Raw genomic sequence first — 144,179 nt, 5'->3', positions numbered from 1 at the left:
TCTGCTTTTCATGGTATTTATCAAAGAGGGGCGGTAGGCCTTGCTCGGCACGCTCCGCGTCCTCCTTGTCCCATTTAGGTTCCGCCACTCTGTAACCACCGGGACTGAGTTTGTGGACCCCTAAGTTCAAGTCCCGCATATCTTTCCTCCACTGACTTGATTCCACGGATGCGTTGCTCTTGCACTTGATCTTGAACTCTAGGTAGTCAACTTCGTTGATCGAAGGATTTGTCTCCTTGATCTTCTCATAACTATCACCTCTTAGAATCCTTCTCTTCACCGCGGCTCTCCAAGTAGCCAGGGTCATGCTCATATTCGTGAGGGCGGCACTGTTCACTTTATTCCCTGAGAGGCGTGTGTTTGCGACATTACCGGGGAACTTGTATCGTTCGTGCAGCTTTGTGAAGAGGAGGTTGCGCAAATTCCCTCGGTCATGATGCCTTAGGTTCTCTATGTTGATCGAGATGGTGCTCCGGAGAATGCACCCGAGTTGTCCCGCGTACCCACCGACTAATTCTTTGGGCGCCGTTGGATGCCCACTGGAGGACACTTCAGTAAATTCCTCCTTGATGGTGCCGAGCACGTTCGGGCGCCGGTCCTTCCGTTGCCTCTTCGGTTGGCTGCCATTTGTGCGTTCACTGCCATTATCAGTGGTGGCATCCCCGGAGGCACCATTAGTGGTGTCATCCCCGATGCCACTAGGGGTTGTGTAGTCGGGATCGGTGTCTTCCGTGGCGTCCTCATAGCGGTGAGGTTCTTCCTCCATCTCTTGGGACAGCTTCCGGAATGGCTTGCCCGAACCGTCGGCCTCATCATTGTTGGCCATGTTCGCTCTAAATAGAAAAAAGGCTACTAGAGTTATTGGATGAGATCAGGGTAGTATCTATTCTTCTCAGATTTAGAGGAAAACTGAGAATACAACCATTCCTCTTATTACATTAACAGGAAACCTTGTTTTGCCCAAAAAGTGTCTAGTACAAGCTCAGTTAAATAATTAACTATTACCATAATAAAAGGAAAGCAGTCTAAATAATGTACACTGCAGATCACCTGCTACGACTAATAAGGACTTGCGTGAAATACGATGAAGTTACTAGCACTGGCATCGTTCCCTCTAAAATCTGGTTAGGCCAAATTTAGGTTCCACCAAACCATAACATATTTTTTAGGAAATGCTCTAACTTAGCAAAGCAGAACTCTTCAACATTTTTGGTGCAACAGCACACCGAAATTTTTGTTTCGGTTGAGAATCGGGCACCTTCTTGGTCAAGAAAATTGGGCATGACCTTTGCTAATTTTCTTGACCTAGGAGTGCCCCATTCTCAACCGAAACGGAAATTAATCAACATTTCACGAGAAAGGGGTAACTATTTGTCCCTGCACAAGCATCAGCCCTCGTGATGAAGTTCTTCAAAAGGAATTCTCGGCTAGCTGTACTGATCACCTATGCATGTAACTTGCTAAACCATTGATGGCGTGCATTCCCACGCCCATCCATTTTGTCTAATGTAACAGTAGAATTTCATATAAATATAAAGTGGCATGAGGAAGAAAGGTTACTGAATGGTAATTAGATGACTGAAAGCTATATTCTCATCCCAAACTAATACAGAATATTTAGTAGCATATTTAGGCCTAGAACAAGGTGAGGGCATCAACAATATATCCATAGTGTGCACTCAAACTAAATCGCTATTTACTTTAGACTAGTTTGTCCTCGCGGAGATACTCAAACTGAATCACGATCTAAATGATTATATTTGTGAGTATATTGTCTGCATATGCAACAACTCCTAAATCCATTTCTTAGGGGGGTATATACTCCCTCCGTTGCTATATATAAGCCTTGTTAGAGATTTCACAACGGACTACATACAGAGCAAAATGAGTGGATCTATATATATACTCTAAAGCAACACTATATAAATTCATATCTAGTCTGTAGTGAAATTTCTAGAAAGACTTATATTTAGGAACGTGAGGGAGTAGTAGGCTAGGTGATCAAGTCATCACACTCACATGCCAAGATTTTCAAGAGTAGTTCTCATCTGAAATCTAGGGTTCAGTCTTCTTTTTATCTTGTAGCACATAATTCATACAGTGTTTCAATTCAATCATATTTATTTTAAAAATAAGTAATCTACTATAGAAATTCCAAGGCATCATTTGGCATTTCGCACCAGGGCCTCAAATTCCTGGATACGGCCCTGAAAGTGCACAGATGAAAATGATATCGGAGGAATCGCACACAGTAGAGAGAGCATATATAGCAGCAACATGAGCACGCCGGCGCTCATTCTGCATAATTAAGCTGAATGCTACTCTTATTTATGAGGGTTCTCTCTTGCTCAAAGCCTGTACGAGCATCTACCAAACCATATGATAAATATTTGCTTTGATGCATATATGGTGACCAAACCAAACCAAGCAGGCGCAGATGTTGAGTATTACAAAAGCTAATCAAGCAGCCACATAAATTTAGCATGCAAAGCTTGAGGTGTTGAGCTAGTACAGATTGATGCAATGAGCTCCATCGTGTACCTGTGACCCATATATACCGGTAAATTTTCAGGTACAGTCATATCCTCTCATTTTTATTTTATCTTCTGGAAGGGGATGGATTGATTACCAGAGGATGATGAGGTCGAAGAGGGTGGCCTGTCGATGAGGTCCTCGGCGGAGCGCGCGGGCAGGGGCGGGGGCGTCGGCCTACTTGCCGGCGCCGGCGAAGAAGACAGAGGTGCCACTGGTCGCCGGCCTGCCGCTTGGTCATGGCCTCCTTCGTGCTGCAGGTCAGAGAGGAAAAGCAGATCAGGGAGGAGAGGGGGGAACCAGGGCAGGGAGAGAGGGCGTCCACCGTCGTCGTCGTCAGTCATCCATGGAGACATCCGAGGGAGAGGGGCAGGGGGAGCTCCAGGCGGAAGAGATGGAGAGAGAGATAGAGAGGAGAGGAGCCGCACCTCGACGCGCGCCACCGGACGCCGCCGCTCCTCCTCTGTTGGTGACTCGTGAGAGAGAGAGAGAGGCGCAGGAGAGGGTCCCTCCAACGGTCGCTATAGTGCCCACCTCATCGCCGCGCGCGGTCACCGGCGCTGGGTGGAGGGAGGGGAGATGGGAGGGAGGGAGGGGTGCGCGGTGCGATCGATGCGGTTGTAGTGGAGATGCGGGGGAGAGACGAGTGAGGGGGAGGGAATGAAAGAAGGAGAAGGAGTACTATGGGGGAGGGTTAGCAATGGCGCACCTTTTAGGGGTGCGCCATAAAAATTTGTATATCAATGGCGCACCTTTTAGGGGTGCGCCATAAGCACCGAGATAGCAATGGCACACCTTCTCCTGGTGCGCCATTACTAACTTTTTTTTATTTTTTTGGATTTTTAGTTGCATGTAATAATTTTGGTTATCAGTTTTTTTACTCATAACTTTTTTATAAGCTCCTTTCAACCCTTGGTTACATCCATGCAATAGTAGTTGTCATCACAACTAGTAATCTTGTTTCTCTGTTTTCCCGTGTGCTTGTAATGTGGGGGTTGAGTTGTCATCACAAGTTACTTTTTTATTAATCTCTTCATGCAAAAATACCACCTCGTGCATTATTTTTCCCAGGGAATTAAGTCATGGAAGAAAGTTTTATATTTGTTTTTGCATGAATTTTAGTCTTATACCACTTTTTCAGGGAATTAAGTCATGTAAGAAATGGAATAGCCCAACGGTTTACACCTAACCCATCCATAAAGCTCACGGAGAGAGACACTTACAAAAAATCATGTTATGAGGTGCTATCACATTATGCAAAGATTTAGGATTAGATGACATGGTTGAAATCAAGTGACATGAAATAACAGTCATCAAAGATTGAGCTTGCCACTGACACACACACGCAGCCGACACACGTCGTGATTCCATCTTAGCTATCTTTTCACAATCTTCTTGCCCTTCTTTCTCGCGGTTGAATAATTTAGCCCCGGAACCCCTTGAATTCTTCTCTTGAATGGACGTCCTTTAGGTAGGGTGGTCCTGCTTCTTCTTGTGATGTGTGGTACTTCATCATCATCGTCATCTTCCATCTTCGGATCGCCATACTTGTCGAAGTCTTGCTCATTGGCGACTCCATCCATTTCGGTGATGTTCCTTTTGCCTCTCCTCACGATAACACGACTGGGCTTTGTCGGGTCAGTAATGAAGAAGCATTGGTCCACTTGGCAAGCCAATAACAATGGCTCATTTTTTGCGGTGACGTTTGCACCCGGGGTCTTGGATTTGCCTTCGGGTATAACCATGGTGGTGAAATACCGGTCTTCTTTTATGACGCTCCTGGCCCATCTGACACGGAACGTCAGGACCTTCTCTCCAACATAGCTCAGCTGCCACATCTCCTCTATCCTTCCGTAGTATCTGTCCTTGTCGTTACCGGTGTAGGATTCCATCGTTACCCCAGAGTTCTGATAATCACTCTTCATGTCCTTTTCCTCGGTGTAGAATGTGTAGCCGTTGATATCGTATGCCTCATAGGTCATCAGGTTGTGCTCGGCACCCTGTGACAAGGCGAATATGAGTTTTTCTTCCACGAAAGAATCCTCGTGTAAAGGGTACGACAGAATCTTGTCCTTGAACCAATGCGTGAAACATGAGTTGTGCTCTTTGATTATATCTCCGTCCGTCCTCTGTTGGCCTCGGTCATTGTACGTCTTATCAATAAAGGTTTTGTGCTCTACCACCCAAGGATCGACCACGTCTATGTGTTGTAGGGCGACTAGGTTTGCTCTTTCAAAGTCGGCGAGTTGACCCTTGAAGTCGACATGCATTTCGCGGTGACCCTCGCGGTAACCCCATCCAGCGAGCATGTCAAGGTGCCTGTTGACGGGCAGACCAACGGGGTTCTCTATGCCTAGATAATTCATGCAGAAGGAGATGCACTCTTCGGTCAGAAAGCCCTTGGCTATGCTTCCATCTGGACGTGCCCTGTTGCGAACGTATCCTTTGATGAAACCATTCATCCTTTCGAACAACATCATGTTGTGCAGGAATGTCGGCCCGAGTTGGATGATATCCTCCATGATATGGACTAGCAGATGCACCATAACGTCGAAGAATGCGGGTGGGAAGTACATCTCAAGCTCGCATAGTATCACCACGATCTCTTCCTGTGGCCTTCTGAGTTGCCTCACGCCAACCGACTTCCGAGAGATGACGTCGAAAAAGTTGCATAGGCCAAATAGCGTTTCACGGACGTGCGCGTCCATGATCCCACGGATTGCAACTGGAAGTATCTGCGTCATCAGCACGTGACAGTCGTGAGACTTCATCCCGCTGGACTTCTGCTTCGCTGAGTCTAGGTATCTGCTTATCTTCCCCGTGTAACCGTAAGGAAGTTTTACTCCAACGAGGCAGGTGAAAAACTGCTCGATCTCCTTCGGACTTAGAGTGAAGCATTCGGGAGGGCAGTCATATTCGATCTTCTTGGCCTTTTTGCCTTTGCGATGACTTTCCGTGTCCTTCGCCTCATCATCATCATCATCATTAGGGCATTTTGCGTGAAGCTCCTCCCTGATGCCCATTGATTGCAAGTCTGCCCTTGCTTTCGGCCCATCTTTGGTTCTCTCTCGCATGTTGAGCAGGGTACCAAGCAGACTCTCGCACACGTTCTTCATGATATGCATGACATCAAGGTTGTGAGGAACGCGGAGGATCTTCCAATACGTCAAGTCCCAGAAAACAGACCTCGTTTTCCATACCTTCAGCAGCGCCTCTGGCTCCTTTCGCTTCTTTCCCGGTAGTGGGCACTGATACGTCTCAAAGGTATCTATAATTTTTGATGGTTTCATGATGTTATCTTGTCAACTTTGGATGTTTTATGTACCTTTTATATCTTTTTTGGGACTAACTTATTAATTCGGTGCCAAGTGCCAGTTCCTGTTTTTTCTGTGTTTTTGACTCTTTTCAGATCTGATTTTGGAACGGAGTCCAAATGGAATAAAATCCGTGAAATATTTTTTTCCAGAACAGAAGAAGATTAGGGGACTTGAGGGCCAAGGCAGAAGAACCACAGGGGGCCCACAAGCCCTATAGCCGCCACCAGGGGGCAGCGACTACTAGGCTTGTGGCCTCCCTGGCGCCCCCCTGACCTAGCTCCTTCGCCTATATATTCCCTAAAATCCAGAAAAAAATAAGGGCATCGACGAAAACACTTTTCCGCTGTCGTAAGCTTCCGTTTCCGCGAGATCTCATCTGGAGACCCTTCTCGGTGCCCTGCCGGAGGGGACTTTGGAGTTGGAGGGCTTCTACATCAACATCATCGCCTCTCCAATGACTCGTGAGTAGTTCACTTCAGACCTACAGGTCCGTAGTTAGTAGCTAGATGGCTTCTTCTCTCTCTTGGATCTTCAATACAAAGTTCTCCATGATCTTCATGGATATCTATCCGATGTAATCCTCTTTGGCGGTGTGTTTGTCGACATCCGATGAATTGTGGATTTGTGATCAGATTATCTATGATTTATATTTGAGTCTTTGCTGATTTCTTATATGCAGATTTGATATCCTTGTAAGTCTCTCCGAGTCTTGGGTTTTGTTTGGCCAACTAGATCTATGATTCTTGCAATGGGAGAAGTGCTTGGTTTTGGGTTCATACCGTGTGGTGACCTTTCCCAGTGACAGAAGGGGCAGCAAGGCACACATCGTGTTATTGCCATCAAGGGTAACAAGATGGGCTTTTATCGTAAATATGAGATTGTCCATCTATATCATGTCATCTTGCTTAAGGCGTTACTCTGTTCTCATGAACTTAATAGACTAGATGCATGCTGGATAGCGGTCGACGTGTGGAGTAATAGTAGTAGATGCAGAAAGTATCGGTCTACTTGTTTTGGACGTGATGCCTATAGATATAATCATTGCCTTAGATAACGTCACGACTTTGCGCGGTTCTATGAATTGCTCGACAGTAATTCGTTCACCCACCGTCTACTTGCTTTCATGAGAGAAGCCACTAGTGAACACTACGGCCCCCGGGTCTATTCACAACTATCGTTTCCGCTTTCACTTTTACTTTGCTTTGTTTCTTTTTGCTTTCAGTTCTCACTTTGCAAACAATCTATAAGGGATTGACAACCCCTTCATAGCGTTGGGTGCAAGCTCTTTGTGTTTGTGCACGTACTTGTGACAATCCTTCACTGGATCGATACCTTGGTTCTCAAAACTGAGGGAAATACTTACCGCCGCTGTGCTACATCACCCTTTTCTCTTCGAGGGAACACCAACGCAAGGCTCCAAGGCCACGGGGGAATCCTTTGCATATTTGCCAAGGAAGTCCCTAAAGGCGTAGCCGTAGCAGAAGGATTCCTGGTGTCGTTGCTGAGGAGTATCAAGACAAGAATAGTCTCCCGTCAACACGCTTGTTTCTGGCGCCGTTGGAAGGTCTTTTGTTGCAGTAGCAGAAGTATTTTTGGCGCCGTTGCCGGGGAAGGAGAGATCTATCCAAGTAGGTGTCACGAACTCATCTCTTGCATTTACTTTTTTGCCAGTTGCCTCTCCTTTTCCTCTCCCCACTTCACATTTGCCGTTTTCATTTGCCTTTCTTCTTTGCCTTTTTGTTTTGCCTTTTTGCCTTTCTCCTTTGTCGTTCTTTTACCTTTGCCGGTTTTCTTGCTTGCTTGGGTGCTTGTTGGTTTGTTGAAGTCATCATGGCTGAAAACACCAAACTTTGCGACTTCTCGAGTACCAATAATAATGATTTTATTAGTACTCCGACTCCTCCCGCCACTAGTGCGGAATCGTATGAAATCAATGCATCTTTGCTGAATCTTGTTATGAAAGAGCAATTCTCTGGCCTTCCTAGTGAAGATGCCGCATCCCATCTCAATACTTCATTGAGCTTTGCAATGTGCAAAAGAAAAGAGATGTGGATAATGATGTGATTAAGTTGAAGCTTTTTTCCTTTCTCGTTGTGAGATCGCGCAAAAACTTGGTTTTCTTCTTTGCCTAAAAATAGTATCGATTCTTGAGATAAGTGCAAAGATGCTTACATATCCAAGTATTTTCCGCCGGCTAAGATTATCTCCCTACGTAACGATATCATGAATTTCAAGCAACTTGATCATGAACACATTGCACAATTTTGGGAGAGGATGAAGTTAATGATTAGAAAATGTCCCGCTCATGGCTTGAGTTTGTGGATGATTATACAAATATTTTACGCTGGCTTGAATTTTGCTGCTCACAATATCTTGGACTCCGCCTCAGGTGGAACATTCATGGAAATCACGTTAGGAGACGCTACAAAACTCCTAGACAATATCATGACCAACTACTCTCAGTGGCACACTGAAAGGTCACCTCCTAGCAAAAAGGTACACGCTATAGAAGTGATTAACTCGCTTAGTGCTAAGATGGACGAGTTCATGAATTTGGTTGCTAGTAGAAATGCTCCTTTAGATCCTAATGACATGCCACTATCTTCCTTGATTGAGAGTAGCAACGCTAGTTTGGACGTTAATTTTGTTGGTAGGAACAATTTTGGCAACAACAATGATTTTAGAGGAAACTATGTTCCTAGGCCTTTTCCTAGTAACTCCTCTAACAATTATGGCAATTCCTACAACAACACTTATGCAAATCACAACAAATTACCCTCTAATTTAGAGAGTAATATCAAAGAGTTCATCAACTCTCAAAAGATTTTCAATGCGTCCATAGAGGAAAAACTACTCAAAATAGACGATTTGGCTAAGAGCGTTGATAGGATGTCTTGTGATATCGATGCTTTGAAAGTTAGATGTGCTCCTCCCAAGGTCAACTTGGATGAAACTTTAAAATCTATGTGTGTCTCCATGAATGAGAGCAAAGAAAGAACCGCCCAAATTCGCGCTAGGCATGAATGGTTTAAAAGGGCGCGTTCTAGTGATGTAAATCACGAAGATCTTAAAGTGCTTGGTGTTACTCCTCTTGAATCTTTGTTTTCGCGTGTCAAACCTATTGATGAAGGGGCTGGATATGAATCCACTTTGGTTGAAAAACGCCCCAATGATTCGGAGTCCACCTATCTTGATGATAAAGGTGTGGAGAGTGGAGTAGAGGAAATCAAAATTTTGGGTAGTAATGAAACTCCCACTTTGGATTTCAAGGAATTCAATTACGATAGTTGCTCCTTGTTTGAATGCATTTCTTTGATGCAATCCATTGCAAACTCTCCACATGCTAATGTCCAAAGCAAAGCCTTTACCGCGCATATCGTAGATGCTATGATGAAATCTCTTAAAGAGAAGCTCGAACTAGAAGTTTCTATACCTAGAAAACTTCATGATGAGTGGGAACCTACTATCAAAATCAAGATCAAAAATTATGAATGCAATGCTTTGTGTGATTTGGGTGCTAGTGTTTCCGCGATTCCAAAGTATTTATGTGATATTCTTGGTTTTCATGAGATTGAAGAGTGTTCTCTTAATTTGCATCTTGCGGATTCTACTGTCAAGAAACTCATGGGAAGGATCGATGATGTTCTTATTGTTGCAAATAAGAACTATGTACCCGTGGATTTCATTGTACTTGACATAGATTGCAATCCTTCATGTCCCATCATTCTTGGTAGACCTTTCCTAAGTACTATTGGTGCTATCATCGATATGAAGGAAGGGAATATTAGATTTCAATTTCCTCTAAAGAAGGGCATGGAGCATTTTCCTAGAAAGAAAAAAAGATTGCCTTATGAATCTATGATGAGGGCTACTTATGGTTTGAGCACCAACGATGACTATACGTGATTCCATCACCTTTTGCCTAGCTAAGGGTGTTAAACAATAGCGCTTGTTGGGAGGGAGGCAACCCAACGAATCTATCCTTTTTCTTTCTGTTTTGTGTTTTCCACACTTTCGTAATTCTGTTATGATTGTGTTTTTTGTGTTTCTTTTTGCGTTTGTGCCAAGTAAAACCGTTATGATTAGTCTTGGGGATGATCGTTTGGTCATGCTGGAAAAGACGGAAACTTTCCGCTCACGAAAAGAATTTTCATTTTTTTGGTCTGTAATAGCTTTTGGGTTGATTATTTTTGCTGCTTATTGCTACGCAAATTATTCAGACTGTCGTAATTTTTCAGAATTTTTGAAGTACCAGAAGTATACGAAGTATACAGATTGCTACAGACTGGTCTGCTGTTAACAGATTCTGTTTTTGTTGAGTTGGTTGCTTATTTTGATGAAACTATGGATAGTATCGGGGGGTATTAGCCATGGAAGATTGAAAATACATTAACCCAACATCAACATAAGTAGAATTTAAGTTTGCTACAGTACCTAAGGAAGTGGTGGTTTGCTTTCTTATACTAATGTTATCACGAGTTTCTGTTTAAGTTTCGTGTTGTGAAGTTTTCAAGTCTTGGGTGAAGTTCTTATGGACAAAAAGATAAAGAGTGGCAAGATCTCAAGCTTGGGGATGCCCAAGTCACCCCAAGATGATTCAAGGATGTCGTAAAAGCCTAAGCTTGGGGATGCCCCGAGAAGGCATCCCCTCTTTCGTCTTCAATACATCGGTAACGTTACTTGGGGCTATATTTTTATTCACCACATGCTATGTGTTCTGCTTGGAGCGTCTTGTATTGTAGGAGTCTTTTATTTTTGTTGTGTCACAATCATCCTTGCTGCACACCTAAAGAGAGAGACATGCACTCACTGTGATTTTGTCGAGCTTCACTTATATCCTTTGGTAGACAATTCAGCTCACATGTGCTTCACTTATATCTTTTGAGCTAGTTGATTTTACTCTATGTGCTTCACTTATATCTTTTAGAGCATGAAAGTGTGTGGCTTGGTAGTTGATCTATGCTATGAAAGTAGTCTCAAGAGGGGTAGTTATCCAAAGGGATATAAAACTTCCATCTTCATGTGCATTGAATAGTTAGAGAAGTTTGATTCATCTCAATCAGTTTTGAGTTGTGGTTGTGGTAATATTGAAGTTATGCTAGTAAGGTGTTGTGGATCTAGAAATACTTGGGTTGAAGTTAGTGATTCCCGTAGCATGCACGTATGGTGAACCGCTATGTGATGAAGTCTGAGCATGATTAGTCCATTGATTGTCATCCTTTGTGTGGCGGTCAGGATCGCGCGATGGTTTATATCTACCAACCCTTCCCCTAGGAGTATGTGTTGAATGCTTTGTTTAGATTACTACTAAAACTTTTGCAACAAGTATATGAGTTCTTCATGACTAATGTTGAGTCCATGGTTTAGATGCACTTTCACCTTCCACCATCACTATCTTCTCTAGTGTCGTGCAACTTTCGCCGGTGCACAAAACCCACCATATAGCCTCCTTCAAAACAGCCACCATACCTACCTACTATGGCTTTTTCAAAGCTATTCCGAGATATATTGCCATGCAACTACCACCATGACATGTGCCACCACTTCTACATTGCCATTGCATGATCATAAGATAGCTAGCATGATGTTTCCATTGATGTCTATGCCATGCTAGATCATTGTCATGGTACACTACCGAAGTCATTCCATATAGAGTCATCATTGTTCTAAGTTTTGCGTTGTAAGTGTGATGATCATCATTGATGGAGCATTGTCCCATGTGAGGAAATAAAAGAGGCCATCGAAGCCCGTATACAAAAAGAGGCCAAAGATGCCCACCAAAAAAAAGAGGCCAAAGAGCCCACCAAAAAAATTAGAGAAAAAGAGAGAAGGGACAATGCTACTATCCTTCCACACTTGTGCTTATTAAGCACCATGATCTTCATGATTGAGAGTCTCTCGTTTTGTCACCACCATATAGCTAGTGGGAAATTTTCATTATATAACTTGGCTTGTATATTCCAATGATAGGCTTCCTCAAATTTGCCTTAGGTCTTCGTGAGCAAGCAAGTTGGATGCACACCCACTAGTTTTCTTTAAGAGCTTTCACATACTCTTAGCTCTAGTGCATCATTTGTATGGCAATCCCTACTCATTCACATTGATATCTATTGATGAGCATATTCATAGCTCATTGATATGCCTAGTTAATGTGACCATCTTCTCCTTGTTTGTCTTGCAACCTCCACCACACTCCACACCACTTATAGTGCTAAAACCATGGCTCACGCTCATGTATTGCGTGAGAGTTGAAAAGGTTTGAGAAAGTAAAAGTGTGAAAACAATTACTTGGCCAATACCGGGGTTGTGCATGATTTAAATTCGTTGTGCAAGGATCATAGAGCATAGCCAGACTATATGATTTTGTAGGGATAACTTTCTTTTGGCCTTGTTATTTTGAAAGTTCATGATTACCTTGCTAGTTTGCTTGAAGTATTATTGTCTCCACATCAATAGCAAACTATTGTTTTGAATCTAATAGATCTGAACATTCACGTCACATAAGAGGAGTTACAAAGGACATCTATGCTAGGTAGCATGAAAGCATCAAAAATTCATTCTTTATCACTTCCCTACTTGAGGACGAGCAGGAGTTAAGCTTGGGGATGCTTGATACGTCTCAAACATATCTATAATTTTTGATGGTTCCATGTTGTTATCTTTTCAACTTTGGATGTTTTATGTACCTTTTATATCTTTTTTGGGACTAACTTATTAATTCAGTGCCAAGTGCGAGTTCCTGTTTTTTCTGTGTTTTTGACTCTTTTCAGATCCGATTTTGGAACGGAGTCCAAACGGAATAAAATCCCCGAAATAAATTTTTCCAGAACGGAAGAAGATCATGGGACTTGAGGGCCAAGGCAGGAGAGCCACACGGGGCCCACAAGCCCTGTAGCCGCCACCAGGGGGCGGCGGCTACCAGGCTTGTGGCCTCCCTGGTGCCCCCCTGACCTATCTCCTTCGCCTATATATTCCCTAAAATCCAGAAAAAAATAAGGGCATCCACGAAAACACTTTTCTGCCGCCGTAAGCTTCCGTTTCCGTGAGATCTCATCTGGAGACCCTCCTCGGTGCCCTGCCGGAGGGGACTTTGGAGTTTGAGGGCTTCTACATCAACATCATCGCCTCTCCAATGACTCGTGAGTAGTTCACTTTAGACCTACGGGTCCGTAGTTAGTAGCTAGATGGCTTCTTCTCTCTCTTGGATCTTCAATACAAAGTTCTCCATGATCTTCATGGAGATCTATCCGATGTAATCCTGTTTGGCGGTGTGTTTGTCGAGATCCGATGAATTGTGGATTTGTGATCAGATTATCTATGATTTATATTTGAGTCTTTGCTGATTTCTTATATGCAAGATTTGATATCCTTGTAAGTCTCTACGAGTCTTGGGTTTTGTTTGGCCAACTAGATCTATGATTCTTCCAATGGGAGAAGTGCTTGGTTTTGGGTTCATACCGTGTGGTGACCTTTCCCAGTGATAGAAGGGGCAGCAAGGCACGCATCGTGTTGTTGCCGTCAAGGGTAACAAGATGGGATTTTATCGTAGATATGAGATTGTCCATCTACATCATGTCATCTTGCTTAAGGCATTACTCTATTCTCATGAACTTAATACACTAGATGCATGCTGGATAGCGGTCGACGTGTGGAGTAATAGTAGTAGATGCAGGAAGTATCGGTCCACTTGTTTTGGACGTGATGCCTATAGATATAATCATTGCCTTAGATAATGTCACGACTTTGCGCGGTTCTATGAATTGCTCGACAGTAATTCGTTCACCCACCGTCTACTTGCTTTCATGAGAGAAGCCACTAGTGAACACTACGGCCCCCGGGTCTATTCACAACTATCGTTTCCGCTTTCACTTTTACTTTGCTTTGTTTCTTTTTGCTTTCAGTTCTCACTTTGCAAACAATTTATAAGGGATTGACAACCTCTTCATAGCATTGGGTGCAAGCTCTTTGTGTTTGTGCAGGTACTTGTGACAATCCTTCACTGGATCGATACCTTGGTTCTCAAAACTGAGGGAAATACTTACCGCCGCTGTGCTACATCACCCTTTCCACTTCGAGGGAACACCAACGCAAGGCTCCAACGCCATGGGGGAATCCTTTGCATATTTTCCAAGGAAGTCCCTAAAGGCGTAGCTGTAGCAGAAGGATTCCTGGTGCCGTTGCTGAGAAGTATCAAGAAAAGAATAGTCTCCCGTCAACACGCTTGTTTCTGGCACCGTTGGAAGGTCTTTTGTTGCAGTAGCAGGCACTCTTTCCAATTATTCAACAGCTCGTCTATTTCCTCGCCGCTCCTCGTACGTGGGGGTCTTCGGGGTTCGGTTTCACCATCGAATAGATCCTTGCGTTTTCTCCATGCGTCATCGTCGCGAAGCCACCTTCGATGTCCCATGAACACGGTTTTCGAAGACCCGGGATCTCTATCTAGCTGGCGATACGTTGTGTCATCCATGCACCTCACGCATGCACAAAATACGTGGACCACTTGCCCCGCGACATATCCGTAACCGAGATAGTCGTGCACCGTCGTGAGCAGTGCGGCTCTCATAGGGAAATATTGTTTCGCTGCGGCGTCCCACGTATTGGCTGGCGTTTTCCACAACGTGTCTAGCTCCTCTTTCAGCAGCCCCACATACAGATTGATATCGTTCCCTGGTTGTTTCGGCCCTTCAATTAGCATACTCATGCTTCCTCTTCATGCACATCCACGGGGGAAGGTTGTACATCCACACAAACACAGGCCACGAACTATGTGTGCTTCTTTGGCTGCCAAATAGATTGACTCCATCGGTGCTCACGCCCAGCATGATGTTCCTTGGATCGTCCCCAAATTCTGGGTGTTCGAAGTTCAACGCTTGCCACTAGCTCGCATCCTTAGGGTGACTCAGCATCTTGTCTTTTTTATTTATCTCCGGATCATTTCCGTCATCTTCTCGCTTCTTCTCCTCCCTATCCGCGTGCCAACGTAGGAGCTCTGCTTGCTTAGGGTCCGCGAAATACCTCTGCAGACGAGGAATGATCGGAAAGTACCACACCACTTTTCGAGGAGCTTTCTTCCTCTTCTTGTATCGAGTGACGCCGCACACCGGACATATGGTAGACTCCGCGTGCTCGTCCCCATAAATGATGCAATCGTTCATGCACACATGGTATTTCACGTGCGGTAAATCCAGAGGACACACGATTTTCTTCGCCTCCTCGAAACTGGTCGGGCACTTGTTCCCCTTGGGAAGACGTTCGTGCCAGAATGACATGTTCTCGTCGACGCATGCATCGGTCATTTTGTGTTTTACCTTCATCTCCAGATCCATGAGCGTTAATTTCAAGCAGGTATCCTCGGGCCTGCATCCTTCATACAATGGAGTAACCGCGTCTATCTCCAGTTGATCCAGTGTGGCTTTCTCTCGAGCGACAGCTCTTGCGTTACCCGTCTGCTTGAGAAGCAGCTCTTGAATATGAGGGTCCTGCACCCAGCCCATCGATGGTCCATCGTCGTCTGCTCCGGCATCTTCATCTTCATGATCATGCCCTTCGTCTTGATCTTCCTCATCATTATATCCGGCATCTTCTACATGATGACTGTGTCCTGCATCTACTTCGTGATCATGTCCTGGAGATTCTTCGTCTTCTCGCCCACCCTCGCCGCTATTGTCTTGCTGCCCTTCCTTATTTCTTGCCCGGCCCCCATGGACGACTTCATAATCATCTTCATCACCTTGCCACCGATAGCCATCCATGAAACCACGCATGAGCAGGTGGTCCCGCACCTGTCTGGAATCTGGGTCCATAAGGCTCTTCAGCTTGCATCTTCGACACGGACATCTTATCTCCGTCTCATTCTTTTGAAGCATCTCGGCCTTCGCGGAGCTCAAAAACCTATTCACGATGCCTTCGGTCATCGTGCGGACCATGGTCGCTTGCGGGGTAGAGAAAAACGATATTTTAGAACAAAAAAATTGGCATGACTTTGCCTAAAAATAGGACCAAAAAGAATACATAGTGCCAAATTCTCGCCGAAATGGAAATGAATCAACATTCCGGAAAAATATTGGCAACTATCGCATTTCAAATATCGGTACCTGCTAACGAAAACATATGCAACACCACAAACATACGTAGATCTAGGCCATAAAAAGTGTGTACGTTGGAGGGAGAAAAAAGTAGATCTAGAACATAAAGAAAGCTTTCCCCTTACTTACCTATCAATAAAAGGAAATTTAACCACTTAATTTGGGTGAATATATGGTGCAAATGAGGTGAGGAGGAGGAGGCAGCCGAGACCAACAAGCTTGGTACAGGTGGAGAGAATGAAGTGGGGGGTGAGTGTGGTAAGTGGCTGTCAAAAATATCTAGCTGCTCTCAGGTTACCAATGGTGTACCTCCAAAGAATGCGCCATTAGTAACCAAGGTTACTAATGGCGCACCTGGTAAGAATGCGCCATTACTAGTTTTGAAAAAAAAAACTAAAAACAAATTGTTAGTAGTGGCGCACCGTGGGTGCGGTGCGCCATTACTAGTTAAAACTAGTAATGGCGCACTTTCCCCTGGTACGCCACTGCTAAGTCTCGGAAGGGTGTGGGGCCAGGACAAAACTAGTAATGGCGCATGCTACTTCTCAAACAACAACGCTAGAAATTGACACATTGATGGAGACTGGGCTTGCATTGGTTTTTTCCCTTGAAGAGGAAAGGGTGATGCAACACAGGAGCAGTAAGTATTTCCCTCAGTTTGAGAACCAAGGTATCGATTCAGAAGGAGGGTCTCGTCAAGTCCAGAGTACCTGCGCAAACACAAACAAGCTTGCACCCAACGCTTCAAAGGGGTTGTCAATCCCTTCAAGATTTTTGCAAAGTGAGATCTGAAGGCGGAAAGTGCAACGAAGTAAAAAAGTGTAAGGCTGGAAATATGGTATGGAGTAGACCATGGGGGCCATAGTGTTCACTAGAGGCTTCTCTCAAAATAGCAAGTATTACGGTGGGTGAACAAATTACTATCGAGCAATTGATAGAACCGCGCAAAGTCATGATGATATCTAAGGCAATGATCATACATATAGGCATCACGTTCGAGACAAGTAGACCGATACTTTCTGCATCTACTACTATTACTCCACACATCGACCGCTATCCAGCATGCATCTAGTGTATTGAGTTCATGACGAACGGAGTAACGCCTTAAGGAAGATGACATGATGTAGAGGGATAATCTCAAACCAATGATGAAAACCCCATCTTTTTACCCTTGATGGCAACAACACGATGCGTGCCTCGCTACCCCTTCTGTCACTGGGTGAGGTCACCGCATGGTATGAACCCAAAACCAAGCACTTCTCCCATTGCAAGAATCATAGATCTAGTTGGCCAGACAAAACCCACAACTTGAAGAAAATTACAAGGATACGAAATCATGCATAAGAGAGATCAGAAGAAACTCAAATACGATTCATAGATAATCTGATCATAAATCCACAATTCATCGGATCTAGACAAACACACCGCAAACGAAGATTACATCAGATAGATCTCCATGAAGATCATGGAGAACTTTGTATTGAAGATCCAAGAGAGAGAAGAAGCCATCTAGTTACTAGCTATGGACCCGTAGGTCTATGGTGAACTACTCACACATCATCGGAGAGGTCATGGTGTTTATGAAGAAGCCCTCCGTATCCGAATCCCCCTCCGACAGGGCACCAGAACGTGCCCCAGATGGGATCTTGCGGAGACAGAAGCTTGCGGCGGTGGAAAAGTACTTTCGATGATCTCCTGATTTTTTTGGGATTTTTAGGGAATATATAGGCGCAACCCCTAGGGGAGAGGGCGTCCAGGGGGGCCACAAGCTTGTGGGCCGCGGCCTCCCCCCTGGCCGCGGGGTGAGGGCTTGTGGGGCCCCTAGGGCCCCCTGCCTTGGTTCTCACGTCTCCTGATCTTCTTCCATTACGGAAAAATTCTTTTCGGGGATTTTATTCCGTTTGGACTCTGTTTCAAAATCTCCTCTGAAAGGGGTCAAAAACATGGAAAAACAGGAACTGACACTTGGCACTGAGTTAATAAGTTAGTCCCAAAAATATATAAAAGGCATGCAAAACATCCAAAGTTTGACAATATAATAGCATGAAACCATCAAAAATTATAGATACGTTGGAGACGTATCAAGCATCCCCAAGCTTAACTCCTGCTCGTCCTCGAGTAGGGAAGTGATAAAGAATGAATTTTTGATGTGGAATGCTACCTAGCATAGTTGTCCTTTGCAACTTCTTTCACGTGACATGAATGTTTAGATCCGTAAGATTCAAAACAATAGTTTGCTATTGAAATGAAACAGTAATACTTCAAGCAAACTAGCAAGGTAATCATGAACTTTCAAAATAACAAGGCCAAGGAAAGTTATCCCTACAAAATCATATAGTCTGGCTATGCTCCATCATCCTCACACAACTAAGGTAAATCATGAACAACCCCGGTATTGGCCAAGTAATTGTTTTCGCACTCTTACTTTCTCAAACTTTTTATAACTATCACGCAATACATGAGCGCGAGCCATGGATATAGCACTATAGGTGGTGGAATAGAGTGTGGTGGTGGTTGTGAGACAAAAAGGAGGAGATGGTCACATTGACTCGGCGTATCAATGGGCTATGGAGATGCCCATCAATAGATATCAATGCGAATGAGTAGGGATTGCCATACAAGAGATGCACTAGAGCTATAAGTGTGTGAAGGCTCAAAAGGAGAACTAGTGGGTGTGCATCCAACTTGCTTGCTCACGAAGACCTAGGGCAATTTTGAGGAATCCCATCATTGGAATATACAAGCCAAGTTACATAATGAAGATTCCCACTAGCATATGGTAGTAACAAAGCAAGAAGCTCTCAATCATGAAGAACATCGTGCTATTATGAAGCACAAGTGTGGAAAAAGATAGTAGCATTGTCCCTTCTCTCTTTTTCTCTCTTTTCTTTTTTTTCCTTTGGGCTCTTAGGCCTCTCTTTTTTCTTTTCTTTTCTTTTCTCTTTTTTTTGTTTTTGGGCTCTTTGGCCTCTTTTTTTTCCTCACATGCGACAATGCTCTAATAATGATGATCATCACACTTTTATTTACTCACAGCTCAAAGCTCACAATGATGACTCCATAGGAAATGCCTCCGGCAGTGTACCGGGATGTGCAACGATCTAGCATGGCGTATGACGTTGAAACATCTCGCTAGCTATCTTACGATCATGCAATGGCAATATGAGAGTGACGACACAAGTCATGAGACGGAACGGTGGGAGTTGCATGGCAATATATCTCGGAATGGCTATGAAAATACCATAGTAGGTAGGTATGGTGGCTGTTTTGAGGAAGGAATATGGTGGGTTTGTGCACCGGCGAGAATTGCGCGGCACTAGAGAGGCTAGCAATGGTGGAAGGTGAAAGTGCATCTATACCATGGTCTCACATTAGTCAAGAAGAACTCACATACTTGTTGCGAAAGTTTTTATTAGTAATCAAAACAAAGTGCTAAATGCATACTCCTAGGGGAAGGGTTGGTAGGTGTTAACCATTGCGCGATCCAGACCTCAACACAAAGGATGACAATCAATAGATCAATTATGCTCCGACTTCCTAACATAGCGGTTCACCATACGTGCATGCTACGGGAATCACTAACTTCAACACAAGTATTTCTAGATTCACAACACCCTACTAACATAGCTCTTAATATTACCAAATCCATGTCTCAAAACTATTTGAGAGGAATCAAAACTTCTCTTTCTAATCAATGCACATGAAGATGGAGGTTTTTGCATCATCTTTGGGTACCTATCACATTTGGGACTACTTTCATAGCATAACCCAACTACCAAATCACGCACCGCCGTGCTCTAAAAGATGTAAGTGAAGCACATAGAGCAAAAGTATCTAGCTCAAAAGATATAAGTGAAGCACATAGAGCAAAAGTATCTAGCTCAAAAGATATAAGTGAAGCACTATGAGCATTCTAGCAAAATTACGATGAGTGCATGTCTATCTCTCTCAAAAAGGTATGATGCAAGGATGATTGTGACACAACAAAAAGAAAAGACTCCTAAGATACAAGACGCTCCAAGCAAAACACATATCATGTGGTGAATAAAAATATAGCTCCAAGTAATGTTACCGATGGATTGAAGACGAAAGAGGGGATGCCTTCCTGGGGCATCCCCAAGCTTAGGCTTTTTGGTGTCCTTGAATTTGGCTTGGGATGCCTTGGGCATCCCCAAGCTTGAGCTCTTTCCACTCCTTATCTCATCGTCCATGAGAACATCACCCAAAACTTGAAAACTTCACAATACAAAACTTAAACAGAAACTCGTGATAACATTAGCACAAGAAAACAAACTACCACTTCTTTTGGTACTGCAGCAAACTTGAATTCTATCTATATTGGTGTTGGGCTACTGTATTCTCACTTTTCCATGGCTAGTACCCCCCAATACTAACCATAGTTTCATCAAAACAAGCAACCAACTCAACAAAAACAGGATCTGTCAAAAACAGACCAGTGTGTAGCAATATGTATACTTCGTATACTTCTGGTACCTCAAAAACTCTGAAAAATTACTACTGCATGGGCAAAAGGCATATCAACCAGAATAAAAAAGAATCAACTCAAAATCTCTTTCTGAATAAAAATGAAAAATCATCTCGTGGGCGAAAAGTTTCTGTCTTTTTCCAGCAGGATCAAACAACCATCACCAAGACTAGTCATAAAGGTTTTGCTTGGCTCAAACACAAAAAACACAATCATAACAGAATTATGATGGTGTGGACGCAACAAAACAGAAAGAAAAAGATAAATTTATTGGGTTGCCTCCCAACAAGCGCTATTGTTTAACGCCCTTAGCTAGGTATTGATAATTCAATGATGCTCACACAAAAGACAAGAATTGAAGCACAACGAGAGCATCATAAAGCATGTGTAAATCACGTCTAAGTCTAACATACTTCCTATGCATAGGCATTTTATAGGAAAACAAATTGGCAAGACAACCAATAATTACCAAATGCAAGGAAGAAGAAAGAGACAATATCAATCTCAACAAAACGAGAGGTGATTTGGTAACATGAAAGTTTCTACCACCATATTTTCCTCTCTCATAATAATTACATGTGGGATCATACTCGAATTCAACAATGTAACTATCACATAGGATATTATTTTCGTGATCCACATGCATGCAAAGTTGACGCTCTTCAAAAATAGTGGGATTATCATCAACTAAAGTCATGACTTCTCCAAACACACTTTCAATAATATTGCAAATATCATATTCATCATGAGGCTTAAACAGATTTTCAAGATCATAAGAAAAATCATCGCCCCACTCATGATCATTGCAACAACTAGTGGACATAGCAAAACTAGCATCCCCAAGCTTAGGGTTTTGCATATTCTTAGCATGATTGTCACTAATAGAATTTATAGTGAAACCATTGCAATCATGCTTTTCATCCAAGGAGCCCTCGTGAATCACTTCATAAATTTCTTCATCGCGATTTTCAGATTCACGCATCTCAAGCAAAACTCCATAAAGATAGTCAAGTGCACTCAACTCACTAGAAATTGGATCAACATAATTTGATCTCTTAAAGAGATTAGCAAGTGGATGAGGATCCATATCACTAGATTTTCAGCAAGCGAAGATGCAAGCATATTGAAGGCACATGGCACACAAGCGAACAGAAAGCAAGCGAGAGAAAAGGGCGAACGAAAAAGGCAAACGAAAAAAGGCAAATTGGTGAAGTGGGGGAGAGGAAAACGAGAGGCAACTGGCAAACAAAGTAAATGCAAGAGATGAGTTTGCGACACCTACTTGGATGAGTTCTTGACTTGATCTTCCTCCCCGGCAACGGCGCCAGAAATCCTTCTGCTACTTCTCAAACAACAAAGCCAGAAATTGACACGTTGATGGAGATTGGGCTTGCGTTGGTTTTTTCCCTTGAAGAGGAAAAGATGATGCAGCACAAGAGCAATAAGTATTTCCCTCAGTTTGAGAACCAAGGTATCGATACAGAAGGAGGGTCTCGTCAAGTCCAGAGTACCTGCGCAAACACAAACAAGCTTGCACCCAACACTTCAAAGGGGTTGTCAATCCCTTCAAGATTGTTTGCAAAGTAAGATCTGAAGGCGGAAAGTGCAACGAAGTAAAAAGTGTAAGGCTGAAAATATGGTGTGGAGTAGACCCTGGGGACCATAGTGTTCACTAGAGGCTTCTCTCAAAATAGCAAGTATTACGGTGGGTGAACAAATTATTGTCGAGCAATTGATAGAACCGCGCACAGTCATGACGATATCTAAGGCAATGATCATACATATAGGCATCACGTCCGAGACAAGTATACCGATACTTTCTGCATCTACTACTATTACTCCACACATCGACCGCTATCCAACATGCATCTAGTGTATTGAGTTCATGACGAACAGAGTAACGCCTTAAGCAAGATGACATGATGTAGAGGGATAATCTCAAACCAATGATGAATACCCCATCTTTTTACCCTTGATGGCAACAACACGATGTGTGCCTCGCTACCCCTTCTGTCACTGGGTGAGGTCACCGCATGGTATGAACCCAAAACCAAGCACTTCTCCCATTGCAAGAATCATAGATCTAGTTGTCCAGACAAAACCCACAACTCGAAGAGAATTACAAGGATATGAAATCATGCATAAGAGAGATCAGAAGAAACTCAAATAAGATTCATAGATAATCTAATCATAAATCCACAATTCATTGGATCTCGACAAACACACCGCAAACAAAGATTACATCGGATAGATCTCCATTAATATCATGGAGAACTTTGTATTGAAGATCCAAGAGAGAGAAGAAGCCACCTAGTTACTAGCTATGGACCCGTAGGTCTATGGTGAACTACTCACGCATCATCGGAGAGGTCATGGTGTTGATGAAGAAGCCCTCCATATCCGAATCCCCCCTCCGGCAGGGCACCAGAACGTGCCCCAGAAGGGATCTTGCAGAGACAGAAGCTTGCGGCGGCGGAAAAGTACTTTCGATGATCTCCTGATTTTTTTGGGATTTTTAGGGAATATATAGGCGCAACCCCTAGGGCAGAGGGCGTCGAGGGGACCCACAAGCCTGTGGTCCGCAGCCTCCCCCTGGCCGCGGGGTGAGGGCTTGTGGGGCCCCTGGGGCCCCTCTGCCTTGGTTCTCACGTCTCCTGATCTTCTTCCGTTACGGAAAAATTATTTTTGGGGATTTTATTCCGTTTGGACTCCGTTTCAAAATCTCCTCTTAAAGGGGTCAAAAACATGGTAAAACAGGAACTGGCACTTGGCACTGAGTTAATATGTTAGTCCCAAAAAATATATAAAAGGCATGCAAAACATCCAAAGTTTGACAAGATAATAGCATGAAACCATCAAAAATTATAGATACGTTGGAGACGTATTAGCGCACCACACACCAGGTGCGCATTAGTAATATGGCCATTAATGGCGCACCTATATCTGGTGCGCCACTGCTATATAGCAGTGGCGCACCACATACATGGTGCGCCATTAATGTCCATATTAGCTATAGCCGTTTTTCTAGTAGTGCTTAGTTCAGTTGCCCCGCTTAATTGTTGAATCTCGATCCCTGATCGACGAGCCAGACCCGACACAACACTTACACCCCCCTAGTTGTGCGACGCTACAGAGATACTATCGGGTACCGAGGGTGACACCTCGCAAAGTACTCCTAATGATATCTCTGTAGTACAGCTAGTCGGTTGTGGTTATCGAGGGTGATTCCTCTTTCACCATTCCCGACGATGCCTCTGTCGTGCAACCCCTCAAGTGTGGGACCCTCGAGGGTGATTCCTCTAGGTCCACCTTGATGAATACATCATTCGGAATCCAACGAGGGTGATGCCTCAGATTCCCTCTGATGTTTCTACCACACAGTTACTTGACCATGTTACTGGGATCTTTGATGAATAGATGTTAGGCGGGTGGATTCCCGCGTGTTTGCATCGATGACATATTTAAAATGATAATGGATTTGGGTATTTGATCTGGGTTGGTCGGAGACCTTTTCCCACTAACCGGCTACGCGGGAAGAATTATGGGTACTCGACGTCGCAGTATCAGCCGAAGCTCTTCAGACGTCAGCGATGTCGCGGCGTGCGCCCGAGTGGTCCGGAGATGCATCACTCTTGTATTAAGGGGTGCTAGGACTGACATCGGCCGCCCTCGCATCGTGTAGGAGCGCGAAGGGCAAGTGGGCCCATGAACCCTTTGTGCTTAGGAGTTAGACCGACGGGCTGGCCTCTCTGCTGAGCTTAGGTGGGGCTGCGACGTGTCAATATTCCGAGGTCGGGCATGACCTAGAAAAGTATGTCCGGCCAGAGTGTTATCGAGCGAGACGGGAAACTTGGTGCACCCCTGCAGGGATGAAAATTAACTATTCGGATAGCCGTGTCCACGGTTATAGGACGACTTGGAGTTGTGCCCTGATCTTATACAACTACAATTGTTACTTAACTGGAATTAGTTGCTCCGGGATTGCTTCTTCGCAGGGAGTCGAGGAAGGATCTCTCGGCGTGAACTCATATTAATAATTGCTGCAACAATATGACTATTAATTGTGTTACCTTGCTCTACTCTCGTCTATTGGTGCAAGACCCTGAAGATGCTAGTATTCGATAGGACTAGGCCTTCTCTCTATTCTCGCATTGCTGCAGTCAGTCCACATATAAAACCCCTCCTTTGATACTGATGCATACTTAGCTTAGTTCTGATGTAAGACTTGCGAGTACTTTGGATGAGTACTCACCGTTGCTTTGCTCCCCCTTTTCCCCCTTGATCCGTTGTTGCGACCAAATGATGGAGCCCAGGAGATGGAGTATCCCGCCGACGACGACTGCTACCTCGATAGTGCCTACTACTACGTGGACGCCGGTGAAGACCAGGAGTAGTAAGGAGGTTCCCAGACAGGAGGCATCGCCTCGTTCGATCGTTGTATCTTTTGTGCTAGCCTTCTCTAAGGCACCCCATGTTTATATCTGTACTCAAATATTGTTGCTTCCGCTGACTCATGTGTTTATCGAGCTTCCGTATTCTAGCCCTCGAGGCCCCTGGCTTGTAATATGAAGCTTGTATTGTTTTATTTGTGTCTAGAGTTGTGTTGTGATATCTTTCTGTGAGTCCTTGAGTATGATCGTACGCATTTACGTGTACGATTAGCGTGCGATTGAATCGAGGGTGTCACAATTCCCCCGACTACTTAGATAGTCCAGTTTTTCTTCTTCTTCCAAGTTCATCTCCTCATTCCTCCGACTAACTAGACAGTCTAGTTTTTCTTCTTCTTTCAAGTTCATCTACTTATTCTCCCGACTACATAGGCAGAATAGTTTTTATTCTTCTTCCAAGTTAATCTCCTCATTCCGTGACTACCTAGTCAGTCTACTTTTTCTTATTCTTGCAAGTTCATTTCCTCATTCTCCCAACTATCTAGGCAGTCTAGTTTTTCTTCTTCGTCCAAGTTCATCTCCTCATTCTCCCGACTACCTAGGCAGTGTAGTTTTGTTCTTATTTCAAGTTCATCTCCTCATTCTCCCGACCACCTAGGCAATCTAGTTTTCTTCTTCTTCCAAGTTCATCTCGTCATTCTCCCGACTACCTAGGCAGTCTAGTTTTCTTCTTCTTCCAAGTTGATCTCCTCATTCTCCCGGCTACCTAGGCAATCTAGTTTTCTTCTTCTTCCAAGTTCATCTTCTCATTCTCCCGACTAACTAGGTAGTCTAGTTTTTCTTCTTCTTCCAAGTTCATATACTTATTCTCCCGACTACCTAGGCAGTATATTTTTTATTCTTCTTCCAAGTTCATCTCCCCATTCCCGGACTACCTAGCCAGTCTAGTTTTTCTTCTTCTTGCAAGTTCATCTCCTCATTCTCCCGACTACCTAGGCAGTCTAGTTTTTCTTGTTCTTCCAAGTTCATCTCCTCATTCTCCCGACTACCTAGGGAGTGTAGTTTTGTTCTTATTTCAAGTTCATCTCCTATTCTCCACACCACCTAGGCAATCTAGTTTTCTTCTTCTTCCAAGTTCATCTCGTCATTCTCCCGACTACCTAGGCAGTCTAATTTTCTTCTTTTTCCAAGTTAATCTCCTCATTCTCCCGACTACCTAGGCGGTCTAGTTTTTCTTCTTCTTCTTCCAAGTTCATCTCCTCGTTCTCCCGACCACCTAGGCAGTCTAGTTTTTTTCTTCTTCCAAGTTCATCTCCTCATCCCCCCCCCCCGACTAGCTAGGTAGTGTAGTCTTTCTCCTTCTTCAAAGTCCATCTCCTCATTCTCCAGACTACCTAGGAAGTGTAGTTTTTCTTCTTCTTCCAAGTTCATGTGCTTATTCTCGCGACTACCTAGGCAGTGTAGTTTTTCTTTTTCTTCCAAGTTCATCTCCTCATTCTCCTAACTACCTAGGTCGTCTAGTTTTTTTCTTCTTCTTCTAAGTTCATCTCCTCATTCTCCTGGCTACCTAGGGAGTGTAGTTTTTCTTCTTCCAAGTTAATTTCCTCGTTCTCCCGACTACCTAGGCAGTGTAGTTTTTCTTCTTGTTCCAAGTTCATCTCCTCATTCTCCCGACTACCTAGGCAGTCTAGTTTTTCTTCTTCTTCCAAGTTCATCTCCTCATCCTCCCGACTACCTAGGCAGTGTTGTTTTTCTTCTTCTTCCAAGTTCATCTCCTCATTCTCTCGACTACCTAGGCAGTCTAGTTTTCTTCTTCTTCCAAGTTCATATCCTCATTCTTCTAACTACCTAGGTAGTATCAACGAGACTATCATGATTATTACTTTTAGAATCAATAACCCCTAGTTTCTTAGTTATAGTATAAACTAAAGTGTTTTTTTCCAAAAATTAGAAGCATCATCATTACCTGAAGTGTTATTATTTGCATCAATCCTCTGCTTGGCCAAAGTAGTTCTGCGGTATCTTGCAACCCACAAACCTTAGCCATGGACAGAAAATAACCTGTAATGAAGGAAAAAACTGAAAATAAAAAACAAACATAAAATAGCGAGGAAGAAAGGGAACGAAAAGAAAACAAATACACTAGTAGAGAAAAAACACATGAAAAAGGAACAAGAAAACCGGATGAAACGTCACAAAAGGTTCCCAAAACCGTTAGGGCTCCGACGGACTCCCCCAACGGCTCATTCTCTTTTCAGTGTCGTTTTCTAGTAACTTCCGTATTAGTGGCGTGCGAAGGCCAGCACACATGGCATGGAGGCGCCACACCAGCATTTGATGGAAGCTTCTAAACATCACAGAATGTTCTGAAAACCGATGGACTATCGCACGTCTTTTGCTAATGGGACGCGACCCACTATCAATTGCTAGAGGCGAGTGCTTCTTCGGTCTCACATAAGGCAAGGCATACGATTTTAGGTTACATAACATGTCGATCGGTGCCTTTTTTTTATGGGAATTTCTATGGATGTCTTTTCAAAATATAGTAATTGTGTCAAAGGAGAAAAAAAAGGGAAACCGAAATGTCCACGGAGTGCAATCGAGTTGGGCCGAGACCTACAGAACAATAACTCTCTCCAAGAAAACAAGAACTATCGAGTTGGGCCGGGCCTGCTCGCAAATTATAAGTAGGTGCACCGGACCTTCCCGACATCGCGAGAAACCACAGCCCCACCCACTTTCTTTCCCCTTCTTTCTTCTCGGCGGAGGCGGAGGCGGAGGCGGAGGCGACAGGAAGGCGAAGGAGGAACCCTAGCCGCGCGAGGAACAAGGAACGCCCAGATCCGCAAGGTACGCTCACCAAAACCTACCGAAATCTCCATACAACTGCAATCCGATCGATCTTGTGTGTCTATGTGGGCGCGGGGTGGGGGAGCCGGGGCCGGCCGGCGGTGTCGATTCGTGACGGACTTGTCATCCTAATCCCCAACCGATGTATTGTTGGCAGGCCGGCGACGATGGCGGCGGTTCGATGCGCGGCGAGGAGGCTCGGTGGCGCCCTGCTCCAGCGAACGCAGGCGGAGGAGGGACGCCTGCTCGCGCCAAGCAGGCTCATGCGCTCCCGCCACCTCTCCACCAAGGTCTCCGGCGAGGTAACCTCACAAAAATTGCCATCTTTATTTCTCTTTCTCGTGATTTATGTATCTCACGGCATCAAGAATCCATGTAGCCAGCCATAATCGAATTCTGTGCAACCCAAGCAGCAACATCTAGTAGAAACAATGCAAGATTACCTAACCTGACCATCCTGACATAATGGTGCTTATCATTTATAAGCAACTTATTTTGCTGTGCTGGTTGATCCGAGAATGACTTTTTACTCGTATCCCTGCTGGCCTGCCTCCTCCAGCACACCTCCTCGAGCCAGGCAGCCTCATGCGCTCCCGCCAGCTGATTTAGCTGCCCACATCAAGGATGTAGCCTGCGATAATTGAATTCTGTGCAATCGAAACAGCAACATGCATGCGTCTCTTCTTATATTAAGCTACTAGACTAGACTGGAAACAAGAGCAAAAATTTACTTACTTACCATCGTCATTATGTACTACAACTTGTTTAATCTGACCCGAAGCTGTTGTGCATCCTGACTTACTAGCAACAGGACTGCATGCAAATCATATCTTTAAGCAACCTTATTTTTCCTGCTTGATGCCAGCATGATGACCTTTTGCTCGTCCCTTTAGCAAACACTGTAATCAGTTGCTACACATAAAGATGGATGCTGCTGCGGCTTTGATATCTTCTGCTTGATGCACTCCTTAGCTGGTAATTACCTCCGTCCCAAATTACTTGTCTCTGATTTGTCTATATACGGATGTACCTAACACTAAAACGTGTCTAGATATGTGCCCGTATATAGGCAAATCTAAGACAAATAATTCGGGACGGAGCGAGTATGATTCTGTCGACTTCATTTATCCATATACGGCAAGCATGATTCTGTGGCTAGCTAGTTGATACACATGCACCATGCATTCTGCATATTTCGAACCTCACTTAACTCACCGACAACACATTATCCTTCTTAATTATGCATTTAACAGTCCTGGCCAGCGCTTGCTTAATGATTGATGATGCAAAGTAAGCACACTGATCATCATCCATGTGTATCAATCCAGCAGGCTCGCAACATCCAGAAGAAAGGGGATGACATCTGGGCGGGGTTCAAAGAGACGTTAAAGAGGGTGTCGGAGCGCCCCCCAGAAAAGAAGCCAAATGTCCTTCTGCAGTACGTAGAATATCGGAGGCTCGTTTTCTTCCTTAACTTCTTGTTTGTTTGTTTGATAAATCTCATTTGTCCTACCTCTATCTACCTGCAGGCGCATGATGTTGATCGAACAAGTGACTAAGAGTGTGGTCTATGGAGCTTTCAAGCTGACAGTTGTGTATGCGGCTGCTGCTGCTGCTTTCGGTGGCCGTTGGCTAGAAAACTAGCCTAGGCCGTTACCAAGGAAAACCAGTGAAGACAAGATGAAGAAATGAGAACCAAAGATGGCCCCCAGCTTGTTTTTCTGTTTAATTATGACCCATGTAGTTTGGCCAGCTAGGCACTATGCTATGGTACGCTGTGATATTACATCTCCTATCTACTATTCCAGCAGATTATGCAGGAAACTGTAGCTTGAAGTGAACATACTTGCATAGCTTCTAAGGTCACTGACATGCATTGTTGGGCTTCTGTCTAGTGCTTCTGGATCGAAGTGTTTGCAATCAACTTAGAAGTGTTCGCTCTCTGAAACTAATTGTGTGACGTCTTGTATAGATCCTTTCACTTTAATGACTGCCATGTGTTTTTCCTGTCTCCAAGGGCAGGCTACTCATGTACAGATCATACTTGCATAATAAGATTTGGTCAAAGTCAAGTGATACAAAGTTTGACCAAATATATATCAAAAGATATCGACATCTATAATACTTAACCTATATGCTATGAAAAATAATATTATGGTGCATCTGCTAATATTGATTCAATATTATATACTCTCTCCGTTCTAAAATAACTGTCTCAAGCTTAGTACAAATTTGTACTAGAGCTAGTACAAAGTTGAGACACTTATTTTGGGACGGAGGGAGTATGTTGATATTTTATGCTATAAATTTAGTCAAAGTTTATGAAGTTTGACTTTAATGAAATCTTATATGTGCACTAAAAAGAAACGGGGGGAGTACAGATCCTTTCACTTCATGACTGCCCTGTCTTTTTTTCCGTGGCGTGGATAGAGGAAGGAGAGAGACGAGGGGGAGGCGGCATGACACAGGAGTGAGATGAGGGCTATATTTTTTTAATATTGTTTTGTTTCATTGATTTTGAAAAATATTGAGTTATTTTAAAATATTTTTAAAATATAAGGGCCTCGTTCTGACCGAAGCCGACTAGCTTCAGTCGGCCTTACCATAGCCGAGTAGGCCCTATCGGTCTCTGCGTGGCCGATTAACCAGAAAGTGTTGCACCTTTTTACGACTACCTGTGCAGTCTAGTTTTTCTTCTTCTACCAAGTTCATCTTCTCATTCTCCCGAGCACATTAACAGATATAAAAAATGTTTAAACATTTAATAGCATTCCATAACTTAGAAAATGGTCCTAAATATTTTAAAAATTGTGATTACAAAAATGTTGTGAACTTCAGTAACACTCCAAATGTAAAATAATTCATGAATTTGAAAACAAATATTTACAACTTATAAAACAATTCTTCAAATTTCAGAAAATTCCATGATTTTAAGAAAACAATTAAATCTAAAAAAGGTTCACTTATTTGAAAAACATTTAGGAATTTAAATATATTCATGAATTTAAATTAAAAGAAATGAAAAGGCAAAAAAGGAAAAGAAAAAAGACGCAAAAAACAGATAAAACTAGCAAAGAAAACATGAAAATAATAATAATAACCGATGCAGAAGAAACAAAAGAGAAGAACTGTAGTGGGTCGGGCGCTGGAGGGGTATGCGATTGCTCGGCAAAGAAGAAAGAACCGGGTCCCTTTTTTTAGAAGAAAAATAGCACAAGCGCATAGTTTAGGCCAAAAAAGAGTAAAAAGAAGGAAGAAAAGGGAACCTCGCAAGATTCTGGCAGTTGGTTCAAAACCCGCAAGAACAAGGACACTCGCAAGATTATAAGTTTATAAAATGTTAATTGGTTCAAAACCCGCAAGTTCAAAACCCGCAAGAACAAGGACACTCGCAAGATTATAAGTTTATAAAATGTTAATTGGTTCAAAACCCGCAAGAACAAGGACACTCGCAAGATTATAAGTTTATAAAATGTTAATATTCATGTACCTAAAAAATGTCCACTGTTCCCACTCCTTGTAAGATTATTCATGTAATTAAAGCAATGCCAATATACTTAGTTTATGAACAATGCACTGCATCTTCTAGAACCACAAAGGGTTGCACCTTCTCCCTACTACCTAGGTAGTCTAGTTTTTTCAAGTTCATCTCCTCATTTCCTCCGACAACCTAGGCAGTCTAGTTTTTATTCTTCTTCCAAGTTAATATCCTCATTCGTGTGACATCCTCAGCTTTTGCTACACTGTTGAATGTAATTAAGCTACAGCGATTCCGCGCTAATGATGCCATGTCACCGTGAATTATATCGTAGATTTCGTGTTAGTTGAAACCGAGTCAAAATTCGAAATTTAAAAATAAAGTCGAACGAAAAAAGTTTTCGAATCTTAAAATAAAAATGTCGGAGGAGTTACAATAAATTCCCTAATGAATTATAAAATTGAACTGGGCATTTTTTAAAATTATTTATAATCTCTATATATTTAAAACACAACATATATATATATATATATATATATATATATATATATATATATATATATATATATATATATATATATATATATATATATATATATAAAGTAATTTAAAAAAACCCGAAAGCCCTTGGCCCAACTGGGCCCAGCCAGCCACCCCCATTCGGCCCACCCACCTGGGGGTATAAGACCCCCCAGGGGGAACCCTAGGGCCGAAACCGCCTCGCTCCCACTCCTCCTACCACGCCGCCAGGGACGAGGGAAGTCCCCTCGCTCACCCCACCTACCGCGCGACCCCCCACCTACCACGCGACCCCCACCTACCGCGCGACCCCCCACCTACCGCGCGGCCCCCACCAACCCCCGTCACCGCGCCCGTTTCCCCCCTGATCCCCGTTGCCCAGCGCCTCCCTCCTCTCGCCCCACGCGCCCCCTGGCCACCGCGCCTCCCGCTTGCCTCACACCCACATCGCCCTCGCCTCGCCCCACCGCGCTCTCCATCCCCGTCGCGCTCCTCCAGTACCGCCCCCTGTCGCCCCTGCCTCCCATCCCCTGGACCGAGCCCCCACCTCGATCCAGGCCAGGGGGCCTTCCACCTCACCGGCTCATGGGAGACCAAGCCCTCCTTGCCCGCCGACCCTCTCCTGCCGGAACCGCCACGACGCCGGCGCCCTCAGACGTCCCCACCGGCTTCCTCACCCTTCCGCAACCGGCTTCCCCGAGCCTCGTGTTGACATGCAACTATTCTTGTCTTGATGCCTCCACGACAACGGAGCCAGAAAAGAGCTGCTTCCAGTTGCTCAACAATTAGAAATTGTCTTGCAATAGCCCACCAGCGCGTGGGATCGCGGCAGTTTTCGAGGGTAGAGTATTCAACCCAAATTTGTTGGTTCGCACGACGGAAAGTGAAAGAATATTCTCAAGTATAAGCAGCCGAATGTGTCAGATTCAACCACACCTGAAAGATTAGTTTCTGCAAGCAAAGTATCAGTAGCAAAGTAGTATGATAACAACGGTGCCAGAAACGATCTGTTGACGAGGCAACTATTCCTAACGGTTGTATCAATGGCGCCAGAAGTTGCCCGTGGATGGGAAATATTCTTTCCCGACAACGGTGCCAAAAAAAGTATTGTAGCAGGTAGCAACAGTGTAAGGAGTAACAATAGTGGCAAGGAACAGCAGTAGTGACAACAGTAGCAAGTAGCAGCAGTGGCAACAGTAGTAACAACAGTAGCAGCAGAGCAAGTAACAGTAGCAGCAACAGTAGTAACAACAGCAGAGCAAAGCAAGTAACAACAGCAGAGCAAAGTAAGTAACAGCAGCAGTGGGACAAACTCGTAGGCAATGGATCGGTGATTCGTTGGATGGCATTCATCATGCAACAATTATAACACAGAGAGATATGTGGCTAGCTCCCGTTCGTCAATGTGATGTAAGCATGCATTCCGTGTGTAGTCATACGTGCTTAGGGAAAAGAACTTGCATGACATCTATTGTCCATCCCTCCCGTGGCAGCGGGGTCCAAATGGATACTACGGGATATTAAGGTTCTCCTTTTAATAAAGAACCGGACCAACGCATTAGCACTTGGTGAACACATGAACTCCTCAAACTATGGTCATCACTGGGAGTGGTTCCGGTTATTGTCACTCCGGGGTTGCCGGATCATAACACATAGTAGGTAACTACAACTTGCAAGATCGGATCTAAAACACACATATATTGGTGACGACATAATAATTTTAGATCTGAAATCATGGCACTCGGGCCCTAGTGACAAGCATTAAGCATGGCAAAGTAGTAGCAACATCAATCTCAGAACATAGTGGATACTAGGGATCAATCCCCGTCAAAACTAACTCGATTACATGATAGATCTCATCCTACTCATCACCGCCCAGCGAGCCTACAAATAGATTACTCACGAACGATGAAGAGCTTCATGGAATTGGAGAGGGAAGAAGGTTGATGATGACAATGGCGACGATTTCCCCTCTCCGGAGCCCAAAACGGACTCCAGATCTGCCCTCCAGATGAAGAACAGGATGTGGCGGCGCCTCCGTGTCGCAAACGCGATGAAATCTTCTCTCTTGATTTTTTTCGGGACGAAAAGGAATAAATAGAGCTGAGTTTGGGGGCGACACAACCACGTGGGCCCCACAAGCCCTGACGCCGCGGCCTTAGGGCTTGTGGCCCACTGGCTCACCCCCTCCGGTGGATCTTTGCACAGGTATTTTTCATATTTTCTAGAAATATTCTCCGTAAATTTTTAGGACGTTCCGAGAACTTTCATTTCTGCACAAAAACAACACCATGGCAATTCTGCTGAAAATAGCGTGAGTCCGGGTTAGTTCCATTCAAATCATGCAAATTAGAGTCCAAAACAAGGGCAAAAGAGTTTGGAAAAGTAGATACGATAGAGACGTATCAAACTCCCCCAAGCTTAAAACCTTGCTTGTCCTCAAGCAACTCAGTTGACAAACTGAAAGAGAAATAAAAACTTTGACAAACTCTGTTTGATCTTGTTGTTGCAACTATGTCTAACTCATAACTAGAATTTTAGCAATCACAAGTTAACCACATAAGCAAGTGACACAAAGGTCTCACGGTAAACTAATATCAATGGCATAATCAGCTAGCGAGCAAATAATAATGAGTTTCAGATACCAACAATTCAATCAAAACAAGCATGAAGCAATATGAATAGGTGGTATCTCGCTAGCTCTTTCTGAGACCGCAAAACATAAATGCAGGGCACTTTTCAAAGATCAAGGGCTTACTAAACATTGTAATTCATAGCAACAAAGATCCAGTCATAGTCATACTCAATATCAATCAAAAGCAAAGCATAAAAATGACAGATGTGCTCTCTAATTGGTGCTTATATAAGAAGAGGATGACTCAACAGGAAAATAAATAGACAGACCCTTCGCAGAGGGAAGCATTGATTTGCAGAGGTGACAGAGCTCAAGCTTTAAAAACAGAGATAATAATTTTGGGTGACATGCTTTGATTATCAAGGCAATGACCAAGAGTTCTCAATATCTTCCACGCTACACATGCTATAGGCGGTTCCCAAACAGAAAAGTAAAATTTTGACTCCCCCAACACCAATCAATCACACTCCACGGCTAGCCGAATCCTCGGGTACCGTCCATACCAACATCAATCCTGGGGGAGTTTTGTTTGCAATTATCTTTTCGATTTGAGTATGGAACTGGGAATTCCAATTACCAGCCCCTTTCTCATGAATGATAGTGAATAAACACATATCGAGGATAACACCCCTAGCATGGAAGATACCAATAGCCCCCTGTCACCACATGAGCGGTTCGAGCATGCAAAACAGATTATTTCTTGAAGGTTTAGAGAATGGCACATGCAAATTTACTTGGAACGACAGTTAGATACCGCAAATAGGTAGGTATGGTGGACTCTCATGGAAAAACTTTTGGGTTTATGGAGGTGGATGCACAAGCAGTATTCCCTCTTAGTACAAGTGAAGGCTAGCAAAAGACTGGGAAGCGACCAACTAGAGAGCGACAAGAGTCATCAAAATGCATTGAGATTAACTAGCATTGAGTGCAAGCATGAGTAGGACATAAATCACCATGAACACGAACATCATAGAGGCCATGTTGATTTTTTTAATTAGATGCGTGAACATGCGCCAAGTCAAGCCACTTGAAACATTCAAAGGAGGATACCATCCTATCACACTACATCATAGTCATCTCAACATCTATGTTGGCATTCAAGACAAACCATTATAAGCTCCTAGCTAATTAAGCATGGCATCAGAAACTATGATCTCTAAGTTGTCATTGCAAACATGGTTCCCGCACAACAAAGCTGAATCTGGGATGACAAGCTAGTCATATTGACAAAAACAAAATAGATAGAGTTCATACGAGCTTTTCCAGTCTCAGTCACTTCATCATATATCATCATTATTGCCTTTCACTTGCACTATTGAACGATGTGAACAATAATAAGAGTGCTCGTGCATTGGACTAAGCTGAATCTGCAGGTAAATACAAAGGAGAAGACAAAGTAATATGGCTCTTTGAAAGCTAAACAGGTATGCATGCAAGAGCCACTAAACATTGTAACCAATATCTTCTACCTTGACCCAAAGAAAAAGAAAACTATTTACACGGGAAAGCTCCCAACAAGCAAAAGAAGAAAGGAAAATCTTTTTGGGTTTTCTCAAAAGGACACAAAACAAGAAAACAAGGAAACGAAAATAAACTAGCATGGATAATAAAGTGGCAAAGTGTAAACACCGACTAACAAAGTGAAAGCATAAGCATGAATGTAAAGTTGGTGCAAACACGTACTCCCCCAAGCTTAGGCTTTTGGCCTAGCTTGGTCTACTCCCAAGGATGGTCCTGGCGAAACCCAAAATCATAATCGGGGTTATACGGGAGCGCTGCAGCCACTGCCTGAACAGCTGCCTCACGGAGACGAGCAGCTGTCGCCTTCCTCTCATACTCCTCTGCCTCTCCTCTGGTTATGTAGTATCTCCGTTTTACCTGAAAGTCAAAGAAAGTAGGAGCAGGAAGGGTAATATGGAAAACATGCTGCCGGTTAAATATCAATCGGTATAGGAGGGATTCATCATCCCTCTCAAGGAACTGGTAGCGTGTCATAGCGACGCGGTCAAGGAAAGCTGTATGGAGCGGGGGATCTCGTGAGCGGATGGGTACTCCAAGAAAATTTGCTATGTCAGTAGCATAGATTCCGCCAAAGAAATCCCCATCAATAGCATTCTTATTCAGCCTCCTTGCTATAATAGCTCCCTTGTTGAAGCTTTTGTCACCCGTCACTGCGCTCTTAAGGATACTAAGGTCGGATGCGCATAGGTGACAATGTTCAACCTTGCCGTTAATGCATCTACCTATGAAGAGGGCAAAGTAGTGCAAGGCAGGGAAATGAATGCTTCCTATGGTAGCTTGCATGATGTCTCGAGCTTCTCCAACAGTTATACTAGAGACAAAATCTCTAACCGAAGACTTAGCAGGATCATTAAGACTACCCCCATCGGGTATCTTGCAAATCCTATTGAAATCCTCCAAATCCATGGTGTAGGATTTATCATACAGATCAAACAGTATGGATGAGTCACGGCCAACTGAAAATTTAAATCTACGCACGAAAGAGGCAGTGAGCAAAGCATACTGTTCACATTTATCTGAGAGGTATTCTTCTAACCCGGCATTGCGGACAAGTGTATCAAACTCATCCTTGAAGCCTGCTTCGATCATGAACTCATCGGAAGGCCATTCACATGGTTGTACAGGTGCGTCCCTTAGTTGATAAGGATCGGGCTCTCGAATAGAAAGACGAGGACCCTTCTTACTTGAGGAACCAACATGAAACTTCCTCCTGAACATAATTTCTTTTTTCTGAAATTTTTGAAGTTCAAGAGAAAAGTGAATAAAGACCAACCGCACCTTGTAGAAACTACTCCTACTAGTGCCTAGAGAACGTATAACGCGCTAAAACTACTTGGGACCAGCTAAAATCAACATTTCAAGCTCAAGAACAGGGTCACCAAGGTAGCAAGAATACGCGAAGGATAAAGCACTAGAGTAGAAACTAATTGGACCAATGGAGGAGTCACTTACCAAGGAGTAATTTCCCCAAAACGGTTTGGAGAATGGTGCTTTGAGCAAGGAAATCAAAAATCACAGCCAAATGAGCAAGAACACGGGTTTGAGCTACGAAACGATTTTTTTTGGAGGTAGAAGAAGAGGATGGGAGCTGGAATGAGTGGAGGGGATCCGTGTGGGCCCCACAAGCTTGGTGGCCGTGGCCAGGGGGGAGCCCGCTTTGGCAAGGCTTGTGGCCCACTGGTGTGGCCCCCTGGCCAGCTCTCAGTCCTAGTATTTTTCAAAAAATCCAGAAAAAAATCATATTTTATTTTCAGGACCATCGAAGAACTTTTATTTTCGGGGTACTTTTCTCCGGGATGCTAAAATAGAAAACAGGAAAAACTCAACTAAATCTATCATTTTTCTTCTAAGCAACAGAAAATGAAAGATTAAAACAGAGGTATGTGACTCTTTGATTCATCCATTTCATGGTCATCGAAAGAAAATCCGTCAATGGGGTTGATCAAATCCCCACGACAAAACTTTCTCGAATCGCAAAAGAGAACAGAGAATTTTCGAATAGTCACTAGGTCACCTCAATGGGGATATGAATCTCCCCAACAAGCAGATCATACTTCATCTTGACACGAGGAATAGGGCATTCAAAGCTCCCAATAAGAATCGATGAAGTTTTTTCGATAGCATTGATGCAATGTACTTGATATCGTTTCTTCGGAAAGTGCACTGTATGCTCATTACAGTTGACATGGAAAATGACATTGCCTTTGTTGCAATCTGTAACTGCCCCTGCAGTGTTTAAAAAGGGTCTTCCGAGGATGACAACCATGGCATCGTCCTCGGGAATATCCAAGATAACAAAGTCTGTTAAGATGGTGGTGTTAGCAACCACAACAGGCACATCCTCGCAAATGCCGATAGGGAAAGCAGTTGATTTGTCGGCCATTTGCAGAGAAATTTCAGTGGGTGTCAACTTATCCAGTTCAAGTCTACGATAAAGAGAGAGAGGCATAACACTAACACCGGCTCCAAGGTCACATAAGGCAGTTCTTACGTAGTTTCGTTTAATGGAGCAAGGTATAGTGGGCACTCCGGGATCACCAAGTTTCTTAGGAGTCCCACCTTTGAAAGTGTAACTAGCGAGCACGGTGGAGATCTCAAGATCTGGTATCTTCCATTTATTGGTCACGATATCTTTCATGTACTTGGCATATGGAGACATTTTGAGCATATCAATTAACCGCATCTGCAGAAAGACGGGTCTTATCATTTCAATAAAGCGCTCAAAATCCTCATCATCCTTTTTCTTGGATGGCTTAGGAGGAAAGGGCATAGGTCTCTGAACCCATGGCTCCCTTTCTTTACCATGCTTCCTAGCAGTGAAGTCATTCTTATCGTATCTCTTAGGTTGTGGGTTATCAGGATTAACTGTAGGTTCAATCTCAACATCGTCATAATTGCTATGTTGAGCATTATTATGAACATCGCTGTCCATATTGTCACCAGGTTCATGTTCATCACGAGATTGTGTTTCTGCATCAAACGCAGAAATAACATTTGATTCTTCAGGTGTGACAGTATTTGGTGAACTGACATGTAGGTTTCTATCATCCTTCTTCTTCTTCTTAGGATGACTGGGTGTATCAGCATTAATTCCTTGAGAATCTTGATCAATTCTCTTAGGATGGCCTTCAGGATACAAAGGTTCCTGAGTCATTTTGCCTCCTCTAGTAATGACTTTGACAGAGTTGTCATTTAATTCATTGAGCAAGTCATTCTGAGCTTTAAGTACTTGTTCTACCTGAGTAGTAATCATAGAGGCATGTTTACTCAGAAGCTTCAGATCATTGACATTTCTGTCTACAGAAGCACTTAAATGACTAAGCATACGAGTACTTTGTTCCAAATGTCGGCTAACATAATCATTGAAACTCTGTTGTTTGGCAACAAATTTGTCAAATTCATCAAAACATAGGCTAGTAGGTTTGTCAAAAGGAATATCACTCTCACTGAATCTACGCAGAGAATTCACTTCTACTACTTGTATCGGGTTATCGAGACCATGGATCTCTTTGATAGGTGGTAGATTTTTGACATCTTCAGATCTAGTGCCTTTCTCTTGCATAGATTTCTTGGCTTCTTGCATATCTTCGGGACTGAGGAATAGAATACCTCTTTTCTTAGGAGTTGGCTTAGGAGGTGGTTCGGGAATAGTCCAAGCATTATTGTTGATCAAGATGTTATTCAGTAGAATCTCAGCTTGTTCTATAGTTCGTTCCCTAAAAACAAAACCGGCACAACTATCTAGGTGGTCTCTAGAAGCATCGGTAAGTCCGTTATAGAAGATATCAAGTATCTCGTTCTTCTTAAGAAGGTGATGAGGCAAAGCATTCTGTAGCTGGATGAGCCTCCCCCAAGCTTGTGAGAGACTCTCTTCTTTGAGTTGAGCAAAGTTATATATTTCCTGCAAGGCAGCTTGCTTCTTATGGGCAGGGAAATATTTCTCACAGAAGTAATAGACCATATCCTGGGGACTACTCACACATCCAGGAGCAAGAGAAGTGAACCAGGCTTTAGCGTAATCCTTTAGAGAGAAAGGAAACAGCTTAAGGATATAGTAGTAGCGGATCTTCTCCTCACTAGTGAAAAGGGTGGCTATATCGTGTAGTTTGGTAAGATGGGCTACGACCGTCTCAGACTCATAACCGTGGAAAGGATCAGATTCGACTAGAGAGATTATCTCAGGTCGACACAGAATTCATAATCCTCATCGGTGATAAAGATTGGTGAAGTGGCAAACTTCGGGTCGTATTTCATCCTAGCTTTCAGAGATTTTTCTTTCCACTTCAGAAGTAATTTCTCAGCGTCATAGGCATCCTTACACGCAAGAAAATCCTCAGCTATCTCTCCCTCCATAACATAACCCTCAGGTATATCAGGCAATTCATATATAGGAGAGCTAGATCTAGCAGGAGCAAAAGCAGGTTCTATCTCAATAGTATCGGCAGTTTCAGAAGCATCACGAGCATTAGCAGTAACTCTAGCAATATGAGCATCAAGGAATACCCCTAGTGGCATATCAGGCAAAGTAGTATCTCTAGCAGTATCAAGCATAGCATCATCAGGCAAAATAGCATCTCTAGCATCATCACGCAAAGCAGTATCAAGCATAACATCTCTAGCATCACCAGGCAAGGCAATATCAAGCATAGCATCATTAGGCAAGACAGCATCTCTAGCATCATCAAGCACACGCGACATATCAAGATTTCTAGCAGGAGGTGGTGTCGCAAACTTACTCATAACTGAAGGTGAATCAAGTGCAGAGATAGATGGCAGTTCCTTACCACCCCTCGTATTTGAGGGCAAGACTTTGGTTTTTGGATCTTTTAGATTCTTCATAGTGATCAGCAGATATAAATCCCAATTGACTCAGAGAATATAGCTATACCTCCCCGGCAACGGCGCCAGAAAAATGCTGTTGACGTGCAACTATTCCTGACTTGATGCCTCCACGGCAACTGAGCCAGAAAAGAGCTGCTTCCAGTTGCTCAACAATTAGAAATTGTCTTGCAATAGCCCACCAGCGCGTGGGATCGCTGCAGTTTTCGAGGGTAGAGTATTCAACCCAAATTTGTTGGTTCGCACGACGAGAAGTGAAAGAATATTCTCAAGTATTAGCAGCTGAATGTGTCAGATTCAACCACACCTGAAAGATTAGTTTATGCAAGCAAAGTATCAGTAGCAAAGTAGTATGATAACAACGGTGCCAGAAACGATCTGTTGACGAGGGAGACTATTCCTAACGGTTGTATCAATGGCGCCAGAAGTTGCCCGTGGACGGGAAATATTCTTTCCCGGCAACGGTGCTAGAAAAAGTATTGTAGCAGGTAGCAGCAGTGTTACGAGTAACAACAGTGGCAAGGAACAACTGTAGTGACAGCAGAAGCAAGTAGCAGCAGTGGCAACAGTAGTAACAGCAGTAGCAGCAGAGCAAGTAACAGTAGCAGCAACAGTAGTAACAGCAGCAGAGCAAAGCAAGTAACAACAACAGAGCAAAGTAAGTAACAACAGCAATGGGACAAACTCATAGGCAATGGATCGGTGATTCGTTGGATGGCATTCATCATGCAACAGTTATAACACGGAGAGATATGTGGCTAGCTCCCGTTCATCAATGTGATGTAGGCATGCATTCCGTGTGTAGTCATACGTGCTTAGGGAAAAGAACTTGCATGAAATCTATTGTCCATCCCTCCCGTGGCAGCGGGGTCCAAATGGATACTACGGGATATTAAGGTCCTCCTTTTAATAAAGAACCGAACCAACGCATTAGCACTTGGTGAACACATGAACTCCTCAAACTATGGTCATCACCGGGAGTGGTTCCGGTTATTGTCACTCCGGGGTTGCCGGATCATAACACATAGTAGGTAACTACAACTTGCAAGATCGGATCTAAAACACACATATATTGGTAACAACATAATAATTTCATATCTGAAATCATGGCACTCGGACCCTAGTGACAAGCATTAAGCATGGCAAAGTAGTAGCAACATCAATCTCAGAACATAGTGGATACTAGGGATTAATCCCCGTCAAAACTAACTTGACTACATGATAGATATCATCCTACTCATCACCGCCCAGCGAGCCTACGAATAGATTATTCACGAACGATGAAGAGCTTCATGGAATTGGAGAGGGAAGAAGGTTGATGATGACGATGGCGACGATTTCCCCTCTCCGGAGCCCAAAACGGACTCCAGATCTGCCCTCCAGATGAAGAACAGGATGTGGCGGCGCCTCCGTGTCGCAAACGCGATGAAATCTTCTCTCTTGAGTTTTTCAGGACGAAAGGGAATAAATAGAGCTGAGTTTGGGGCGGCAGAGCCACGTGGGCCCCACAAGCCTGACGCCGCGGCCTGGGGGGTGGCCGCGGCCACAGGGCTTGTGGCCCACTGGCTCACCCCCTCCGGTGGATCTTTGCGCAGGTATTTTTTGTATTTTCTAGAAATATTCTCCGTAAATTTTCAGGACGTTCCGAGAACTTTCATTTCTGCAGAAAAACAACACCATGACAATTCTGCTGAAAACAACGTTAGTCCGAGTTATTTCCATTCAAATCATGCAAATTAGAGTCCAAAACAAGGGCAAAAGAGTTTGGAAAAGTAGATATGATGGAGACGTATGACCTCGCTGCCCCGTTCCCCAGCAACGTCGGTCAGCTCTGGGCCTCGGCCGCCTTCTTCATTTCCCCACCCCGGTTCTGTTCCGGCAATTATCGTCTCGTTCCGGCGCCGATGACTTCCCGTATGTGGAGGTGGAGGTTGCCTCCTTTCTCTTTGTGTTGAGAGAGATGACACACAGTTAGCACAGAGATGTGAAAGATAAGAGAAAATAGAAGAAAAAGATAATGTATATGTGTATGTATGTATGTATGTATGTATTGCGTATGTATGTATGTATGTATGTATTGCGTATGTATGCATGTATGTATAAAAAGAAAAAGACATAAAAAATTGTAAATATATATATATATGTTTTTATTAATAAAATAAATAAATAAATAATTAGATATATTATTTAATTAATTAGTTCATTAAGTAAATAGATTAATTAGATAATCTGTTAATTAGGATAGTTAATTTATCCTATTAGAGTATGACACGTGGGTCCCCACTAAATTAATCTGATTAATTAATATTTAACCTTAATTAATAAATTGTGTCTATGACACATGGGACCCACTAGTCAGTTGACCAGTCAACTGCTAATGTCACCATGACATCATGCTGATGTCATAATAACATTTAATGATTAATTAAATCTATTTTTAGTTACTAATTATTGAATAAAACTTCAAAAATTAATATTAAATAAATCATAAGTCAGATCAAAATATTTTCAACATGAAAGTTGATGAGTAGAACGAGACGAACCAGGGTACGCCATCCGTTCGTGTGTCACGCGTCTCTAGCATAGCAAACATGGAACTTTTCATCGTTTTTCATCCGTCCGGTAGTAGCCACAAACCCGGGAAATATCATCTGATATTTTCCCGGCCCGTCTATGACGGGTGTTATTGCGTTAGCTCATTCCTAGCGTGCATATTGCCATGTCATACTTAGTGTTGCACCTGTTGCTGTTGTTTATTGTTTCTCCCCCTCTTATTACCAGTAGACCCCGAGACTGACGCTGCTGCCGGGTACATCTACGACCCTGCCGACCAGCCCTTTGCCGCAGAGCAACAAGGCGAGCAAACCCCCCTTGATCATTCCTATATCGCCTATGTCTTTCTTCCTACTGCTTGCATTAGAATTTTGCTACTATTGTAGTTAGCTCCTATATCTGATGCATAGCCTATTTTTGATGAACTACTACTTTCAGTATTGTACCTTTAATCTGCTTAGTATAGGTGGAGACGTCATCCCCTCTGACCCCTTAGTTAAGTTGCCCCGCTTAATTGTCGAATCTCGATACCTGATCGACGAGCCAAACATGACACAACACTTAGATCCCCCTTAGTTGTGCGACGCTACAGACATACTACCGGGTACCGAGGGTGACACCTCGCGAAGTACTCCTGATGATATCTCTGTAGTACAGCTAGTCGGTCGTTGTTATCGACGGTGATTCCTCTTTCACCATTCCCGACGATGCCTTTGTCGTGCAACCCCTCAAGTGTGGGACCCTCGAGGGTGATTCCTCTAGGTCCAGTGATACGTCTCCAACGTATCTAAATTTTTTGATGGTTCCATGCTATTATCTTGTCAACCTTGGATGTCTTATATGCATGAATATGCTATTTTATATCTTTTTTGGGACTAACCTATTAACTCAGTGCCAAGTGCCAGTTTTTGTTTTTTCCGTGTTTTTGACCTTTTTTAGAGAAGAATATCAAACGGAGTCCAAATGGAATAAAACTTTCGCGATGATTTTTTTTGGACCAAAAGAGACCCCCGAAGCTTTGGAAGAAGGCCAGAAGAGCCATGAGGGAGTCACAAGCCCAGGAGGCGCGACCCCCCTGCTGCCTCTTAAGCTTGCGTTGGTTTTTCCCTTGAAGAGGAAAGGGTGATGCAGCACAGGAGCAGTAAGTATTTCCCTCAGTTTGAGAACCAAGGTATTAATCCAGTAGGAGAATCCCGTCAAGTCCAGAGTACGTGCGCAAACACAAAAGAGCTTGCACCCAACGCTATAAAGGAGTTGTCAATCCCTTCAAGATTGATTACAAAGTGAGATCTGAAGGCGGAAAGTGCAACGAAGTAAAAGAGTAAGGCTGAAAATATCGTGTTCACTAGAGGCTTCTCTCAAAATAGCAAATATTATGGTGGGTGAACAAACTGCTGTCGAGCAATTGATAGAACCACGCAAAGTCATGACGATATCTAAGGCAATGATCATACATATAGGCATCACGTCCGAGACAAGTAGACCAATACTTTCTACATCTACTACTATTACTCTGCACATCGACCGCTATCCAACATACATCTAGTGTATTGAGTTGATGACAAAAAGAGTAACGCCTTAAGCAAGATGACATGATGTAGAGGGATAAACTCAAACCAATGATGAAAACCTCATCTTTTTACCCTTGATGGCAACAACAGGATGCGTGCCTCGCTACCCCTTCTGTCACTGGGTGAGGTCACCGCACGGTATGAACCCAAAACCAAACACTTCTCCCATTGCAAGAATCATAGATCAAGTTGGCCAAAAAAAACCCACAACTCGAAGAGAATTACAAGGATATGAAATCATGCATATAAGAGATCAGAAGAAACTCAAATAAGATTCATAGATAATCTGATCATAAATCCACAATTCATCGGATCTCGACAAACACACCGGAAAAGAAGATTACATCAGATAGATCTCCATGAAGATCATGGAGAACTTTGTATTGAAGATCCAAGAGAGAGAAGAAGCCATCTAGCTACTAGCTATGGACCCGAAGGTCTATGGTGAACTACTCACGCATCATCGGAGAGGTCATGGTGTTGATGAAGAAGCCCTCCGTGTCCGAATCCCCCTTCGGCAGGGCACCAGAACATGCCCCAGATGGGATCTTGCGGAGACAGAAGGTTGCGGTGGCGGAAAAGTATTTTCGTGGATCTCTCGCGCAGTTTTGGATTTTTTCTAAATTTATAGGCGGAAGAGGTAGGGTAGACGAGCCTTAGGGGGCCCACAAGCCTTCTAGACGCGCCCCCCTGGCCATGCCCAGGGGGCTTGTGGGGTCCCCTGCAGGCCCCTGCCTTGGTTCTCAAGTCTGGTGCATATCTTCTGTTTCAGAAAAAATCTTTTCGGAAGTTTTATTCCATTTGGACACCGTTTAAAATCCTCCTCTGAAAAGGGTCAAAAACACGGAAAAAAAGAACTGGCACTTGGCACTGAGTTAATAAGTTAGTCCCAAAAAAGATATAAAAGGCATACAAAACATCCAAAGTTTGACAAGATAATAGCATGGAACCATCAAAAATTATAAATACGTTGGATACGTATCAAGCATCCCCAAGCTTAACTCCTACTCGTCCTCGAGGAGGGAAGTGATAAAGTCTGAATTTTTGATGTGGAATGCTACCTAGCATAGTTGTCCTTTGTAACTTCTTTCATGTGACATGAATGTTCAGATCCGTAAGATTCAAAACAATAGTTTGCTATTGACATGAAAACAATAATACTTGAAGCAAACTAGCAAGGTAATCATGAAATTCGAAATAACAAGGCCAAAGAAAGTTATCCCTACAAAATCATATGGTCTGGCTATGCTCCATCATCCCCGCACAACTAATTTAAATCATGCACAACCCCGGTATTGGCCAAGTAATTTTTTTCGCACTCTTACTTTCTCAAACGTTTTACAACTATCACGCAATACATGAGCGTGAGCCATGGATATAACACTATAGGTGGAATAGAGTGTGGTGGTGGTTGTTAGACAAAAAGGAGGAGATGGTCACATTTACTCGGCATATCAAAGGGTTATGGAGATGCCCATTAATAGATATCAATGTGAATGAGTAGGGATTGCCATACAAAGGATGCACTAGAGCTATAAGTATGTGAAAGCTCAAAAGGAGAACTAGTGGGTGTGCATCCAACTTGCTTGCTCACGAAGACCTAGGGCAATTTGAGGAAGCCCGTGATTGGAATATACAAGCCAAGTTATATAATTAAAATTCTCACTAGCATATGGTGGTGACGAAGCAAGAGGCTCTCAATCATGAAGAACATGGTGCTATTATGAAGCACAAGTGTGGAAAAAGATAGTAGCATTGTCCCTTTTTTTTATTTGGGCTCTTGGGCATCTCTTTTTTTCTCTCTTTTTTTTGTGGGCAACTTTGGCCTTTTTTATATTTCTCACATGGGACAATGCTCTAATAATGATGATCATCACACTTTTATTTACTCACATTTCAAAGCTTAGAACAATGATGACTCTATAGGAAATGCCTCCGGCAGTGTACCGAGATGTGCAACAATCTAGCTTGGCGTATGACGTTGAAACATCTCGCTAGCTATCTTACGATCATGCAATGGCAATATGAGAGTGACGGCATAAGTCATGAGACGTAACGGTGGGAGTTGCATGGCAATATATCTCGGAATGGCTATGAAAATGCCATAGTAGGTAGGTATGGTGGCTGTTTTGAGGAAGGTATATGGTGGGTTTGTGCACCGGCGAAAATTGCGCGGTACTAGAGAGGCTACCAATGGTGGAAGGTGAAAGTGCATCTATACCATGGGCTCACATTAGTCATGAAGAACTCACATACTTGTTGCGAAAGTTTTTATTAGTAATCAAAACAAAGTGCTAAACGCATACTCCTAGGGGAAGGGTTGGTAGGTGTTAACCATCGCGCGATCCCGACCGCAACACAAAGGATGACAATAAATAGATCAATTATGCTCCGACTTCCTAACATAACGGTTCACCATACGTGCATGTTACGGGAATCACTAACTTCAACACAAGTATTTCTAGATTCACAACACCCTACTAACATAACTCTTAATATTACCAAATCCACGTCTCAAAACTAGTTGAGAGGAATCAAACTTCTCTTTCTACTCAACGCACATGAAGATGGAAGTTTTTTGTATCCTCTTTGGGTACTATCACCTTTGGGACTACTTTCATAGATCAAACCAACTACCAAGTCACGCACCGCCGTGCTCTAAAAGATCTAAGTGAAGCACATAGAGCAAAATTATCTAGCTCAAAAGATATAAGTGAAGCACGATGAGCATTCTAGCAAATTCACGATGAGTGCATGTCTCTCTCAAAAGGTGTGCTGAAAGGATGATTGTGACACAACAAAAAGAAAAGACTCCTACGATACAAGATGCTCCAAGCAAGACACATATCATGTGGTGAATAAAAATAAAGCTCCAAGTAATGTTACCGATGGATTGAAGACGAAAGAGGGGATGCCTTCCCGGGGCATCCCCAAGCTTAGGACTTTTGGTGTCATTGAATCTGGATTGGGATGCCTTGGGAATCCCCAAGCTTGAGCTCTTTCCACTCTTTATCCCTTTGTCCGTGAGAACATCACCCAAAACTTGAAAACTTCACAACACAAAACTTAAACAGAAACTCGTGATATCATTAACACAAGAAAACAAACTACCACCTCCTTAGGTACTGTAGAAAACTTGATTTCTATTTATATTGGTGTTAGATTACTGTATTCTCACTTTTACATGGCTAGTATCCCCCGATACTATCCATAGTTTCATCAAAACAAGCAACCAACTCAATAAAAAAACAGAATCTGTCAAAAATAGACTAGTCTGTAGCAATCTGTATACTTCGTATACTTCCGGTACCTCCAAAATTTTGAAAGATTTTGATTGCCTGGGAAAAAGTCATATCAACCAGCAGAAAAAGGAATCAACTCAAAATCTCTTTCTGAATAAAAATGAAAAATAATCTCGTGAGCGAAAAGTTTCTGTCTTTTTCCAGGAGGATCAAACAACCATCACCAAGACTAGTCATAAAGGTTTTGCCTGGCTCAAACACAAAAAGAAACACAAAAGACACAATCATAACATAATTATGATGTTGTGGACGCAACAAAACAGAAAGAAAAAGATAAATTCATTGGGTTGCCTCCCAACAAGCGCTATTGTTTAACGCCCTTAGCTAGGCATGATGATTTCAATGATGCTCACACAAAAGACAAGAATTGAAGCACAACGAGAGCATCATAAAGCATGTGAAAATCACATCTAAGTCTAACATACTTCCTATGCATAGACATTTTATAGGAAAACAGATTGTCAAGACAACCAATAGTTACCATATGCAAGGAAGAAGAAAGAGACAATAACAATCTCAACATAACCAGAGGTGGTTTGGTAACATGAAAGTTTCTACCACAATATTTTCCTCTCTCATAATAATTACATGTGGGATCATATTCAAATTCAACAATATAGCTATCCCATAGGATATTCTTTTCATGATCCACATGCATGCAACTACAGTCATGACTTCTCCAAACCCACTTCCAACAATATTGCAAATATCATATTGATCATGAGGTTTAAACAAATTTTCAAGATCATAAGAAAAATCATCACCCCATTCATGATCATTGCAACAAGTAGAGGACATAGCAAAACTAGCATGCCCAAGCTTAGGGTTTTGCATATTTTTAGCATGATTGACACTAATTGGATTTATAGTGAAACCATTGGAATCATGCTTTTCATTCAAGGAGACCTCGTGAATCACTTCATAAATTTCTTCATCACGATTTTCAGATTCATGCATCTCAAGCAAAACTCCATAAAGATAGTCAAGTGCACTCAACTCACTAGCAATTGGATCAACATAATTGGATCTCTTAAAGAGATTAGCAAGTGGATGAGGATCCATATCAATAGATCTTTAGCAAGCGAAGATGCAAGCATTTTGAAGGCACATAGCACACAAGCAAAGGAAAGGCAAACGAAAAAGGCAATTATTTTTTGTAATTTTTGTTTTTCAGAAGTGGGGGAGAGGAAAACGAGAGGCAAAAAAGTAAATGCAAGAGATGAGTTTGCGACACTGTAACGACTAAGATGCGGTCCTTTCCGATTTAGGGAACGAGGCCCCGAATTGGAAAGAAGCGCATCTAAGCGTTTCACAAGCACGGTAACATAGCACATACAAGATAATAGAATGACAATTAGGGATTCAACTGCCATCTCATACATAATATCAGAGTTTACATCACGCATCCAAACAAGGTAGTTCCGCTATGGACTACAGAACATGAGAAATGGCATGCTACCCTGCATGCTCGCCCACGATCACGACCACGTCTCAGTCTTCTGGATAGTTCATGTACAAGCGGTCGTTATCCTCATCGTACTACCATGCCAGCCGCGTGACGTCGGGATCACCTGTCTTGGGGGTACCTGAACCTGTTGGTGTGTTGAAGGAATCTGTGAGCCATGGGGACTCAGCAATCTATGACCTTGGTGCTAGAACTAGTCAAGTTATTAGGTAAGGAAGGTTTAGTGTTTAGGTTGCAACATCCTAAGCATATATGGTGGCTAACTTACGTAGAGCAAATATTGAAGGTGGTCTAACTAGCGATCGATGATTAACTGATCACAAAGTGATCCTGAACACCTACCTATGTGTCACACCCAAATTCAACCCTATCCTCAATTTGGCACGAGGGCCTCGTCAGGGATAGAAGCGCATCTCGTCGTGTCGCAAGAATGGATATCGTTACAAGTACATGTACTGAAAAGAAGATATATATATATATATATAGAATTGGCTTACACTCACCACAAGCTACATCAGAGTCACAACAATACAAAACATAATCATCATGAAGAAGAGCAGGGTCCGATTACGGACGAAAACAAACGAGAAAAGAAGATCGACGTCCATCCTTGCAATCCCAGGCTGCCGGCCTGGAACCCATCCTAGATCGAAGATGAAGAAGAAGAATAAGCAACTCCAAATGAACAATCAACACACTCGCGTCAAATAACCTTTACCTGTACCTGCAACTGGTGTTGTAGTAATCTGTGAGCCACACGGGACTCAGCAATCTCATTCCCAAAGGTTTCAAGACTAGCAAAGCTTAATGGGTGAGGTAAGGTTAAGTGGTGAGGTTGCAGCAGCGGCTAAGCATATATTTGGTGGCTAAATTTACGAGTACAAGAGATAAGAGGGGGGAAGATCTACGCATAACGGACGTGAGCTAGTGATGATCAATTGAATGATCCTGAACACCTACCTACATCAGACATAACCCCACCGTTTCCTCGATCGGAGAAGGAACTCACGAAAGAGACAGTCATGGTTACGCACACCGTTGGAATATTTTAATTAAGTTAACTTCAAGTTATCTAGAACCAGTGTTAAACAAAGTTTCCACATTGCCACATAACCGTGGGCACGGCTTTCGGAAAGATTTAACCCTGCAGGGGTGCTCCAACTAGTCCATCACAAATTACAACAAGCCGCATAGAAATCCTCGATCACGACACTCGCGATCTCGTCGGACTCCTTAGTGGAAAACCTCAACTCTGAGATTACCTAAAGCATCACCGGAATCGCGATGCACAAGATATCTCATCAAAGGTAAAACTAATCCAGCAAGGCCACCCGGCGTGTCGACGATCCCGATAGGAGCTGCGTATGTCGTTCTCAGGACACGACGGATAAGCTACGCGTACGGAGGCGTGATAGAAATCACCAAAGTTTCCCTGGGTTGCCCCCGCACAGCGCTCTGTTTTGGACGAGCACCGTCAGCACTGCCCCCCCTGTATTATGTAGAATTACTCCTCGGGTAGCGCTAACTCCCTATGCATTTCAGTATTAACAATTTATTATGTTGGGCAAATGTAGTACCAATGTTGGGCCTTGCCAGACCAGCTTTAATCTAAAACGAATTATCAAGGGGGTCCCATAACAACCCCGATCGTGTTAGGAGCGCTCAGTTATGGAACATAATACCGGTAGCCGAAAATAAGGAGGCAAAGGTGGAACAAAACACCAGGCTAGAAAGGCCGAGCCTTCCACCTTTTACCAAGTATATAGGTGCATTAAATTAAATAGCATTAATAGGGTGATATAACAAGGAACCCATGTTTTCACATGGAAGCAACTGTACCTGCAACTAGCAACGCTAACACAGGGTTAAGGAAGCGGTAACATAGCCAATCAGTGGTTTGCTAGGTTGAACAGGTTGAAGGTTTTCATGGCAATGTTGAGAGGTTGATATTTAACATGTGGTAGGCAACGAGACATAACGGTATAAACGGTAAAACTAGCATGGCAATGATAGTAATGGTATCTGGGGAAATGGTCATCTTGCCTGAAATCCCGCTGAGAAGAAGAATGACTCCGTGAAGCAGACGAACCGATGTAGTCGAACGAGTCCTTACAATCCGACACGCTTGCGGAACTTTATCGAGACGAAGCAAACCGGAAACACAAATCAACAGACGATATTCACCACACGATGCACAACACAAATGATGCATGAACAAAAGAATACAAGCTAGACACGACATGACAATCACACAATCAAACACTACACATTAAGTGAAGTTCAATATGCAACGAGTTGCATATTGATGAAACTCCACGTATGAATTGATTAGTTCTATCCAGATTAGATACACGAAAATATTAAATGTGGTTAAACATGGGAAGAGGTGCAGCGTAATTAAACTACCTATCTAGGCATTTTAAATGAGGTCGGAAATGTCTTATAGCACTTCCGAAATGATCTCACATGTAAATTTACAATTCTGTCCAGATCTGAACTAATGCGTCAAATTAGTTGTTAAACAGAAAAACAAATAGGTTCACGTGATTCTACGTGTCATTTCAAGCAATTTACACATAAAGATCATCTCCAACGGAGCTACGGGTCAAAAGATACAAGCACCGCAAGATATGATGGCATGAATGCTATATGTGTGCAACGACGTTCACGAGCACTTCAAAACATACTACCATCAAGGGAAAATGAAACTACACGAGATTCTAAGCAAGTTCCATATAGGACACGATCAAAACGGAGCTACGGTTCAACAACTACGAGCAAAACAAGAAATCACTACAATCTGCCAAAATCAGCCACATAGCTTCTTCTACGCCCCACAACTACGAGCTACTCAACTCCAATATACTCAACCAAGGCATGACACAATAGAGGGAAATAATCACTAAAACAAACAACTAATAACAACTAGCATGGAAGCTAGGAACTCTAGGAAAAGAAGTCACAAAATGGCATCTCACTCACTATTTCAGACTTAGTGAAAATAGCAGTTTATGAAGCTACAGTTTTCGATCTGAAGGCATATTGACAGCAGAAAAACCATAATCTACATGACTAAAAATGGCATGAAAATTCACAACATGCTAGAGAATCACAAAGTCTACAACTAACTCCATTGCACCAACCTCAAAAGAGCTACAGATCACAAGATAGTAGCAAGACAAGACAACAACAAAATATAACAGATTCAGACTTAGAAATATTTCAGCACCTCTAAAACATCACTATTTCCTAGCAAGTAAAGATCAACCAAAGCACACCTAAACATGGATTTATATTGCAACTAAAAATACCCGGGGCTAGACTAAACATCAAAGGGAAAATCTCTAGTTGACAACTCCTTCAAACGAAGCACGGAATAAAACCTACGAAATAGACAAGAGGGCAACATGGCAAAATATCTTGCGAACTAACTTGCTCAAAAGCTAAAACTAATTGCACAAAAAAATCCTACCTCGAAAGCATAGAAAACATGTGGGGTTGCAACACGAAAATATTGCCACACGTAAATGCGAGATAAATCCTAAACACGGAAAATAAACTAGCGGCAAATCCCTACTCGCAAAAATACCAACGGGTACTCTAAAATACATGGAAAAGTGGTTCCTAAAACATGGACATTTTATCTAAGGCATACGAGCAATCTGGACACGCACGAGAAATTACTACGAAACGAAACCTATAGAAACAACACGTTAATCTATTCATTCGACATGTCAAACAACGTCAAACAAATGTGCAAGTTATAAATTCGGATTCTACGCGAAATTCTACACCAAAACCATATACAATACGTCTCGAACCGACACACAGATATTAAACTACGGGCAATTTAATATCGTTTATTTCTCTGGAGTTTATAATAATTCCGAAAATTAACCTAAACAGCTAATGGGCCGGAGAGTGGCGCTACATAGCAATCGGATGCCTGAGGCGAGGGAAAAGAGGGCAGGAGAGGTTTACCTTGGCGGGCCGGCCTGGTGGAGTTGGTGGGAGGGAGGAGAAGGCCGAGGCTTGGGCCTGGTGATACTCTCAAACGTATCTATAATTTTTGATAGTTTCATGCTGTTATCTTGTCAACTTTGGATGTCTTATATACCTTTTTTTATCTTTTTTGGGACTAACTTATTAATTCAGTGCCAAGTGCCAGTTCCTGTTTTTTCTGTGTTTTTGACTCTTTTCTGATCTGATTTTGGAACGGAGTCCAAACGGAATAAAATCCCCGAAATGAATTTTTCCAGAACGGAAGAAGATCGGGGGACTTGAGGGCCAAGGCAGGAGGCCCACAGGGAGCCCACAAGCCGTGTTGCCGCGGCCAGGGGGGGGGGGGGGGCGACCAGGCTTGTGGCCTCCCTGGCGCTCCCCTGCCCTAGCTCTTTGGCCTATAAATTCCCTAAAATCCCAGAAAAAATCAGGGCATCCACGAAAACACTTTTCCGCCGCCGCAATCTTCCGTTTCCGCGAGATCTCATCTGGAGACCCTTCCCGGTGCCCTGCCGGAGGGGACTTTGGAGTTGGAGGGCTTCTACATCAACATCATCGCCTCTCCAATGACTCGTGAGTAGTCCACTTCAGACCTACGGGTCCGTAGTTGGTAGCTAGATGGCTTCTTCTCTCTCTTGGATCTTCAATACAAAGTTCTCCATGATCTTCATGGAGATCTATCCGATGTAATCCTCTTTGGCGGTGTGTTTGTCGAGATCCGATGAATTGTGGATTTGTGATCAGATTATCTATGAATTATATTTGAGTCTTTGCTGATTTCTTGTATGCATGATTTGATATCCTTGTAAGTCTCTCCGAGTCTTGGGTTTTGTTTGGCCAACTAGATCTATGATTCTGGCAATGGGAGAAGTGCTTGGTTTTGGGTTCATACCATGCGGTGACCTTTCCCGCTGATAGAAGGGACAACAAGCCACGCGTCATGTTGTTGCCATCAAGGGTAACAAGATGGGCTTTCATCATAGATTTGAGATTGTCCATCTACATCATGTCATCTTGCTTAAGGCGTTACTCTGTTCTTATGAACTTAATACACTAGATGCATGCTAGATAGCGGTCGACGTGTGGAGTAATAGTAGTAGATGCAGAAAGTATCGGTCTACTTGTTTTGGACGTGATGCCTATAGATATGATCATTGCCATAGATAACGTCATGACTTTGCGCGGTTCATTCAATTGCTCGACAGTAATTCGTTCACCCACCGTCTACTTGCTTTCATGAGAGAAGCCACTAGTGAACACTACGGCCCCTGGGTCTATTCACAACTATCGTCTCCACTTTCACTTTACTTTGCTTTGTTTACTTTTTGCTTTCAGTTCTCACTTTGCAAACAATCTATAAGGGATTGACAACCCCTTCATAGCGTTGGGTGCAAGATCTTTGTGTTTGTGCAGGTACTTGTGACTTGACGCGATCCTCGTACTGGATCGATACCTTGGTTCTCAAACTGAGGGAAATACTTACTGCTTCTGTGCTGCATCACCCTTTCCTCTTCAAGGGAACACCAACGCAAGGCTCCAAGGCCGCGGGGGAATCCTTTGCATATTTGCCAAGGAAGTCCCTGTAGGCGTAGCCAGCAACAGAAGGACCTCTGACGCCGTTGCTGGGGAAGGTCTTTTGTTGCCGTAGCACCTGGGGAGGCCTAGGCCTCGGGAGGCGGCGGCGCACTAGAGCTGGGCCGGCTCGGGGCCCAGCCGAGGGGGGGGGGGGGTTGGTGGCATTGGTCGTGATGTCCCTCGTCATGCCCGAGGGCGCGAAGCTGGCGGCAGTCGGGACCTCCAGCGGACGACGGTGACGGGAGCCCGGCCGGCGAGGCTCGGGATCGGCGTGGAGACCGCAGGGAGATGGATTCGGCACGGGATCCACCTGACTTGGTCTCGGCGGTCGGCGTGCTTCGTGCAGGGGACCTGCGGATCCGGGCGGCGGGGTTGCAGCGGCGAGATTTGCTGGCCGGCGGCGGGGAAAGGAGCTGCGGGGGCCATGGCGGGGCGACGACGGCTGCACTCCGACGAGGGGAGCTACCGGCGAGGCAGGGCGAAGGGTGCGGCTGGCTGGCTCGTGCACAACGACGGGAGGTAGGGAGGAGCCGCTGGGCTTGCGCAGAATAGGGCGGCGACGGTTCGGGCCCGGGCGGGCCTGCGATGGGCTCCGCGGGCCTGCACGGGAGGAGAGAGGAGAGAGGCTGAAGGTGGCGGCTGCTGGGGTAGGTGGGGCGCAGATCCCGAGGTAGGGCTAGGGTTTGCCCGAAAAGGAAGGGAGAGCATCTATTTATAGGAAGGGGCTAGGTTAGAGGGTATCTAGGGTTTTTCGACCCTCTGATCGCGATCGTGCGGTCCGATCGGAGAGGCGGGTTAGGGTTAGTTATGTAGAGTGGTTTACCGGAGATGAGAGGGAAAACGGGCGGCGCGGCAACAATTTTTAAAACACCGATAACCGTCCGACGGTAGACCGAATACGGTGCCGCTATGGTCGACCGTTCGGGTACCAGACGGACTCCGATTGCGATGAAACTTGACAGGCGGCCTACTATATTAAAATAACACCGCACGTCAAATCTCACCCCAAACAGACAAAGTTTTGAACACACTTTTAAAAACAAGATTCGAACGATGTCGCGGGCGCGTGCGTGTGTGGTCGGGCTCAGAACGAACAACGACGAGAACCGGTAACTAATAACAGATGCAAGTTTTGAAAACTGGCGGCAACGGGGTGCCGATGCAATGCTGATGACGTGCATGATGCGATGATGATGCGACAAAATAAAATAGACACACGATGAAAACGGAATAGAAGGGGAATCTTCTGGAACGTGGGCATCAGGCTGTCACAACTCTCCTACACTACAAGAGGATCTCGCCCCGAGATCCAAAAATGAAAGGGGGAGAGGATGAGAAAGCAAGAGGTAAAAATTAGTCGCTTCTTTGACAAATGAGTGAAATCAACGATCCTTGAAGGTTGCAAAGCGATGAGGAATGATATGAGGAAGAAGCAAGAATTCACGGAAAATTTCGTCAGCAGTTCGGTAGGAAAATGGGACAAAAAATTCGATAAGATGGGAGAAATAGACAATATTCATAACAAACAACTAAATAGAACAAGGGAACACCATGATCTTGATAGAACAACATGATTGACCCAAAAGAGCAACATCACAATGCCTCCAGAACAAGAGAATATGAACTAGCTCATACGGAAAAAGAGAACGAAGAAAAGAATGACAACTATATCGCAAATGAACTTGGCAAGCATCCTTGCAAGAAGAATTGAACAGAGTTGTTGGAAAAACAACAAAGAAAAGAACAAGATAGTAGTGGAGTTATGGAAACCTTTCAAACTAATGAAGTGACAACCAGCCACTACAGAAACAAGGATTGATTGGGAGAAACAAGATATGGATAATTTCTTACACCAAGAGGATACATTGAGAACTTGGATTAATGACAAGCACCATGATAGCAATAATCCATAGGAAAAGCTTTAGGTGAAATCCAAACCAAGATATCTCAATGAAGAAATCATGGGTTGAAAATATCCCATGAACATAGAATTGGTGGGTTTAATTATCTCATATTTGAAAGGAAATCTCTTCGAGACTCCTACACTAACAAAAATGCTATAATACCACCTCAAAGGATAAAGGAAGAACAATTGCACATAGAAATGCAAGATAAAGGATACTCGAGGTTCTCCAACAAGAATCTTGAAGAACACTTTGAGGATGAATTGACATCATGAGCCGCTCCGGAAGAAGAATTCAGATTACTTATGAACAAGAATAAGAATTATGTTATGCTTATCCTTCATCAAGTTAAACTAATGACAAGCAACGGATTTAGAAACCACTTAATCTTCTTGAAATGGTTGAGGAGAGATATGAGCACAAACTAGAAGAAATCTTGAAAGAGGCACCGGTGAGAACTAAAATGAATGAGGCAACCATGAATAATGGAGATACATGATAAAGAAGAGATCATGAGCCACCTGAGAGAAAACTTGAACAAAGCGCCGGAATAACCGAGAGACGAACGAAGGGACACCATTGAGAAGAATTGAGGATGAAAGCTGAAAGCTGAGAACGAAGAATCTTCTGAAATGATGGCCTTCGGAGGAACGAGAATGAAAACAACTCAGAAATGCACCAGATCGCAAGAAAGGGATACTCATGATTTACAACAATTAAGACGATGGCACAAAGCTAAAATGATGAATCTCCAAGAGAATGGACCAAGATTTGAGAGAAACACTCCTTCGGTCTACCAAGTTGAAAAAGATGACGAGAAACAACACCAAGAATACTGAGACACTCCGGAATAATGAAGAATGAAAGGTTGAGCAAAATATGAGAACTAATTGAAATGGATCTTGAAGAAGGAATATGAGTGATGAAATTCATGCTTACGTCATACTCCCTCCGTCCCAAAATAAGTGTCTCGACTTTGTACTAGCTCTAGTACAAAGTTGTATTAAGCTTGAGACAGTTATTTTGGGACGGAGGGAGTAGTTGAAAAGAATTAGAGATCGTCGAGAAAGATTACAAGAGTCAGATAAGATCCTGGGAAAGAACCTGTGGGTTACGGGCCCACTCAAAGAAACCACCATTGAAAAGATTGCTTAGAAAGAGAGATATTGCACCGGTATAAAGAAAACTTGATGAAGTTGAGCACCTCGAAATAGTTGAAAGGATTGGAAACAAGAACCTTTGAGATAACTTGAGCACTCCGGATAAAATAGAGATAACTGAATAAACAAGATAGGTAGATAAGAATCTCCAACATGGGAAAGAATTTACAAGGATGAAAAGGATATGATGAACACGGATGGCTGAATTGACTTCACTGGAAAAAACCATAAGAATGAATAAAGATGAACATGAAGCTCCTGAGAATCTTCACAATGAATCACCGACTACAAAAGGAAGAAGAGATAACAGAAGCATCATTGAATATAAAGGCACTAGGATGATGACTGAAACATTGAAGAAAAAGGGCGAGAGGGCGGGAAAAACAAAGACAACTTGGTACAGATGAGATGAACTCCAGAAAGAAATGAGAGATTGAACCTGCAAAATTGGAGAGGATAGAATTACTTGAAGAGAAGCACGCCGGTTGAAAAAGAATTGATATGGCGACTCCGGTTGACAAAATTGATAAGGCAATTGATTGAGCAAAAGGATTTGCATTCTCGCATAAAAATATGAGAACACCTCTTAGGAAAGATCTGAAATCACCACTTGACATCAAAGCAACTTGAATTACCATATTCAACAAAACAAAGGATGCGGCTTACAATTAGCCAGAACAAACTCATGAGAAAGATATCGTCCGATAATTTCGTGGACAGGATCGCACGGGCTCGATCCTTACATTAGCCATCAAGTGCAAGGCAGTGCACCCGACATACGAAGCGTCCCCGAGTCATAGCAAGCTACAAGGACTCTTTAAGACACAACGTGAACCGCTGTAAGACGACCGTCAACAAACGAATCCACTAGATGTCGAACCCCAACCTAACATCATGCATTTGTTGGAAGATTGTCCTATAAGTAACTACTTGAATTCCCACCTAAGAATTCCCGAAATTTCTGGTCATGCAATCTGGTACACGGATACAAGGAGTAATAATCACACAACTCCTATACTAACCCGTCACCTGTATCACATCCGTCAACACATAACCAGAATCTCGGACCTTCATCTACTACAGACCCTCGTGATCATAACGATACAAAGTATGGCAGTACTCCCAAACAATCTGCACCAGTACTGGGGACATCGGGGTTATCTCGCCACTACTAGTATTGAAGCAATTACGAACATCCTTCGTTCTGAGATACTAAGAAATCTAAATGATAACGATGTGCTCGAGAATCCCCTGGAGCTCAACTCCCCTGAAGAAATCAAGTCAGACAGGAGGCACCAAGACAGAACTCCGTTACATCGGCATCATATAGATTCCAAAAATATCCGCGTGATCCTAATTTTTTTTGAGTGAGAAGAGGAGTAGAATTAAATTATTACGTCAAGATTCCTCAGCACAATATAGAAGAGGAGAAGAAAGAATCCTACTCTCCGATATATAACTAGACTCAAAGTAGTTTTTCACTACACTCGACTCGGCCAAGTTCGATCAATCAAGGGGGCTCCTAGGTCGGTACGGCTCTGATACCAACTTGTCATGCCGAGATGCGACCCTATCCTCAATTTGGCACGAGGGCCTTGTTGGAAATATGCCCTAGAGGCAATAATAAAATGGTTATTATCATATTTCCTTGTTCATGATAATCGTCTATTGTTCATGCTATAATTGTATTAACACGAAACAGTAATACATGTGTGAATAAATAGATCACAATGTGTCCCTAGCAAGCCTCTAGTTGGCTAGCTCGTTAGTCAATAGATGATCATGGCTTCCTGGTCATGGGCATTAGATGTCATTGATAACGGGATCACATCATTGGGAAGAATGATGTGATGGACAAGACCCAATCCTAAGCGTAGCACTAGATTGTATTGTTCGTATGGTAAAGCTTTTCTAATGTCAAGTGTCTTTTCCTTAGAGTGTGAGATTGTGCAACTCCGGGATACCATAGGAGTGCTTTGGGTGTATCAAACGTCACAACGTAACTGGGTGACTATAAAGGTGCACTACGGGTACCTCCGAAAGTATCTGTTGGGTTGGCACGAATCGAGATCGGGATTTGTCACTCCATGTGACGGAGAGGTATCTCTGGGCCCACTCGGTAGAACATCATCATGAGCTCAATGTGACTAAGGAGTTAGTCACACGATGACGTTCTAGGGAACGAGTAAAGAGACTTACCGGTAACGATATTGAACAAGGTATAGGTATACCGACGATCGAATCTCGGGCAAGTTCTATACCGAAAGACAAAGGGAATTATATACGGGATTGTTTGAATCCTTGACATCGTGGTTCATCCGATGATATCATCGTGGAGCAAGTGGCAGCCACCATGGGTATCCAGACCCCGCTGATGGTTATTGGCCGGAGAGGTGTCTCGGTCATGTCTGCCTGTCTCCCGAACCCGTAGGGTCTACACACTTAAGGTTCGATGACGCTAGGGTTATAGGGAATTGTTATACGAGGTTATCGAAAGTTGTTCGGAGTCCCGGATGAGATCTTGGACATCACGAGGAGCTCCGGAATGGTCCGGAGGTAAAGATTGATATATAGGACGGATGGTTTCGGACACCGGAAGTGTTTCGGGCGTCACCGGTGACCTACCGGGACCACCGGGACCACCGGAGGTGGCCCCGGGGGTCCACCGAAAGGGGGAAACGACCCCGGGAGGCTAGATGGGCCAAGTGGGGGAGGGAACCAGCCCCTAGGTGAGCTGGTGCGCCCCGACTCAGCCCATGGCGTTGGAAGAGGGGAGAGGGGGGGGGGAACCCTAGCACAGGTGGGCCTAAGGCCCACCAGAGGGGTGCGCCACCCCTTCTCCGTGCCCTGGCCGCCGCACCTCCCATCTGAGGGGTTGCCGCACCACCTAGGGTGGGAACCCTAGGGTGGCACCCCTTCCCGTCCTCCTATATATAGTGGGCACTTTTGGGCTTTTGGAGACACACTTTTCCCTCTCCCTCGGCGCGGTCGTGCCCTTCTTTCTCCTCCTCTCTGCCGGTGCTTGGCGAAGCCCTGCCGGGAGACCTCGTCTCTCCATCGACACCACGCCGTCGTGCTGCTAGAGTTCTTCCCCAACGTCTCCCTCCTCTTTGCTGGATCAAGGTGTGGGAGACGTCACCGGGCTGCATGTGTGTTGAACGCGGAGGTGTCGTAGTTCGGCACTAGATCGGAATCACACCGCGATCTGAATAGCCGCGAGTACGACTCCATCAACCGCGTTCTAGTAACGCTTCCGCTTAGCGATTTTCAAAGGTATGAAGATTCACTCACACCTCTCTCGTTGTTGGTCTCTCCATAGGAAGATCTGAATATGCGTAGGATTTTTTTTTGAATTTATGCTACGTTACCCAACAGGCCTCGTCAGGGATAGAATCACATCTCGTCGTGTCGCAAGAATGGATATCGTTACAAGTACATGTACTGAAAAGAAGATATATATATATATATATATATATATATAGAATTGGCTTACACTCGCCACAAGCTACATCAGAGTCACAACAGTACAAAACATAATCATCATGGAGAAGAGCAGGGTCCGACTCCGGACGAAAACAAACGAGAAAAGAAGAAGGACGTCCATCCTTGCAATCCCAGGCTGCCGGCCTGGAACCCATCCTAGATCGATGAAGAAGAAGAAGAAGAAGCAACTCCAAATGAACAATCAACGCGCTCGCGTCAAATAACCTTTACATGTACCTGCAACTGGTGTTGTAGTAATCTGTGAGCCACAAGGGACTCAGCAATCTCATTTCCAAAGGTATCAAGACTAGCAAAGCTGAATGGGTGAGGTAAGGTTAAGTGGTGAGGTTGCAGCAGCGACTAAGCATATATTTGGTGGCTAAACTTACGAGTACAAGAGATAAGAGGGGGGAAGATCTACGCATAACGGACGTGAGCTACTGATGATCAATTGAATGATCCTGAACACCTACCTACGTCACACATAACCCCACCGTGTCCTTGATCGGAGAAGGAACTCACGAAAGAGACAATCACGGTTACGCACACCATTGGCATATTTTAATTATGTTAACTTCAAGTTATCTAGAACCAGTGTTAAACAAATTTCCACGTTGCCACATAACCACGGGCACGTCTTTCCGAAAGATTTAACCCTGCAGGGGTGCTCCAACTAGTCCATCACAAATTACCACAAGCCGCATAGAAATCCTCGATCACGACACTCGCGATCTCGTCGGATTCCTTAGTGGAAAACCTCAACTCTGAGATTACCCAAAGCATCACCGGAATCCCGATGCACAAGATATCTCGTCAAAGGTAAAACTAATCCAGCAAGGCCGCCCGGCGTGTCGACGATCCCGATAGGAGCCGCGTATCTCGTTCTCAGGACACGACGGATAAGCTACACGTACGGAGGCGTGACAAAAATCACCCATGTTTCCCTGGGTTGGCCCCGCACAGTGCTCCGTTTTGGACGAGCACCATCAACACTGTCCCCCCTGTATTATGTAGAATTACTCCTCGGGTAGCGCTAAATCCCTATGCATTTCAGTATTAACAATTTATTATGTTGGGAAAATGTAGTACTAATGTTGGGCCTTGCCAGACCAGCTTTAATCTAAAACTAATTATCAAGGGGGTCCCCATAACAACCCCTATCGTGTTAGGAGTGCTCAATTATGGAACATAACACCGGTAGCCGAAACTAAGGGGGAAAGGTGGAACAAAACACCAGGCTAGAAAGGCCAAGCCTTCCACCTTTTACCAAGTATATAGGTGTATTAAATTAAATAGCATTAATAGGGTGATATAACAAGGAACCCATGTTTTCACATGGAAGCAACTGTACCTGCAACTAGCAACGCTAACACAGGGTTAAGCAAGCGGTACCATAGCCAATCAGTGGTTTGCTAGGTTGAACAGGTTGAAGGTTTTCACGGCATTGTTGAGAGGCTGATATTTAACATGTGGTAGGCAACAAGACATAATGATAGAAACGGTAAAACTAGCATGGCAATGATAGTAATGGTATCTGGGGGAAATGGTCATCTTGCCTGAGATCCAGCTGAGAAGAAGAATGACTCCGTGAAGCAGACGCACCGATGTAGTCGAACGAGTCCTTACAATCTGACACGCTTGCGGAACTCTATCGAGACGAAGAAAACCGGAAACACAAATCAACATACGATATTCACCACACGATGCACAACACAAATGATGCATGAACAAAAGAATACAAGCTAGACACGGCATGACAATCACACAATCAAACACTACACATTAAGTGAAGTTCAATATGCAACGAGTTGCATATTGACGAAACTCCACGTATGAATTGATTAGTTCTATCCCGATTAGATACACGACAATATTAAATGTGGTTAAACATGGCAAGAGGTGAAGCGTAATTAAACTACCTATCTAGGCATTTTAAATGAGGTCGGAAATGTCTTATTGCACCTCCAAAACGACCTCACATGTAAATTTACAATTCTGTCCAGATCTGAACTAACGCGTCAAATTAGTTGTTAAACAGCAAAACAAATAGGTTCACATGATTCTACGCATCATTACAAGAAATTTACACATATAAATCATCTCCAACGGAGCTACGGGTCAAAAGATACAAGCACCGCAAGATATGATGGCATGAATGCTATATGTGTGCAACGACGTTCACGAGCACTTCAAAACATACAACCAGCAAGGGAAAATGAAACTACACGAGATTCTAAGCAAGTTCCATATAGGACACGATCAAAACGGAGCTACGGTTCAACAACTACGAGCAAAACAAGAAATCACTACAATCTGCCAAAATCAGCCACATAGCATCTTCTACGCCCCACAACTACGAGCTACTAAACTCCAATATACTCAACCAAGGCATGACACGATAGAGGGCAAGAAGCACTACAACAAACAACTAACAACAACTAGCATGGAAGCTTGGAACTCTAGGAAAAGAAGTCACAAAATGGCATCTCACTCACTATTTCAAACTTAGTGAAAATAGCAGTTTATGAAGCTGCAGTTTTCGATCTGAAGGCATATTGACAACAGAAAAACCATAAGCTACATGACTACAAATGGCATGAAAATTCTCAACATGCTAGAGAATCACAAAGTCTACAACTAATTCCATTGCACCAACCTCAAAAGAGCTACAGATCACAAGATAGTAGCAAGACAAGACAATAACAAAATATAACAGATTCAGACTTAGAAATATTTTAGCACCTCTAAAACATCACTATTTCCTAGCAAGTCAAGATCAACCAACGCACACATAAACATGGATTTCTTTTGCAACTAAAAATACCCGGGGCTAGACTAAACATCAAAGGGCAAATCTCTAGTTGACAACTCCTTCAAACGAAGCACGAAATAAAACCTACAAAATAGACAAGAGGGCAACATGGCAAAATATCTCGCGAACTAACTTGCTCAAAAGCTAAAACTAATTGCACAGAAAAATCCTACCCCGTAAACATATAAAACATGTGGGGTTGCAACAAGAAAATATTGCCACACGTAAATGCGAGATAAAATCCTAAACACGGAAAATAAACTAGCGGCAAATCCCTACTCGCAAAAATACCAACGACTACTCTAAAATACATGGAAAAGTGGTTCCTAAAACGTGGACATTTTATCTAAGGCATACGAGCAATCCGGACACGCACGAGAAATTACTAAGAAACGAAACCTATAGAAATAGCACGTTAATCTATGCATTCGATACGTCAAACAACGTTGAACAAATGTGCAAGTTATAAATTCGGATTCTACGCGAAATTCTACACCAAAACCATATACAATACGTCTCGAACCGACACACGGATATTAAACTACGGGCAATTTAATATCGTTTATTTCTCTGGAATTTATAATAATTCCGAAAATTAACCTAAACAGCTAATGGGCCGGACAGTGGCGCTACATAGCAATCGGATGCCTGGGGCAAGGGAAAAGAGGGCAGGAGAGGTCTACCTTGGCGGGCTGGCCTGGTGGAGTTGGTTGGAGGGAGGAGGATGCCGAGGCTTGGGCCTGGGGAGGCCTCGGCCTCGGGGTTGGTGGTGCTGGTCGCGATGTCCCTCGTGGTGCCCGAGGGCACGAACCTGGCGGCGGTCGGGACCTCCAGCGGACGGCGGGGAAAGGAGCCCGGCCGGCGAGGCTCGGGATCGGCGTGGAGACCGCAGGGAGATGGATCCGGCACGGGATCCACCTGACCTAGTCGCGGCGGTCGGCGAGCTTCGGGCCGGGGACCTGCGGATCCGGGCGGGGGGGGGGGGGGGGGTTGCAACGGCGAGGTTTGCTAGCCGACGGCGGGGAAAGGAGCTGCGGGCCATGGCGGGGCGACTGCACATGCACTCCGGCGAGGGGAGCTACCGGCGCGATGCAGGGCGAGGGGTGCGGCTGTCTGGCTCCTGCACAACGACGGGAGGCATGGAGGAGCCGGTGTGCTTGCGCAAAACAGGGTGGCGGCGGTAGCGGTTCGGGCCCGGGCGGGCCTGCGATGGGCTCCGTGGGCCCGCGCGGGAGGAGAGAGGAGAGAGGCCGAAGGTGGCGGCTGCTAGGGTAGGTGGGGCGCGGATCCCGAGGTAGGGTTAGGGTTTGCCCGAAATGGAAGGGAGAGCATCTATTTATAGGAAGGGGCTAGGTTAGAGGGTATCTGGGGGGTTTTTCGACCCTTCGATCGCGATCGTGCGGTCCGATCGGAGAGGCGGGTTAGGGTTAGCTGTGTAGTGGTTTACCGGAGACGAGAGGGAAAACGAGCGGCGCGGCAACAATTTTTAAAACATCGATAACCGTCCGACGGTAGACCGAATACGGTGCCACTACGGTCGACCGTTCGGGTACCAGACGGACTCCTATTGCGACGAAATTTGACAGGCGGCCTACCTATATTAAAATAACACCGCATGTCAAATCTCACCCCAAACGGAGAAAGTTTTCAACACACTTTTAAAAACAAGATTCGAACGATGCCGCGGGCGCATGCGTGTGTGGTCGGGCTCAGAACGGACAACGATGAGAACCGGTAACAAATAACAGACACAAGTTTTGAAAACTGGCGGCAACGGGGTGCCGATGCAATGCTGATGACGTGCATGATGCGACAAAAGAAAATAGACACACAACGAAAACATAATAGAAGGTGAATCTTCTGGAACATCGTCATCGGGCTGTCACACTACGTCAATCATAACCCCACCGTGTTCCCGATCGAAGAGAGAGGTCTTCGAGGGGACAGTCATGGTTACGCAGACAATTGGCAATTTTATTAGATTATGTTCAAGTTATCTATAACCGGATGTTAACAGATATTCCAAGTTTCCACATAACCACGGGAACGGCTTTCCGAAAGATTAAACCCTGCACGGGTGCTCCAACTAGTCCATCACAAACGGTCACGGGCCGCAAAGTAATCCTCGATCACGAATCTCGTGATCTCGTCGGATTCCTTAGAGGAAAACCTCAACTCTCGGGAGAACCAAAGTTTCACCGGGATTCCTATACGCAAGATATATCGCTAAGGTAAGACAAGACTAGCAGGACCTCCCGTCGTGTCGACGACCCCGTTAAGAGCCGTGTATCTCAGTCTCAGGACATGACGGATGAGCGATGGTTACCACGCCAAAACACCGAGTTGCCCCGGGGAGCGTAATAAGCTGCTCTGGGTTGGACCAACACTCATGAGGAGCACTGGCCCGGGTTGTTGATTAAATTCCTCGGGGTAGGTATTCCCTATGCAAATTATTATTAAGTGATTAGCAAACTAACACCAATGTTGGGTCCTGCTGGACAAGCCTTAACACTACACGATTATCAAGGGGGTCCCCATGACGACCCCGAACGTGTTAGGAGCGATCAGTTATGGAATCAAACACCGGTAGCCGGTAACTATGGCGGTAGTAACAGAACAAAACACCTGGAAAAAGGCTAGGCCTTCCGTTATTTACCAAGTATATAGGTGCATTAATTAAATAACAGATTTAACATAATGATATCAAGCTCATGTTATCACATGAGATAAAGCACCTCCAACTAGCAAGGCTAACATTAGTAGCTGATCAAAGCCTATTTAGCCATTTGAGATTTGCTAGGAAGGGATACGTGTTTGGGTTTCATGGCAATTCAGGAGGCAATTATTTCAGTGGTAGGCAGCGAGCATATGACGAAGGAAACGTAATCTAGCATAACAAGTCTAGAGATGGAATCAAGGTCATATCATCTTGCGTGTGATGTCCTCAGCTTGGAACTGCTCTTGGACATAACTGCACTCTAAGATATCTTTACATGCATGAGGATGTCATGAACAGATGCATCACGCGAAAACGATGCAAAAACATATAAAGATCGTTACGAACGGAGCTACGGTTCAACCGGAAACAACGAAATAAAAAATAGGGTCCTACGTAAGAAATCCATCACAACACACTCCAATGGCATACTTCTGGTATTCCCAGGTTGCCAAGACATAAAAGAAACAAGAATGGATGGGGTGGTGCGAAGAGTATCACCGCACCATCAACTATGCACTCACAAGCATCAAAACATCAAAACTATACAATGTGCCATAAACATCATCATAGCAGTTTGAGAGCTACATGCAACTCACCTACAACCACCCAAATATGCCACATAGGATATGTGGCAGAAGCTATTCGAAAGTATTACAAGCGTGAGCAAAAAGCTAATTCAAAGGAGTTACACACAGAAGTTACACAGCTACTAACTTGGACAAAAACATCAGATTTCAGGGACTTAATGAAAATTCCACATTCTCCCTAGCTGTTTATGCTCTGAAGCATTTTGACAACACCCAAAACAATATCTACATGATTCTAAATGGAATGAAAATTGACAGAGAGCTAGACAAAGACAAAAGCTACAAATTTCCAGTTGATAGCAAAGGCTGATTCCCAACACATGGACTTCTACAAGCACAACGACAGGAGAAGAAAATATAAGCAGATTCTCAGACTTAGTGAAGCTCATGTGCCTTAGCACTCCACCACACACTCACATGTATCAAGCACAACATATAGCAAGTCCTACACATGCTAGTTAGAACACTCCACTAACTACACACACATCATGCCTCTCTACACCTACACATATAAACTAGCACATGTGCTACCAAGGCACAACATGCCTTGGCATGTGTATGACACACACACACAAGCACTCACAACTTGCACACACACACAAGATCAACTAACACACATACATGGTATGTGTGGGTGGGGGAGGGAACCCACACACAGACAAGCACTCACTTGCACAATATGTTGCAAGAGTTCATCACCATGCACATAAGCTTCACCACCTTAGTGGCTTACACCCACAAGATACACACACCCATACATGTTTCTTACACATACATAGATGCACTCAACCTACACATGCTTTTCTACCAAGATATATCTACTCAAGCACTCTACATATGCTAGCAACATAGACAGGCACACCTACTGTAGATAGGAAAAATAAAACACCACACAAGGTCACCTAGTACACCACAACACCTCCTAGCAATCAAAAGACATCAGCCAAAGAAATAGCAAAGGAAAAAAATTTAAAAAGGAATGGGGGGATTCGAACCCAGGACTTCCTGGTTCAACCCACAACAACAACACCACCCTACTATTGCACATGTGCTCGACAGAAGAGAGAGGTGATACAGGTTAAGCACTGCTTGCTCTGCTGATGCTACTCTGCCAAAATCACAAAACAAAAAGGGGGGGGGGGTGCGCCGAGGGGATTCGATCCCACGACCTGCCACTGCACCCAAAAGAGACCTACCGCTCTGCTACTGCAACGGGACTTAACAGAGGAGGGGAGTAAACCCTTTTGAGCAACCCCCTCATGCAGGTCCTCTATCCGACGATGACCTGTACAGGGGAAGGTGCTCGCCGGCGTTACACGCAAAATTAATCTACGGCTAGTTGATGGTAGGAAGCCCATGCTCCCACGGTTCCATTTCACTATCTAGCGCTACTCGAAGGGGCCTACAGTAACGACTCCTCGTTGCGTGGCGGTGCCGGCGACAGAAGGGGAAACACGGCGAGGCTACACTCCTAGCGCTAGATCTGGTGACAGGGAAGAGAGGGGAAGGTTCTACCTCACCTACTGGACGAGGTGGTTATGTCGGTCGGAGAGGAAGTAGAGGAAAAAGGGGAAGGAGCCGCTCGGGGTAGAACATCGGGGAGGAAGGTTGCCGTCGTCGAGCTAGTGGTAGTAGTGCCGATCTTGTCGTCCTAGCCACGAGAATGGGCTCCTCGAGGATCCTGCGTGCTCGCCGAGGTGTTGGAGAGGCCGCAGGTGTACGGGCGCGATGGCGAGGACCTCGTCAGCTCACGGCCGTGGCGGAGGAGGTCGATCCCTTACCTGTTGTCGATGCAGAGAGGGAGAAGGAGACGGGAGAGAGGTGGCAGCGCAAGGGGAGGAACCCTAGGCTGGACGTACGCCAAGGGGGGAACTTATAAGGGAGAGGAGGCGAGGGACGCGTCTCGACGTCCATGACGGCGTCTGCTGCCGTCGCTCTGCCTCTGCTCTCTGAAGAAATCTGACGGAGGAAGGAGATGGGAGAAAGTCGTCTACAGGGGTAAGCCACGCGCGAGGGGAGCTGGGCCTGCTAGTGGGAGGAGGCCCACTAGTTGGCGCCAGATAGCAGAAAAATGAAACCCCTGGGGTTTTCCAATTACAAAATAACCAGAGAAAGAAAATAAAGAAAAGGCAAATCTGTTAAGACTAAAAACAAAACAAAAATGCCCCTGGTCATAAGGAATTATGACCTATTTAAATAAATTGGAAAAGAAATATTTGGAGCAATTAAATATTTACAAAACAGAATTTATTGGATCTGTGTTGTGAATATTTGCACCTTTAAAACTTATTTTCAAAACAGAAAATTCACCTCTACAACTCCACCACAAAACATACTAAATCATGGGCATTTTTAAAACAAGGATGGGACAAGTGAATATAGGCTTTGAGATAAAAGAGAGGAAGAAGGTTTTTTATAAACCTAGAGCAACCACATAGCTTCCTACTAGCATTGCACCACTTCACAAGTCCACTTATCACACATACCATCATCACATCACAACTCATGGAACACAAGAACAACAATACAAAGGCAAGGATGAATGGGATGGAATGGATGCATGCATGCAAAAGAAAACAAAACAAGGGAAGCATGCCATGAAATAACACATGCATATAAACTCATGTCAATGACAAGTTGGACCCACATAGAGAAGGTTCCAAATATGGCAAGATACATTCTTGGGGCATTACAAACTCTCCCACACTACAAAAAGATCTCGCCTCAAGATCTAAGACTGAAAGAGTTCCAGAAATTCAGAACGGAGGTGATCCTCGCGTTCCCAAGTAGCCTCTTTATCGGAATGGTGTGACCACTGCACTTTGAGAAATTTGACAGTCTTGTTGCGGGTCTTGCGCTCAGTCGCCTCAAGAACCACAACTGGATGCTCACGATAGGATAGGTCGGGTTGAAGGTCGATGTCTTGAAGATGAACCGTGCGCTCGGGAGTCTTGAAGCATCTCTGGAGCTGATAGACATGGACCACGTCATGCACATTTGCAAAGTTTGACGGGAGCTCCAGCTGGTACGCAAGGTCGCCTCTCTTGCCAACAACTCTGAAAGGACCAACGAAACAAGGTGCAAGCTTGCCTTTGATGCCAAAGCGCTGCGTACCCTTCATAGGGGACACCTTGAGATAGATGAAGTCATCAAGCTCATAAGACATGTCACGATGCTTGCTATCATAATAGCTCTTCTGACGGGTCTGAGCTGCTCTGAGATTATCTCGAATGACCCGACACATCTCTTCAGCTTCTTCTATCAGGTCATTCCCAAGAATCTGACGCTCGCCGGTCTCGGACCAGTTTAGCGGGGTACATCACTTCCTGCCATAGAGAATCTCAAATGGAGCTTTGCCTGAACTAGCTTGATAACTGTTGTTATACGAGAAATCAGCGAAAGGCAAACAGTCTTCCCACTTCATGCCAAAAGAGATAACACATGCTCTCAGCACATCCTCAAGAACTTGATTGACTCGCTCCACTTGACCACTAGTTTGAGGATGAAAAGCTGTGGTGAAGCGTATCTTCGTGCCCATCACAGACTGAAAAGAGTCCCATAACTTGGAAGTGAAGATACTTCCGCGATCCGAAGAGATCATCATAGGCACGCCGTGCAAAGACACTATCCTCGAAGTGTACAACTCTGCAAGCTGAGCTGTCGAAATGGATTCTTTGACTGGGAGAAAATGAGCCACTTTACTCAAGTTGTCAATGACGACGAAGATGGCATCATTACCCTTCTTGGACTTCGGAAACCCGGTGACGAAATCCATCTCAATATGGTCGAACTTCCACTCGGGAATGGAAAAAGGATGCAAAAGACCTGCTGGACGTTGATGCTCTACTTTCACCCTTCGACATACATCACATTCATTTATGAACTAAGCAATCTCACGCTTCATGCGAGTCCACCAGAAGGTCTGTTTCAAGTCCTGATACATCTTGGAGCTTACAGGATGTATTGAGAGCAAGGAGTTATGAGCTTCTTCCATGATTACCTTTCTGAGATCACCTTTCGGAACGACAAGACGATCCTCAAAGAACAACGTGTCTCTGGCATCAACACTGAAGCACTTATATTTGGGAAGACCCTTTGCCACTCCAATCTTGACTTTCTTCACCATTGCATCAAGAAGCTGTGCTGCCCGAACCTGATCTTCCAAGGTAGGAGAGATCTGAAGGTTTGCAAGAAATCCCTGAGGTACTAACTGAAGGTTGAGCTTCCTGAAAGACTCACAAAGGTCAGGCTGGAGAGGCTTCAGAATGAGACTGTTGCAGTAAGCCTTTCTGCTCAAAGCATCTGCCACGACATTAGCTTTGCCTGGCATGTACTCAACACTCGGATTGAAATCTTTGAGCATCTCCACCCAACGAGTTTGCCAGAGATTCAGGTTAGGCTGAGTGAAGATGTACTTGAGACTCTTGTGATCGGTGAACACTTCAACCTTACGTTCCAACAAGAGGTGTCTCCAAGTCATCAGAGCGTGTACCACATCTTCTAGGTCAAGATCATGCAGAGGATAATTCTTCTCCGCTGGCTTCAACTATCTGGAGGTATAAGAAACCACTTTCTTCTCTTGCATCAGAACTGCACCAAGACCTAGAAGAGAGGCGTCGCAGAACACCTGGTAGGGTTTGGAATCATCCGGAGGAACCAAGGCTGGAGTAGAGGTGAGCTGCTCTTTGAATGTGTCGAAGGCCAACTGACACTCTGGAGACCAAGCATACTTCACACCTTTCTGAAGAAGATTTGAGAGCGGCTTAGCAATCTTGGATAAGTTCTCAACGAACCTTCTCCAATAGCTTGCAAGCCCGAGAAAGCTTCAAAGCTGCTTCATATTCCGCGGAGGCTCCCATTCAACAATGGCCTGCACCTTTGACGGATCAACTTTGATGCCCTCGCCAGAGATGATGTGCCCAAGATAGATGACTTCTTTCAACCAGAACTCACACTTGGAAAACTTGGCATACAATTTGAACCCTCTCAGCTTATCAAGCACTAATCTGAGATGTTCTTCATGTTCTTCCTCAGTTTTAGAAAAGACCAGAATATCGTTGAGATAAAGCAAGACGAAGTCATTCTTGAACGGCGAGAATATGTAGGTCATCAATCGACAAAATGTCGGAGGTGCATTTGCCAGACCAAAAGACATGACCGTATAATCATACGAGCCAAAACTAGTCCTGAAAGCAGCCTTCGGAATATCCTCTTCGCGAATGCAAATTTGATGATAGCCCATTCTGAGATCGAGCTTGAAGAAGATCTTAGCCCCTTTCAACTTTTCAAACAACTCATTTATGTTCGGAAGTGGATACCTGTTCCTGATTGTCTTCTTGTTCAATGGACGGTAATCGACACATAGCCGGTCCATGCCATCCTTCTTCTTGACAAACATAACTCCACATCCCCACGGAGACGAGCTCGGTCTCATCAAACCCAAACACTCCTGCTCATAGAGTTGCCTCTTAAGTTCCTTCAACTCTTCTGGACCCAATTTGTACGGCCGTTTGCACACAGGCTCTATACCTGGTTCAAGCTCAATAACAAATTCAACTTCTCGGTGTGGAGGCATTCCTGGTAACTCTTCTGGAAACACCTCTTCATATTCGCAGACCACTGGGACTTGCAAAATAGGATTAATCTCACCCTTTTCATTCAACGAGAAAAGACGGATTGTATCATCGCGCACCGCGAATATAATCACGTCCTCCGAAGAGTGAGTAGGCTTCACTTCTTTAGCTTGACAATCAATCGATGCCTTGTTCATGGCCAACCAGTCGATGCACCAGAATCAAATAACACTTTAGCAGGAATATCATTAACGAGGAGGTTACCCATGATCACATCTGACGAGTTTTGTGCCTCGGCTGCATTCACCATGTTGACTCGAGCAGACCTGGGGTTGAACTTCACGAGAGCATTGCTTGGAGGTTTGCCTGGAGGAGGAGGCGGCAGACGGAGCTGAGAAGTGCACTTGTTGGCATAGTGATCCTTCTGCCCACACTTGTGAGAAGTAACATCTGCTGGCTGACGGTACTTTGTCTGAGAAGGCCCTTGCTTCTGTTGCTAGAATCTCTGCTAGAAATCTGAGTTGGGTGGGTGGGAAGAACCAGGGCCACCAGAATGCTTGAACTGTTGCGTGTGCCGAGGAGGAGGAGACACCCAAAGCTTCTGTTGCTTCTGAACCACCTGAGCAGAAGACGAGCTGGAATCTCTGAAGCGCTTCTTAGAATTCTCCACCCTGAGCAAAGCTTCCTCAGCCCTGAGAACTAAGTTGTAGAACTTATCGAACTCCTCAGGATCGTGCAAAGCAAGAGCTAACTGCAAATCTTCTTTCAAGCCACCTCTGAACTGATAAATCTTGCTCTTCTAATGAGGGATATCCTGCAAGGCGTATCGGGCTAGCTCGTGGAACTCGACGTAGTACTTGTATACGGAGTTACCACCCTGCTTCAAGTGCCCGAACTTCTCACACATTTCCTCCACGAAGCTGGACAGAATGTAGTGGGATCTGAAGTCACGATAGTACTCATCCCAAGTGATCACTCTAGCACCCCTGGAATCCTTCAACTGTTGCCACCAGATAGATGCTTGCCCCTTCAGCTGGAATGTTGCAAACGTGACGAAATCCTCAGGTTTGCTGCATTCAAAGTGCTTGTTCATGTCACGGATCCAATCCTCAGCATGAAACGGCTGGTCACAGGAAGTGAAATCTTCAGCTGATTTGACAGGAACTGACTCAGATTAGCAAACTGATTGCCACCATGCCGGAAATTGCCTTGCTGCTGATTAGCCCTCTCTTGCAACAACTGTAGCAGCATCTGAGTGTTTGCATTTTGTAGCAGCCATCACCGCTTGCCAAGCCTCTGCATGAGGAGGCGGCGACGGAGGAGGATTCTCCGGAGGAGGAGGTGGTGGCAGCACATCCTCACGCCCTGGATTCTGACAAGTTGGTGGAGCCATCCTGAAGACGGACAACACATTAGCCCACAGAATAAATTGAAGGCATAGCGGAATCAAAATGGCAGGAATATCTGAACATGAATATTAGTCAATTGCACTCGAACAAAATAATAAGAATGCTTCCTCAAAGTGACGGTTGACAAAATTTTGATTAAGACCACTTGCAAACAAGTATGAGCTAGAACTGCTCGAAACAAACATATGATCGAGATTTCATCCGATATCTTCGCGGATAAGATCGCACGGGCTCGAATTTACAGTAGCCATCCTGTGCAAGGTAGTGCACACGACTTACGAAGTATCCCCGAGTCGTAGCGAGCTTCAAGGACTCTTTAAGACACAACGAGAACCGCTGTAAGACGACCGTGAACAAACATACCCACTGAACATCGAATCCCAACCTCACATCATGCATCTGTAGGAAGATTGTCGTATAAATCACTACTTGATATCCCACCTATGAATTCCCGAAATATCTGGTCATGCAATCTGGTACATGGATACAAGGAGTAATATTCACACAACTCCTATGCTAACCCGTCCACTGTATCATATCCATCAACACATAACCAGAATCTCGGACCTTCATCTACAACAGACCCTCGTGATCACAACGATACAAAGTATGGCAGTACTCCCAAACAATCTGCACCAGTACTAGGGACATCGGGGTTATCTCGCCACTACTAGTATTGAAGCAATAATGAACATCCTTCGTTCTTAGATACTCAGAAATCTGAATGATGGCGATGTGCGCAAGAATCCCCTGGAGCTCAACTCCCGGGAAGAAATCAAGGCAGACAGGAGGCACCAATATCGAACTCCGTCACATCGAAATCATATGGATTTCAAAAATATCTGCGTGATCCTAAAAAAAATTTGAGCGAGAAAAGGAGTAGAATTAAGATTTCCTAAGTCGGGAACCTCACCAGAGCACGGAAGAGGAGAAAAAGAATCCTACTCTCTGATATAACTAAGACTCAAAACATTTTACTAGACTCGACTCAGCCAAGTACGATCACACAAAGGCTCCTATGGTCGTAAGGCTCTGATACCAACTTGTAACGACTAAGATGCGGTACTTTCCGATTTATGGAACGAGCCCCCGAATTGGAAAGAAGTGCATCTGAGCGTTTCGCAAGCACGGTAACATAGTACATACAAGATAATAGAATGAAAATTAGGGATTCAACTGCCATCTCATACATAATATCAGAATTTACATCACGCATCCAAACAAGGTAGTTCCGCTATGGACTACAAAACATGAGAAATGGCTATGCTACCCTTCATGCTCGCCCACGATCACGACCACGTCTCAGTCTTCTGGATAGTTCACGTACATGCGGTCGTTCTCCTCATCGTACTGCCATGCCAGCTACGTGCCATCGGGATCACCTGTCTCGGGGGTACCTGAACCTGTTGGTGTGTTGAAGGAATCTGTGAGCCACCGGGACTTAGCAATCTATGACCTCGGTGCCAGAACTATTCAAGTTATTAGGTAAGGAAGGTTTAGTGTTTAGGTTGCAGCATCCTAAGCATATATGGTGGCTAACTTACGTAGAGCAAATATTGAAGGTGGTCTAACTAGCGATCGATGATTAACTGATCACAAAGTGATCCTGAACACCTACCTATGTCAATCATAACCCCACCATGTTCCTGATCGAAGAGAGAGGTCTTCGAGGGGACAATCACGGTTACGCACACAGTTGGCAATTTTATTAGATTATGTTCAAGTTATCTAAAACCGGATGTTAACAAATATCCCAAGTAGCCACATAACCGTGGGCACGGCTTTCCAAAAGATTAAACCCTGCATGGGTGCTCCAACTAGTCCATCACAAATGGTCATGGGCCGCAAAGTAATCCTCTATCACGAATCTGGTGATCTCGTCGGATTCCTTAGAGGAAAACCTCAACTCTGGGAAGAACCAAAGTTTCACCGGGATTCCTATATGCAAGGTATATCCCTAAGGTAAGACAAGACTAGCAGGACCTCCCGTCGTGTCGACGACCCTGATAAGAGCCGCGTATCTCAGTCTCAGGAGACGACGGATGAGCGATGGTTACCACGCCAAAACACCGAGTTGCCCCGGGGAGCGTAATAAGCTGCTCTGAGTTGGACCAACACTCATGAGGAGCACTGGCCCGGGTGGTTGATTAAATTCCTCGAGGTAGCTATTCCCTATGCAGATTATTATTAAGTGATTAGCAAATTAACACCAATGTTGGGTCCTGCCGGACAAGTCTTAACACTACACGATTATCAAGGGGGTCCCCATAACAACCCCGAACGTGTTAGGAGCGATCAGTTATGGAATCAAACACCGGTAGCCGGTAACTATGGCGGCAATAACGGAACAAAACACCCGGCAAAAGGCTAGGCCTTCCGTTATTTACCAAGTATATAGGTGCATTAATTAAATAACAGATTTAACATAATGATATGAAGCTCATGTTATCACATGAGATAAAGCACGTGCAACTAGCAACACTAACATTAGTAGCTGAGCAAAACCTACTTAGCCGTTCAAGATTTGCTAGGAAGGGATAAGTGTTTGGGTTTCATGGCAATTCAGGAGGCACTTATTTCAGTGGTAGGCAGCGAGCATATGACGAAGGAAACGTAATCTAGCATAACAAGTCTAGAGATGGAATCAAGGTCATATCATCTTGCGTGTGATGTCCTCAGCTTGGAACTGCTCTTGTTCGTCCTGCACGTACTCTCCCGGATCCACATACTCGTTCTCTGATCCCGGTGCTACCCAACATAAAAATAGCATCCAATGAACAACAACACCTCAAGATGCAACAAGCACATGATGTATGAGATGAAAATGAACATGCACCTCTATTCTACTCAATTGCACATGCATGAGAAGAAAATACAAGTTCCTGGACAGAACTGCACTCTAAGCTATCTTGACATGCATTAGGATGTCATGAACAGATGCATCACGCGAAAACGATGCTAAAACATATAAAGATCGTCACGAACGGAGCTACGGTTCAATCGGAAACAACGAAACAAGAAATAGGGTCCTACGTATCAAATCCATCACAACACACTCCAATGGCATACTTCTGGTATTTCCAGGTTGCCAAGACATAAAACAAACAAGAATGAATGGGGTGGTGCAAAGAATATCACCACACCATCAACTATGCACTCACAAGCATCAAAACATCTAAACTATACAATTTGCCATAAACAACATCATAGCAATTTGAGAGCTACATGCAACTCACCTACAACCACCCAAATATGCCAAATAAGATATGTGGCAGAAGCTATTCAAAAGTACTACAATCATGAGCAAAAAGCTAATTCAAAGGAGTTACACACAGAAAGTTACACAACTGCCAACTTGGACAAAAACATCAGATTTCAGGGACTTAGTGAAAATTCCAGATTCTCACTAGCTGTTTATTCTCTGAAGCATTTTGACAGCACCCAAAACAATATCTATAGGATTCCAAATGGAATGAAAATTGACAGAGAACTAGACAAACACAAAAGCTACAACTTTCTAGTTGATAGCAAAGGCTGATTCCCAACACATGGAATTCTACAAGCACAACAACAAGAGAATAAAATATAAGCAGATTCTCACACTTAGTGAAAATCACAGCTTTTCACTAAACTGGAATTTCAGCCACATGCCTACTTTGACTAGGCACAACTTGCACACATGAATTCCTAAGCATGAAACAAAACCAACATGTGGTAGAGGGGTTCACCCTCTACTGCCACAACAAGGAATCAACCTCTTGGGCTCATCACATCACATGGTACCAAGCTCTAAACATGGAACAAAACTGAAATATCACATTCCCAGAAAGTGTTCCAAAGGCAAACTGATTCCACCAATGGATTCGTGGGATGTTTCTACCCCAAAAACATATATAATACATAGGCACTTGCATAGAACAAAATAACACACAACTAAGAAGAAGAATCACATGGAATCACATAGAGATGAATAGTGCAGCATCACATGTGCATCCACTAGCTCATCACTTATACATGCACTTGCACATGTCCACAACACCAATGGTGCACATGAGGGGTAGACGTCAAGCTCATGTGCCTTAGCACACCACCACACACTCACATGTATCAAGCACAACATATAGCAAGTCCTACACATGCTAGTTAGAACACTCCACTAACTACACACACATCATGCCTCTCTACACCTACACATATAAACTAGCACATGTGCTACCAAGGCACACCATGCCTTGGCATGTATATGTCACACACACACAAGCACTCATAACTTGCACACACACACAAGATCAACTAACACACAGACATGGTATGTGTGTGTGTGTGTGTGGGGGGGGGGGGAACCCACACACACACACACAAGCACTCACTTGCACAACATGGTGCAAGAGTTCATCACCATGCACATAAGCTTCACCACCTTAGTGGCTTACACCCACAAGATACACACACCCATACATGTTTCTTACACATACATAGATGCACTCAACCTACACATGCTTTTCTACCAAGATATATCTACTCAAGCACTCTACATATGCTACCAACATAGATAGGCACACCTACTATAGAGAAGAAAAATAAAACACCACATAAGGTCACCTAGTACACCACAACACCTCCTAGCAATCAAAAAACATCAGCCAAAGAAATAGCAAAGGAAAAAAAAGGAATGGGGGGATTCGAACCCAACCCATAGCAACAACACCACAGGTTAAGCATTGCCTGCTGGTGCTGATGCTACTGTGCCAAAATCACAAAACAAAAGGGGGGGGGAGCGCTGAGGGGATTCGATCCCACGGCCTGCCACTGCACCCAAAAGACACCTACCGCTCTGCTACTACATCGAGACTTAACAGAGGAGGGGAGTAAGCCCTTTTGAGCAACCCCCTCATGCAGCTCCTCTGTCCGACGGTGGCCGGAACAGGGGAAGGTGCTCGCCGGCGTAACACGCAAAGTTAATCTACAACTAGTTGATGGAAGGAAGCCCATGCTCCCACAGTTCCATTTCACTATCTAGCGCTACTCGAAGGGGCCTACAGCAACGGCTCCTCGTTGCACGGCGGCGCCGGCGACAGAAGGGGAAACACGGTGAGGCTATGCTCCTAGCGCTAGATCTGGTGACAGGGAAGAGAGGGTAAGGTTCTACCTCACCTACTGGACGAGGTGGTTGCGTCGGCCGGAGAGGAAGTAGATGAAGAAGGGGAAGGGTCCGCTCGGGGTAGAACGCCAGGGAGGAAGGACGTCGTCGTCGAGGTAGTGGTAGGAGTGCCGATCTTGTCATCCTAGCTACAGGAATGAGCTCCTGGAGGATCCCGCGTGTTCGCCGAGGTGTTGGAGAGGCCGCAGGTGTACAGGCGCGACGGTGAGGACCTCGTCAGCTCACGACCATGGCGGAGGAGGTCGATCCCCTTACCTGTTGTCGACGCAGAGAGGGAGAAGGAGATGGGAGAGAGGTGGAGGCGCAAGGGGAGGAACCCTAGGCTGCACGGACGCCAAGGGGGGAACCTATAAGGGAGAGGAGGCGAGGGACGCGCCTCAACGTCCGTGACAGCGTCTGCTGCCGTCGGTCTGCCTTTGCTCTCTGAAGAAATCTGACGAAGGAAGGAGATGGGAGAACGCCGTCTACAGGGGTAAGCCACACGCGAGGGGAGCTGGACCTGCTAGTGGGAGGAGGCCCACTAGTTGGCACTAGATAGCAGAAAAATAAAACCCCTCGGGTTTCCCAATTACAAAATAACCAGAGAAAGGAAATAAAGCAAAGGCAAATCTGTTAAGACTAAAAACAAAACAAAAATGCCTATGGTCATAAGGAATTATGACCTATTTAAATAAATTGGAAAATAAATATTCGGAGCAATTAAATAGTTACAAAACAAAATTTGTTGGATCTGTTTTGTGAATATTTGCACCTTTAAAACTTATTTTCAATACAGCAAATTCACCTCTACAACTCCACCACAAAACATACTAAATCATGGGCATTTTTAAAACAAGGATGGGACAAGTGAATATTGGCTTTGAGATAAAAGAGAGGAAGAAGGTTTTTTATAAACCTAGAGCAACGACATAGCTTCCTACTACCATTGCACCACTCCACAAGTCCACTTATCACACATACCATCATCACATCACAACTCATGGAACACAAGAACAACAATACAAAGGCAAGGATGAATGGGATGGAATGGATGCATGCATGCAAAACGAAACAAAACAAGGGAAGCATCACATGAAATAACACATGCATATAAACTCATGTCAATGACAAGTTGGACCCACATAGAGAAGGTTCCAAATATGGCAAGATACACTCTTGGGGCATTACAGACACTTAGTTGGATGAGTTCTTGACTGGATGCCCCCGGCAACGGCGCCAGAAATCGGTACGTTGACGGGAGTACTTCTTGACTTGATCTTCCCCGGCAATGGCGACAGAAATCCTTCTGCTGCCTCTTGAGCTTGAGTTGGTTTTTCCCTTGAAGAGGAAAGGGTGATGCGGCACAGGAGCAGTAAGTATTTCCCTAAATTTGAGAACCAAGGTATCAATCCAGTAGGAGAATCGCGTCAAGTCCAGAGTACGTGCGCAAACACAAAAGAGCCTGCACCCATCGCTATAAAGGGGTTGTCAATCCCTTCAAGATTGATTGCAAAGTGAGATCTGAAGGCAGAAAGTGCAACGAAGTAAACGAGTAAGGCTGAAAATATGGTGTGAAGTAGACCCGGGGGCCATAGTGTTCACTAGAGGCTTCTCTCAAAATAGCAAATATTACGGTGGGTGAACAAATTACTGTCGAGCAATTGATAGAACTGCGCAAAGTCATGACGGTATCTAAGGAAATGATCGTACATATAGGCATCACGTCCGAGACAAGTAGATCGATACTTTCTGCATCTACTACTATTACTCCACACATCGACCGCTATCCATCATGCATCTAGTGTATTGAGTTCATGACGAACAGAGTAACGCCTTCAGCAAGCTGACATGATGTAGATGGATAAACTCAAACCAATGATGAAAACCCCATCTTTTTACCCTTGAAGGCAACAACACGATGCGTGCCTCACTACCCCTTCTGTCACTGGGTGAGGTCACCGCATGGTATGAACCCAAAACGAAACACTTATCCCATTGCAAGAATCATAGATCAAGTTGGCCAAACAAAACCCACAACTCGAAGAGAATTACAAGGATATGAAATCATGCATATAAGAGATCAGAAGAAACTCAAATAAGATTCATAGATAATCTGATCATAAATCCACAATTCATCGGATCTCGACAAACACACCGCAAAATAAGATTACATCGGATAGATCTCCATGAAGATCATGGAGAACTTTGTATTGAAGATCCAAGAGAGAGAAGAAGCCATCAAGCTACTAGCTATGGACGCAAAGGTCTATGGTGAACTACTCACGCATCATCGGAGAGGTCATGGTGTTGATGAAGAAGCCTTCCGTGTCCGAATCCCCCCTCCGGCAGGGCACCAGAACGTGCCCCAGATGGGATCTTGTGGAGACAAAAGCTTGCGGCGGCGGAAAAGTATTTTCGTGGATCTCTCGCGCATTTTTGGAATTTTTCTGAATTTATAGGCGGAAGAGGTAGGGCAGACGAGCCTCAGGGGGCCCACAAGCCTTCTAGGCGCGCCCCCTGTCCGCGCCTAGGGGGCTTGTGGGGTCACGTGCAGGCCCCTGCCTAGGTTCTCAAGTCTTGTGCGCATCTTCTCTTCCGAAAAAAATCTTTTCAGAAGTTTTATTCCGTTTGGACAAGGTTTAAAATCCTCCTCTAAAAAGGGTCAAAAACCCGGAAAAAACAGGAACTGGCACTTGGCCCTGAGTTAATAAGTTAGTCCCAAAAAAGATATAAAAGGCATACAAAACATCCAAAGTTTGACAAGATAATAGCATGGAACCATAAAAAATTATAGATACGTTGGAGACGTATCACCCCCTAGGCCGCGCCTAGAAGGCTTGTGACCTCCTCGTGGGCCCAACCGACGCAATTCCACGGCCATAAATTCCTATAAATACAGAAACCCCCCAAAAGAAACCTAGATCGGGTGTTTCGCCGCCGCAAGCCTCTGTGGCCACCAAAAACCAATCTGGAGCCCGTTCCGGCACCCTGCCGGAGGGGGAATCCATCTCCGGTGGCCATCTTCATCATCCCGACGATCTCCATGATGAGGAGGGAGTAGTCCACCCTCGGGGCTGAGGGTATGTACCAATAGCTATGTGTTTGATCTCTCTCTCTCTCTCTCTCTCTCTCTCTCGTGTTCTTGAGATGTCTTGATCTCGATGTACCGCGGGCTTTGCTACTATAGTTGGATCTTATGATGTTCTTCCCCCTCTCCCTTCTTGTAATGAATTGAGTTTCCCCTTTGAAGTTATCTTATCGGATTGAGTCTTTAAGAACACTTGATGTATGTCTTGCACGTGTCTATCTGTGGTGACAATGGGATATTCATGTGAGTACTTGATGTATGTTATGGTGATCAACTTGCGGGTTTCGTGACATCGAGAACCTATGCATATGGGTTGGCACACGTTTTGACTCTCCGGTAGAAACTTTGGGGCACTCGTTGAAGTTTTATGTGTTGGTTGAATAGATGATTCTGAGATTGTGTGATGCATATCGTATAATCATGCCCACGGATACTTGAGGTGACAATGGAGTATTTAGGTGACATTAGGGTCTTGGTTGATGTGTGTCTTAAGGTGTTATTCTAGTACGAACTCTAGGATAGATTGAACGGAAAGAATAGCTTCGTGTTATTTTACTACAGACTCTTGAATAGATCGATCAGAAATAATAGTTTGTAGGACAGTAGAAATTTTCCCTCAAGTGGGTGACCTAAGGTTTATCAATCCGCGGGAGGCGTAGGATGAAGATGGTCACTCTCAAGCAACCCTGCAACCAAATAACAAAGAGTCTCTTGTGTCCCCAACACACCCAATACAATGGTAAGTTTTATAGGTGCACTAGTTCGGCGAAGAGATGGTGATACACGTGCAATATGGATGGTAGGTATAGGTTTTTTGTAATCTGAAAATATAAAAACAACAAGGTAATTAGTAATAAAAGTGAGCAAGAACGGTATTGCAATGCGTGGAAACAAGGCCTAGGGTTCATACTTTCACTAGTGAAGTTCTCTCAACAATGATAACATAATTGGATCATATAACTAGACCTCAACATGCAACAAAGAGTCACTCCAAAGTCACTAATAGAGGAGAACAAACGAAGAAATTATTGTCGGGTACGAAACCGCCACAAAGTTATTCTTTCTGATCGATCTGTTCAAGAGTCTGTAGTAAACTAACACGAAGCTATTCTTTCCGTTCAATCTATCCTAGAGTTCGTACTAGAATAACACCTTAAGACACACGTAAACCAAGACCCTAATGTCACCTAGATACTCCATTGTCACCTCAAGTATCCGTGGGCATGATTATACGATATGCATCACACAATCTTAGAATCATCAATTCAACCAACACATAGAACTTCAAAGAGTGCCCCGAAGTTTCTATCGGAGATTCAAAACTTGTGCCAACCCATATGCATAGGTTCCCGAGGTCACGAAACCCGCAAGTTGATCACCAAAACATACATCAAGTACTCACATGAATATCCCATTGCCACCACAGATAGACACGTGCAAGACATACATCAAGTGTTCTTAAAGACTCAATCCGATAAGATAACTTCAAAGGGGAAACTCAATTCATTACAAGAAGGGAGAGGGGGAAGAACATCATACACTAGTAGAAAACAAGGCTATCGTTCGGCCCTGGCCAAGCCATTAGTCCCGTTTCTTCAAGAACCGGGACCAATGGGGGGTATTAGATCCGGTTCGTGAGCCCAGGGGGCCGGCCGGGGCCTCGTGGGCATTGGTCTCAGTTCGTGTAGAACCATTTGTCCTGGTTCGAGCCACGAACTGGGACCAATGGTCCTCGCTGCTGGCCCACAACCATTGGTCCCGGTTCGTGGTATGAATCGGGACAGAAGGGGTGGCTTTAGTCCCGGTTGATGCCACGAACCGGGACAAAGAACTTGCCTATATATACCCACCGCCGCGGTAGAGCACTCTACAGTGCTCTGTTTTTTCAATCCGGCGAGGTTTGTAGTTCACCTCCTATGCACATGAGGTGTTCGATGAAATGCCCGAGCCACACTAGTTAAGCTTTGTCCTCTCGAAGGTCGACCTAGGAGCTCCATTTTTTTTTGAGATTTGTCTATATTTAGGGGTCCGTCACGCCCCGTCCCCGTTTTCACCGCCGTTGATCGGCCGCGCCGATCTCGTCGCCGGCACCACCGTGGTGAGCCTCTTATTCTTATCTTCTTTATGATACTTGTCTGATTTTCTTTCTTTAGATAGATATTTGTCTGATTTTCTTAATTTTGACACACATAATTATATGTAATGCACGCAGATGAACCGACAATGGATGTATGGTGATAGACACACCTCCGAGTACATTAAGGGCGTGCATATTTTTCTCGAAGTGGCTGAGGGAAACAAGAAGAATGGTTTTATGTGTTGTCCATGCAGTAAATGTGGGAATACGAAGTCTTACCCTGACCGGAAAATCCTTCACACCCACCTGCTTTACAAGGGTTTCATGCCATACTATAATGTTTGGACGAGGCACATAGAAATAGCGGTTATGATGGAAGACGGCGAAGAAGAAGAGGACGATGACAACTATGTGCCCCCTGAATACGGTGATGCTGCAACGGGGGGAGCTGCTGAAGATCAAGAGGAACCAGACGATGTGCCCGATGATGCTACGGGGGAAGCTGCTGAAGATCAAGAGAAACCAGACAATGTTCCCGATGATGATCTCCGCCAGGTCATTGTCGATGCAAGGACGCATTGCGAAAGTCAAAAGGAGAAGCTGAAGTTCGATCGCATGTTAGAGGGTCACAAAAAAAGTTGTACCCCAATTGTGAAGATGGAAACACAAAGCTGGGTACCATACTGGAATTGCTGCAGTGGAAGGCAGAGAATGATGTGCCTGACAAAGGATTTGAGAAGCTACTGAAAATATTGAAGAAGAAGCTTCCAAAGGATAATGAATTGCCCGACAGTACGTACGCAGCAAAGAAGGTCGTATGCCCTCTAGGATTGGAGGTGGAGAAGATACATGCATGCCCTAATGTCTGCATCCTCTACCGCGGTGCGTATGAGGATTTGAACGCATGCCCGGTATGCGGTGCATTGCGGTATAAGATCAAACAAGATGACCCTGGTGAGGTTGACGGTGAGCCCCGTAGGAAGAGAGTTCCTGGGAAGGTGATGTGGTATGCTCCTATAATACCACAGTTGAAACGACTGTTCAGAAACAAAGAGCATGCCAAGTTGATGCGGTGGCACAGTGAGGACCGTAAGAAAGACGGGAAGTTGAGAGCACCCGCTGACGGGTCGCAGTGGAGAAAAATCGAGAGACAGTACTGGGCTGAGTTTGCACGTGACACAGGGAACATATGGTTTGGTTTAAGCGCGGATGGCATTAATCCTTTCGGGGAGCAGAGGAGCAATCACAGCACCTGGCCTGTGACTCTATATATGTATAACCTTCCTCCTTGGATGTGCATGAAGCGGAAGTTCATTATGATGCCAGTTCTCATCCAAGGCCCTAAGCAACCCGGCAACGACATTGATGTGTACCTAAGGCCATTAGTTGAAGAACTTTTACAGCTGTGGAATGGAAACGGTGTACGTGCGTGGGATGAGCACAAATAGGAGGAATTTAACCTGCACGCGTTGCTGTTTGTAACCATCAATGATTGGCCCGCTCTCATTAACCTTTCAGGACAGACAAACAAGGGATACCACGCATGCATGCATTGTTTAGCTGACACTGAAAGTATATACCTGGGAAGCTGCAGGAAGAATGTGTACCTGGGCTATCGTCGATTTCTTCCGACCAACCATCAATGTCGAAAGAAAGGTAAGCATTTCAAAGGCGAGGCAGATCACCGGAAGAAGCCCGCCATGCGTACCAGTGATCACGTACTTGCTATGGTCAATGATTTACACGTAATCTTTGGAAAGGGTCCCGGCGGACTAGCTGTTCTGAGTGACGCTCGGGGACACGCACCCATGTGGAAGAAGAAATCTATATTTTGGGACCTACCCTACTGGAAAGAACTAGAGGTCCGCTCTTCAATAGACGTGATGCACGTGACGAAGAACCTTTGCGTCAACCTGCTAGGCTTCTTGGGCGTGTATAGGAAGACAAAAGATACATCTGAGGCACGAGAGGACCTGCAACGTTTGCACGAAAAAGACGGCATGCCTCCAAAGCAGTATGAAGGTCCTGCCAGCTACACTCTTACTAAAGAAGAGAAGGAAATCTTCTTTGAATGCCTGCTTAGTATGAAGGTCCCGACTGGCTTCTCGTCGAATATAAAGGGAATGATAAATATGGCAGAGAAAAAGTTTCAGAACCTAAAGTCTCATGACTGCCACGTGATTATGACGCAACTGCTTCCGGTTGCATTGAGGGGGCTTCTACCGGAAAACGTCCGATTAGCCATTGTGAAGCTATGTGCATTCCTCAATGCAATCTCTCAAAAGGTGATCGATCCAGAAATCATACCAAGGCTAAGGAGTGATGTGGTGCAATGTCTTGTCAGTTTTGAGCTGGTGTTCCCACCATCCTTCTTCAATATCATGACACACGTCCTAGTTCATCTAGTTGACGAGATTGTCATTCTGGGCCCCGTATTTCTACACAATATGTACCCCTTTGAGAGGTTCATGGGAGTCCTAAATAAATATGTCCGTAACCGTGCCAGGCCAGAAGGAAGCATCTCCATGGGCCATCAAACATAAGATGTCATTGGGTTTTGTGTTGACTTCATTCCTGACCTTAAGAAGATAGGTCTCCCTAAATCGCGGTATGAGGGGAGACTGATTGGAAAAGGCACGCTTGGAGGGGAGACAATAATATGTAGGGACGGATATTCTTGGTCTCAAGCACACTGCATAGTTCTACAGAACTCTACCTTGGTGACCCCTTATGTCGATGAACACAAGAACAGTCTGCGCTCCAAACCCCGGAGCAGTGCGACGACTGGATTACATGTGAACACATCAGGACTTTCAGCGGTTGGTTGGAAACACGTCTCAGAGATGAAAACACTGTTTGTGATGAGCTGTACTCGTTGTCCAGGGGACCATCTTCGACTGTTATGATTTGGAAAGGATACGAGATAAATAGGAATACATTTTACATGATCGCCCAAGATCAAAAGAGCACCAACCAAAATAGCGGTGTCCGCTTTGATGCAGCCACCGAGAGGGGAAATGACACATAGTATGGTTACATAGTGGACATATGGGAACTTGACTACGAAGTAGATTTTAAGGTCCCTTTGTTTAAGTGCAAATGGGTCAATCTGTCAGGAGGCGGGTACAGGTAGTCCCACAACACGGAATGACAACAGTGGATCTGAACAATCTTGGGTACACTGACGAACCGTTCGTCGTAGCCAATGATGTGGCACGGGTTATCTATGTGAAGGACATGTCTATCAAACCGAGAAAAAGAAAAAATAAGGAAGTGAATACATCATACGATGAGCCAAAGCGCCACATAGTTCTTTCAGGAAAAAGGGACATCGTGGGAGTGGAGGGCAAGACAGACATGTCTGAAGATTATGAAAAGTTTCATGAAATTCCTCCCTTCAAAGTAAAGGCTGACCCAAGCATCCTGATAAATGATGAAGATTATCCATGGTTACGACACAATAAGGAAAGGACACAAGCGAAGAAAAAGTGAAGACTTTCTCCACAACTATTATGATGATACCATGCCAACTTTCAACCTTTTTGTGGTTCATTTGAAATGCATGTTGTAACACACAAGTTTCCATATGAAATCCTGATACTTCGGAAGAGATTGTCCGTTTTGTACACGAAGTGCATCCAATTTTTCTCGTAACCCTCTCAACTTTCTTGCATATGCTATGTGAATCAACTAAAAAACTCTTTTACCGGTTCATGCCACGAACCTGTACTAAAAGGTGCTCGTGGGGCCCCAGCCTTAAAACCTGTAACAAATAAAATGCCTTTGTAACAACCTTAGAACTGGTACTAAAGGAATCAACTAAAAAGCTTTTATAAACCTCTAGTATTATTGAAACTAAAATTATATAGAATTTTGTTACAAACTTTAATAGCAAAAAGAATTATCATAAAAGAAAATAAATAAGTAATTAGAATTTTGTTCAAAACAATAAAAGCAAAAAGAATTATCATAAAAGAAAATAAATAAGTAATTAGAATTTTGTTACAAACTTTAATAGCAAAAAGAATTATCGTAAAAGAAAATAAATAAGTAACTAGAAACAAAAAAGAAAGCAAAAAACAGGATTTTTTATAAAAAAGTGCCACCTACAGGGCCACCACGGCCTGCATACGACTAGAAACCCATTACTAGGGCCAGGATGCAGGCCCGCAGTAGGCCCATTAGGCCCACAAGCACAAAGAGTGATTTTAGACCCGTAAGCCTGCAGTAGAGAGGAGCTCGAAGTGGTTGGTTCGGCATGGCTTATAAACCACTCCGATCCCCTCTCGGCTAGCGAGGTGGGACTAAACATAGCACCGCACCGCGCCAGGAGATGCCCTTTGATCCCGGTTGGTGGCACCAACCGGGACTAAAGGGGTGCATTGGTACCGGTTGGTGGCACCAACCGGGACCAAAGGTCTCTGTTTCCCACCCTTTGGGCTGCTGAAAAGAGGCCTTTGGTCCCGGTTGGTGCCATGAACCGGGACCAATGCTCTGCCTATATAAGCAGCACTCGTGAAAATTCGGTTCAGTTCGTTCTTCCCCGCCGCCCGACGCTGCGAGGCTGCCCGTCCGTCTCCGCCTCGCCGTCGCCGTCGTCGCCCAGCGCTGTCCCGCGCCGCCCCGACGCCGTCTCGCGCCGCCTCGATGCCGTCGCCGCCCCCCGCTGTCCCGCGCCGCCCCGATGCCGTCTCGCGCCGCCTCGACGCCGTCGCCGCCCCCCGCCCCGCGCCCCGTGCCCCGCGATGCCGCCGGCCCCTGCCCGTCGCCGCCCCGCCCTGGCCCACGCCACACCTCACCGTCGACCGTCACGCGCCGCCTCGCCCCGCGCCGCACCTCGCCGTCGCCGTCCCCGACACCGTCGCCGTGAGCAAAGATTTTTTTTTGTTAAAAGATTTTTTTGGTGATATTATTGTTGAATATGCATGTTTGTATGTTCATATATATGCAAAGATCGAATATGTTAATTTTTATGATTTTTTTCTGTTCATAGAATTTTTATGATTTTTTTCTGTTGTAATTTTGTTCATAGAATTTTAATGATTTTTTGTTCATAGTATTTTCTTTGTCAATTTATGATTATGTTCATATTGTGTATGTATAGGAAAATTGTGCAACTATAGACTGTACATTCCTCTAGATAAAGCAAAGCCTGTGGCTATGAGCACAACTTCTAAATGCATGTTTACGGTCCAGTTTTTAGAAGCTTCACCAATACCTATACTTTATTGTTTCTATAACCAAGATCATTGTCTTATCCTTGACTTGCAAAGAGCATGAAAAATCCATGGCCTATAGGACCATGGTCCAATTTTTAGAAGCTTCACCAATACCTATACTTTATTGTTTCTATAACCAAGATCATTATCTTATCCTTGACTTGCAAAGAGCATGAAAAATCCATGGCCTATAGGACCATAATTGTCTCATATAGTCAACACACACTCTTTCTAAATACTGTGATGTGGTGATGTGGTAATTTGTTATTTATTTTTAGAAGCACACTGATATAAGAAGTAGTTTATTTTTAGCAAGAAAATTAATAGAACTAGTTTATTTTTTAGTTCATTTTACGATGCCTATCCCGCATCCTCGTCGTCGACTCGGCGGAGGACGACACGTGCTTGATCAGAGGGGCCCCGTCCGGGACTGGGCTCCGCCCGGCTGGTATTGGGAGGTGCTACCTTCCGGGGGGCATAGGTTGGTGAGGTGCCAACCCGTTGTTGACCCAATCCTTGTTTGGTGGCGGTCGCGTGGGCCAGTGACGGTGCCGAGGCTTCCGGACACCGTGGAGGTGGTACGTCACCGTGTTAGAGAGGAGGACGAGCACGTCCGTCGCTACATGGTTGCGTTGGAGGGCAGGTTCGACAATACCTGACAGGTTCTTCAGGGATCTCACTGGAGCTATGATCCTGTGATGGTTCCTTCTCTTTGGGTGTCCACCGCCCGCGACGATACCCGTCGGGCGCTACGGTTCTAGCTGTATTAGTGATGCTATATGTATGACAAGAGATGATGTAGTTTTTCTTATAATTGAATGCATGTTAATTTGAATACTACTTTATTTTACGATTTGGTTTGGCTTATTGAATGCTCAAATTGGAAAAGTACTCCTACTTTGAATGCTAAAATTGGAGAGCACTATGCAGAAAAGTCCTACCTAATACTGATGATCATGTTGCTGTAAATGTTGTATGTCAATGTTGTAAAGGGTAGTAATTGGTCTCTTCAGCTGCTTTTCAGAGATGGAGTTCTTCACGATTATACTTGAGAAATCCTCCAGTAGGCAGGTGCTGCCGGACAATTTTGTGAAGATGCTGGACGGCCATCGGCCACAGAACTGAAGCTGAGGCAGGCCGGCAACAGGCTTCGCAAGCTGTGGGACGTCGAGGTGGTGTTCGACACCGATGGAAGCATGTACCTAGATCATGGCTGGAAGCAGTTCGTCCATGCTTACGACCTGCAGCACGGGTACTTCCTTGTCTTCACGTACGACGGCAATGCCACGTTCGCTGTGAAGGTGTTCGACACGACTATGAGTCGGAGGCGCTACCAGGACGATGACGATGCCAGTATGGTCTGTCTCTTCTTCCTCTCCATTAGGCTATGTCTCACACCCATTTTTTAAAAAACTTTTGCATTTGGCAAGGCAATGGGAGCAGGAGCAGCGAGTACTGACAATGTTGTCAAGGGTAGTAATTGGTCTCTTCAGTTGCTTTTCAGAGATGGAGTTCTTCACGATTATACTTGAGAAATCCTCCAGCAGGCAGGTGCTGCCGGAAAATTTTGTGAAGATGTTGGACGGTCATCGGCCACAGAACATGAATCTGAGGCAGGACGTCAACGGGATTCGCAAGCTGTGGGACGTGGAGGTGGCGTTCGACACCGATGGAAGCATGTACCTAGATCGTGGTTGGAAGCAGTTCGTCCGTGCCTACGACCCGCGGCACGGGTACTTCCTTGTCTTCAGGTACGACGACAACGCCATGTTCGCCGTGAAGGTGTTCGACACGACTATGTGTCGGAGGCGCTACCAGGACGACGATGATGCCAGTACGCTCTGTCTCCTCTTCCTATCCATTAGGCTATGTCTCACACCTATTTTTTTTTTAATTTTTTTTGCATTTGGCAAGGCAATGGGAGCAGGAGCAGCGAGTATTGCGACATGTGCTATGTATACGGCAATAGCGACTCTGGCTATAGGAAAAGTAGCAGCGACTCTGGCTACATCAAAAGTAGCAGCGACGATGGCCTCACGATGGTGATCCCACAGCTGGGCGACAGGGCCATGCCAATTCTGGTAGAGGAGTACATCCCACAGCCTGGCCTGGGGCTTCACTGCTCTAAGCGCATCAGGATGATGAAGGAGAAGGTGAAGAAGCAGGAGTGAAGATCTTAAGAACCTGATGGAACTTTAATCTTTATAGTGTAAATCTTTTAAGTACGATAGTGTTGAACTGCTACTGCACTTTTAAGTATGATGGTGGTGTGCGTGATGAAATTTTGTGCATGCTCATGGATGCTCATTGATGAAAGATAAAATTATTTATTTTTGTGCTTGCTCATGGATGCTCCTTGGTTGGTGTATATAACAACCTAATTTAACCCCTAAACCAGCCCCTTTCAAAAAAAAAACTCAGCTTCAGCCAGGTGCTGACGCGTGGATGCCTTTTGGTCCCCGTTGGTGTCACCAACCGGGAGTAAAGGCCCCCCTGCCTGGCCTGGCCGCAGCGTCCACGTGGAGGCCCATCTGTCCCGGTTGGTGTAAGAATCGGGACTAATGGCCGAGGGCATTAGTAACGACCTTTTAGTCCCGGTTCCAAAACCGGGACAGAAGGCCCTTACGAACCGCGACGAAAGGCCCTTTTTCTACTAGTGATAGGATCCAAGTATAGTAGCAAAGCCCGCGGTACATCGAGATCATGACATCTCAAGAACACGAGAGAGAGAGAGAGATCAAAGACATAGCTACTGGTACATACCCTCAGCCCCGAGGGTGAACTACTCCCTCCTCGTCATGGAGATCGCCGGGATGATGAAGATGGCCATCGGAGATGGATTCCCCCTACGAAAGGGTGTCGGAACGGGCTCCCGATTGGTTTTTGGTGGCTACATAGGCTTGCGGCAGCGGAACTCCCGATCTAGGTTTCTTTTGGGGGTTTCTGTATTTATAGGAATTTATGGCGGTGGAATTACGTCAGTTGGGCCCAAGAGGATGTCACGAGCCTGCTAGGCCCTCCCCCCCCGGGGGGGGGGGGGAGGGTAGGGCACGCCTACCGGGCTCGTGACTCCCACGTGGCTCTTTTGGCCTTCTTCCACAGCTCCGGGGGTCTCTTTTGGTCCAAAAAAATCATCGCGAAAGTTTTATTCCATTTGGACTCCGTTTGATATTCCTATCTGAAAAAGGTCAAAAACAAGAAAAAAAAACAGAAACTGGCACTGGGCTCTAGTTCAATAGGTTAGTCCCAAAAATAATATTAAATAGCATATTGATGCACATAAAACATCCAAAGCTGATAATATATAAGCATGGAACGATAAAACATTGTAGATACGTTGGAGACGTATCAAGCATTCCCAAGCTTAATTCATGCTCGTCCTCAAGTAGGTAAATGATAAAAATAGAATTTTTGATGTGGAATGCTACCTAACATATATTGTGGCATGAATATTCAGATCCATATGATTCAAGACAAAAAGTTTAATGTTTACATAAGAACAATAATACTTCAAGCATACTAACAAGGCAATCATGTCTTCTCAAAATAACATGGCCAAAGAGAGTTATCCCTACAATATCATATAGTCTGGCTATGCTCCATCTTCCCCACACAACGTATTTAAATCATGCACAACCCCGGTATTAGTCAAGCAATTGTTTTCACACTTTTACTTTCTCAAACCTTTTCAACTCTCACGCAATACATGAGCGTGAGCCATGGACATAACACTATAGGTGGAATAGAATATGGTGGTGGTTATGAGGCAAAAAGGAGGAGATGGTCACATCAACTAGGCGTATCAATGGGCTATGGAGATGCCCATCAATAGATATCAATGTGAGTGAGTAGGGATTGCCATGCAAGAGATGCACAAGAGCTATAAGTTTATGAAAGCTCAAAAAAGAAACTAAGTGGGTGTGCATCCAACTCGCTTGCTCACGAAGACCTAGGGCAATTGAGGATGCCTATCATTGGAATATACAAGCCAAGTTCTATAACGAATATTCCCACTAGTATATGAAAGTGACAATATATGAGACTCTCTATCATGAAGATCATGGTGCTACTTTGAAGCACAAGTGTTGTAAAGGATAGTAGCATTGTCCCTTCTCTCTTTTTCTCTCCCTTTTTTTGTTTGGGCTCTTTGGCCTCTCCCTTTTCATTTTTTTCATTCATTTATTTTCTGGGCTCTTTGGCCTCTTTTATTTTCTTTTTATTTTAAGTCCGGAGTCTCATCCCAACTTGTGAGGGAATCATAGCTTCCTTACTTTCCTCACATGGGGCAATGCTCTAATAATGATGATCATCACACTTTTATTTACTTATAACTCGATTCTTAGAAAAAAAGATATGACTCTATATGAATGCCTCCGGCGGTGTACCGGGATGTGCAATGACTCATGTGTCACATGTATGAAAGATATGAATGTGGATTTGCCACAAATACGATGTTAACTACATGATCATGCAAAGCAATATGATAATGATGGTGCGCGTCATAATAAACGGAACGGTGGAAGTTGCATGGCAATATATCTCGGAATGGCTATAAAAATGCCATGATGGGTAGGTATGGTGGCTGTTTTGAGGAAGGATATATGGTGGGTGTAATGTACCGGCAAAAGTTGCGCGGTACTAGAGAGGCTAGCAATGGTGGAAGGGTGAGAGTGCGTATAATCCATGGACTCAACATTAGTAATAAGGAACTCACATACTTATTGCAAAAGTTTTATTAGTAATCGAACCAAAGTATTAGACGCATGCTCCTAGGGGAAGGGTTGGTAGGAGTTAACCATCGCGCGATCCCGACCTCCACACAAAGGATGACACTCAATAAAAACATCATGCTCCGACTTCCTAACATAGCGGTTCACCATATGTGCATGCTACAAGAATCAGAAACTCTAACACAAGTATTTCTACCAATCCATAATTACTAACTAGCATGACTCTAATATCACCATCCTTATGTCTCAAAACTATATGCAAAGAATCAAACTTCTCATAGTACTCGATGCACTCTATATGAAAGTTTTTATTATATCCCTCTTGGATGCCCATCATATTAGGACTAGATTCATAACCTAAGAAAATTACCATGTTGTTTAAGACTCTCAAAATGATATAAGTGAATCATGAGAGTTCAACTATTTCTAGAAAATAAAATCATCGCAATGCTCTACAAAGATATAAGTGAAGTACTAGAGCAAAAGGCAAACTACTCCAAAAGATATAAGTGAAGCTCAATGAGTAGCTGAATAATTACTTGGTTATGTGGAGACTCTCCCATTTAAGAATTTCACATCTTAAGTACCTTATTCAAAAAAAAAATTGACACTCCAAGGATAACACGAATCGTGTGAAGAAGCAAAAATTTAGGTTCAACCGATACTAACCGATAATTGTTGAAGAAGAAAGGTGGGATGCCAACCGGGGAATCCCCAAGCTTAGGTGCTTGAGACTTCTTGAAATATGGATTGGGGATGACTTGGGCATCCCCAAGTTTGAGCTTTTTGTGACTCCTTAATTCCTCTCATATGACGGTTTCCAAAATCTTAAAAACTTCATCCACACAAAACTCAAGAAGAACTCGTGAGATAGGTTAGTATAATCAATGAAAAACTTTATCATCCGCTACTGTAGAAAATCACTAAAATCATTATTTGACATTGCATACTAAATGCCTCTACATATTTCAAACACCCATCCTCAAATGGGATCATTAAACAAGCAAACATATGCAAACAATGCAAACATTCTGTTTTGGAACAACAACTCCTATACTTGCAAAGTAAGCATGGTAAAGGCTATCCTTGACATTTTTATTGAACTAAATGATGCAAAACATTAATATAAATAACAGCAAGAAAGTACGAATAAAATAAAATGATGCTCCAAGCAAAACACATATCATGTGGTGAATAAAAATATAGCCACAAGTAAAGTTAACGATGGATTGAAGACGAAAGAGGGGATGCCCTCTCGGGGCATCCCCAAGCTTAGGATCTTTGGTGTCCTTGCTTTGGGGTGCCTTGGTCATACCCAAGCTTAGGATATTTCCACTCCTCGTTCCATAGTCCATCGAAACTCTACCCAAAACTTGAAAACTTCACAACACAAAACTTAACGGAACTTGATGGGTTAGTATGATAACGAGCAAATCAATCACTTGGGTACTGTCAAAACAAGACTCACAATTATTTTCACACAATGTCTACTGTATATTACTATTTCCACAATTTATATTACTCAATATATACTATGGAAACACCAAAACAAGCAAACTAAGCATTGAAAACAGAATCTGTCAAAAACAGAACAGTCTGTAATAATCTGAATGATTACCATACTTATGCACTTCCAAAAATTCTGAAACAATTATGAAAATTAAGGCAATTTGTATATAAATCAGCAGAAAAAATAATCAACCTAAAATCGCTCTCTGGATATAAATTAGAAATTATTTCGCGAGCGCAAAGTTTCTGTCTTTTTCAGCATGATCAAACAACTATCACCCAAACTAATCATAAAGGCTTTACTTGGCACTTTATTGAAACTAAGGCAATAAAACATGATTAATATAGTAGCTTAATAATGTGAACACACAAAAAAATTAAGGATACATATTGGGTTGTCTCCCAACAAGCACTTTTCTTTAATGCCTTTCAAGCTAGACATGATGATTTCAATGATGCTCACATAAAAGATAAGGATTGAAACATAATGGAAGCATCATGGAGCATATGACTAGCACATTTAAGTCTAATCCACTTCCTATGCATAGGGATTTTGTGAACGAACAATTTTTTAGAGCAAGAATTAACTAGCATAGGAAGGTAAAACAAGCATAGCTTCAAAACTTTCAACACATAGAGAGGAAACTTGATATTATTGCGATATGTAGAAGCATATGTTCCTCTATCATAATAGTTTTCAGTAGCATCATGAATGAATTCAACAATATAACCAGCACCTAAAGCATTCCTTTCATGATCTACAAGCATAGAAATTTTACTACTCTCCACAATAGCAAATTTATTCTCATGATTAATAGTGGGAGTATTGTAAAAGACTTGAGCACTACAAATTGTTTCCACATTAAAATAGTGATGTTCCGTGAAAGGACACTCAAGAGTATGAAAAGTTTTATCATCCCTCTTCTTTATAGCATAAATATCATCACAATAATCATCAGAAATAGGGGGCATGTTTTCATCATAATAAATTTGATCATTCAAAGTGGGGGAACTAAAAAGATCATCGTCATCAAACATAGCATCCCCAAGCTTGTGGCTTTGCATATCATTAGCATCATGGGTATTCAAATAATTCATACTAACAGAATTGCAATCATGCTCATCATTCACATATTTTATGCCAAGCATTCTATGTAATTCTTCTTCTAGCACTTGAGTACAATTTTCCTTCCCATCATTTTCACGAAAGACATAAAAAAGATGAAGCATATGAGGCAACCTTAATTCATTTTTTGTAGTTTTCTTTTATAGACTAAACTAGTGATAAAACAAGAAACTAAAAGATTCGATTGCAAGATCTAAAGATACACCTTCAAGCGCTAACTTCCCCGACAACGGAGCTAGAAAAGAGCTTGATGTCTACTACACAACCTTCTCCTTGTAGACGTTGTTGGACCTCCAAGTGCAGAGGTTTGTAGGACAATAGCAATTTTCCCTCAAGTGGGTGACCTAAGGTTTATCAATCCGCGAGAGGCGTAGGATGAAGATGGTCTCTCTCAAGCAACCCTGCAACCAAATAACAAAGAGTCTCTTGTGTCCGCAACACACCCAATACAATGATAAGTTGTTTAGGTGCACTAGTTCGGCGAAGATATGGTGATACAAGTGCAATATGGATGGTAGAAATAGGTTTTTGTAATCTGAAAATATAAAAACAGCAAGGTAATTAATAATAAAATTGAGCACGAACGGTATTGCAATGCGTGGAAACAAGGCCTAGGGTTCATACTTTCACTAGTGAAGTTATTTCAACAATGATAACACAATTGGATCATATAACTAGCCCTCAACATGCAACAAAGAGTCACTCCAATGTCACTAATAGCGGAGAACAAACGAAGAGATTATTGCCGCGTATGAAACCACCACAAAGTTATTCTTTCTGATAGATCTGTTCATGAGTCTGTAGTAAAATAACACGAAGCTATTCTTTCCGTTCAATCTATCCTAGAGTTCGTACTAGAATAACACCTTAAGACACACATCAACCAAGACCCTAATGTCACCTAGATACTCGATTATCACCTCAAGTATCCGTGGGCATGATTATATGATATGCATCACACAATCTCAGAATCATCTATTCAACCAACACACAAAACTTCAAAGAGTGCCCCGAAGTTTCTACCGGAGAGTCAAAACGTGTGCCAACCCATATGCATAGGTTCCCGAGGTCACGAAACCCGCAAGTTGATCACCAAAACATACATCAAGTACTCACATGAATATCCCATTGTCACCATAGATAGACACGTGCAAGACATACATCAAGTGTTCTTAAAGACTCAATCCAAAGATAACTTCAAAGGGGAAACTCAATTCATTACAAGAAGGGAGAGGGGGAAGATCATCATAGGATCCAACTATAGTAGCAAAGCCCGCAATACATCGAGATCATGACATCTCAATAACAGGAGAGAGAGAGAGAGAGAGAGATCAAACACATAGCTACTGGTACATACCCTCAGCCCCGAGGGTGAACTACTCCCTCCTCGTCATGGAGATCACCGGGATGATGAAGATGGCCACCGGAGATGGATTCCCCCTCCGACAGGGTGCCGGAACGGGCTCCCGATTGGTTTTTTGTGGCTAGAGAGGCTTGCTGCAGCGGAACTCCCGATCTAGGTTTCTTTTTGGGGGTTTCTGTATTTATAGGAATTTATGGCGGTGGTATTATGTCAGTTGGGCCCACGAGGAGGTTGATACGTCTCAAACGTATCTATAATTTTTGATGGTTTCACGCTGTTATCTTGCCATCTTTGGATGTTTTATATACCTATTATATCTTTTTTGGGACTAACTTATTAATTCAGCACCAAGTGCCAGTTCCTGTTTTTTCTGTGTTTTTGGCTCTTTTCAGACTGATTTTGGAATGGAGTCCAAACGGAATAAAATCCCCGAAATGATTTTTTCCCGAACGAAGGAAGATCAGGGGGCCTGTGGGCCAAGCCAGGAGGGCTACAGGGAGCCCACAAGCCCCCACTCCGGCACCAGGGGGTGACAGTGGGTAGGCTTGTGGCCTCCCTGGCGCCCCCCTGACCTAGATCTTGCGCCTATATATTCCCTAAAAATCAGACAAAAATCAAGGGATCCTCGAAAATACTTTTCCGCCGCCGCAAGCTTCCGTTTCCACGAGATCTCATCTCGAGACCCTTCCCGGTGCCCTGCCGGAGGGGACTTTGGAGTTGGAGGGCTTCTTCATCATCATCATCGCCCCTCCAATGACTCGTGAGTAGTTCACTTCAGACCTACGGGTCCGTAGTTAGTAGCTAGATGGCTTCTTCTCTCTCTTGGGTCTTCAATACAAAGTTCTCCATGATCTTCATGGAGATCTATCCGATGTAATCTTCTTTGGCGGTGTGTTTGTCGAGATCCGATGAATTGTCGATTTGTGATCAGATTATCTATGATATATATTCAAGTCTTTGCTGATTTCTTATATGCATGATTTGATATCCTTGTAAGTCTCTGCGAGTCTTCGGTTTTGTTTGGCCAACTAGATCTATGATTCTTGCAATGGGAGAAGTGCTTGGTTTTGGGTTCTTACCGTGTGGTGACCTTTCCTAGTGACAGTAGGGGCAGCAAGGCACACATCGTGTAGTTGCCATCAAGGGTAACAAGGTGGGCTGTGTCGTAGATATGAGATTGTCCATCTACATCATGTCATCTTGCTTAAGGCGTTACTCTGTTCTTTTGGACTTAATACACTAGATGCATGCTGGATAGCGGTCGACGTGTGGAGTAATAGTAGTAGATGCAGAAAGTATCGGTCTACTTGTTTTGGACGTGATGCCTATGGATATAATCATTGCCATAGATATCGTCGCGACTTTGCGCGGTTCTATCAATTGCTCAACAGTAATTTGTTCACCCACCGTCTACTTGCTTTCATGAGAGAAGCCACTAGTAAGCACTACGGCCCCCGGTTCTATTCACATATATCGTTTCCACTTTCGTTTCTTTACTTTGCTTTGTTACTTTTCTTCTTTCAGTTCTCACTTGGCGAACAATCTATAAGTGATTGACAACCCCTTCATAGCGTTGGGAGCAAGCTCTTTGTGTTTGTGCAGGCACTTGTGATACCCCTTCACTGGATTGATACCTTGGTTCTCAAACTGAGGGAAATACTTACCACCGCTGTGCTACATCACCCTTTCCGCTTCGAGGGAACAGCAACGCAAGGCTCCAAGGCCACGGGGGAAATCCTTTGCATATTTGCCTAGGAAGTCCCTAAAGGCGTAGCCGTAGCAGAAGGATTCCTGGTGCCGTTGCTGAGGAGTATCAAGCAACACTCCTATTTCTGGCGCCGTTGGAAGGTCTTTTGTTGCAGTAGCAGAGGTCACGAGCCTGCTAGGCCCTCCCGGGGAGTAGGGCACGCCTACCGGGCTCGTGACTCCCTCGTGGCTCTTCTGGCCTTCTTCCAAAGCTTCGGGGGGGGTCTCTTTTGGTCCAAAAAAAATCATCGCAAAAGTTTTATTCCATTTGGACTCCGTTTGATATTCTATCTGAAAAAGGTCAAAAACAAGGAAAAAAACAGAAACTGGCACTGGGCTCTAGGTCAATAGGTTAGTCCCAAAAATAATACAAAATAGCATATTCATGCATATAAAACATCCAAAGTTGATAATAGAATAGCATGGAACGATAAAAAATTATAGATACGTTGGAGACGTATCAAGGGTCCTTATGAAGGGTAAATAGCTTTGGCATATCATCGTTGTGGCTGTCACGTAGGTAAGAAGGCGTTCTTGCTAGAAACCCAAATCAGCCACGTAAAACTTGCAACAACAATTAGAGGACGTCTAACTTGTTTTTGCAGGGTTCGACATGTGATGTGATATGGCCAAAGTTGTGATGTTACATGTGTGATGTATGAGATGATCAAGTTATTGTAATAGGATTCATGACTTGCATGTCGTTGAGTATGACAACTAGCAGGAGCCATAGGAGTTGTTTTAATTTATTGTATGAGATGCAACGCCATGTGTTTACTACTTTTACTTCATTGCTAACAGTTAGCTATAGTAGTAGTAGTAGTTGGCGTGACGATTTCACGGAGACACGACGATGAAGATCATGATGATGGAGATCATGGTGTGACACCGGTGACAATGATGATCATGCGATGCCCGAAGATGGAGATCGAAAGAGCAAAGATGATAATGGCCATATCATGTCACTATATGATTGCATGTGATGTTTATCATGTTTTTTAGCTTATAGCTTAGAACGACGGTAGCACAATAAGATGATCCCTCATAAAAAAAATTCGAGAATGTATTCCGCTAAGTGTGCACCGTTGCGAAGGATCGTTGTCTCGAAGCACCACGTGACGATCGGGTGTGATAGATTCTAACGCAAGCATACAATGAGTGTAAGCCAGACTTACATAGGCAAAATACTTAGGTTGACTCGACGAGCTTAGCATGTACAAACATGACCTCGAATACAAGAGACCGAAAGGTTGAACATGAGTCATATGGTTGAATACGATCAGCATGAAGTTGCTCACCATGACGACTAGTCCGTCTCACGTGATGATCGGACACGGGTTAGTCAACATGGATCATGTATCACTTAGATGACTAGAGGGATGTCGATTTAAGTGGGAGTTCATACTTAATTTTATTAAATGAACTTAATTGTCATGAGCTTAGTCTAAAAGTGGTCTTTACAAATATTGTAGATCCAATGGCCAACGCACCTGTCAACCTCAATTTCAACGCATTCCTAGAGAAAAACAAGCTGAAAGATGATGGTAGCAACTATGCGGACTCGGTCCGCAACTTGAAGCTCATCCTCGAAGCAGCTAAAAAGGCTTATGTCCTTAATGCGCCGCTAGGTGACCCTCCTCCTCCCGCAGCGGCCGAGGACATTCAGAACGTTTGGCAGACGCAGAGTGATGACTACTCTCTGGTTAGGTGTGGCATGTTATACAGTTTGGAAATGGGGCTCCAAAGGCGTTTTGAGCAACATGGAGCATATGAGATGTTCCAAGAGCTGAAACTAGTTTTTCAAGCTCATGCCCATGTCGAGAGATATGAAGTCTCCGACAAGTTCTTTAGCTGTATGATGGAGGAGAAAAGTTCTGTTAGTGAGCATATACTCAGAATGTCTGGGTTAGACGGTCGTTTGACTTCGCTTGGAGTCGAACTTCCGGATGATGCGGTAATTGACAGAATCCTCCAGTCTCTCCCACCAAGCTACAAGGGTTTTGTGCTGAACTACAATATGCAAGGGATGGAGAAGACCATTCTCGAGTTGTACTCGATGCTGAAATCTGCAGAAGTAGAAATCAAGAAAGAGTACCAAGTGTTGATGGTCAACAAGACCACCAGTTTCAAGAAGGGCAAGGGTAAGAAGAACTTCAAGAAAGACGGCAAAGCCATTGCTGCGCCCGGTATGCCAGATACTGGGGAAAAAAAGAATGGACCTGATACGTCTCCATCGTATCTACTTTTCCAAACTCTTTTGCCCTTGTTTTGGACTCTAATTTGCATGATTTGAATGGAACTAACCCGGACTGACGCTGTTTTTAGCAGAATTGCCATGGTGTTGTTTATGTGCAGAAATGAAAGTTCTCGGAACGTCCTGAAAATATATGGAGAATTTTTCTGCAAAATATGAAAAATACCTGCGCAAAGATCCATCAGAGGGGATGGACCAGTGGGCCACAAGCCCTGTTGCCGCGGCCTCCCCCCTGGACGCGGCAACCAAGCTTGTGGGGCCCACGTGGGTCTACCTCCCCCAACTCCAGCTCTATAAATTCACTTTCGTCCAGAAAAAAAATCAAGAGAGAAGATTTCATCACGTTTGCGATACGGAGGCGCCGCCACATCTTGTTCTTCATGTGGAGGACAGATCTGGAGTCCGTTTTGGGCTCCGGAGAGGGGAAATCGTCGCCATCGTCATCATCAACCTTCTTCCCTCTCCAATTCCATGAAGCTCTTCATCATTCGTGAGTAATCTATTCATAGGCTCGCTGGGCGATGATGAGTAGGATGAGATCTATCATGTAATCGAGTTAGTTTTGACGTGGATTGATCCCTAGTATAGACTATGTTCCGAGATTGATGTTGCTACTACTTTGCCATTCTTAATGCTTGTTACTAGGGCCCGAGTGCCATGATTTCAGATCTGAAATTATTATGTTGTCACCAATATATGTGTGTTTTAGATCCGATCTTGCAAATTGTAGTTACCTACTATGTGTTATGACCGGGCAACCCCAGAGTGACAATAACCAGAACCACTCCCGGTGATGACCATTGTTTGAGGGGTTCATGTGTTCACCAAGTGCTAATGCGTTGTACCGATTCTTTATTAAAAGGAGAACCTTAATATCCCGTAGTATCCTTTTGGACCCCGCTGCCATGGGAGGGATGGACAATAGATGTCATGCAAGTTCTTTTCCCTAAGCACGTATGACTACACACGGAATGCATGCCTACATCACATTGACGAACGGGAGCTAGCCATATATCTCTCCGTGTTATAACTGTTGCATGATGAATGTTATCCAAACGAATCACCGACCCATTTCCTACGAGTTTGTCCCACTGTTGCTGTTACTTGTTTTGCTCTACTGCTGTTACCACTGTTGCTTGCTACCGCTGCTACTTGCTACTATTGCTACTTGCTACCGCTGTCACTACTGCTGTTCCTTGCCACTGCTGTTACTCGTTACATAGCCGCTACCAGCTACAATACTTTTCGCTTCACGTTGATGGGAAAGAATATTTCCCGTCCATGGGCAACTTCTTGCGCCATTGATACGACAGTTAGGAATAGTCTGCCTTGTCACCAGATCGTTTCTGACACCGTTGTTATCATACTACTTTGCTGTTGATACTTCACTTACATATACTAATCTTTCAGGTGCGGTTGAATCCGACACATTCAGCTGCTAATAATTGAGAGTATCCTCTCCCTTCCTATCCGGCGAACCAACAAATTTGGGTTGAATACTCTACCCTCGAAAACTGCCGCGAACCCACGCGCTGGTGGGCCATTGCAAGACAATTGTTAATTGTTGAGAAACTGGAAGCAGTTATGGCTCTGTTGTCGCGAAGGCATCAAGTCAGGAACACGTCAACAACATTCTTCTAGTGTCATTGTCGGGGACTGCCGTTAGCAGCATTTTTCTGGCACCGTTGCCGGGGAAGGATTGCTATATTCTCTGAGTCACTTGGGATTTATATATGCTGATAACTATGAAGAATCTAAAAGATCCAAAATCGAAAGTCTTGCCCTCAACTACGAGGGGAGGTAAGGAACTTCCATCTAGCTCTGCACTTGATTCACCTTCAGTTATGAGTAAGTTTGCGACATCACCTCCTGCTAGAAATCTTGATATGTCCCATCTGCTTGATGATGCTTATGATGCTACTGCTAGAGATGCTATGCCTGATACTACTAGAGATGCTTTGCCTAATACTGCTAGAGATGCTATGCCTGATACTACTAGAGATGCTTTGCTTGATACTACTAGAGATGCTATTTTGCCTGATGATGCTATGCTTGATACTTCTAGAGATGCTACTTTGCCTGATGTGCCACTAGGGGTGTTCCTTGATGCTCATATTTCTAGAGTTACTGCCAATGCTCGTGATGCTTCTGCAAATGCCGATACTATTGAGATAGAACCTGCTTTTGCTCCTGCTAGATCTAGCCTTCCTAGATATGAATTGCGTGATATACCTGAGGGTTACGTTATGGAGGGAGAGATAGCTGAGGATTTTCTTGCGTGTAAGGATGCCTATGACGCTGAGAAATTACTTCTCAAGTGGAAGGAGAAATCTCTGAAAGCTAGGATGAAATACGACCTGAAGTTTGCCACTTCACCTATTTTTATCACCGATAAGGATTATGAATTCTGTGTCGACCCCGAGATAATCTCTCTAGTCGAATCTGATCCTTTCCACAATTATGAGTCTGAGACGGTCGTAGCCCATCTTACCAAACTACACGATATAGCCACCCTTTTCACTAGTGAGGAGAAGATCCGCCACTACTATATCCTTAAGCTGTTTCCTTTCTCTCTAAAGGATGACGCTAAAGCCTGGTTCACTTCTCTTGGTCCTAGATGTGTAAGTAGTCCCCAGGATATGGTCTATTACTTCTGTGAGAAATATTTCCCTGCCCATAAGAAGCAAGTTGCCTTGCAGGAAATATACAACTTTGCTCAACTCAAAGAAGAGAGTCTCCCACAAGCTTGGGGGAGGCTCGTCCAGCTACAGAATGCTTTGCCTGATCACCCTCTTAAGAAGAACGAGATACTTGATATCTTCTATAACGGACTTACCGATGCTTCTAAAGACCACCTATATAGTTGTGCTGGTTGTGTTTTTAGGGAACAAACTGTAGAACAAGCGGAGACTCTACTGAATAACATCTTGATCAATGATAATGCTTGGAATATTCCCGAACCACCTTCTAAGCCAACTCTGAGGAAAAGAGGTATCCTATTCCTCAGTCCCGAAGATATGCAAGAAGCCAATAAATCTATGCAAGAGAAAGGCATTAGATCTGAAGATGTCAAAAATCTGCCACCTATCGAAGAGATCCATGGTCTTGATAACCCGATACAGGTAGTAAAAGTAAATTCTCTGCGTAGGTTTGATGAGAGTGATATTCCTTTTGATAAACCTGCTAGCCTATGCTTTGATGAATTTGACAACTTTGTTGCCAAACAACAGAGTTTCAATGATTATGTTAGCAGACATTTGGAACGAAGTACTCGTATGCTTAGTCATTTAAGTACTTGTGTAGACAAAAATGTCAATGACCTGAAGCTTCTGAGTAAACATGCCTCTATGATTACTACTTAGGTAGAACAAGTACTTAAAGCTCAGAATGACCTGGTCAATGAATAAAATGACAACTCTGTCAGAGCCATTACTAGAGGAGGCAAAATGACTCAGGAACCTTTGTATCCAGAGGGTCATCCTAAGAGAATTGATCAAAATTCTCAAGGAATTAATGCAGATGCACCCAATCATCCTAAGGAGAAGAAAAAGGATGATAGAAACCTGCATGTTAGTTCACCAAATACTGTCACACCTGAAGAACCAAATGATATTTCTGCGTCTGATGCAGAAACACAATCTGGTGATGAACATGAACCTGGTGATAATATGGACAGCGATGTTCATAATAATGCTCAACCTAGCAATGATAAGGATGTGGAGATTGAACCTACGGTTAATCCTGATAACCCACAACCTAAGAGATACGATAAGAATGACTTCACTGCTAGGAAGCATGGTAAAGAAATGGAGCCATGGGTTCAGAGACCTATGCCCTTTCCTCCCACACCATCCAAAAAAAAGGATGATGAGGATTTTGAGCGCTTTATTGAAATGATAAGACCCGTCTTTCTGCAGATGCGGTTAGTTGATATGCTCAAAATGTCTCCGTATGCCAAGTATATGAAAGATATCGTGACCAATAAACGGAAGATACCAGATCTTGAGATCTCCACCATGCTTGCCAATTACACTTTCAAAGGTGGAACTCCTAAGAAACTTATGATCCCAGAGTGCCCACTATACCTTGCTCCATTAAAGGAAACTACGTAAGAACTGCCTTATGTGACCTTGGAGCCGGAGTTAGTGTTATGCCTCTCTCTCTTTATCGTAGACTTGAACTGGATAAGTTGACACCCACTAAATTCTCTCTGCAAATGGCCGACAAATCAACTGCTTTTCCTGTTGGCATTTGCGAGGATGTGCCTGTTGTGGTTACTAATACCACTATCTTAATAGACTTTGTTATCTTGGATATTCCCGAGGACGATGCTATGGCTGTCATCCTCGGAAGACCCTTTTTAAACACTGCAGGGGCTCTTATAGATTGCAACAAAGGCAATGTCACTTTCCATGTCAACGGTAATGAGCATACCGTGCACTTCCGAAGAAACGATATCAAGTACATTGCATCAATGCCCTCGAAAAAACTTCATCGATTCTTATTGGGAGCTTTGAATGCCCTATTCCTCGTGTCAAGATGAAGTATGATTTGCTTGTTGGGGAGATTCATATCCCCAATGAGGTGACTTAGTGGCTATTCGAAAATTCTCCGTTTCCTTTTGTGATTCAAGAAAGTTTTGTCATAAGGATTTGATCAACCCCATTGACGGATTTCTTTCAATGACCATGAAATGGATGAATCAAAGAGTCACATGCCTCTGTTTTAAGCTTTCACTTTCTGTTGCTTAGAAGAAAAATGATTGGTTTACTTTAGTTTTCCCTGTTTTCTGTTTTAGCGTCCCGTAGAAAAATATCCCGAAAATAAAAGTTCTCCGATGGTCCTGAAAATCTAGTATGATTTTTTCTGGAATATTTGAAAAATACTGGGACTGAGAGCGGGCCTGGGGCCCACCCCAGTGGGCCACAAGCCCTGTCACCGCGGCCACCCCCTGGCCGCGGCAAGCAGGCTTGTGGGGCCCATAGGGCCCCCTTCCACTCATTCCAGCTCCCATCCTCTTCCCCTACCTCCAGAAGAAAAAATATTTTCGCAGCTCGAACCTGTGTTCTTGCTCATTTGGCTGTGATTTTCGATCTCCTTGCTCAAAGCATCATTCTCCGAACCGTTTTGGGGAAATTACTCCTTGGTAAGTGACTCCTCCATTGGTCCAATTAGTTTTTGCTCTATTGCTTTATCCTTCGTGTATTCTTACTACCTTGGTGACCCTGTTCTTGAGCTTGAAATGTTGATTTTAGCTGGTCCCAAGTAGTTTTAGCGCGTGATACTGTCTCTAGGCACTAGTAGGAGTAGTTGCTACAAGGTGTGGTTGGTCTTTATTCACTTTTCTCTTGGACTTCAAAATTTCAGCAAAAAGAAATTATGTTCAGGAGGAAGTTTCATGGTGGTTCCTCAAGTAAGAAGGGTCCCCGTCTTTCTATTCGGGAGCCCGATCCTTATCAACTAAGGGACGCACCGGTGCAACCATGTGAATGGCCTTCCGATGAGTTCATGATCGAAGCAGGCTTCAAGGATGAGTTTGATACACTTGTCCGCAATGCCGGGTTAGAAGAATTCCTCTCAGATAAATGTGAATAGTATGCTATGCTCACTGCCTCTTTCGTGCGTAGATTTAAATTTTCTGTTGGCCGTGACTCATCCATACTGTTTGATTTGTATGATAAATCCTATGCCATGGATTTGGAGGATTTCAATAGGATTTGCAAAATATCCGATGGGGGTAATCTTAAAGATCCTGCTAAATCTTCGGTTAGAGATTTTTTCTCTAGTATATCTATTGGAGAAACTAGAGACATCACGCAAGCTACCATAGGAAGCATTCATTTCCCTGCCTTGCACTACTTTGCCCTCTTCATAGGTAGATGCATTAACGGTAAGGTTGAACATTGTCACCTATGTGCATCCAACCTTAGTATCCTTAAGAGCGCAGTTATGGGTGAAAAAAGATTCAACATGGGAGCTATTGTAGCAAGGAGGCTGGATAAGAACGCTATTGAGGGAGATTTCTTTGGCGACATCTATGCCACTCGCATAGCAAATTTTCTTGGAGTACCCATCCGCGCAGGAGATCCCCCGCCCCATACAGCTTTCCTTGACCGCGTCGCTTTGACATGCTACCAGTTTCTTGAGAGGGATGATGAATCCCTCCTATACCGATTGATATTTAACCGACAGCGTGTCTTCCATATTACCCTTCCTGCTCCTGCTTTCTTTGAGTTTCAGGTAAAACGGAGATACTACATAACCATAGGAGAGGCAGAGGAGTATGAGATGGAGGCGACGGCTGCTCGTCTCCGTGAGGCAGCTATTCAGGCAGTGGCTGCAGCGCTCCCGTATAACCCCTATTATGATTTTGGGTTTCGCCAGGACCGTCCTTGGGAGTAGACCAAGCTAGGCCAAAATCCTAAGCTTGGGGGAGTACGTGTTCTCACCGGCTTTACATTCATGCTTTTGCTTTCACTTTGTTAGCCGGTGTTTACACTTTGCCACTGTATTATCCATGCTAGTTTATTTTCGTTTTCTTGTTTTCTTGTTTTTTGTCCTTTTGAGAAAACCCAAAAAGATTTTCCTTTCTTCTTTTTGCTTGTTGGGAGCTTTCCCGTGTAAATAGTTTTCTTTTTCTTTGGGTCAAGGTAGAAGATATTGGTTACAATGTTTAGTGGCTCTTGCATGCATACCTATTTAGCTTTCAAAGAGCCATATTACTTTGTCTTCTCCTTTGTGTTTGCCTGCAGATTTCAGCTTAGTCCAATGCACGAGCACTCTTATTATTGTTCACATCGTTCGATCGTGCAAGTGAAAGGCAATAATGATGATATATGATGAACTGACTGAGACTGGAAAAGCTGGTATGAACTCTATCTATTTTGTTTTTGTAAATATGACTAGCTTGTCACCCCAGATTCCGCTTTGTTGTGAGAGAACCATGTTTGCAATGACAACTTAGAGATCTTAGTTTCTAATGCTATGCTTATTTAGCTAGGAGCTTATAATGGTTTGTCTTGAATGCCAACATAGATTTTGAGATGACTATGATGTAGTATGATAGGATGGTATTCTCCTTTGAATGATTCAAGTGGCTTGACTTGGCGCATGTTCATGCATGTAGTTGAAACAAATCGACATAGCCTCTATGATGTTCGTGTTCATAGTGATTTATATCTTTTTCATGCTTGCATTCCATGTTAGTCAAATTCATTGCATCTTGATGACTGTTGTCGCTCTCTAGTTGGTCGCTTCCCAGTCTTTTGCTAGCCTTCACTTGTACTACGAGGAATACTGGTTGTGCATCCACTTCCATAAACCCAAAAGTTTTTCCATGAGAGTCCACCATACCTACCTATTTGCGATACTTACCTGCCGTTCCAAGTAAATTTGCATGTGCCATTCTCTAAATCTTCAAGAAATATTCTGTTTTGCATGCCCGAACCGATCATGTGGTGACAGGGGGCTATTGATATCTTCCATGTTAGGCGTGTTATCCTCTACATGTGTTTATTCACTCTCATTCACGAGAAAGGGGCCGGTAATTGGAATGCCCAGTTCCACGCTTAAATCAAAAACATAACTGTAAAACAAGACTCCCCCGGATTGATGTTAGTATGGACGATACCCAATTCGGCTAGCCGTGGAGTGTGATTGATTGGTGGTGGGGGAGTTAAAACTTTAGTTTTCTGTTTGGGAACCGCCTATAGCATGAGAAGCGTGGAAGATATTGAGAACTCTTGGTCATTGCATTGACAATGAAAGCATGCCACCCAAAATTATTACCTCTGTTTTCAAAGCTTGAGCTTTGGCACCTCTTCAAATCAATGCTTTCCTCTGCGAAGGGCCTGTCTATTTATTTTCTTGTTGAGTCATCCTGTTCTTATATAAGCACCAATTAGAGAGCACCCCTGTCATTTTTATGCTTTGCTTTTGATTGATATTGAGTATGACTATGACTGGATCTTCGTTGCTATGAATTACAATGTTTAGTCAACCCTTGATCTTTGAAAGTGCTCTGCATTTATGTTTTGCGGTCTTAGAAAGAGCTAGCGAGATACCACCTATTCATATTGCTTCATGCCTGTTTTGATTGAATTGTTGGTATCTGAAACTCATTATTATTTGCTCGCTAGCTGATTATGCCATTGATATTAGTTTACGTGAGACCTTTGTGTCACTTGCTTATGTGGTTAACTTGTGATCTTGCTGAAATTCTGGTTACGAGTTAGACATAGTTGCAACAACAAGATCAAACAGAGTTTGTCAAAGTTTTTCTTTCTCTTTCAGTTTGTCAACTGAGTTGCTTTATGACAAGCAAGGTTTTAAGCTTGGGGTAGTTGATACGTCTCCATCGTATCTACTTTTCCAAACTCTTTTGCCCTTGTTTTGGACTCTAACTTGCATGACTTGAATGGAACTAACCCGGACTGACGCTGTTTTCAGCAGAATTGCCATGGTGTTGTTTTTGTGCAGAAACGAAAGTTCTCGGAACGTCCTGAAAATTTACGGAGAATTTTTTCTGGAAAATATGAAAAATACCTACGCAAAGATCCACCGGAGGGGATGGGCCATTGGGCCACAAACCCTGTTGCCGCGGCCTCCCCCTGGCCACGGGAACCAAGCTTGTGGGGCCCACGTGGGTCTGCCGCCCCCAACTCCAGCTCTATAAATTCACCTTCGTCCAGAAAAAATCAAGAGAGAAGATTTCATCGCGTTTGCGATACTGAGGCGCCACCACATCCTGTTCTTCATCTGGAGGACAGATCTGGAGTCCGTTTTGGGCTCCGGTGAGGGGAAATCATCGCCATCATCATCATCAACCTTCTTCCCTCTCCAATTCCATGAAGCTCTTCATCGTTCGTGAGTAATCTATTCGTAGGCTCGCTGGGCGGTGATGAGTAGGATGATATCTATCATGTAATCAAGTTAGTTTTGACGGGGATTGATCCCTAGTATCCACTATGTTCTGAGATTGATGTTGCTACTACTTTGCCATGCTTAATGCTTGTCAATAGGGCCCGAGTGCCATGATTTCAGATCTGAAATTATTATGTTGTCACCAATATATCTGTGTTTTAGATCCGATCTTGCAAGTTGTAGTTACGTACTATGTGTTATGACCCGACAACCCCAGAGTGACAATAACCGGAACCACTCCAGGTGATGACCATAGTTTGAGGAGTTCATGTGTTCACCAAGTGCTAATGCGTTGTTCCAGTTCTTTATTAAAAGGAGAACCTTAATATCCCGTAGTATCCTTTTGGACCCCGCTGCCACGGGAGGGATGGACAATAGATGTCATGCAAGTTCTTTTCCCTAAGCACGTATGACTACACACGGAATGCATGCCTACATCACATTGACGAACGAGAGCTAGCCATATATCTCTCCGTGTTATAACTGTTGCATGATGAATGTTATCCAAACGAATCACCGACCCATTGCCTACGAGTTTGTCCCACTACTGTTGTTACTTGTTTTGCTCTGCTGCTGTTACTTGTTTTGCTCTGCTGCTGTTACCACTGTTGCTTGCTACCGCTGCAACTTGCTACTGTTGCTACTTGCTACCGCTGTCACTACTGCTGTTCCTTGCCACTGCTTTTACTCGTTACACTGCTGCTACCTGCTACAATATTTTTTCGCTCGACGTTGACGGGAAAGAATATTTCCCGTCCATGGGCAACTTCTGGCGCCATTGATACGACAGTTAGGAATAGTCTGCCTTGTCACCAGATCGTTTCTGACACCGTTGTTATCATACTACTTTGCTGCTGATACTTCGCTTGCAGATACTAATCTTGCAGGTGTGGTTGAATCTGACACATTCAGCAGCTAATACTTGAGAGTATCCTCTCCCTTCCTGTCCGGCGAACCAACAAATTTGGGTTGAATACTCTACCCTCGAAAACTGCCGCGAACCCACGCACTGGTGGGCCATTGCAAGACAATTGTTAATTGTTGAGCAACTGGGAGCAGTTCTGGCTGTGTTGTCGCAAAGGCATCAAGTCTGGAACAAGTCAACAACATTCTTCTAGTGTCCTTGCCGGGGACTGCCGTTAGCAGGACCCAAGCCTGAGACTGAGTGCTTCTACTGCAAGGGAAAAGGTCACTGGAAGCGGAACTGCCCCAAGTACTTAGCAGACAAGAAGGTCGGCAACGTTAAAGGTATATATGATATACATGTTATTGATGTGTACCTTACCAGCGCTCGTAGTAGCTCCTGGGTATTTGATACCGGTGTTGTTGCTCACATTTGCAACTCAAAGCAGGAACTGCGGAATAAGCGGAGACTGGACAAGGACGAGGTGACGATGCGCGTCGGGAATCGCTCCAAGGTCGATGTGATCGCCGTTGGCACGGTGCCTCTACTTCTACCGTCGGGATTAGTTTTAAACCTTAATAATTGTTATTTAGTACCAGCTTGGAGCTTGAATATTGTATCAGGGTCTTTCTTGATGCGAGACGACTACTCATTTAAGTCAGAGAATAATGGTTGTTCTATTTATATGAGTGATATGTTTTATGGACATGCTCCGCTAGTGAATGGTTTATTCTTGATGAATCTCGATTGTAATGTTACACATATTCATAGTGTGAGTACCAAAAGATGTAAAGTTGATAATGATAGTCACACATACTTGTGGCACTGCCGCCTTGGTCATATCGGTGTTAAGCGCATGAAGAAGCTCCATACTAATGGACTATTAGAGTCTCTTGACTTTGAATCATCTGACACATGCGAACCGTGCCTCATGGGAAAGATGACTAAGACTCCATTCTCAGGAATAATGGAGAGAGCAACCGACTTATTAGACATAATACATACTGATGTGTGTGGTCCAATGAACGTTGAAGCTCGCGGTGGCTATCATTATGTTCTCACTCTCACCGATGATTTGAGTAGGTATGGGTATATATACTTGATGAAGCACAAATCTAAGATGTTTGAAAAGTTTAAGGAATTTCAGAGTGAGGTTGAGAATCAACGTGATAGAAAAATAAAGTGTCTACGATCTGATCGTGGAGGAGAATATATGAGTCACGAGTTTGGCACATACCTAAGGAAGTGTGGAATTGTTTCACAACTGACGCCGCCTGGCACACCACAACGTAACGGAGTGTCTGAACGCCGTAATCGCACTTTATTAGATATGGTACGATCTATGATGTCTCTTAACGACTTACCGCTATCATTTTGGGGATACACATTGGAAACTGCAGCATTCACTTTAAATAGGGCATCGTCTAAATCCGTTAAGATGACACCGTATGAACTATGGTTTGGCAAGAAACCTAAGCTGTCGTTTCTAAAAGTTTGGGGCCGTGATGCTTATGTGAAGAAACTTCAACCAGAAAAGCTCGAACCCAAAGCGGAGAAATGCGTATTCATAGGATACCGTAAGGAAACTATTGGGTATACCTTCTATCTTAGATCCGGAGGTAATACCTTTGTTGCCAAGAACGGATCCTTTCTAGAGAAAGAGTTTCTCTCGAAAGAAGTAAGTGGGAGGAAAGTAGAACCGGAGAGTAGCGCAGCGCGGGAAATTGTTCCTGTGGCGCCTACGCCAACTGGAGAGGAAGTTAATGATGATGATCATGAAGCTTCAGATCAAGTTGCTACTGAACCACGAAGGTCCACAAGGGTACGTTCCGCACCAGAGTGGTATGGTAACCTTGTGATGGAAATCATGTTGTTAGACAATGGTGAACCTTCGAGCTATGAAGAAGCAATGGCGGGCCCGGATTCCAACAAATGGCTTGAGGCTATGAAATCCGAGATAGGATCCATGTATGAGAACAAAGCATGGGCTTTGGTGGACTTGCCCGATGATCAGCGAGCCATAGAAAATAAATGGATCTTCAAGAAGAAGACTGACGCAAACGGTAATGTGACTGTTTACAAAGCTCGACTTGTCGCAAAGGGTTTTCGACAAATTCAAGGAGTTGACTACGATGAGACTTTCTCTCCTGTAGCGAAGCTGAAGTCAGTCCAAATCATGTTAGCAATTGCCGCTTTTCATGATTATGAAATTTGGCAAATGGATGTCAAAACAACGTTCCTTAACGGGTATCTTAAGGAAGAGTTGTATATGATGCAACCAGAAGGTTTTGTCGATCCTAAGAGTGCTAACAAGGTATGCAATCTCCAGCGCTCTATCTATGGGCTGGTGCAAGCATCTCGGAGTTGGAACATTCGCTTTCATGAGGTGATTAAAGCGTTTGGGTTCATACAGGTTTATGGAGAAGCCTGTCTGTACAAGAAAGTGAGTGGGAGCTCTGTAGCTTTCCTCATACTATATGTGGATGACATATTATTGATGGGGAATAATATAGAGTTATTGGAGAGCATAAAGGCCTACTTGAACAAGAGTTTTTCAATGAAGGACCTTGGAGAAGCTGCATACATATTAAACATCAAGATCTATAGAGATAGATCGAGACGGCTCATATGTCTTTCACAAAGTACATACCTTGACAAGATATTGAAGAAGTTCAATATGGAAAACTCAAAGAAGGGGTTCTTGCCAGTTCTGCAAGGTATGAGATTGAGTAAGACTCAGTCATCGACCACGGCAGCAGATAGAGAGAAGATGAGTACTATCCCCTACGCTTCAGCCGTAGGCTCTCTAATGCATGCCATGCTGTGTACCAGACCTGATATAACCCTTGCCATAAGTTCGGCAGGGAGGTACCAAAGTGATCCCCGTATGGAACACTCGACAGCGGTCAAGAATATCCTGAAGTACCTGAAAAGGACTAAGGAGATGTTTCTCGTTTATGGAGGTGACGAAGAGCTCGTCGTAAAGGGTTACGCCGATGCTAGCTTCGACACAGATCCGGATGACTCTAAGCACTGACCGAATACGTGTATGTTTTGAATAGCGGGGCAGTCAGCTAGTGCAACAGCAAGCAAGACGTCATGGCAGCATCTACGTGTGAAGCGGAGTACATAGCTGCTTCAGAAGCGGCTCGTGAAGGGATTTGGATGAAGGAGCTCATCACCGACCTTGGAGTGGTTCCAAGCGCGTCGGGTCCGATGACACTCTTCTGTGATAACACTGGAGCCATTGCCATAGCCAAGGAGTCCAGATTTCACCGAAAGACCAAGCACATCCAACGCCGCTACAACTCCATCCAGGACCAGGTCCAGAGAGGAGTAATAGATATTTGTAAAGTGCACATGGATCTGAATATTGCACACCCGTTGACTAAACCTCTTCCTCGAGCAAAGCATGATCAACACCACAATGCTATGGGTGTTCGATACATCGCAATGTAGAAAAAGAAAAAGGCATAAAAATGTAAAAGAATATATATGTTTTTATTAATAAAATAAATAATTAGATATATTATTTAATTAATTAGTTAATTAACTAAATGAATTAATTAGATAATCTGTTAATTAGGATAATTAATTTATCCTATTAGAGTATGACACGTGGGTCCCCCACTAAATTAATCTGATTAATTAATATTTAACCTTAATTAATAAATTGTGTCTATGACACATGGGACCCACTGGTTAGTTGACCAGTCAACTGCTGATGTCACCATGACATCATGCTGATGTCATAATAGCATTTAATAATTAATTAAATCTGTTTTTAGTTCCTAATTATTGAATAAAACTTCGAAAATTAATATTAAATAAATCGTAAGTCAGATCAAAATATTTTCAACATGAAAGTTGATCAGCAGAACGAGACGAACCAGGGTACGTCATCCGTTCGTATGTCACGCGTCCCTAGCATAAAAACATGGAACTTTTCCATCGTTTTTCATCTATCCCGTAGTAGCCAGAGACCCGGGAAATATCATCTGATATTTTCCCGGCCCGTCTATGACGGGTGTTATTGCTTTAGCTCATGCCTAGCGTGCATATTGCCATGTCATACTTAGTGGTGCACCTGTTGTTGTTTATTGTTTCTCCGCCCTCTTATTACCGGTAGACCCCAAGACTGATGCTGCTGCCGGGTACATCTACGACCCTGCCGACCAGCCCTTTGCCGCAGAGCAACAAGGTAAGCAAACCCCCCTTGATCATTCCTATATCGCCTATGTCTTTCTTCATACTGCTTGCGTTATAATTTTGCTACTGTTGTAGTTAGCTCCTATAATCTTGATCCCCTCTGACCCCTTAGTTAAGTTGCCCCGCTTAATTGTCGAATCTTGATCCCTGATCGACGATCCAGACCCGACACAACACTTAGACCCCCCCTTAGTTGTGCGACGCTACAGAGATACTATCGGATACCGAGGGTGACACCTCGCGAAGTACTCCTGATGATACCTCTGTAGTACAGCTAGTCGGTCGTGGTTATCGAGGGTGATTCCTCGTTCACCATTCCTGACGATGCCTTTGTCGTGCAACCCCTCAAGTGTGGGACCCTCGAGGGTGATTCCTCTAGGTCCACCTTGACGGATACATCAGTCGGAATCCAACGAGCGTGATACCTCGGATTCCCTTTCATGTTTCTACCATACAGTTACTTGACCATGTTACTGGAATCTTTGATGAATAGATGTTAGGCGGGTGGATTCCCGCATGTTTGTGTCGATGACATATTTAAAATGATAATAGATTTGGGTATTTGATCTGGGTTGGTCGGAGACCTTTTCGCACTAACCGGCTACATGGGAAGAATTATGGGTACTCGACGTCGCGATATTAGCCGAAGCTCTTCAGACGTCAGTGATGTAGTGGCGCACGCCCAAGTGGTCCCGAGATGCATCGCTCTTGTATTAAGGGGTGCTAGGACTCACATCGGCTGCCCTCGCATCATGCAGGAGCGCGAAGGGAAAGTGGGCCCACGAACCCTTTGTGCTTAGGAGTTAGACCGGCGGGTTGGCCTCTCTGCTGAGCTTAGGCGAGGCTACGACGTGTCGATATTCCGAGGCCGGGCATGACCTACAAAAGTATGTCCATCCAGAGTGTTATCGAGCGTGGCGGGAAACTTGGTGCACCCCTGCAGGGATGAAAATTAACTATTCGGATAGCCATGCCCACGGTTAGAGGACGACTTGGGGTTGTGTCGTGATCTTATACAACTACAATTGTTACTTAACTGGAATTAGTTGCTCCGGGATTGCTTCCTTGCAGGGAGTCGAGGAAGGATCTCTGGGCGTGACCTCATATTAATAATTGCTGCAAACAATATGAATATTAATTTTGTTACCTTGCTGTACTCTCATCTATTGCTGCAAGACCCTGAAGATTCTAGTCTTCGATAGGACTATGCCTTCTCTCTATTTTCGCATTGCTGCAGTCAGTCCACATATAAAACCCCTCCTTTCATACTGATGCATACTTAGCTTAGTTCTGATGTAAGACTTGCTAGTACTTTGGATGAGTACTAACTGTTGCTTTTCTCCCCCTTTGCCCCCTTGATCCGTTGCTGCGACCAAATGATGGAACCCAGGAGATGGAGTATCCCGCCGATGACGACTGCTACCCGGCGGTGCCTACTACTACGTGGAGGCCGCTGAAGACCAGGAGTAGTTTGGAGGTTCCCAAACAAGAGGCCTCGCCTCGTTCGATCGTTGTATCTTTTGTGCTAGCCTTCTCTAAGGCACCCCATGTTTATGTCTGTACTCAGATATTGTTGCTTCCGCTGACTCGTGTGTTTATCGAGCTTTCGTATTCTAGCCCTCGAGGCCCCTGGCTTGTAATATGAAGCTTGTATTGTTTTATTTGTGTCTAGAGTTGTGTTGTGATATCTTTGTTGGAAATATGCCCTAGAGGCAATAATAAAATGGTTATTATCATATTTCCTTGTTCATGATAATCGTCTATTGTTCATGCTTTAATTGTATTAACAGGAAACAGTAATACATGTGTGAATAAATAGATCACAATGTGTCCCTAGCAAGCCTCTAGTTTGCTAGCTCGTTGATCAATAGATGATCATGGTTTCCTGATAATGGGCATTAGATGTCATTGACAACGGGATCACATCATTGGGAGAATGATGTGATGGACAAGATCCAATCCTATGCATAACAGTAGATCTTATTGTTCGTATGCTAATGCTTTTCTAATGTCAAGTGTCTTTTCCTTCGACCGTGACATTGTGCAACTCCCGGATACCGTAGGAGTGCTTTGGGTGTATCAAACGTCACAACATAACTGGGTGACTATAAAGGTGCACTACTGGTATCTCCGAAAGTGTCTGTTGGGTTGGTACGAATCGAGATCGGGATTTATCACTCCGTGTGACGGAGAGGTATCTCTGGGCCCACTCGGTAGAACATCATCATGAGTTCAATGTGAATAAGGAGTTAGTCACAGGATTACGTGCTACGGAACGAGTAAAGAGACTTACCGGTAACGAGATTGAACAAGGTATAGGTATACCGACGATCGAATCTCGGGCAAGTTCTATACCGACACACAAAGGATATTGTATACGGGATTGATTGAATCCTTAACATCGTGGTTCATCCGATGAGATCATCGTGGAACATGTGGGAGCCACCATGGGTATCCAGATCCCGCTGATGGTTATTGGCCGGAGAGTGTCTCGGTCATGTCTGCATGCCTCCCGAACCCGTAGGGTCTACACACTTAAGGTTTGATGATGTTAGGGTTATAGGGAATTGTTATATGAGGTTACCGAAGGTTGTTCGGAGTCCCGGATGAGATCCCAGACGTCACGAGGAGCTCCGGAATGGTCCGGAGGTAAAGATTGATATATAGGATGGATGGATTTGGACGCCGCAAATGTTTCGGGCACCATTGACAAAGTGCCGGGACCACTGGAACGGTTCCGGAGGCCCACCGGGAGGGGCCACAAGCCCCGGGAGGCTTCATGGGCCAAGTGTGGGAGGGAACCAGCCCCTAGGTGGGCTGGTGCACCTCCACACCCAGCCCAAGGCGCAACCTAAGAGGAGAGGGGGCAAGCCCTAGGCGCAGGAGAGGCCCAAGGCCCACCTAGGGCGCGGACCTCCTCTCCCCTGCCTGGCCGCCGCACCTCCCATCTAGCAGGGCTGCCGCACCACCTAGGGTGGGAACCCTAGGGGTGGCGCACCCCCTCCCCTCCACTTATATATAGAGTAGTTTTTGGGGCTGTTTGACACAGTTTGCCATCTCCCTCGGTGCAGCCCTGCTTCCCTCCTTCCTCCTCTCCCACGGTGCTTGGCGAAGCCGTGCCGGGAGACCTCGTCTCTCCATCGACACCACGCCGTCGTGCTGCCGGAGATCTTCCCCAACATCTCCCTCCTCCTCGCTGGATCAAGGTGCGGGAGACGTCACCGGGCTGCACGTGTGTTGAACGCGGAGGTGCCGTGGTTCGGCACTAGATCGGAATCACATCGCGATCTGAATCGCCGTGAGTACGACTCAATCAACCGCGTTCTAGCAACGCTTCCGCTTAGCGATCTTCAAAGGTATGAAGATACACTCACCCCTCTCTCGTTGCTGGTCTCTCCATAGGAAGATCTAAATATGGTGTAGGAAATTTTTGAATTTATGCTACGTAACCCCACAATCTTCCCGTGAGTCCTTGAGTTTGATCGTACGCATTTGCGTGTATGATTAGCATACGATTGAATCGAGGGCGTCACAAGTTGGTATCAGAGCCGACTGCCTGTAGGTAGCCCCCTTTCCAACTCCTTGGCCGAAGTTGAGTCTAGTGTTTGAAAAACTTTACTAACACTGATGTTGTAGCTTACGGGCCCACAGCTCAATTGGGTGGTATTAGTATCTTTTACTCCTTTCCTATACTCTGGGCTCTACTCCCTCTTCTCTTTCAGGTTAAAGATTTTACTAACTCTAACACTAGGTTCTTGTAATCACATCGACCCGGAGCGCTAGACTATCTACTCTGTTCTTCTGAATATATACACACTGTCATTTGACGTCCATCAATCTTATATTCAGACGCGTCCCGCAAGACAGCACGTGCGCCTGACATAGGCCACTGAGACGACTCGGTTCCCGGCCATTTTGGTCGACCTCCTGACCAGGCTGGGATATCCCAGGTACCCCGAGTACACTGTGTACGAGGACTTCCGCGAGTACAACCAGTTCGAGTACCAGGCTGAGGTTTGCATCTTCGACCAGATGGGCGACTCCACCCTCGAGCGTCACGTATTTTGCGGTATTGGGTTGTCGATTGAGATGGCCGTCCATGATGCGGCCTACATCGCTATCACCCGTCTCCGTGGAGCATACCCTCACCTGGAGGAGAGTGCTTTCAGATACACCCCGCACGTTCCTACTGGGGATGAGATTGCGTCTGATCTCACTGCCTACACTGCTAGCGTTCGGGAGCGCAACGACCGGTCCTACATCGTTGTCTGCGCCCCCTACGTGACGCGTCGCTACGACGTGCGGGTTCTGGTGCAGTACACCGAGGCACTGAATCGTGCTTTTCGAGCTCTAACTGTGGAGCTGTACGCTACGCGTGCTCGTCTTTACGATGCGTTGATAGAGCTGGAGCCAGCACACCACCCGAGGGTTCCCCCTATGCACATCCGCGAGCCGAGCATGACAAAGCTACCATCAGGTCATGAGTGGACTGATGTTGGGGGTAGAACCCCTGCATTGGACGTCTGCTCCTCGAGTGGATGCAGTACCCTCACCAGAGTCACCACGGAACGCAGGGTCGTGTTCCTACCTTCTATCACCGCCAGCTACTAGGATTTGTTTGTCCTCTCCGACGTTGATGTAGCCTTATCTCTATGTCTCGTTGTGGTACTCTTCAACCTCGTGCCTGCGTGCCGCTGCTACGTTGATAGAAAGCTTCTATCGTCTCTTGAGCTTGCGTTGGTTTTCCCTTGAAGAGGAAAGGGTGATGCAGCACAGGAGCAGTAAGTATTTCCCTCAGTTTGAGAACCAAGGTATCAATCCAGTAGGAGAATCTCGTCAAGTCCAGAATACCTGCACAAACACAAAGAGCTTGCACCCAACGCTATAAAGGGGTTGTCAATCCCTTCAAGATTGATTGCAAAGTGAGATCTGAAGGCGGAAAGTGCAACAAAGAAAAAGAGTAAGGCTAAAAATATGGTGTGGAGTAGACCCGGGGGCCATAGTGTTCACTAGAGGCTTCTCTCAAAATAGCAAATATCACGGTGGGTGAACAAATTATTGTCCATACATATAGGCATCACGTCCGAGACAAGTAGACCGATACTTTCTGCATCTACTACTATTACTCCACACATCGACCGCTATCCAGCATGCATCTAGTGTATTGAGTTCATGACGAACAGAGTAACGCCTTAAGCAAGATGACATGATGTAGCGGGATAAACTCCACAAGTATAGGGGATCAATCGTAGACCTTTCGAGAAGTAAGAGTGTCGAACCCAACGAGGAGCAGAAGGATTTGACAAGTGGTTTTCAGCAATGAAATATCTCCAAGCACTGAAATTATCGGTAACAAGTGATTGTGTGGTGAGATGATTCGTAGCGAGCAACAAGTAACAAAAGTACCAACGGTGCAGCAAAGTGGCCCAATTACTTTTGTAGCAAGGGACAAGCCTGTACAAAGTCTTATAGGAGGTAAAATGCTCCCGAGGACACATGAGAATTTCTGTCATGCCAGTTTTCATCATGTTCATATGATTTGCGTTCGTTACTTTGATAGTTTGATATGTGGGTGGACCGGCGCTTGGGTACTACCCTTACTTGGACAAGCATCCCACTTATGATTAACCCCTCTCGCAAGCATCCACAACTACGAAAGAAGAATTAAGACAAAGTCTAACCATAGCATTAAACTAGTGGATCCAAATCAGCCCCTTACGAAGCAACGCATAAACTAGGGTTTAAGCTTCTGTCACTCTAGCAACCCATCATCTACTTACTACTTCCCAATGCCTTCCTCTAGGCCCAAATAATGGTGAAGTGTTATGTAGTCGACGTTCACATAACACCACTAGAGGAAAAACAACATACAACACATCAAAATATCGAACGAATACCAAATTCACATGACTATTATTAGCATGACTTATCCCATGTCCTCAGGAACAAAAGTAACTACTCACAAAGCATAATCATGTTCATGACTAGAGAGGTAATGAGTAGCATCAAGGATCTGAACATAAACTCTTCCACCAAGTAATCCAACTAGCATCAACTACAAAGAGTAATTAACACTACTAGCAACCTTACAAGTACCAATAGGAGTCTGGAGACGGAGATTGGTTACAAGAGATGAACTAGGGTTCACAGATGAGATGGTGCTGATGAAGATGTTGATGGTGATGAGTCCCCTCCAACGAGAGGAGTGTTAGTGATGACGATGGCGATGATTTCCCCCTCTGGGAGGGAAGTTTCCCCGGTAGGATCGTCCTGGCGGAGCTCTAGATTGGTTCTGCTCAAGTTCCGCCTCGTGGTGGCGGTGAATCCTCGAAAAAGCCTCCTCCTGATTTTTTCCCGGACAAAACCCTTTGTATAGAAGAAGAGGTGGGCCAGAGGGCCAGCTGGGTGCCCACAAGCCCCCTAGGCGCGACCAGGGGGTGGCCGCGCCTAGCAGGCTTGTGGCCACCTGCTGGCGCCCCTCTGGCACTTCTTCAGCCCAGTATTTTATATAAATCCGGAAAAAAATCCTCGTTGATTTTCACGGTGTTTGGAGTTGCGCAGAATAGGTATCTCAACTTTGCTCCACTTTCAGGAAAGAATTCCTACTGCCGGCATTCTCCCTCTTCATGTAAACCTTGCAAAATAAGAGAGAAAAGGCATAAGAATTGTACCGTGAAGTTAAATAACAGCCCAAGAAGTGATAAATATCAACATGAAAGCATTATGCAAAATGGACGTATCAACTCCCCCAAGCATAGACCTCGCTTGTCCTCAAGCGAAAGGCGAGCTCGATAAATATGACCAGATGTTTAGGGAGAGAGGTGCCGACAAAACAAGATACGAACATGCATGTATCATGATCATGATCAGAACAACAATACCAACATATAATCTCTCATGCTAAAGTGATAATTCCTTCACAAAGTAAAGGATGGATCAAGAACCTTACCGAGAAGTAACAACCGATAGCCTTTAGTCATTGAAGCAATTGCGATTTATCACAACATCAGAAAGAGTCAAATGAGAGCTTGTAAAGAAAAACCACATACTCAATCATTCTTTCGTTCTCTACAATTGCTATAACTCACGTGGTACTCATGAGATCAAAGTTTCAGCTGGACACAGAGAAAGATAGGGGCTTATAGTTTTGCCTCCCAACTGCTTACCTCAAGGGTAATGTCAACAATAATAATTCATGAATGCCTACCTCCAAGTTGACATATGAATATAGATCTTTCCCAAGCATGTGACGGTAGCCAAGATAAAGGCGGAATAGAGAATTGGTGAAGATCACCATGACTCTTTCAAGGGCAAAAAGTAAAGGTACAAGATAGGCCCTTCGCAGAGGGAAGCAGAGGTTGTCATGCGCTTTTGAGGTTTGGATGCATGTCCTCTTAGTGCAGAGGAACGTCACTTTATATTGCACCTTGTGATAAAGAACTTTATTATGCAGTTTGTTGCTTTTATGTCTTCGTCATCACAGGTTCGCGTAAAGCTTATTTTCCACACACTAATAGATCATACATATTAGAGAGCAATTTTTATTGCTTGCACCAATGACAACTTACTTGAGGGATCTTATTCAATCCATAGGTAGATATGGTGGACATACATGGCAAGACTGGGTTGAAGGTTTATGGATGCACAAGTAGTATCTCTACTCGGTGCGGGAGTTTTGGCTAATGTGAGGTGGAAGCAATCATCACATGCTAAGGGATCTCTAATCATATAACATTGTTCGGAACCAAGCAAACACAATTCATTATGTTGTCTTCCTTGTCCAACATCTACTTCTAGGCATGCAATAGTTTAGCGAGTGTTCACAATCATAGATTGTGTCAGAGATGATATATTTATATGTGAACCTCTCCTTCTTTATCACTTCCTATTAATTGCAACAATGACCAAGGTCTACGTTTTCCTACCCTTAAGAAGTTTCAATCCTCATTCTTTTTATATGTGAAACCATCACTTCCCATAATATCACTACATGATCTTTCATGCTTTTGTTCTATTCTCACTCTTTTGATCATGGCAAGAGGCAAAGCCCTTCAACTAAGACACTCTTTATTATATGGCTCACGAGCAAGAATACATCGGGGGTGACACAAAGCAAAACTCAAGACTAAAACACTAAGACTTTTAAACTACTAGAAAAAGAGAAAACTGAAAAGGAAAACTAAAACAAAGGTAAAGGCAAAAGATGTGATGGTGAAACGATACCGGGGCAACTCCCCCAAGCTTGTTAAAAGCCAAGGGGATTGCCCATACCAATGCTCAGTTGTCTTCCTTTGGTGGTGATGGTGGAGTTGTTGCAGCGGTCTTGAGCTTGTCTAATTTCCACTTGAGCATAAAATTCTGCTCTCTCAGATCATCATTTTCCTCCTCAAGCTTCAACGCCCTTTTGCATAATTCCTGCTTACTCTCCTGCAAGAAACGAGAAGGGATAAACAAGTTCTTAGACTACTTCCTTGAGTCAGGGAGACTCGACTTCTTGAACTCCACATGAGTGCGTCCAGGTTGAGGTAGAGGAGCCTCCTCTTTATCGGAACTCGTTTGTTCCTTCCCCTTGGGATCATAGTGTTCTTCCTCATCAGTGGTCCAGCCATATGGTTCCAAGTCCCCATAGACCTTGGGGTTAGCAAGGTAATCTGCCACATAGCTCTCCCCCTCTGAATCCTGAGAAGACATCTTGACCTAGATCTGCGGCAGAAAACAGGCTCGAAACGAAAAACAGAGGAAATCTGCGTGATGCAGGGGTCAGACCAAACGAAAGCATATATAATGATTTTTTTTCAGAACAGAAGGAGTCCCCTACACGAAAACGGAGTCCGGGAGGCGCACGAGGTGGCCACAAGCCCTCACGGCGCGACCAGGGGGTGGGCCCGTGCCGTGCAGGCTTGTCGCCTCCTCGCGCACTTTCCGGACTACTTCCAATTTTTGTATTTTTTTCAAATATTCCAAAACGGAGAAAATTTCATACTGGAAAAGTTTTTGACTCCGTTTTCTTACCGAATCACATACCTCTTCGTTTTCGGAGTCTGAAACAGGCTGATAAACATCCCTTAGGTATTCCTCCGGAGTTATGGTATTGATGGTATTGCTTTCAACATTTATGGGAGTACCTGAGATATAATGCTTGATTCTCTGCCCATTTACCACCCTCGGACAATTATCTTCCGTGTTGTTGATCTTGATAGCACCGGAACGATATACGTCCACAACAACATAGGGACCATCCCATTTAGAGAGAAGCTTGCCTGCAAAGAATCTTAAACGAGAGTTATATAGCAAGACATAATCACCTACATTGAACTCATGCTTTTGTATCCTCTTATCATGCCCCCTCTTAACCATCTCTTTGAAAAGCTTGGCATTCTCATATGCTTGAGTTCTCTGCTCATCAAGCGAGCTAATGTCAAATAACCTCTACTCACCGGCAAGTTTGAAATCAAATTTGAGCTCTTTGATTGCCCAATAAGCTTTATGTTCTAGCTCAAGAGGTAAATGACATGCTTTACCGTACACCATTTTGTACGGAGACATGCCCATGGGATTCTTATAGGCAGTTCTATAAGCCCACAGTGCATCATGGAGCTTCTTAGACCAATTCTTTCTAGACTTGTTGACAGTCTTTTGAAGAATCAGTTTAATCTCTCTCTTACTTAGCTCTGCTTGACCACTGGACTGAGGGTGATAGGGAGACACAATTCTATGGTTGACATCGTACTTAGCAAGCGTTTTACGGAAAGCACCATGAATGAAGCGCGAACCACCGTCGGTCATTAGAAATCTAGGGACTCCAAATCTAGGGAAGATAACTTCTTTCAGCATCTTGATAGAGGTGTTGTGATCAGCCTACTAGTGGGGATATCTTCTACCCACTGATGTCAGTTGTGCTTCCCCGGCAACAGCGATAGGAATAGTCGTGTCGACGACACCAGGAATCCTTCTGCCACGGCTATGGAGCCTTGCGTTGGTGTTCCCTCGAAGCGGAAAGGGTGATGTAGCACAGCGGTGGTAAGTATTTCCATCAGTTTGAGAACCAAGGTATCAATCCAGTGGAGGAGTATCACAAGATCCTGCACAAACACAAAAGCTTGCCCCCGATGCTATGAAGGGGTTGTCAATCCCTTATAGATTGTTCGCCAAGTGAGAACTGAAAGCAACAAAGTAACAAAGCAAAGTAAAAGCAGAGGTGTAAACGATGGATGTGAATAGACCCGGGGGGCGTAGTGTTTACTAGTGGCATCTCTCATGAAAGCAAGTAGACGGTGGGTGAACAAATTACTGTCGAGCAATTGATAGAACCGCGCAAAGTCGTGACGATATCTATGGCAATGATTATATCTATAGGCATCACGTCCAAAACAAGTAGACCGATACTTTCTGCATCTACTACTATTACTCCACACGTCGATCGCTATCCAGCATGCGTCTAGTGTATTAAGTCCAAAAGAACAGAGTAACGCCTTAAGCAAGATGACATGATGTAGATGGACAATCTCATATCAACGACAGAGCCCATCTTGTTACCCTTGATGGCAACTACTTAATGTGTGCCTTGCTGCTCCTACTATCACTAGGAAAGGTCACCACATGGTAGAACCCAAAACCAATCACTTCTCCCATTGCAAGAATCATAGATATAGTTGGCCAAACAAAACCCAAGACTCGGAGAGACTTACAAGGATATCAAATCATGCATATAAGAAATCAACAAAGACTCAAATTTATATCATAGATAATCTGATCACAAATCCACAATTCATCGGATCTCGACAAACACACCGCCAAAGAAGATTACATTGGATAGATCTCCATGAAGATCATGGAGAACTTTGTATTGAAGATCCAAGAGAGAGAAGAAGCCATCTAGCTACTAACTACGGACCCGTAGGTCTGAAGTGAACTACTCACGAGTCATTGGAGGGGCGATGATGATGAAGAAGAAGCCCTCCAACTCCAAAGTCCCCTTCGGCAGCGCGCCGGGAAGGGTCTCCAGATGAGATCTCGCGGAAACGAAAGCTTGCGGCGGCAAAAAAGTATTTTCGAGGCTCCCCTGATTTTTTGCTGTATTTTAGGGACTATATAGGCCAAAGATCTAGGTCAGGGGGCGACCAGGGAGGCCACAAGCCCTGCCACCGCCGCCTCCCCCTGGTGGCGGAGTGGGGGCTTGTGGGCTCCCAGGCCCCCTGATCTTCTTCCGTTCGGAAAAAATCATTTCGTGGATTTTATTCCGTTTGGACTCCATTCCAAAATCAGATCTGAAAAGAGCCAAAAACACAGAAAAAACAGGAACTGGCACTTGGCACTGAATTAATAACTTAGTCCCAAAAAACATATAAAAGGTACATAAAACATCCAAATATGACAAGATAACATCGTCAAACCATCAAAAATTATAGATACGTTTGAGACGTATCAAGCATCCCCAAGCTTAACTCCTGCTCGTCCTCGAGTAGGGAAGTGATAAAGAGTGAATTTTTGATGCTTTCATGCTACCTAGAATAGATGTCCTTTGTAAATCCTCTTATGTGATGTCAATGTTCAGATCCATTAGATTCAATACAATAGTTTGCTATTGACGTGGAAACAATAATAATTCAAGCAAACTAGCAAGGTAATCATGAACTTTCAAAATAACAAGGCCAAAAGAAAGTTATCCCTACAAAAGCATATAGTCTGGCTATGCTCTATCATCATTGCACAACGAATTTAAATCATGCACAACCCCGGTATTGGCCAAGTAATTGTTTCACACCTTTACTTTCTCAAACCTTTTCAACTCTCACGCAATACATGACCGTGAGCCATGGTTATAGCACTATAAATGGTGTGGAATGTGGTGGAGGTTGCAAGACAAAAAAGGAGAAGATAGTCACATTAACTAGGCATATCAATGAGCTGTGGAGATGCTCATCAATATATATCAATGTGAATGAGTAGGGATTGCCATACAAATGATGCACTAGAGCTACGAGTATGTGAAAGCTCTTAAAGAAAACTAGTGGGCGTGCATCCAACTTGCTTGCTCACGAAGACCTAAGGCAATTTTGAGGAAGCCTATCATTGGAATATACAAGCCAAGTTATATAATGAAAATTTCCCACTAGCTATATGGTGGTGACAAAACGAGAGACTCTCAATCATGAAGATCATGGTGCTTAATATGCTCAAGTGTGGAAAAAGTGGTAGCATTGTCCCTTCTCTCTTTTTCTCTCATTTTTTTATTTTTTGGTGGGCTCTTTGGCCTCTCTTTTTTTGGTGGGCTTCTTTGGCCTCTTTTATTTCCTCACATGGGACAATGCTCCATTAATGATGATCATCACACTTTCAACTCAAAACTTAGAGCAACTATGACTCTATATGGAATGCCTTCAGTAGTGTACCGTGGCAATGATCTAGCATGGCATAGACATCAATGGAAACATCATGCTAGCTATCTTACGATCATGCAATGGCAATGTAGACGTAGTGGAACATGTCATGGTGGTAGTTGCATGGCAATATATCTCGGAATGACTTTGAAAAAGCCATAGTAGGTAGGTATGGTGGCTGTTCTGAGGGAGGCTAATGGTGGGTTTTGTGCACCGGCGAAAGTTGCACGTCACTAAGAAGATAGTGATGGTGGAAGGTGAAAGTGCATCTAAACCATGGACTCAACATTAGTCATGAAGAACTCATATACTTGTTGCAAAATTTTTATTAGTAATCGAAATAAAGCATTCAACGCATACTCGTAGGGGAAGGGTTGGTAGGTATAAACCATCGCGCGATCCCGACCGCCACGCAAAGGATGACAATCAATAGACTAATCATGCTTAGATTTCATCACATAGCGGTTCACCATACGTGCATCCTACGGGAATCACTAACTTCAACACAAGTATTTCTAGATCCAAAACACCTTACTAGCATGACTTCAATATTACCAAAACCACAACTCAAAACTAATTGAGATGAATCAAACTTCTCTAACTATTCAATGCACATGAAGGTGGAAGTTTTTTGTATCCATTTGGATAACTACCCCTTTTGAGACTACTTTCAAAGCATAGGTCAACTACCAAGCCACGCACCGCTGTGCTCTAAAAGATATAAGTGAAGAACATAGAGCAAAAGTATCTAGCTCAAAAGATATAAGTGAAGCACATGTGAGCTGAATTGTCTACCAAAAGATATAAGTGAAGCTCGACAAAATCACGGTGAGTGTATGTCTCTCTCTCTAGGTGTGCAGCTAGGATGATTGTGACACAACAAAAATAAAAGACTCCTACGATACAAGACGCTCCAAGCAAAAACACATAACATGTGGTGAATAAAAATATAGCCCCAAGTAACGTTACCGATGGATTGAAGACGAGAGAGGGGATGCCTTCCCGGGGCATCCCCAAGCTTAGGATTTTATGGCATCCTTGAATATCTTGGGGTGCCTTGGGCATCCCCAAGCTTGAGCACTTGCCACTCTTTATCTCTTTGTCCATAAGAACTTCACCCAAAACTTGAAAACTTCACAACACGAAACTTAAACAGAAACTCGTGATAACATTAGTATGAGAAAGCAAACCACCACTTCCTTAGGTACTGTAGCAAACTTAAATTCTACTTATGCTGATGTTGGGTTACTGTATTTTCAATCTTCCATGGCTAATACCCCCCAATACTATCCATAGTTTCATCAAAATAAGCAACCAACACAACAAAAACAGAATCTGTTAACAGCAGACCAGTCTGTAGCAATCTGTATATTTCGTATACCTCTGGTACTTCAAAAATTCTGAATAATTACGACAGTGTGAAGAATTTGCGTAGAAATCAGAATAAAAAAGAATCAACTCAAAATCTCTTACAAAAAAAATGAAAATTCTTTTCGTGATCAGAAAGTTTCTGTCTTTTCCAGCATGACCAAACGATCATCCCCAAGACTAATCATAACGGTTTTGCTTGGCACAAACACAAAAAGAAACACAAAAAACACAATCATAACAGAAATAAGAAAGTGTGGAAAACACAAAACAGAAAGAAAAAAGATAGATTCGTTGGGTTGCCTTCCAACAAGCGCTTTTGTTTAACGCCCTTAGCTAGGCAAAAGGTGATGGAATCACGTATAGTCATCTTTGGTGCTCAAACCATAGGTAGCCCTCATCATAGATTCATAAGGAAATCTTATTTTCTTTCTAGGAAAGTGCTCCATGCCCTTCTTTAAAGGAAATTGAAATCTAATATTCCCTTCCTTAATATCGTTGATAGCACCAATAGTCCTTAGGAAAGGTCTACCAAGAATAATGGGACATGAAGGATTGCAATCTATGTCAAGTACAATGAAATCCACGGGTACATAGTTCTTATTTGCAACAATAAGAACATCATCGATCCTTCCCATGGGTTTCTTGACAGTAGAATCCGCAATATGCAAATTAAGAGAACACTCTTCAATCTCATGAAAACCAAGAATATCATATAAAGACTTTGGAATCGCGGAAACACTAGTACCCAAATAACACAAAGCATTGCACTCATAGTTTTTGATCTTGATTTTGATAGTAGGTTCCCACTCATCATGAAGTTTTCTAGGTATAGAGACTTCTAGTTCGAGCTTCTCTTCAAGAGATTTCATCATAGCATCTACAATATGCGCGGTAAAGGCTTTGCTTTGGCTATAAGCATGTGGAGAGTTTGCAATGGATTGCATCAAAGAAATGCATTCAAACAAGGAGCAATTATCATAATTGAATTCCTTTAAATCCAAAGTGGGAGTTTCATTACTACCCAAAATTTTGACTTCTTCTACTCCACTCTCCACACCTTTATCATCAAGATAGGTGGACTCTGAATCATTGGGGCGTTTTTCAACCAAAGTGGATTCATATCCAGCCCCTCCATAAATAGGTTTGACACATGAAAACAAAGTTTCAAGAGGAGACACACCAAGCACTTTAAGATCTTCATGATTTGCATCACAAATTTCTGGTTTAGCTGCCATCTTATTGACTAAGGTAGCCTGCTTGTAAGAAATTTGGCCCACCAATTTTTCAAGGTGAGCGAGCTGAGAATTAAGTGCAAGGAAATCATTGGCCATATCATCAACCTCTTTATTCAAATAGACCAAAAAGGAATTTTGCTCTTTTAATTCCCTACGGAAGTAACTATTTTGGTCAAACTAAGAAGACATGAAACCTTTGACATTAGTTTCAATCTCCTCCAATTTTCTGAAATAGTTTGGTTTGGCCATGAGGAAAGATCTGTCAGGAACAAACCTAAGAGCAGGTGGGCGAAAGGGAACGGCAAAAAAGCAAAACAAAACGGCAAAGGAGAAAGGCAAATGAAAACGACAAAGTGAAATGGGGGAGATGAAAACGAGAGGCAACTGGCAACAAAAGTAAATGCAAGAGATGAGTTTGTGAGACCTACTTGGATAGATCTTGATCTCTCCTCCCCGGCAACGGCGCCAGAAATACTTCTGATGTCAGCTGTGCTTCCCCGACAACGGCGACAGGAATAGTCGTGTCGACGGCACCATGAATCCTTCTGCTACGGCTATGGAGCCTTGCGTTGGTGTTCCCTCGAAGCGGAAAGGGTGATGTAGCACAGTGGTGGTAAGTATTCCCCTCACTTTGAGAACCAAGGTATCAATCTAGTGGAGGAGTATCACAAGATCCTACACAAACACAAAAGCTTGCTCCCAACTCTATGAAGGGGTTGTCAATCCCTTATAGGTTGTTCGCCAAGTGAGAACTAAAAGCAACAAAGTAACAAATCAAAGTAAAAGGGGAGGTGTAAACGATGGATGTGAACAGACCCGGGGGCCGTAGTGTTTACTAGTGGCTTCTCTCATGAATAGACGGTGGGTGAACAAATTACTGTCGAGCAATTGATAGAACCGCGCAAAGTCGTGACGATATCTATGGCAATGATTATATCTATAGGCATCACGTCCAAAACAAGTAGACCGATACTTTCTGCATCTACTACTATTACTCCACACGCCGACCGCTATCCAGCATGCATCTAGTGTATTAAGTCCAAAAGAACAGAGTAACGCCTTAAGCAAGATGACATGATGTAGATGGACAGTCTCATATCAACGACAGAGCCCATCTTGTTACCCTTGATGGCAACTACTTAATGTGTGCCTTGCTGCCCCTACTGTCACTGGGAAAGGTCACCACATGGTAGAACCTAAAACCAAGCACTTCTCCCATTGCAAGAATCATAGATCTAGTTCGCCAAACAAAACCCAAGACTTGGAGAGACTTACAAGGATATCAAATCATGCATATAAGAAATCAGCAAAGACTCAAATATATATCATAGATACTCTGATCACAAATCCACAATTCATCGGATCTCGACAAACACACCGCCAAAGAAGATTACATCCGATAGATCTCCGTGAAGATCATGGAGAACTTTGTATTGAAGATCCAAGAGAGATAAGAAGCCATCTAGCTACTAACTACGGACCCGTAGATCTCAAGTGAAGTACTCACGATTCATTGGAGGGGCGATGATGATGATGAAGAAGCCCTCCAACTCCAAAGTCCGCTCCGGCGGGGCGCCGGGAAGGGTCTCCAGATGATATCTCACGGAAACGGAAGCTTGCGGCGGCGGAAAAGTATTTTCAAGGCTCCCCTGATTTCGTCCCTTTCATCCATATGCATATCATTTTCATGCTTAAGCAAATATTGCTCTAAGGGATCAGTAGGAGGCACGACAATAGAAGCTAAGGCAATAGTTTCATCCCTACTAGGCAATTCCTTTTCATGAGGTTGTCTACCGAACTTGGATGAACTCATGTGACACACCTTCAAAGCCAACAATGACAGTTTGCTTTTCATAGTCAATATGAGCATTGACGGTATTGCGGAAGGGTCTGCCAAATATGATGGGACAGAAGCTATCTTGTGCGGTAGCAAGAACGAGGAAATCAGTAGGATACTTCGGTTTACCACATAAGACTTCAACATCCCTAACAATTCCCACAGGGCAGATAGTATCTCTATTGGCAAGCTGAATAGTGACATCAATGGGTTCTATCTCAATAGGTGCAATCTCTTCTTTGATTTCATCGTATAAGGATTGAGGTATTGCACTAACACTAGCGCCCACGTCACATAAACCATGGTAAAAATGATCTCCTATCTTAACAGAAACCACAGGCATGACAACAACATGCCTATGTTTGTCTCTAGCATGAGGTTTAGCAATTCTTGCAGCATCTTCACAAAAGTGAATATTATGTCCCTCAATATCGTCGGACAGAAGATCTTTGATAATAGCAATGCTAGGTTCAAATCTAATTTGCTCAGGGGGTGTAGGTGTTCTAATATAGCCTCTACGCATCACAGTTGAAGCTTTAGAATGATCCTTTATCCTAACAGGGAAAGGTGGTTTCTCAATGTAAGCACTGGGAACCACAGGATCATTATAGGCAATGACTTTCTCTTCAACTAGAGTGGGTTTAACTACATTGACTTCTAACGGAGGATGATATTTAAACCACTTCTCTTTGGGGAGATCAATATGAGCAGCAAAGGATTCACACAATGAAGCTACTATCTCAGAGTCAAGTCCATACTTAGCGCTAAAGTCACAAAAAGTATTTGTCTCAACAAAGGATTTAACACAATCAAAAGTGAAATTCATACCTGACTCCTTACCTTCTTCAAGCCCCCAATCTTCAGAGTTGCGTTTAATTCTCTCCAATAAATTCCACTAGAAGTCAATATCTCTCTTCGTAATAGAACCGGTACAAGAAGTGTCAAGCATGGTGCGATCTTCATGAGAAAGCCGAGCATAGAAGTTCTGAATGATAATTTCTCTCGAGGGCTCATGATTGGGGCATGAATATAGCATTGATTTAAGCCTCCCCCAAGCTTGAGCGATGCTTTCTCTGTCACGAGGCCAATAATTATAAATATAATTCCGATCACGATGTACAAAATGCATAGGATAAAACTTTTGATGAAATTCCAATTTCAACCGATTGTAGTCCCATGATCCAGTATCATCATATAGCCTATACCATGTCAACGCCTTGTCCTTCAAAGATAAAGGAAAGACCTTCTTCTTGCCCTCATCCTCGGGCACACCTGCAAGCTTAAATAAACCACAAACGTCATCTACATAGATCAGATGCAAGTCTGAATGTGATGTTCCATCTCATGTAAAAGGATTAGCGAGCAGTTTCTCAAGCATACCCGAAGGAAACTCAAAGCAAATACTTTCAGTAGGTGCAGCAGGTTGAGGAGCAACTCTTTGTGCTTCCGTTTGAGGTGAAGATACCCCGAACTAGCCTCTCAAAGGATTAGTATCCATAGTGACAAGTGACAACAAATTTCAGCACACTATATGAATGTTTCCTTACCAAGTTCCACTTACCAAATGCGCTTCACTCCCCGGCAACGGCACCAGAAAAGAGTCTTGATGACCCACAAGTATAGGGGATCAATCGTAGTCCTTTCGACAAGTAAGAGTGTCGAACCCAACGAGGAGAAGAAGGATCTGACAAGTGGTTTTCAGCAAGGAAATATCTGCAAGCACTCAAATTATTGGTAACAAGTGATTGAGTGGTGAGATGATTCGTAGCAAGCAACAAGTAACAAAAGTAGCAACGGTGCAGCAAAGTGGCCCAATCCCTTTTGTAGCAAGGGACAAGCCTGGACAAAGTCTTATAGGAGGAAAAACACTCACGAGGACACACAGGAATTTCTGTCATGCTAGTTTTCATCATGTTCATATGATTCGCGTTCGTTACTTTGATAGTTTGATATGTGGGTGGACCGGCACTTGGGTACTGCCCTTAGTTGGACAAGCATCCCGATTATGATTAACCCCTCTTGCAAGCATCCACAACTACGAAAGAAGAAAGAAGACAAAGTCTAACCATAGCGTTAAACTAGTGCATCCAAATCAGCCCCTTATGAAGCAACGCATAAACTAGGGTTTATACTTCTGGCACTATAGAAACCCATCATCTACTTACTACTTCCCAATGCCTTCCTCTAGGCCCACATAATGGTGAAGTGTTATGTAGTCGATGTTCACATAACATCACTAGAGGAAAAACAACATACAATATATCAAATTACCGAACGAATACCAAATTCACATGACTACTATTAGCATGACTTATCCCATGTCCTCAGGAACAAAAGTAACTACTCACAAAGCATAATCATATTCATGACCAGAGATGTAATGTGTAGCATCAAGGATCTGAACATAAACTCTTCCACCAAACAATCCAACTAGCATCAACTACAAAGAGTAATCAACACTACTAGCAACCTTACAAGTACCAATCGGAGTCGCGAGACGGAGATTGGTTACAAGTGATGAACTGGAGTTTGGAGATGAGATGGTGCTGATGAAGATGTTGATGGTGACAAGTCGCCTCCAATGAGAGGAGTGTTTGTGATGACGATGGAGACGATTTCCCCCTCTGGGAGGGAAGTTTCCCCGGCAGGATCGTCATGCCGGAGCTCTAGATTGGTTCTGCTCAAGTTCCGCCTCGTGGCGGCGGTGAATCCACGAAAAAGCTCCTCCCTGATTTTTTTCCTCGATGAAACCCTCGATATAGAAAAAGAGGGGGGGGGGGCAGTGGGCCAGTGGGCTACCCACAAGCCCCCATGGCGCGTCCTGGGGGTGGCCGCGCCGTGTAGGCTTGTGGGAACCCCCTGGTGCCCCTCCGGCACTTCTTCGGCCCAGTATTTTTTATAAATTGGAAAAATAATCTCCGTTGATTTTCACGGCGTTTGGAGTTGCGCAGAATAGGTATCTCCACTTTGCTCCACTTTCAGGCCAGAATTCCAGTTGCTTGTATTCTCCCTCTTCATGTAAACCTTGCAAAATAAGAGAGAAATTGCATAAGATTAGTACCGTGAAGTTAAATAACAACCAAAGAAGCGACAAATATCAACATGAAAACATGATGCAAAATGGACGTACCAATATTCCTTTTGTCTTTGACGATGATTGTGAGGAAGCATTCGAAATACTTAAGAGGGCTTTGATAACTGCACCTATTGTTCAACCACCTGATTGGAACTTACCTTTTGAAATCATGTGTGATGCTAGTGATTACGCTGTTGGTGCTGTCCTAGGGCAAAGAGTTGATAAGAAGTTGAATGTTATTCACTACGCTAGTAAAACTCTAGACAATGCCCAAAGAAACTATGCTACTACGGAAAAGGAAATTTTAGCAGTCGTGTTTGCATGTGAACAGTTCAGGTCTTACATAGTTGATTCCAAAGTCACTATTCACACTGATCACACTGCTATTAAGTACCTCATGGAGAAGAAGGACACTAAACCTAGACTTATCAGATGGGTTCTCTTGCTACAAGAATTTGATTTGCACGTTGTCGACGGGAAGGGTGCTGATAACCCAGTAGCACATAACTTGTCTAGGTTGGAGAACGTTCTTGATGACCCACAACCTATTGATGATAGCTTTCCCGATGAGCAATTGAATGTCGTCAATGCTTCAAGTAGTGCACCGTGGTATGCTGATTATGCAAACTATATCGTTGCCAAATATATACCACCTAGTTTCACGTATCAGCAAAAGAAGAAGTTCTTCTTTGACTTGAGACATTCCTTTTGGGATGATCCTCACCTTTATAAGGAAGGAGTAGATGGCGTTATCAGACGTTGTGTACCTGAACATGAACAGGGACAGATCCTACAGAAGTGTCACTCCGAGGCCTACGGAGGACACCATGCGGGAGTTAGAACTGCACACTAGGTATTGCAATCAGGTTTCTATTGGCCCACTCCCTTCAAGGATGCCCGTAAGTTTGTCTTGTCTTGTGACGAATGTCAAAGAATAGGTAATATTAGTAAACGTCAGGAAATGCCTATGAACTATTCACTTGTCATTGAACCATTTGTTGTTTGGGGCTTTGATTATAGGGGACCTTTTCCAAAATCCAACGGGTATACTCATATCCTAGTTGCTATTGATTATGTCACTAAGTGGGTAGAAGCTATCCCCACTAGTAGTGCTGATCACAACACCTCTATCAGGATGCTTAAGGAAGTTATCTTCCCCAGATTTGGAGTCCCTAGATATCTAATGACCGACGGTGGTTCACATTTCATTCATGGTGCTTTCCGTAAAACGCTTGCTAAGTACGATGTCAACCATATAATTGTGTCTCCCTATCACCCTCAGTCTAGTAGTCAAGTAGAGCTAAGCAATAGAGAGATTAAATTGATTCTGCAAAAGACTGTCAACAGGTCTAGAAAGAATTGGTCTAAGAAGCTCGATGATGCACTGTGGGCTTATAGAACTGCCTATAAGAATCCCATTGGCATGTCTCCGTACAAAATGGTGTACGGTAAAGCATGTCATCTACCTCTTGAGCTAGAGCATAAAGTTTATTGGGCAATGAAAGAGCTCAACTTTGGTTTCAAACTTGCTGGTGAGAAGAGGTTACTTGGCATTAGCTTGCTTGATGAATGGAGAACTCGGGCATATGAAAATGCCAAGTTGTTCAAAGAAAAGGTTAAGAGGTGGCATGATAAGAGGATACAAAAGCGTGAGTTCAATGTAGGTGATTATGTCTTGCTATACAATTCTTGTTTAAGATAGTTTGCAGGCAAGCTTCTCTCTAAATGGGAATGTCCCTATATTGTTGAGGAAGTATATCTTTCCGGTGCTATCAAAATCAACAACACGGAAGGTAATTGTCCGAGAGTGGTAAACGGGCAGAAAATCAAGCATTACATCTCAGGTACTCCCATAAATGTTGAGACCAACATTATCAATACCATAACTCCGAAGGAGTACATAAGGGATATTTATCAGCCTGTTTCAGACTCCGAAAACGAGGAGGTATGTGATTCGGTAAGGAAACCGACTCCAAAAAAATTCCCGAAGTAATTTTCCTCCGTTTTAGAATTTTTGAAAAAATAGAAAAATTTAAAGCAGTCCGGAAAGTGCCCGAGGAGGCTACAAGTCTCCTAGGCCCGGCCTACCCCCCTGGCCGGGGTTGGAGGGCTTGTGGCCACCTCGTGTGCCTCCCGGACTCCGTTTTCGTGCGGAGTACTGCTTCTGGTCTGGAAAAAATTATTATATATTCTCCCGAAAGGTCTGACCTCTGTATCACCCAAATTCCCTCTATTTTCGTTTTGAGCTTGTTTCTGCTGCAGATCGAGATCGGTATGACGTCCCCAAAAGTTCTGAAGGACAAGATCTTCGAGAAGGTCATCAATCCTTACCTAGCGGGAGTGCTGCAACACCCTCAATCTATCGAGATGCGTGAGGGGATGTTGCACATCCGTGATGTTGAGGGGCCCAAGAAGACCGGAAGCGTGGAGATGAGGCTCGAAGCAATGGAGCAACAAGTCTTCAAGTGCCAAGGGATGGTGGAGCATGGACTCAACGCCAACCACATGATGATCACGGAGTTCACCAACAAGCACAAGATTGATGCCAATGACATTGGGAAGCACCTCTCCAGGCTCTATGACAGGATTGATCACCTCCAAGCCCAGATCTATGACCTGCAAAACCAAAACTATGAGTATGATTATAGATTTAAATCGATACGGTTGGCTGCAGATTTGAGGATTCCGGAGACTCGTTCATCTTTCCATGATGGAGCACCTATGCCTTGGAAGATGGAGGATCAAGCCCATGTTGCAACAACTCCACCACCATCACCTCCAAAGGAAGACAACTGAGCATGGGTATGGGCAATCCCCTTGGCTTGTGCCAAGCTTGGGGGAGTTGCCCCAGTATCATATCACCATCATATATTTTGCCTTTACCTTTGTTTCAGTTTGTTTCTTTTCAGTTTTCTTTTTCTCTAGTAGAATAAAATTCTTAGTGTTTTAGGCTCGAGTTTTGCTTTGTGTCACCCCCGATGTATTCGAGCCCGTGAGCCATATAATAAAGAGTATTTTAATTGAAGGGCTTTGCTTCTTGCCATGATAAAGAGAATGAGAAAAGAACAAAAGCATGAGAGATCATATAGTGATCTTATGGGAAGTGATGACTTCACATATAAAAAGGATGATGATTGAAACTTGTTGAGGGTAGACAAACGTGGACCTTGGTCATTGTTGCAATTAATAGGAAGTGATAAAGAAGGAGAGGTTCACATATAAATATACCATTCTTGACACCATCTATGATTGTGAACAATCACTAAACTATTACATGCCTAGAAGTAGAGGTTGGACAAGGAAGACAACATAATGAATTGTGTTTGCTTGGTTCTGAACAATGTTATATGCTTAGAGATCCCTTAGCATGTGACGATTGCTTCCACCTTATATTAGACAAAACTCCCGCACCAAGTAGAGATACTACTTGTGCATCCATAAACCTTCAACCCAGTTTTGCCATGAGTGTCCACCATACCTACCTATGGATTGAATAAGATCCCTCAAGTAAGTTGTCATCGGTGCAAGCAACAAAAATTGCTCCCTAATATGTATGATCTATTAGTGTGTGGAAAATAAGCTTTGTACGAACCTGTGATGAGGAAGACATAAAAGCGACAAAATGCATAATAAAGTTCTTTATCACAGGAGGCAATATAAAGTGACGTTCCTCCGCACTAAGAGGACACGCATCCAAACCTCAAAAGCGCATGACAACCTCTGCTTCCCTCTGCGAAGGGCCTATCTTGTACCTTTACTTTTTTGCCCTTCAAAGAGTCATGGTGATCTTCACCAATTCCTTATTTCGCCTTTATCTTGGCTAACGTCATATGCTAGGGAAAGATCTATATTCATATATCAACTTGGAGGTAAGTATTCATGAATTATTATTGTTGACATTATCCTTGACGTTAGCAGTTGGGAGGCAAAACTATAAGCCCCTATCTTTCTCTGTGTCCAGCTGAAACTTTGATCTCATGAGTACCACGTGAGTAATTGCAATTGTACAGAACAAAAAGATGATTGAGTATGTGGATTTGCTTTACAAGCTCTTATTTGACTCTCTCTGATGTTGTGATAAATTGCAATTGCTTCAATGACTAAAGGCTATCGGTTGTTGATTCTCGGTAAGGTTCTTGATTCATGCTTTACTTTGTGAAGAATTTGTCACTTTAGCATGAGAGATTATATGTTGGTATTGCTCTTCTGATCATGCTCATGATGCCTGCATATTCGTATCTTGTTTTGTCGACACCTCTCTCCCTAAACATGTGGACATATTTATTGAGCTAGGCTTTCGCTTGAGGACAAGCGAGGTCTAAGCTTGGGGGAGTTGATGCATCCATTTTGCATCATGTTTTCATGTTGATACTTATGCCTTTTTCTCTCTTATTTTGCAAGGTTTACATGAAGAGGGAGAATGCCGGCAGCTGGAATTCTGGCCTGAAAAAGGAGCAAGTTTGAGATGCCTATTCTACGCAACTCCAAAAGCCGTGAAAATCAATGTGGAATTTTTTGGGAATAAATAAAAAATACTGGGCAGAAGAGGTACGAGAGGGGCGCCACCTGGAGGCCACAAGCCTGCCAGGCCCGGCCTACCCCCCTGGCCGGGGCTAGAGGGCTTGTGGGCCCCTTGTTGCCCCCCGGCGCTTATCTTTTGCTATATGAAGGGTTTCATCTGGAAAAAATTCAAAAGGGAGCTTTTCGGAGGATTCGCCGCCGCCACGAGGTGGAACTTGAGCAGAACCAATCTAGAACTCCCGCAGGACGATCCTGCCAGGGAAACTTCCCTCCTAGAGGGGGAAATCGTCGCCATCGTCATCACCAACACTCCTCTCGTCGGAGGGGACTCATCACCATCAACATCTTCATCAACACCATCTCATCTCCAAACCCTAGTTCATCACTTGTAACCAATCTCCGTCTCACGACTCCGATTGGTACTTGTAAGGTTGCTAGTAGTGTTAATTACTCTTTGTAGTTGATGCTAGTTGGATTATTTGGTGGAAGAGTTTATGTTCAGATCCTTGATGCTACTCATTACCTCTGTGGTCATGAACATGATTATGCTTTGTGAGTAGTTACTTTTGTTCCTGAGGACATGGGATAAGTCATGCTAATAGTAGTCATGTGAATTTGGTATACGTTCGATATTTTGATGTGTTGTATGTTGCTTTCCTCTAGTGTTGTTATGTGAACGTCGACTACATAGCACTTCACCATTATTTGTCCTAGAGGAAGGCATTGGGAAGTAGTAAGTAGCTGATGGGTTGCTAGAGTGACAGAAGCTTAAACCCTAGTTTATGCGTTGCTTCGTAAGGGGCTGATTTGGATCCACTAGTTTAATGCTATGGTTAGACTTTGTCTTAATTCTACTTTCGTAGTTGCGGATGCTTGCGAGAGGGGTTAATCATAATTGGGATGCTTGTTCAAGTAAGGGTCGTACCCAAGCGCTGGTCCACCCACATATCAAACTATCAAAGTAACGAACGTGAATCATATGAACGTGATGAAAACTAGCATGACAGAAATTCCCGTGTGTCCTCGGGAGCGCTTTTCCTCCTATAAGACTTTGTCCAGGCTTGTCCCTTGCTACAAAAGGGATTGGGCCACTTTGCTGCACCGTTGCTACTTGTGTTACTTGTTACTTGCTACGAATCATCTTTCAGTGCTTGCAGATATTACCTTGCAGAAAACCACTAGTCAGATCCTTCTGCTCCTCGTTGGGTTCGACACTCTTACTTATCGAAAGTACTACGATTGATCTGCTATACTTGTGGGTCATCAATCTCCATGAGGATCACGGAGAACTTTGTATTGAAGATCCAAGAGAGAGAAGAAGCCATGTAGCTACTAGCTATGGATCCGTAGGTCTATGGTGAACTACTCACGCATCATCAGAGAGGTCATGGTGTTGATGAAGAAGCCCTCCGTATCCGAATCCCCCCTCTGGTAGGGCACCAGAACGAGCCCCAGATGGGATCTTGCGGAGACAGAAGCTTGCGGCGGCGGAAAAGTACTTTCGATGATCTCGTGATTTTTTCTGGGATTTTAGGGAATTTATAGGCGAAAGACCTAGGGCAGAGGAGGCCCAGGGAGCCCACAAGTCTGGGAGCCGTGCTTCCAGTTGCTCAACAATTAGCAATTATCTTGCAATGGCCCACCAGCGTGTGCGATCACGGCAGTTTTCGAGGGTAGAGTATTCAACCCAAATTTGTTGGTTCGACACGATGGGAGTGAAAGGATATTCTCTAGTATTAGCAGTTGAGTTGTCGGCTCAACCACACCTGAAAGATTAGTATCAGCAAGCAGGATATAAGCAGCAAAGATAGTATGATAGCAACGGTGCCAGGAAAGAATCTGTTGACGGCAGATTATTCCTAACTGGAGTATCAATGGCGCCAGAAAAGTATTGTAGCAGGTAGTAGCAGTGTAACGAGTAACAGCAGTAGCAAGGAACAGCAATAGTGACAGTAGTAGCAAGTAGCAACAGTAGCAAGTAACAACAACAACAAGTAACAGTAGTAGCAACAGTAGTGGCAGCAGCAGCAAGACAAATCAAGTAACAGTAGCAGTGGGACAAACTCGTAGGCAATGGATCGGTGATTTGTTGGATGACATTCATCATGCAACATTTATAACACGGAGTGATATGTGGCTAGCTCCCGTTCGTCAATGTGATGTAGGCATGCATTCCGTGTGTAGTCATACGTGCTTAGGGAAAAGAACTTGCATGACATCTATTGTCCATCCCTCCCGTGGCAGCGCGGTCCAAATGGATACTACGGGATATTAAGGTTCTCCTTTTAGTAAAGAACTTGACCAACACATTAGCACTTGGTGAACACATGAACTCCTCAAACTATGGTCATCACCGGGAGTGGTTCCTGTTATTGTCGCTCCAGGGTTGCCGGATCATAACACATAGTAGGTAACTACAACTTGTAAGATCGGATCTAAAGCACACATATATTGGTGACAACATAATAATTTCAGATCTGAATTCATGGCACTCGGGCCCTAGTGACAAGCATTAAGCATGGCAAAGTAGTAGCAACATCAATCTCAGAACATAGTGGATACTAGGGATCAATCCCCGTCAAAACTAACTAGATTACATGATAGATCTCATCCTACTCATCACTGCCCAGCGAGCCTACGAATAGATTACTCACGAACGATGAAGAGCTTCATGGAATTGGAGAGGGAAGAAGGTTGATGATGACGA

The 144,179-nt window shown here is 44.0% G+C and overlaps 1 protein-coding gene across 2 annotated transcripts; it reads left to right on the top strand.

The window, feature by feature from the left end:
* The first annotated feature begins 27,528 nt into the window (after positions 1 to 27,528).
* LOC123444182 lies at positions 27,529 to 29,606 on the top strand. 2 transcript variants are annotated; one of them, XM_045120818.1, is made up of 4 exons: positions 27,529 to 27,658; positions 27,816 to 27,960; positions 28,990 to 29,096; positions 29,188 to 29,606. In XM_045120818.1, exons 2-4 carry the CDS (start codon positions 27,826 to 27,828, stop codon positions 29,300 to 29,302), a joined length of 357 nt encoding a protein of 118 aa, XP_044976753.1. In that variant the 5' UTR covers positions 27,529 to 27,658; positions 27,816 to 27,825; the 3' UTR covers positions 29,303 to 29,606. The 2 variants fall into 2 exon arrangements, with proteins under 2 accessions (XP_044976753.1, XP_044976752.1); XM_045120817.1 differs by having other exon boundaries at positions 28,987 to 29,096.
* The last annotated feature ends 114,573 nt before the right edge of the window (positions 29,607 to 144,179 follow it).

This window comes from Hordeum vulgare, chromosome 3H (genome assembly GCF_904849725.1).
Source record: "Hordeum vulgare subsp. vulgare chromosome 3H, MorexV3_pseudomolecules_assembly, whole genome shotgun sequence".
NCBI lineage: Eukaryota > Viridiplantae > Streptophyta > Magnoliopsida > Poales > Poaceae > Hordeum > Hordeum vulgare.
Note: the sequence above shows the minus strand (reverse complement) of the source record. Positions and strands in the feature narration are given on the sequence as shown.

Bases quoted from the DNA above. Each gene is read 5' to 3' on its own strand.
- LOC123444182 (XM_045120817.1), top strand. From the start codon at position 27,826: ATGGCGGCGGTTCGATGCGCGGCGAGGAGGCTCGGTGGCGCCCTGCTC. The intron at 27,961-28,986 runs GTAACCTCACAA...GTATCAATCCAG, and splicing joins CCACCAAGGTCTCCGGCGAG to CAGGCTCGCAACATCCAGAA. The intron at 29,097-29,187 runs GTACGTAGAATA...ATCTACCTGCAG, and splicing joins AAGCCAAATGTCCTTCTGCA to GCGCATGATGTTGATCGAAC.